Below are 141,938 nucleotides of genomic sequence, written 5' to 3' on the forward strand. Positions count from 1 at the left end.
AGAACTCAGTCCAGCCAACACCTTGATTTCTACCTTATTATATGTTGAGCAGAACACTTGGCCATGCCTACTTGCTGTGGTCAACAAACCTGCAGGCTTAGATATTGGGAGAATTCATCTTAAATGACCAATGACTTAAAGGATTTGAGTACATATTTACCCTGAATGAGACGTGTTCATTTGATTTTATTAAAATCATAACCATATGGAAAATAATAGATGCATTTTGATTTTTTTTTTTTTAAGAAAGAGAGGATTTGGTAAAATGAAGCATTTATCTTGCATATTTGTTTTCCTTGGAAACTATACTGAGGGTGTACCCAAAAGCTTTCTTCTGTAACTGGCCCTGTACTAGCTGGTATCTGCCTCCTGTAACTTACATCTTGATGACGATAACCATCAAGAATAAATACATCAGCTGGACTTTCCTGGTGGCGCAATGGTTGAGAGTCCGCCTGCCGATGCAGGGGACATGGGTTCGTATCCCGGTCCGGGAAGATCCCACATGCCGCGGGGCGGCTGGGCCCGTGAGCCACGGCCACTGAGCCTGCGCGTCCGGAGCCTGTGCTCTGCAACGGGAGAGGCCACAACAGTGAGAGGCCCGCGTACCGCAAAAAAAAAAAAAAAAAAAGGATAAATACGTCAGCTGAAGACTGGGTCTTCCTAGTTCTGTTGCTGTCTGTCATTTCAGGGAAAGGAAGTTGAAAATAAAAAGCAAAGAACATTCATTCATCCCACAAACCTCGATTGTGTACTGTATGCCCCCTCACCATGCAGGTCTCTCCATTACCATGTTCAGGGATCATCGACTTAGACTGATTACAAATTAAGATGTATACTGCTTTTGAGTTGTCCATTCAGTTTTAAACAATTATTATGGAGAAGTGTGAATTTCTCTGATTCTTTGTTGGCCTCTTGGGCGATGGCCTGTTAACCCACTTCCTCAAGTGTATACTGTCTTTTATTTTGAAATTTTCCCCTTGACTAAGCATGCAGTTATCTAGCTACACTTCCTCTAACGCAGGGAAGCTTATTTTTTCAAGTGTGGATCTCAGGCAAAAGCTCAAATGCCATAAGAACAAATAACTTACTGAGTTCGCTGTTCTCGAGCATGGGAATGGATAATTCAGTTACTCTCAAGCACTTCTTTCTGATGGGGGACAACATTGAGTTCTGCAATTAGGCACCAAATTGTGTGTCAGACGGATTAGAACTTCAGGGTCCAGCAAACTGGTTCAGATCCCACCTGCTGGCTGGATGAACTTGGGCAAACAGCTTCACCTCTGCCTGAAACACAAGAAGTGCTCAGTATGTATGAGCGATCATTCATTACAACACAGGTATAACATAATACATCAGACAGTAATAAACAGAAATTTGGCAGGTCACGCCACGTCACATGGATGTGCTAAGATAAGCAGTTACTGAGCTAAGCAGTGATGGATGTACAGTCTTTAGGACAATTTGTGGGTTGCAGGATCATCTAGAAGATCCTGGAATCGTGTGCCTCCGACACAGTATCTCTTTCTTAAAAAGTCTTCTGGGAATTCCCCGGCAGTCCAGGAGTTAAGACTCCACGCTTCCACTGCAGGGGGGCCTGGGTTCAATCCCCGGTCAGGGAACTAAGATCCCACATGCCGCACGATGCTGCCAAAAAAAAATTTTTAAGTCTTGTTATAAAATAAGATATGCTTATGCTGATTTGAAACCAAATCAAACTTCCTGCCCCCTCAGTCTTCCCCTTCACAGTAAACGGCAACTCCCTTCTTTCATTTTTTTGAAGCCAAAAAGCTTGTGCCACTCTTGACTCCTGTCTCATATTCTATCTGTTGGGAAATCCCACCAAAACATCTCAGTCTGACTACTTTTACCCACTCCGCGGCTACCACCTGGTCTAAGCCACCATTATCTCCTGGTAGATGATTGCATTGCTTCCTAGCTGACTTTCCTTCCTCCTTCAGCCCTTTCCCCTATTCAATCATTTTAGGTGACCATTCAGCATTGTAAGCCAACCACACTACCCATGGACTCCAAACCCTCCCATGGCTCCCTTCTTAAAGCAAAGTCCCAAATCCTTCCAATGATCTATGGGGCACCTCATCACCCCTGTGGCATCATCTCCCCCTTTGCTCCCTTCTCTCCAGCCACATTGGCCTCCACTGCTCCTCAGGCACACTGGGCATGTTCCTGCCTCAGGACCTTTGCACTTGCCAATTGCTCTGCCTAGCATGCACTTCTCCCATGCTTATCCCCATGGCTCACACGTTCACTTCAGGCGTTTTTTTTTTTAAATAAATTTTATTTATTTATTTTTTGACTTTTGGCTGCATTGGGTCTTCGTTGCTGCGCGCCAGCCTTCTCTAGTTGCAGCGAGCGGAGGGCTACTCTTTATTGCAGTGCCCAGGCTTCTTATTGTGGTGGCTTCTCCTGTTGCAGAGCACGGGCTCTAGGTGCACGGGCTTCAGTAGTTGTGGCCCGCAGGCTCAGTAGTTGTGGTGCATGGGCTTAGTTGCTCCATGGCATGTGGGATCTTCCCGGACCAGGGCTTGAACCTCTGTCCCCTGCATTGGCAGGCGGATTCTTAAGTACTGCGCCACCAGGGAAGCCCTTCACTTCAGGTTTTGACTTAAATGTTATTTTTTCAGGGAGGCCTGTTCTGCTCAATCTACTTTAAATTGCACCCCCGCCCCCCCCCCCACACACACACATTTCCTAACCCCCTTCCCTGATTTATTTTTCTCTTTAGGAAAAAAAAGATTACCTTATATCTCTTAAATATTTTCTGTGTCCCCCACTAGAATGTAAGTGGGATAGAATTTTTGGTTTTTTTCTTTTAATCTCTTTTGATCACTGCAGTATCCCCGATCTTAGAAATTACCTGGCACATCTACACAGTAGATGCTTACTAATAATTTATGGTTAAGTGATGAATGAACAGATGAATGATCTATTCACTAAATTACAAAGTGTTAAGAGAAGCTAAAAGTGTTAAGCCCTATTTGTTGACTTTACTTGGAGGGACACGTAGGAGGGGAAATCAGACTGGGAGAAATAAAACCTTCTTTACAGAGATTTCAGTTTACTCCATGCCTTTGAAAACTCAAGCAAACACAGGCAGCCACAGCCACAGTCATTCTCCAGATATCATCACTTTGACAAGAATGTTAGGTCAAACCCTTAATGAGCTCACATGATTAAAAATTAAAATTTGACTTTCCAATATGGGTGTTGTGGACTGAGTGTTTGTGTCTCCCCAAAATTCATACATTGAAACCTTACCCCTCATTATGGTATTAGGAGGTGGAGGTTTGGGGAGGTGATTAGGATTAGATGAGGTCACGAGGGTGGAGCTCTCATGAATGGGATTGGTGCCCCTATAAAGGTCACCAGAGAGCTTGCTTCCTCTCTTTGCTCTCCTCCAGGTAAGGACACAAGAAGAAGTCGGCAGTGTGCAACCCGGAAGAGGGCTTCCACCAAAACTCAACCGTGCTTATATCCTGATCTCGGACTTCCATCCTCCAGAACTGTGAGAAATAAATTTCTGTTTATAAGCTACCCAGTCTATGGTGTTTTGGGTATATCAGCCCAAACTGACTAAGACACTGGGTGAAACTCTTTTTTTCAAGTGAATGTCTCAAGAAGAAAAATGATAAAAGAAATTTAAAGGAAGTTAGCCAAGTAGCCTAGCTTTTCATCTGCTACGGGCTGAATTGTGTCTCTCTCCGTCCCCTAAAAATTTAGATGTTGAGGCCCTAACACCAAGTACCTCAGAATGTGACTGTATTTGGAGACAGAGCCTTTGAAGAGGTAATTCTGGTAAAATAAGGTCATTAGGGTAGAACTTAATCCCATAGGACTGCTGTCTTTATGAGAAGAAGAGATTAGGACACATCTAAAAACTATCTTCACAGAAACATCTAGAATAATGTTTGACCAAATATCTGGGTGCCATAGCCAAGCCAGGTTGACCCATAGAATGAGCCATTATGTTATGCTTGATAAAATTTTGAATAGTTGATTGATTCATTAAAATGAGTTCAATTGGCTTAGTTTAAGCTATTGTCACTGAAAGCAAAAACACTACTTTAAAATACTTTCAAATTTCAGGGTTTTTAAAAAATAGATATCCATATTTTCTCTAACACTAATTGTACTTAAGGTGTTTTTAAGAGTTAAACAAAAATGAGCAAATATTCTGGATATAGAGTGGTTGTACAACTCTATAAAATTACTAAGAATTATTGAATTATACACTTAAGATGGATGTTTTATGGTATATAAATTATACCGTAAAACCTATTTTTTAAAAAATTAACTGGGCAATAAATGAACTGTTAGTCATAAAGCATTTCTATTTCATGAAAAAACATCCAAACAAGAGAATTCCAAGGCTGCAACAAAACTAGACTCCATAGTATTTCAACATAATTAAGATAAAGTCTGAGGACACTTGAAATATAGTACCACGAAGAAAATTCTGACAGGCATAGAAAATAATCATTTTTAAAAAACCCTTTTTTTCTGTTTACAAAGGAAACAAGTTTTTTTTTGTTATAAATTTGTACGACACTGAAAATGTCCACTGCTTTGGGATAAGGGGACTAAAAAGCATCTTTTGGATTTAACCACAAAGAAGTCATGGGTCTCCTGGAAGAGGTTGGGTCTCCCTTCATGCTAGAAGGACATTCACACTGGGCTCCCAGCGGTGTCTGGAGGAAGGAGCTTCCTTCCTGTCTCCTCTGGCAAAACCTTCCAGAAGACTCGGACACTATTGCTCACCTGGCCCCTTGTTTTCTTTCTTTTTTTTTTTTCCATCCTACTGAAATTTCCCACCCTCACGGCACGACTGTGTCTTCCCAGCCTTTTGACATGTGTCAAATGAGACTCAATTGACCAAGGCCACTGCCTGCTCAACTGACCTTCTGAAGGGCCCTGGACTATGTGAGGACACAGACACAGATACCCAGTCACACCTACTGATTCACATGAGGCTCAGGGACCCACCTGTACAAACTCCACACCCAGATGGCAGCTCCTGGAAGGGAGACGAACTGGAGGAAGAGAAAGCACTGCCCCTTTGAGACATGCTCCATGAATGCAGAGGTCTGGCTGGTGGGCCAGAGTGCCAGAGAGGGTGGCAGATCCCAGAGATTGTGAGGTGCCTTCCTGACCACCCCTTGGGCCAACCTCCCAATCACCTGCTCCCCTCAGTGCCCGGGAGCCATGGGAAGATCAAGGCAGCACCAAGAGAAGCATGGGATCCTCTCTGCAAGGCCTGGCCGGCGGATGTCAGCAGTACAGTGTTGGGGAGGACTTGGAGGGAGGGCCAACAGCACACAGTAGGGCTCCTCACAGCAGGAACAGCTCTGATGATATATGTGAGCCCTCATTCTCTGCCTCCCCATCTTGTCTGCCCTTTTTGCCCCATCCAGGAGCCCTAGAAGGAATGGCTAGGGAAAAGGAACACTTGAAAAGCCTAGACTCCCAGCAACATGAGCCATGGATTGCTAAGATTCCAGATTTGCTATAAAGGTGACACAATGGACACACACACACACACACACACAACACACTCTGTGTTGGGCCTGGGACATTCCAGAGATGCTGGTATATGGGAAAGTGATTTGTCTTCATGTATTTATCATTTATCCAGCCACTTTAGCAAGCTAATAGATACTAGTAAAGCTTTTAACTGAGTCTCTTGAGCGTTCCAGAACAGCTATTCTCAAAGTATAGTCCCAGAAACCCTTTCAGGAGGTCCGCAGGGTCAAAACTATTTTCATAATGAAAACCAAGAGGTTATTTGCTTTTTTCACTCATTCTCTCATGGGTGTGAAGTGGAATTTCCCACTGACTGCATTACGCATGACAGGGCACCTGCTGAGTGCAGAGCAGACATAAGGACCCAGCTGCCTTCCAGCAGGCCTGAGGTTAAAGAGATCCGTGAATCTACAAAAGAGTAGCACTCTTCTTACCAGATGCTTTTTGTTTGGGAAAATAGAATCATTCTTCTTAAGAATTCGTTGCATTAACACGTAATTGGTTTTTTTAACTTCTGAATGGATAAGTAAAAATTTTAAAGGTTTTTTCTCAGTCTTAATTTCTAATATGGTAAATATATATATATCCCACATTTTTAAAAAGTCATTTTGTAAATTTTAAGAGGGTAAATGTTAAGAAGGTAAAGGGGTTCTGAGGCCAAAAGGAGAACTGCTGTTCTAGAAAAAGTATTATACTACATGCAAATAGTGGTGATTTTGTATTCTTATTTCTAGCAATTATACGTCTTTTTTCGTTTTTATCTTACTTTGTTAACCAGAACCTCCAGAACCATGATAAATAATGGCCATGAGAGAGTGGGGAGCTAATTCCATTCCTGGATGAAATGAAAAGCCTCCCAATGTTCCCCAAAACCTGGTAGTATTTTCCAAGCCAGGTCCTGTTCTGGGAAATGTTGACAGGAGTTCTAAAAGAACAACAGTTTGGTATGCACTGCTCTGGTGTTTTGGAATTGTTTCAAGGGAAAGGTTTTTCTTTTGGTATTAAAAAAAAAAAGGAGCCTTTGATTGCCAGTTACTGTGTGATTTTGAGCAAATCTTTATACCTACCTGAACCTCGGTATTTCTCCTCTGTAAATTTGGCTATTGGACTGAATCGTTGCTTCTAAACGACGGTTGGCTGACATTAAAATCATCTGTGAGGGCTTCCCTGGTGACGCAGTGGTTGAGAGTCCGCCTGCCGATGCAGGGGACGCGGGTTCGTGCCCCGGTCCGGGAAGATCCCACGTGCCGCGGAGTGGCTGGGCCCGTGAGGCATGGACGCTGAGCCTGCGCGTCCGGAGCCTGTGCCCCGCGGCAGCAGAGGCCACAACAGTGAGAGGCCTGCGTACCGCAAAAAAAAAAAAAAAATCATCTGTGAAACAACAAGGGAAAGCTTTCTTCATAGAAGAATTCCAGACAATAAAGGCAAAATGACTGAAAGAATCATACAGTTAGCAAAACCCAGTGGTGGAACTGACTCAAGAAAGGAACACCAATGCTTGTTAAAGCCATTCAGTGAAAAGTTGGGGAGTGGAATATTTGCACGGTGACAACATACTACTCCACTGACTGCTTGCTAATTGCAATGGCACAAATGGATCTTTACAGTGGACAGATCTGGCTTGTCATGACTTAACTGAGTGGTCATTAAAATTGAGACACACAGACATTATGGGAGCACTAATGTGATATATGTGTGAAATATTCTTGCCAAAATGTTAAACTTGAACCTAAGTGAGCCTTTAGACGAGAAGCAGACCCCAAATGTTTTGGGGCATAAAACTCATAGAATCTTGGGAGTCCCTTTTTGAGAAAAAGAATACAAAATTTGGTGCAAAAGTGAACAGCTGTGTAGAATGAGAAAATAAAATTACAATTTACAAATCTCAAAAAGGAATCAAATATCTTGGACATCACAAAACCTAGGAAAATACCACAGTATTTGTATTAATTCACCGCCTGAGACATCTCTGGAATACTTTCCCCCTCTGTTTTGCCTGCATGCGCTTTGATCTATTCTGTAATATTTTCTGCAGAAGAGGGGTTCTCATCCTGGCTGTACAGTCAAGGTGTGGGTGTTCACCACCCACCGCAACTGACTCAAGAGACTTTGGGTACAATCCCGGGCATTGCTAGTGTTTAAACAGACCCAGGTATTTCTGAAGTGCAGCCAGAACTGAGAGCACTGAGCTGGGCCGTCTCTTGGCCTCCCACACCCCCAGTTATGACTTGTTCTAACTCACACGAAAGGATGGCAAACAGAAGCTTGGCAAGAGACAGGAAACCACAACTTCAGGGCAAAACTCAGCTCTGTGACACAGAAAACCCACATTTGAGCAAAAGAGACTAAGAGCGTTGAGAGCATCTGGGCTGTGTTGTCCTCCCTCCCCATCACCTCCATGCGTCAGAGACTCCGTCACAAAGAGCTGGTCTTGAAGCATAAACACAGCCCATGGATAATGGGCCCACAGAGGTTACACAGCATGACTCTGGGAGGCACACTGGTAGAATGTGTGACCCCCCAAGTTGACCTTCTGTACCCCGCAACTGGCCCTCCCCATCCCCCTCCTCCCATCCCCTGACATCCGTTAATCTATATTCTGTCCGGATTTCCTTATCTTGTACATTTCATATAAAAAGAATCATACATGTGACCTCTGACTGGTTTCTCTCCTTTGGCACAAGGTTTTCATGGCTAATCCACGTTGTAACGTGCACACTTTGGGTTTTTTTTTTAGCTGTTTCTTTGTTTTCTAATTGATCTCTCAAAGAACCAACTTTTGGTTTCATTGACTTTCTCCATTTTTCTTTTCTTTTTTTAAATTTTATTTATTTATTTATTTTGGCTGCACCAGGTCTTAGTTGTGGCATGCAGGATCTTCGTTGCGGCATGTGGGATCTTTTAGTTGCAGCATGTGGACTTAGTTGCGGCATGAGAACTCTTAATTGCATCATGAGAACTCTTAGCTGTGTCATGCATGTGGGATCTAGCGCCCCAACCAGGGATCGAACCCGGGCCCCCTGCATTGGGAGCGCAGAATGTTACCCACTGGACCACCAGGGAAGTACTCGGGGTTTTTTTATTGCTGAATAATTTCCGTTATACAGTTAGACCAGTTTCTTTATCCATCCATAAACTGACGGGTATTTGGGTTGTTCCCATTTTGGGGCTGTTACGAAGAGTGCCCCATAGTGCCTCCTTTTTTAAAATATTTATTTATGTATGTATTTGGTTGCACTGCGTCTTAGTTGCAGCATGTGGGCTCCTTAGTAGCAGCAGGTGGGCTCCTTAGTGTGGCATGCATGTGGGATCTAGTTCCCTGAACCCGGGCCCCCTACATTGGGAGCACAGAGTCCCATCCGCTGCGCCACCAGGGAAGTCCCAGAGCCCACTTTTGATTCACACACAACCACTTCCCAGAAGGCACCCCACAATGTGCTGGTGGCCGTGTCCCTCACAGGTTGACCCAGACTAACACTCCTCCCCAATGACTTAGGCTCCAAGACCACTGTTCAGATCCCCTCGGTCCTAACCCCTTCACACACCCGGCCCTTAAGGTGAATCAGGACCCCCACTGATCTTTCTTCCATCAGCCTCAGTCAAGCTTCCCCACCCTCCATCCATCAGATGGGCTCCAGTAACACTGAACTTCAAAGCAAAACAGTAGAGTCCCAGTCACTCTCTCTCGGAGCCTCCTTGGCATCTCAGTAAATCTACATCTCCCAGGTTGAGGCATCTCCTAATTTCCCCCACTGACTGCATCTAAGCCCCAGGTCCTTGTCCAGCCCAAACGGTCCTGCCAAGGTCCTCTCACTACCATTAGCATAATCCTCGGGAGTTTGCCTTACATCTCTGTACCTTGCAACCTGACCTCAAAGTGGACCTCAAAAGAAATTCCAATTTCCACTACAAAAGGAGAAACTGATCCAGCCCCTAATCTAGTGCTGGTTTGGCTTCACTAATCTTAAGATCCAGCCTCCTGCCCTGGCCCACGGGAGCCCTGTCACACATCTGTAATGTGACCCTATGACTTCAAGAGAAGACCATCTCAGGATGAGAGAACCTGGGACTGTCCCCCAAAACTGGAGAGATCTTAGTCTTCACTTCTGCAAATCGTTTGACCAGAGCACGAGATAAGGCAATCACTCATCCCTGTTTACCCGGGACTTTCCCAGTTTCAGCACTTGAACTTCCCTCTTCTGAGGAAATGCCCCATCCCTGACTAACCAGGACGGTGGGTGTCCCTGCAGAGCCTGGTACATTTCAGCCACAACGTCGGCTAAAGACTGAGATGCAATGAAGCTTTGGGAAGGGGCACGCAATCCACTCCGTGAGGAGGACAGCAGGAGATCAGCTGGGGTCACGTGGTGCCAGGAGGTTAATTGCCCTGATGAATGTTAGGATCCCTATTTCAGAGACCAGCAAACTGTGGACTGGGCTGACTTGCAAGGCTAGTGAGTAACAAATCCTTGAAGGGAAGAATGCAGAGTCCAGCAATGGGCAGCGCCCAGCATCATTTTGAGCTGTTTTTTGTTTGTTTGTTTGTTTGTTTGTTTGCTTTGGCCGCACTGCACAGCTTATGGGATCTTAGTTCCCCAACCAGGGATTGAACCCAGGTGCTCAGCAGTGAAAGCACGGAGTCCTAACCACTGGACTGCCAGGGAATTCCCTGGGGTTTTTTTTGTTTGTTTTTTTTTAATTGAGATAAAACTCATATAACATAAAATTAACCATTTTAAAGTATATTATAATTTCAGTGGCATTTTGTATATTCACAATGTTGTACAACCACCACCTATACCTAATTCCAAAATATTTTCATCACCCCGAAAGGAAACCCTGTACCCCTTAAGCAGTCACACCACACCCCTCCTCCCCGAGGTCTCCGGCAACCACCAATCTACATTCTGTGTCTGTGGATTTGCCTGTTCCAGACATTGCATATAAATGGAATCACACAGTATGTGACCCTTTGTGCCCGGCTTTTTTCACTTAGCATAATGTTTTCAAGGTTCATCCATGTTGTAGCACGTGTCAGTACTTTGTTCCATTTCACAGCTGAACACTTTTCCATTATATGCATAGACCACCTTTATTTATTCATAGTTGTTATGTTGTTATTGAAGGTCTGAGCTGAGCTCAAACTTGCCCTGAGCCCCTCCAGGGAACAAGGTCGACCTCAACAAACACCTGTTCTGGCTGTTGTTTTTAACCTCACAAGTAGGATATTAATAGGTTCTCATTGTAAAGCAAACAAAACTCAAAACAATACTCATTAAGAGATGAAACACCCGTGCTCTGAATGCCTTCCAGCAGTTATGAAGTACGGCTAGGTCTGCATACAGGGCACGGAGAGAGCTTGGTGATCACTCTCACGTGTTCGGCATCTTTAATCCCTCCTCCACTGGTTCCTTCTCCACATCTATAAACATCCCCAGGTCTTCCTCTACGTAAGAAAAGTGACACAAATTTCCTGCAGCCCTACCACTTCCTGGGCTCGCCACCGTGCCTCAGGACCACACTTTTCTCGGCTTCCTCACACCCACTCATTGGTGAATCCCTCTCAGTTTGGCTTCCCTGCCTGCTGCTCTCTGAAAGCCACTGCTGTTCCCGGCAGCCACACCCCAAGATTTGGTCCAATCTCTCCCATCTTTTTGCTCTGCAGCGGTGGACCCTGTTGACCAGCCCCCTCCTACTAAGAACTCTCTTTGCTTTCCTCCTCCTCTGCCTTATTTGAGTTCCCATCTTATTCTGCTATTTGATTGCAAGATCCTGGAGGCAGAGTCTATGTTATCATTTTACGTCCTTTGGAACGTCACATGCCTAGTCAGTTCATCAGTATTTGTTGATGTGAAGTCGTTTGAGCTGTTTACATCTGTTTCCAGAAGGAGACAGAGTCCACCCATCCTTCTCTAAACTACCCTGCGTCTCAGCGACATGATTAAAAACCTCTCTATCACTCTTCTATGGGACATTACAATGTACCAAGTATGTATATACAATGGAAGGGTACTCAGCCATAAAAATGAACGAAATAATGCCATTTGCAGCGACATGGTTGCACCTAGAGATTATCAGACTAAGTGAAGTAAGTCAGACATATGTGGAATCTAAGATATGGCACAAATGAACTTCTCTACAAAACAGAAACAGACTCACAGACATAGAGATCATACTTGTGGTTGCCAAGGGGGAGGGGAGGTGGGGGGGGTATGAATTGGGAGTTTGGGATTAGCAGATGCAAGGTATTACATATAGAATGGATAAACAACAAGGTCCTACTGTATAGCACAGGGAACTATATTCAATATCCTGGGATAAACCATAATGGAAAAGAATATAAAAGAGAATTTATTTATGTGTATAAATGAGTCACTTTGTTGTACAGCAGAAATTAAAACAACATTGTAAGTCAACTATATTTCAATTTTAAAAATTTTTAAAAAAAAGAATGTACCAAGGAGACTTATTCACCAGGATCTGATTCCTCGGCACACTGAGAGGGGGTTTCAGCACATGCAAGAGCATATGACCTTGATCTGAGAAGAACGTATTTGATTTTTATGCAGTACTGGATGTATTCAAAAGGCTTCGAGGAATAGTCTCCTAAGTTTCTTGATGTTTGCCACGCTTACTATTACTTTCACACTTAGCTAAGTAACCTTTGATACTGTGTGGTTATAACATAATAACCACATGTCGCTTTGTCTTCTCAATCAACGGTGAAAAATCCGAAGGGCTTTAACCACTGGTAAAAGTGTCTTCTCACATCAACCACATAGCAGCACATTGTATGATGTGAACCAGGTGGCTATTTTTACTAAGCGAGTTGAGTACAAATTACAAGGCAATTGCAGAATTGCCTGGGCTCCGCTGAGTGTAGGCTAGCCAAAAAACATTGCTCTGGGAAGCTGACTCTCCTCTATCGTCTCTTTTCTGTTATTCTTAAGCAGCCCCGGGGCTGATTCCAGGATCTGTCTGATGATGCCATTAGGAAAGTCCAATCTGTGTTTACCTAAGCATGTTCAGGGCCTTCCCAGCTGCAATCATGCTCTCTTCCTTTGCCATCTGTCCTTTCCCCAGCTTTAGTGGAACATGCTCCTAGGAGGGCAGGTCCTGCCCAGTGGGCGTGTGGGGCAGGGAACTGGCCACCAGTATCAAAGGTTCGGGCGCACCTCCAGGCCACGGCTGCCCTGAGAGTCTACCTTCCCCCGGGGACCTCAGCCCAGGCCACTTCACCACCCTACACCACCACCTCTGGAAAACTCACTCTCCTCTCCTTCTGGCCCCCAACGGGGATGACTCCTCTGAGTGAACCACCATCTGAGAAACTCGAATCTCCTACTTTACGAGTCACCTCTCTCATTCGACTCCTCTCCCCTCCTGGGAGAATTGTTGAAATCCTCAATAATTTCCAGGCTTTGCTCTGCCATTGTTGTTGGTGAAACTGACCCCAGAGTTACACTGAGAAATCTGTCCCAGGGGTCCCCCATGCCAGCCCAGAACCTTGGCATCTTTTCAGGGCCCCCACCCCCTTCCAGGCAACAGTTAGGACTCTTCGGAATCCTACTGCTGACATACAACATCCCTGTGGGGTGGCCCTGCCAGCTCTAAGGGGAGATGCTCTACGTAAACAGTACCATTAACTGGCAACCAAGCCACCCAGTCTAAATCCTGTCCAGGGCCCGGAAGATAGAGGAGCAGCTATCTGCTCAGGGGCAGGCTGGGTAAGAAGGCAAGATCGCAAACGCTGACCACGCTAAAGCCTTAGCCCGGGTCCACCCGCCAACCGAGGCCGTGCCGCTGTCTATAAACACCAAAGCATCATCAGGGTCTGTGCATTTTTAGGTCTCTGGAAACAACACCTCAGAACATGGGCTTCATCCAAATGGTGTGTGATGGCAGGTGAAAGAGGAGGCAAAATCATTCCCGTTGAAGGTGATGTGAGCGAAGGTGAGGAACCGAAGACAATCAATGGGAAAGGTACTAGAAACAATCAGGGGATTTAGTCATGGAACACCTTATGAAAGTAAGCTATAAAAAGCAAATTTCCTGCAGAGAAACAAAAAACAGTCCTACAGACATCATGGCTACAATGGAATACTATTCGTCCATTAAAAAGTAGGAGAGCCTGCCACTGATGGCAACATAGGTGAACTTTGAGGACATCATGCTAAGTGAGATAAGTCAGAGAGAGAAAGCTAAATACTGTGTGATCTCACTCACCAGTAGAATCTAAAAACAAAAAACAATACAAAGAAGAAAAAAGACCTCATAGATACCGAGAGGAGATTGGTGGTTTCCAGAGGCAGGGGGTGTGGTTGGGGGCAAAATGGGTTAAAGGGGGTCAAAAGGTACACACTTCCAGGTATAAGAAGAATAAGTCCTGAGGATATAATGTACAGCATGGTAACTATAGTTAACAATACTGTATTGTACATTTGAATGTTACTGAGAGAGTAACTCTTAAAATTTCTCATCACATACACAAACAAAAATTTGTAACCATGTGTGGTGATGAGTGCTAACTAAACCTATGGTGGTGACCGTCCTGCAATATATACATGTGACAAATCATTATGTTATACACCTAAGAGTAACACAATATATACATGTGACAAATCATTATGTTATACACCTAAGAGTAACACAATATATACATATGACAAATCATTATGTTATACACCTAAGAGTAACACAATGTTATATGCCAATTATATCTCAGTTTTTAAAAAATTACTTTCAGTACCTATGCCTTCTTTCAGAAGGACAAACACATTCAAAAACACTGCCTATCAGAAAAATAAAACAATATAATGAAAGAAAAGGTCTCTTCTACAATCACGGCAATAACACATCAAAAGATGAGAAGCAGGAACTTCCCTGGTGGCTGAGTGGTTAAGAATCCACCTGCCAATGCAGGGGACATGGTTTCGAGCCCTGGTCCGGGAAGATCCCACATGCTGCGGAGCAACTAAGCCCATGTGCCACAACTACTGAGCCCGCGTGCCACAGCTACTGAAGCCCACGCACCTAGAGCCCGTGCTCTGCAACAAGAGAAGCCACAGCAATGAGAAGCCTGCGCACCGCAATGAAGAGTAGCCCCTGCTCGACGCAACTAGGAAAAGCCCGCGCACAACAATGAAGACCCAACGCAGCCAAAAATAAATAAATAAATTTTAAAAAATAAAATAAAATAAAAAGAAGCTCTTTTAAACAAAGAACAAGATGAAATGCTGAGGCATAAACTTAGCAAGAACTAGAAGGGATTATTTTGAGGAATATAGAAGAAGATGAATAAATAGAAAGATCCACTTGGTTGTAAAATATGTCAATTCTCACCGCATGATTTTCTAAATTCAGGACTATCCCAATTAAAATGTCAACAGGGGGCTTCCCTGGTGGCGCAGTGGTTGAGAGTCTGCCTGCCGATGCAGGGAACGCGGGTTCGTGCCCCGGTCGGGGAAGATCCCACATGCCGCGGAGCGGCTGGGCCCGTGAGCCATGGCCGCTGAGCCTGTGCATCCCGAGCCTGTGCTCTGCAACGGGAGAGGCCACAGCAGTGAGAGGCCCGCGTACCGCAAATAAATAACTAAAAAAAAAAAAAAAAAAAATGTCAACAGGAAAAAAAGGACTGAGATCCTAACTTTATTCTTTACAAAAATATGAATTGCAATTAAATAAATATGAAACGAAGTCCTAGAAGAAAACATGAATGGATCTGTTAACAATGTTAAACTACAGAATCTCTTTCTTTCCAAGGAAAAAAAAATTCAGAAGCAGAAAGGGAAGTAATTATCACTTTACTTTAATTACATTAAATAATTGATTAATCGTTTTTTTGGAAGATAACACATCCACAGTTCACAAAATTCAAAAAGAACATTTGTCTTTTTTAGAGGGTATATATACACAAAAAAGCAATGCATGTTCACATGTTGAACCATCATTAGTGTTTTCTTGTGTATCTTTACGGAATATAGAGTACATGCAGTACCATATTAGATACCATATGGTACCAATAGAGTACCATATTTTTTAAGTAAGAACGGGAGTGTACTATACACACTCTCATGCCCCTAAGATTTTTCACTTGCTCCAAACAAGAGATCAACCTCTATCTGTCAATTTGGTTCTGACTCATTCATTTCCACTTGTATAATATTTCATTGTTCTGCATAAAAAGTATTAATTTCTATATGGGAAAAATGACCACAAACCAATTCAAAAGACAAACTACGATCTGGGGGACATATTTGCAACACACATGACTAAAGAGGGCTAATATCACTAATACAAATCAACTTTAAAAGGGACAATAACCCACCCAAAGAGAGGCTAAAGATGCGATCACACAGTCCATAGAAAAGGACATTCAAATGTTCTTAAACAAAAGGTGGTCAACCTATTCATGGTCAAAAGATACAAATCTCACAAGTTTTTTTTTTCCTACCACATGGGCAAAAATCACCCAGTTTAAAACCTTGGTGCTGGTGAGGCTGTAGGAAAAGAATGTGTCCAGTAGAACTGCCCACAGGCGATGTGAAAACCCTTCCTGTCCATGGGGCCCCCAGGCCTAGTTTCTGGCTCTTCAAAGATTCTGCTTCCTGATACCCTTTCAGACACTTGTTTTCTACTTGAATTAGCTAGGGTGGGTTCTGTTGTTTCCAGTTTAGACCCTGACTTCCAATGTAGAGTAAGAAGGTAAGAAGGGGATACCAATTTCCTCTTTACAAGTTGGTTGACAAGATTCCCCAAGATACCAGGTACTGATGTGTGGTCACTGGGAGTGGTTATCAGCACAGAAGCACAACCTTTTACCTGGAAACCTTGGGCCAGTCATATTTTGCAGTTTGGGGTTTTAGAAAGGTGACATGCTGCAGGTGATATTGTGTAGCCCCTGTGGCAGTGTATGGGCCAGCACCCTGTAATCATACCATTGGTCATCCTCAAGGGAAAAGTGTAACATTCGCATTTTATGGCATAATTAAAGGGTATATATAGCTTCATGTTAACTCAGGTCATAAGTTACAAAAGCCTGTGATTTTCAGAGCTCTTTGGATTTTGGAGTTGTGGATTGGAACTGTGCACCTGTATTGTATCTACTGTATTTTCCCATGGCCTAATTATTTTGTTCTGTGACACTTGGTTTTTTAAAATCCTTCAACACCAGCCTGAAATATGACATATCCAATTCTCAGTGGAGACAACTCTGGCTTCTTGGCATATTTTCACTTCTTATCAGCCCCAGTGACCCTTGGCCAGGCAGGTGGGGTAAGGCCAATTTTGCATGTGACATCACTGGGTTGTTGGTATTGCCAAGTCCAAAGTGACACTGGAGTTTCCCCAGTGTGGAACCACCTTAGGAGATCAGAGCCACTAGCATTGAACTGGGATCATTTTCTATATGGGTCCTGGTCTAATTTCCAAGGGAGAAATTCCTAATTCACATTAAGGATGGAATATCTTTACAGTTAAAATTCTCTCTCACTGAGGTTTTCTAAAAGGTAGAATTTGACTCTTGGAATATATAGATTGATCTGATGCCTCGATAATCATTGACTAAAAGCATTTTGCAACCCTATTTTAAGATCTTAAACATGACATGCAATTTTTTTGTTTCTTTTTTTGCTGCTTGATTGAGGTATAATTGGTATGCTTTTTGCTGTACACATTTGAAGTATACCTTTGGATGAGTTTTTACATATGTGAAACCATCACCACAATCAAAATAACGAATATCCATCACCTCCAAAGTTTCTTCATTGTGCACAGTTTTTAAGTAAGGCATGTTGAGATTATCAAGAAATTTAAAGTTTTCCCCCTTAGCAAACGCTTGCTTGTAAGGGACAAATCCAGGTGTTTGTCTTTATGATCTGGTTTATTTTCAAAAAGCAAACAAAACTCAAAACGAAAAGTGCCCAGATTTCAATGGTACCAACAAGAAACCATATAATTAACTCTACCCTTTTTGTAATCCTATATCTGCCAGTTCAAAATGAATCCAGTGTAATGTAAGGTGGTACCCTGGACTTGACTCCAGGAACAGAAAAAGAACATTAATGTGGAAACTGGTGAAATCCAAATAAAGTCTGGGGTTTAGTTAATATTAAGGTGTCAGTTTGGTTTCTGGGTTTTGACAAATGTAAGATATTAACCTTAGGAGAAACTGAAAACAGGATAAGTGGCATACAGAATACTCTGTACTATCTTTGCATCTTTTCTGTAAATCTAAAATTATCCAAAATATACACTGTATATAAAATGAATCCAGTGATAGTTACTCAAAAACCACGTTTTAAACATGAAAGATTTCATTGTACCTCTTGGACTTTCCTGGTGGCACAGTGGTTAAGAATCTGCCTGCCAATGCAGGGGACACAGGTTCGAGCCCTGGTCCGGGAAGATCTCACATGCCGCGGAACAACTAAGCCTGTGCGCCACAACTACTGAGCCTTCATGCCACAACTACTGAAGCCCACACGCCTAAAGCCCATGCTCTGTAACAAGAGAAACCACCGCAATGAGAAGCCCGCGCACCACAATGAAGAGCAGGCCCCACTCGCTGCAACTAGAGAAAGCCCGCACGCAGCAAACGAAGACCCAACGCAGCCAAAAATAAATAAATTTATAAAGAAAAAAAAATACTTGCATATGGAGGAGAGATACTTTGGGAGCATGGGATTAACAGATGCACACTACCATATATAAAATAGTATACACCGCCATATAGTGTATTTATTATTCTAGGCTGCCTTAAAATTCTACAGAACGAGGTATGGAATTTTTGTTTTCTTATTGAGTTCTAGAAATCAGCTGATGTTTCATAGGTCCTGCCCAAGCTAAGCCAATATGCTGATCCAGGTGACTGGCATTATTACATCAAACACCAGCTTTTCCTGGAAGTCTCAACTCTGGCACAAGCCTTTTTAAGGGGAATGTGTACCCAGAAAGAATTGTTAGTGTTGAGGAAGGAGATAAATGAAGAAGCCTGTTGTTCCCAGTAACGCTTTCTCTTCCCTACCAGTACAGTAAGTCCCCTACATACGAACGAGTTCCATTCCGAGAGCACATTTGTAAGTCCAATTTGTTCATAAGTCCAACAAAGTTAGCCTAGGTACCCAACTAACACAGTTGGCTGTATACCCACTGCATTTACGCTTGCTTCCAGACATCCTGGGCTTGAAATAAAGATACTGTACTACTGTACACTATACAGTACTGTAAAGTACACAAAAGCACAACCACTCGTAGAGGATGCACGCACGTGACAATGTACACCAGACACATGAACTTACGTGATTGGACATGCGAACGCACGTTCGCTTCTTTGAAAGTTTGCAACTTGAAGGTCCGTAGGTAGGGGACTTACTGTAGACCTAACGACTGGCCAGCACTACCCACATCATGGCCCGATGAATGCCCTTTTGTAAACAGAAAGTCATAGCCTATTTCACAAATGAGTGTATACAGATTACTGGAGAAATGCAGCCAATCCTTTCCACTCTCACCTGCTGTAAACCCAAGCTCTAGAAAACTAAGTTAATTCTTCTATCCCTTCTTTTTTCAAGGTAGGCTTTTACACCCACCAAGTTAACGGTGCACTGAGTTTAACAAGAAGAGGGTGAATGCCAGTCTTAGGAGGCAGAGTCCTGCAAGGTCCACAGCTTTCAGATTTTGAGAGAGAGGGAGTGTTGGTGTAGTGGCCAGCCTGGGGATGCCAGGATTTAGAGGTGTGGGTGTGCTAGGTGAGGGGGCGTGCAAGGCTGAATTGGTGCAAGAGCCCAAAGCAGAGGTGCTAAGAGCAGCTACCCACCTGTCTGGTGTCATTCCGTGCAGCTCCTCTGGTGTGTTCAGTAATGGCCCCCGAAAGTGTCCACATTCTAATCCCCACAACCTGTGAATATGTTACCTTACTTGACAAGATGGACTTTGCAGGAGTGATTAGATTAAAGATCTTGAGATGGGGAGATTTTCCTCGATTATATATGTGGGCCCAACGTAATCATAAGGGTCCTTATAAGGGATAGAGGGGGCAGGAGTGTCAGAAAAGATGATGTGTCCATTGATGGATGAATGGATAAGGAAAACTGCAGTATATATACAACGGAATATTATTCGGCCATGAAAAAAGAAGGAAATCCTGCCATGTGTGACAACATGGATGGGCCTTGAGGGTACGATGTTAAGTGAAATAAGTCAAACAGAGAAAGACAATGACCATATGATCTCACATATATATGGAATCTAAAAAGAAAAAAAAGGAAAAAAGGAAGAAAGAAAGAAAAAACTGAACTCATAAATACAGAGAACAGATTGGTGGTTTTCAGAAGCAGGGGGTGGGGTGAAATTTGTGAAGGTGGTCAGAAGGTACAAACATCTAGTTATAAAATAATTAAGTCATGATTATATAACGTACACCATGGTGACTATAGTTAATAATACTGTATTGCAGACTTGAAAGTTGCTAAGAGAGCAGATCTTAAAACTTCTCATCACAAGGAAAAAATTCTGTAACTCTGTGTGGTGATGGATGTTAACTAGACTTACTGTAGAGATCATTTTGCAATATATACAAATATTGAATATTATGTGGTACACCTGAAACTAATATAATGTTCTATATCAATTATATCTCAAATTTATTTTTTTATGAAAAATAATTTTTTAATTTTTGGCCACACGGCAAGGCTTGTGGGATCTCTCAGTTCCCTGACCAGGGATTGAATCAGGCCCCAGCAGTGAAAGCCCGGAATCCTAAACACTAGACCACCAGGGAACTCCCGCAAATTTTAAAAAAAGAAAAAGAGATGTGATGACAGAGCAGAGATTGGAGAAAGAAAGGTTGAAGGCACTACATTGTCGGCTTTAAAGAAGAGGAAGGGTCCACAAGTCAAGGAATTCAGGCAGACTCTACAAGCAGGAAAAGGCAAGGACACAGATTCTCCCCTAGAGCCTCCAGAAGTAAGGCAGCCCTGTCAACCTATTTTGGAATTCTGGCCTCTAGACTGTAAGAAAATAAATAAATAAATAAATAAATAAATAAATAAATATATATATATATATATATATATATATATATATAAAATTTTTTTCTTCATTGCTGCATGCGGGTTTTTTTGTTTTTTGAATTTTATTTTATTTTTTTTATACAGCAGGTTCTTATTAGTTATCCATTTTATACATATTAGTGTATACATGTCAATCCCAATCTCCCAATTCATCACACCTCCACCCACCGCCCCCCCCCCACTGCTTTCCCCCCTTGGTGTCCATACTTCTGTTCTCTACATCTGTGTCTCAATTTCTGCCCTGCAAACCAGTTCATCTGTACCATTTTTCTAGGTTCCACATATATGCATTAATATACGATATTTGTTTTTCTCTTTCTGACTGACTTACTTCACTCTGTACTACAGTCTCTAGATCCATCCACGTCTCTACAAATGACCCAATTACGTTCCTTTTTATGGCTGAGTAATAGTCCATTGTATATATGTACCACATCTTCTATATCCATTCATCTGTCGATGGGCATTTAGGTTGCTTCCATGACCTGGCTATTGTAAATAGTGCTGCAATGAATGTTGGGGTGCATGTGTCTTTTTTTTTTTTGTGGTACACAGGCCTCTCACTGTTGTGGCCTCTCCCATTATGGAGCACAGGCTCTGGACGTGCAGGCTCAGTGGCCATGGCTCATGGACCCAGCCACTCTGCGGCATGTGGGATCCTCCCAGACCAGGGCACAAAGCTGTGTCCCCTGCATTGGCAGGTGGACTCTCAACCACTGTGCCACCAGGGTAGCCCCATGTGTTTTTTTGAATTATGGTTTTCTCTGGGTATATGCCCAGTAGTGGGATTGCTGGGTCATATGATAATTCTATTTTTAGTTTTTCTGAGGAACCTCCATACTGTTCTCCATAGTGGCTGTATCAATTTACATTCCCACCAACAGTGCAAGAGGGTTCTCTTTTCTTCACACCCTCTCCAGCATTTGTTGTTTGTAGATTTTCTGATGACGGCCATTCTGACTGGTGTGAGGTGATACCTCGTTGTACTTTTGATTTGCATTTCTCTAATGATTAGTGATGTTGAGCAGCTTTTCATGTGCTTCTTGGCCATCTGTATGTCTTCTTTGGAGAAATGCCTATTTAGATCTTCTGCCCATTTTTGGATTGGGTTGTTTGTTTTTTTAATATTGATCTGCATGAGCTGTTTATATATTTTGGAGATTAATCCTTTGTCCGTTGATTCGTTTGCAAATATTTTCTCCCATTCTGAAGGTTGTCTTTTGGTCTTGTTTATGGTTTCCTTTGCAGTGCGAAAGCTTTGAAGTTTCCTTAGGTCCCATTTGTTTATTTTTGTTTTTATTTCCATTACTCTAGGAGGTGGATCAAAAAAGATCTTGCTGTGATTTATGTCAAAGAGTGTTCTTCCTATGTTTTCCTCTAAGAGTTTTATAGTGTCCGGTCTTACATTTAGGTCTCTAACCCATTTGGAGTTTATATTTGTGTATGGTGTTAGGGAGTGTTCTAATTTCATTCTTTTACATGTAGCTGTCCAGTTTTCCCAGCACCACTAATTGAAGACACTGTCTTTTCTCCATTGTATATCCTTGCCTCCTTTGTCATAGATTAGTTGACCATAGGTGTGTGGGTTTATCTCTGGGCTTTCTCTCCTTTTCCATTGATCTATATTTCTGTTTTTGTGCCAGTACCATATTGTCTTGATGACTGTAGCTTCGTAGTATAGTCTGAAGTCAGGGAGTCTGATTCCTCCAGCTCCATTTTTTTCCCTCAAGACTGCTTTGGCTATTAGGGGTCTTTTGTGTCTCCATACAAATTTTAAGATTTTTTGTTCTAGTTCTGTACAAAATGCCATTGGTAATTTGATAGGGATTGCATTGAATCTGTAGATTTCTTTGGGTAGTATAGTCATTTTCACAATATTGATTCTTTCAATCCAAGAACATGGTATATCTCTCCATCTGTTGGTACCATCTTTAATTTCTTTCCTCAGTGTCTTACAGTTTTATGCATAAGGTCTTTTGTCTCCCTAGGTAGGTTTATTCCTAGGTATTTTATTCTTCTTGTTGCAATGGTAAATGGGAGTGTTTCCTTAATTTCTCTTTCAGATTTTTCATCATTAGTGTATAGGAATGCAAGAGATTTCTGTGCATTAATTTTGTATCCTGCAACTTCACCAAATTCATTGATTAGCTCTAGTAGTTTTCTGGTAGCATCTTTAGGATTCTCTATTTATAGTATCATGTCATCTGCAAACAGTGACAGTATTACTTCTTCTTTTCCAATTTGGATTCCTTTTATTTCTTTTTCGTCTCTGATTGGTGTGGCTAGGACTTCCAAAGCTATGTTGAATAAAAGTGGTGAGAGTGGGCAGCCTTGTCTTGTTCCTGCTCTCAGAGGAAATGCTTTCAGTTTTTCACCATTGAGAATGATGTTTGCTGTGGGTTTGTCATATATGGCCTTTATGATGTTGAGGTAGGTTCCCTCTATGCCCACTTTCTGGAGAGTTTTTATCATAAATGGGTGTTGAATTTTCTCAAAAGCTTTTTCTGCATCTATTGAGATGATCGTATGGTTTTCATTCTTCAATTTGTTAATATGGTGCATCACATTGATTGATTTGCATTTATTGAAGAATCCTTGCATCCCGGGGATAAATCCCACTTGATCATGGTGTATGATCCTTTTAATGTGTTGTTGGATTCTGTTTGCTAGTATTTTGTTGAGGATTTTTGCATCTATATTCATCAGTGATATTGGTCTGTAATTTTTTTTGTGTGTGTAGTATCTTTGTCTGTTTTTGGTATCAGGGTGATGGTGGCCTCATAGAATGAGTTTGGGAGTCTTCCTTCCTCTACAATTTTTTGGAAGAGTTTGAGAAGGATGGGTGTTAGCTCTTCTCTAAATATTTGATAGAATTCACCTGTGAAGCCATCTGGTCCTGGACTTCTGTTTGTTGGAAGATTTTTAATCACAGTTTCAATTTCATTACGTGTGATTGGTCTGTTCATATTTTCTATTTCTTCCTGGTTCAGTCTTGGAGGGCTATACTTTTCTAAGAATTTGTCCCTTCCTTCCAGGTTGTCCATTTTATTGGCATAGAGTTGCTTGTAGTAGTCTCTTAGGATGCTTTGTATTTCTGCAGTGTCTATTGTAATTTCTCCTTTTTCATTTCTAACTTTATTGACCTGAGTCCTCTACCTCTTTTTCTTGGTGAGTCTGGCTAATGTTTTATTAATTTTGTTTATCCTCTCAAAGAATCAGCTTTCAGTTTTATTGATCTTTGATATTATTTTCTTTGTTTCTATTTCATTTATTTCTGCTCTGATTTTTATGAATTCTTTCCTTCTGCTAACTTTGGGTTTTGTTTGTTCTTCTTTCTCTAGCTCCTTTAGGTGTAAGTTTAGATTATTTATTTGGGATTTTTCTTGTTTCTTGAGGTAGGCTTGTATTGCTATAGACTTCCCTCTTAGAACTGTTGTTGCTGCATCCCATAGGTTTTGGGTCATCGTGTTTTCATTGTCATTTGTCTCTAGGTATTTTTTTTATTTCCTCTTTGATTTCTTCAGTGCTCTCTTGGTTATTTAGTACCGTATTGTTTAGCCTCTATGTGTTTGTGTTTTTTACGTTTTCTTCTTTGTAATTGATTTCTAGTCTCATAGCATTGTGGTCAGAAAAGATACTTGATATGATTTCAATTTTCTTAAAATTACTGAGGCTTGATTTGTGACCCAAGATGTGATCTATCCTGAAGAATGTTCCATGCGCACTTGAGAAGAAAGTGTAATCTGCTGTTTTTGGATGGAATGTCCTATAAATATCAATTAAATCTATCTGGTCTATTGTGTCATTTAAAGCTTGTGTTTCCTTATTAATTTTCTGTTTGGAAGATCTGTCCATTGGTGTAAGTGAGGTGTTAAAGTCCCCCACTATTATTGTGTTACTGTCGATTTCCTCTTTTATAGCTGTTAACAGTTGTCTTATGTATTGAGGTGCTTCTATGTTGGGTGCATATATATTTATAATTGTTATTTCTTCTTCTTGGACTGATCCCTTGATCATTATGTAGTGTCCTTCCTTGTCTCTTGTAACATTCTTTATTTTAAAGTCTATTTTATCTGATATGAGTATTGCTACTCCAGCTTTCTTTTGAATTCCATTTGCATGGAATATCTTTTTCCATCCCCTCACTTTCAGTCTGTATGTGTCCCTAGGTCTGAAGTGGGTCTCTTGTAGACAGCATGGGTCTTGTTTTGTATCCATTCAGCGAGCCTGTGTCTTTTGGTTGGAGCATTTAATCCATTCATGTTTAAGGTAATTATCAATATGTATGTTTCTATTACCATTTTCTTAATTGTTTTGGGTTTGTTTTTGTAGGTCCTCTTCTTCTCTTGTGTTTCCCACTTACAGAATTTCCTTTAGCAGTTGTTGTAGAGCTGGTTTGGTGGTGCTGAATTCTCTTAGCTTTTGTTTGTCTGTAAAGCTTTTGATTTCTCCATCAAATCCGAATGAGATCCTTGCCAGGTAGAGTCATCTTGGTTGTAGATTCTTCCCTTTCATCACTTTAAGTATATCATGCCACTCCCTTCTAGCTTGTAGAGTTTCTGCTGAGAAATCAGCTCTTAACCTTATGGGAGTTCCCTTGTATGTTATTTGTCATTTTTCCCTTGCTGCTCTCAAGAGTTTTTCTTTAATTTTTGCCAATTTGATTACTATGTGTCTCGCCCTGTTTCTCCTTGGGTTAATCCTGTATGGGATTCTCTGCACTTCCTGGACTTGGGTGGCTATTTCCTTTCCCATGTTAGGGAAGTTTTCGACTATAATCTCTTCAAATATTTTCTCGGGTCCTTTCTCTCTCTGTTCTCCTTCTGGGACCCCTATAATGCGAATGTTGCTGTGTTTAATGTTGTCCCAGAGGTCTCTTAGGCTGACTTCATTTCTTTTCATTCTTTTTTCTTTATTCTTTTCCACAGCAGTGAATTCCACCATTCTTTCTTCCAGGTCACTTATCCGTTCTTCTGCCTCAGTTATTCTGCTATTGATTCCTTCTAGTGTATTTTTCATTTCAGTTTTTGTATTGTTCATCTCTGTTTGTTAGTTCTTTAATTCTTCTAGATCTTTGTTAAACATTTCTTGCATCTTCTCGACCTTTGCCTCCATCCTTTTCCTAGGTCCTGGATCATCTTCACTATCATTATTCTGAATTCTTTTTCTGGAAGGTTGCCTATCTCCACTTCATTTAGTTGTTTTTCTGGGGTTTTATCTTGTTCCTTCATCTGGTACATAGCCCTCTCCCTTTTCATCTTGTCAACCTTTCTGTGAATGTGGTTTTTGTTCCACAGGCTGCAGGATTATAGTTCTTGTTGCTTCTGCTCTCTGCCCTCAGGTGGATGAGGCTATCTCCGGGTTTTCTTTAGTTGCAGCAAGCGGGGGCTACTCCTCCTTGTGGTGCACGGGCTTCTCATTGCAGTGGCTCCTCTTGTTGCAGAGCATGGACTCTAGGCGTGTGGGCTTCAGTAGCTGTGGCTCACGGGCTCTAGAGCGCAGGCTCAGTAGTTGTGGCACACAGGCTTAGTTGCTCCATGGCATGTGGGATCTTCCCGGACCAGGGCTCGAACCCATGTCCCCTTCATTGGCTGGAGATTCTTAACCACCGCACCACCAGGGAAGCCCAAAATAATATATTTTTATTTTAAGCCATAAAGTTTGTGATAATTTGTTACAGCAGCAATGGGAAACTCATGAAGCCCCCAAGAAGAGGGGGTCCCAGGCAGGCCTCCACAGGGCACACAGACAGGAGGGTCCCTTGGTTCAACCATCTGAGAGCTAAGGGTTCCCAGCCTGGGTCTGAGCATCACTGGGAATCTTTAATGGAAGGAATGAAGGCCCCCAGATTTGTCTCAACAATTCACAAAGCCCCAGAGAAGTCATTAATTTGCTCCCAGTAAGGCTTTTCAGGTGGTTTAAAACATCAAATTTCTTTACTTGTGGCTGGAATTGTACCCCTGCCATGTGGCAATACGGTTCTGCCACCGGCAATGCTGACTAGCAACTTCTGAGTGACCGTAAAACAGGAACTGCATTATCTGGGACTTAGTTCATGCGGGGAGATTATGTTCTGACAGTACAAGCACAGACTTTTCAAAATGTGACTCTTGCTGTTACGTAAACAATATCTCCATAAAGTGAGAGGATCATCCATCAGACTGAGGCCAGGCGACTTATTCAGTTCAGTTCCTAACACCTGTTTTATGAGCTCTCTTATACACATTGTCATAGCCAGAGATCAAGACCCCTTGTCTTAGCTCGGGATGCCATAACAAAATACCATAGACTGGGTGGTTTAAACAACTGAAATTATTTTCTCACAGTTATGGGGCTGGAAGTCTGTGACCAGGGTGCCAGCATGGTCAGGTTCTGGTTAGAGCTCTCTTCCAGGTGTGAAATGTGAAATAACATGGAGTTATTTATGTCAAGGGGTTTTTTAATGGAGGCAGGAGACCATTAAGGAGGTTGGCCTTTACACACGTCCTCACCAGGTGGAACCATAAACTTTTGAATTGGGCAAACAATATAAATATGCTAACGACTCTGCAAGAACACCTGAAACTTGTCACAGTGGAGAACTCTTACTTGTTTAGCCAAGACTAGCTTCTGCCTCCACTTCTAATTAAACCTCTTTGTAATGCAATCTTCCTTCTTTGCCTTTAAAAGCCCTTGACTTTCAGTCTCTAGCAGGACCCTGGGTTACTCCGGGAAACTGTATGCTTTGAATTGCCAGTCTTTGATCCCAAATAAACACTTTTTGCTGGATTATTGACCCCTAGGTTTATTTAGGTTGACACTGGCTTGCAGAAAAGTCACTAATCCCATCAGGGGGGCCACGTCCTCATGACCTCATCTAACCCTAATTAGTTTCCAAAGGCCCCACCTCCAAATTCCATCACAGGGGGCGGGGCGGGGGGGGAGGGAGGGGGCGTGGGCTAGGGCTTTGACATATGAATTTGGGGAGGACATTCAGTCCATAACACCCCTCCAAAAACACACACAGGGAAGGATGATCCTTGTTTCTCCCAGACAAACAAACATACAGTATACATCTGACAAGAGGTTCCAGTACACATTTTCCAAACACAAAGAGTAACAGTAATCAAATTAGAATACATGTTTGAAAAAAATTTCAAGTATATGTTTTAAAACAAGGGAAATCTCAGTAAACAAGGAAAAGAATATATCTGAAAGGATATTCTATAAATGCTTGCAAAGAAAAAGAGTTAGAATAATATGTGTTGGTTTTGTTTTTTTTTTTTAGTTTTCATTCTAAAACTTTAGTCATAAACCAGGCAAACTACAAAACTCACTGGTTTATAAATATCAGTTGGAATAAATTGTTTACTCACTCTGAAGTCTTTTATTATTTGTGGAAGTCTTTCAAAATCTGTATTTGCCTTTGGCAAGCAATATTAAGGAGGCTGTGATTATTAAAATTTGGGCAAGAGAGTCCTTTTAGCAATTTGTGTTTTAAAAGTCTTCTTTTCCTTTTTTCTTTTTTTTTTAGTTTTTTTCCCCGAAAGATGTATTACAAGGACAATAAGCATTTATGAGTGTGAAATAATGAATTCTAAAATAAGTAAGAATCAAGTAAAGAGCAAAACCTTTTGGTGACTCAGTTATAGGTGTTTTTAACTTTTAATATATGTAACATAAAATTCTTTTGATTATATGGGGCTAATTTCCCTCATGAGAAATTACTGAAGAACCGGAGTCTGAGAGGGAACTCCTGGTGGTTCTTGGAGGTGAAATTTTTCATGATTTTTGGCTCAGAGAAGGTGTCTAGTGATGGAGGCTTGACTCAGGCTAAGTAACAGGGCTGTGAGGGAGGCTGGGACCTGGAGTTTTCTGGAAGGGGGAGAACTCATAAGGCTGAGAAGTCCCCAGATATATCAAGGGTGCTCAGAAGGTGCTGAGCAAAACAATCACTGCCCTGACCTCATAGGCTTATAATGAGGTAGAGGGATGACCTAGGGCAGGCTCTCTTACAGGAGGGTGTAGGCTTGTGACTCCCGCTTTGCTAATGGTGCTTGTGGTGACTCATCAGAAGCTCTGCCTGCCACCTCCCAGCTGCACTGAGCTACTGCCTAGTCTGAGTCTGTCTGTTAATGAACCACTCTTACTCATGTACAACCTGCCAGGTTTTTCCTGGAAGTCTACAGGATCCAGATGGCAAATTTAAACCCAGAAGGATAATGATATGATCTTAATCTCTACAGAAAACAGGAATCCTTTTGAGTTTCTCTGAATTAATTACACAAATCCTGCCCTGAGAACCCGTGAAGGCACCTCCCGCCTGCCCCTGCAGTTCCCACTGGCAGCTTCCTAAAGCCCTGGGCCCCTTCCCTGGAACTGTAGGGGCTTTCCCAGGGGACTCGCCAGGGGCAGGAATATTAAAGCTTTGGTATTTACCTAACATGTAGGCATAGCTTCTCTTTTTATAGGGGTTAAAAGGACCTGTAAATTTTCTTCTCTCTGCCTACTCTCTCTCTTCTCCCTACCGTACTTCTGGATATTATCCATCCCCTGTTTTACAGAGGAATGAAATGCAGAATGTCATGTTTTGAAATAGTTACTTTTGCAAGGGTCCTTCACAGGGAGGACTAGAGGAGAAAATAGTATGATTTTTTGAATGGGGTTTTACGGTGCCCCACTGGGGAAGCACAAATGCAACACTTGCACGGAATTGAAAGGAGGGCAGTATGGCCTGTGATAGACACAGTGAGGAGACAGGACCCTGTCACTAGAGACCTGCGGTGAATGTGTCCTTTGACTTATATGCCAGTTCCTCCGACCTTGCTGCTCGAATTTCTTAGAACACCCCATCAAGGCCCCACTTAGCAATGCTCAGGGCCTATTTTGGGTTCAGAGCTCTTGCTGCTCTGTTTGAATCGATGGGGGTCACTCATCTACCTACACTTTGGGGGCACCCATCTCAGCAGAGATCAACGGTGACATGAGATGGTGTTGAACAGCAGAAGATGGTAATCTGGGACAGCGACACAATTCTCGGGAAGTGGAAGTTCAGACAAGAAATGGAGTTTTAGAATTGAGATTGTGGGTTTGGGGAGTGGGGGAGTGGTGAGAGGTGAAGGAAGGAAGAGGGGTATATGGGTGGGGTGAACTGCATCAGAAAAGAACTAGCACATTCATGGCTTTCGTGAAGTACATCTTCAAAGACTCATGGATGGTGGGGGGATAAATTAGGAATGTGGGATTAACAGGTATGCACTACCATACAGACAACAGATAAACAGAAAGGATTTACTGTATAGCACCGAGAACTATATTCGATATCTTGTAATAACCTATAATGGAAAAGAATAGAAAAAAAGAATATATATACACACTATATATATATATATATATATATATATATCTGAATCACTTTGCTGTACACCTGAAACTAACACAATATTGTAAATCAACTGTACTTCAATTTAAAAAATCCTTAAAGACTCACAGATGGAACAGCAGGGTCCTGTTGGAGAGCCTCAGAAAGTATGATGGGGTGGGCAAAGCCGGGCCTGATTTTAGGGGGAAACAGAAATGTCAAGACAAGAAGTTTGGCGTGAGTTGCAAGGGGCTTTGGCGCTAGACAGGGCTGGCTAGGAGCTCACCACACCATGCATCAGCTGTGCAGTTTGGGGTATGATCAGTCAGATTTTGATCAGAGAAGCAGAACCACTATGGAATTTGTGTGTGTGTGTGTATGTGTGTGTGTGTGTGTGTGTGTGTGTGTGAGATAGGGATTTGACCCTAAGAAATCATGGGAGTCGGCTACGCAGTCTATGTGAGACCCTTTTTTTCTGTGGCTGGTGCTGGAGCCTGAAGTTCTCAGGGCAGGAGGTGGGGAGGAGAAGGTGGACGAGTGGAAGAGGATGCAGGGACAAGCCAGAACTATGAGTCTCTCACCATCTCCAAGCCTCCAGCAGGGTGTCCTGCAGGAAAAGCTGGTGTCCTTTGCCGGGGAGCTAAACATGCACCTGGCCCAGGAGACAGGGAAGCTGTAGCAGAGGATCCCACAGGTGCTGGAGGAGTCTCAGGCCTGGCTGCGTCCCCGCCCTCCAGGCTGCGAGCAGATAAGCCACAGTGTTGTGAATTGCAGCAATGTCCCACTCCCTGCCCCAGCCTCCCGAGAGTAGAGGAATGTGGTTGCACCTTCACTTCTTTTTTTTTTTTTTTTAATTTCTCTTATTTATTTTTGGCTGCGTTGCGTCTGCTGCCTGCAGGCTTTCTCTAGTTGCAGCGAGCTGGGGCTACTCTTCGTTGCGGTGCGCGGGCTTCTCATTGCGGTGGCTTCTCTTGTTGCAGAGCACAGGCTCTAGGCACACGGGCTTCAGTAGTTGTGGCACGTAGGCTCAGTAGTTGTGGCACACGGGCTTAGTTGCTCTGCGGCATGTGGGATCTTCCCAGACCAGGGCTCGAACCCGTGTCCCCTGCATTGGCAGGTGGATTCTTAACCACTGTGCCACCAGGGAAGCCCCTGCACCTTCACTTCTACCTTCCAAATCCTGTAAAAAAAAAAAAAACCTTGGCCCATGCTAACTCAGAACTATGCAAGAAGGGAATTCTAGGAAATGCGGTTATGACTTAGCTAAATTGATGACCTACAAATCCACCGCAGGGCGAGTTACTAAATGCTCTGAGCCTGGGTCTCCTCATCTGTGAAACAGCAGTCATGAGGGCCCTAAGTGTGAGGGCTGAGTGGTGTAACACATGAAGAAGTACCCCTGGCCATCAACCAATGTTGGCTTCTTTCTCCACCCCTCATCCACCCTCCTGAAGGAGGGGAGGGGAGCATCTCTAGATTATTTGCATGAAGATCAACTAGTCAGAAGGCAGCAAATTAACGGAAAGGAATGGGGTGATTCAGGCTTTGTAAGGCTTAAGCTTATGTTTATATAAATTTGTAAAAGACTACACAATTAAGAGCATAAAATTAGATACAAAAGTATTCATTTAGGGTTTCCCTGGTGGCGCAGTGGTTGAGAGTCCGCCTGCTGATGCAGGAGACACAGGTTCGTGCCCGGTCCGGGAAGATCCCACATGCCGTGGAGCAGCTGGGCCCGTGAGCTATGGCCGCTGAGCCTGCGCGTCCAGAGCCTGTGCTCTGCAACAGGAGAGGCCACAACAGTGAGAGGCCCGTGTACCGCAAAAAAATAAAAGTATTCATTTAGAATGAGAAAATAAATCACAAGTTACAAATTTTTAAAAGCTGCCAAATACCACTAACATTGCAAAATTCAGAAAAATAAAATATTTGTCTTAGCTCACTGTCTGACAAACCTCTCTAATATTCTTTACCTACATATTTGATTGTGTAATCTTTGCGACTACATACAACCTTTTCAAATCTGCTCTAGGGAATTCCCTGGCAGCCCAGTGGTTAGGACTCTGTACTTCTGTTGCAGGGGGCATGGGTTTGATCCTTGGTCCAGGAACTAAGGTCTTACAAGCCACTCAGCACAGCCAAGAAAATAAAATAAAATAATATTAATAAATTTTAAAATACATAAAATATGCTCTAGAGAAAGAATAGAAAGTTAATTCAAACTTTCCTCTAGAATGATTTATCAAAATATTTCTTCTTATTGACAATTTAGAAAAGTGTCTTTTAACTTCACAGTCTGCTGTTGCTATATCATGTCAAGACATTTCTCGAAAACACCAGAGTCACCCCAACACAGCCCTACAGGAGAAGTGTGTTAAAGGAGAAGTCGAAGAGGAAAGAGACAGAGGTCTGAATGACTGTGGTTAAAATCTCTTACTTGGCAGATTTCACAAAAGCATATGACCATGTGAACACAGTGTGGGGAGCCCCTTCCATGGCCGTGGAAGAGGTTGTGGAAAGGAGGGTCCCTTTCACACTTTTACTGAGGTGTAAGCTTTCAGTGGTTTCTCAGTGAATCTGCCTCCAAAGGGGAGCAGCTAAAGAAGGGAACCCACTTACAAAGATTATTTGCAATAAATGGAGCTACTGCATGGGGCTCTGAAGGGGATAGATGGAACCAGACAAAGGGCAGTGGGTGCTAGACATCCTTCACCAAAAATGCCAGTGAGACTGTCTTCCTGTTCTCTTCACACTGAGGATTCCGTAGAAATCAGAGTCATCTATCCACAACTTCACAGTCTCTCAGCCAGGAGGAAGAGGAAAAGGAAAGGCCAACCACGGAGAGAAGTGGCCTTTCTATGGAGAGCTGCCCTGGAATCAGGGGACAGTTACTTGCTTTGGGGATACTCTGCCTGAGGTGACCGCAGGATGCCCACCCAAGTGGCCAACTGGGAAGCCTCCTTTTAGTACTCTGCCAGGAACTGTAAGGAAGATGTAAACCCCCTACGTTTTAGCAGAGAAGAGCTCTGGAAGGAGATTCTCCAGCTGAGGAGAAATACTCTGGGGGTTTTCAGGTACCCCTCGAGGACCACAGGCTTCATTGCCGCTGCCCCTGAGAATTCTACATCAAGGGAGATCATAAGCCCTCCCTGGCCTGGGCTGAGACACATGAACTTGTGTCCTTTTCTTTAACTTGACTTTTTTTTTTTTTCCTGATTATAAAAGTAAAATATGCCCATTGGGGGAAAAAGAGAAAAGCATTAAACAAACAAACAAACAAAACCTGTTACCATTCATAATCCCACACCCTATTTCACATCGGTGTTTAGGCATATTTCCTCCAGTCTTTCTCAATACGTCATTTTTGCAAGGACTCTGCTTTTTTTCACAACATATGAACATGCCTTTGTCTTGAAAAACTCACTCAAAGTACCATTCAAATAATCCTAGATATTTCATCACATATGTGGGCAACAGTGGCTGTAGAACTCGAAAGAGTTCTACAGTAAGGAAATAAAATGCAAAGTCCAAAAGTAAAGCTGGATGTTGCCAAACACTACGTGGCCAACTAGCCCAGCAGGGACCCCCAGCGGGACCGACGACCCTCTTCCTTCACTCTTGGTCTCCCCGCCCCGTCCCATCCCCACAACTCCCTCCCTTTTTTGCCCCCCTTCCTTCCCTGCTGAATTTGCTTTATGGCTCATCCTGGGAGAACAGCAGAGACTCAAATCCTTGCTGGCATCAAACTGGAAACAGCGCAGACTCGGCCTGAGGGGAGGCCTCCCACACACACACACCCGCAGCCCCAGCGCCTGCGGTTACTTCCTCATACACTTCTTCACAGCCTGAAACTGGGCCAAACCCACAGGCCATTTTGAAATGTGGGACATTTCTCTGCCCCTCCTCGATACTGGGCGCCCCAAAGCCCCACTCCTTCCGTCTCGCAGGCTCTTTCAATCCACTATACCCTTAAAACCTATTTTCAAAAAAGGGTTCAAAGCTGAGTAGTTACTTTAGAGACTAATAAGCAAGCAAAAGTTTCAGCTCAAGGGAGGAATGCTCCAACTGTGCAACCCCTGGAATCAGGGAGCAGTGGGAGAAGACGGGGTGGGGTGAAGATGGAGGGCTCCGCGCGAGGCCCACCCAGGGCTTTGGGTTTCGAGCGGGTCTTTCCAGGAGGGTCGCAAGGCCCCCGAAGGTGGCGTCAGGCAGGGTTCCCTCTCCCCGCCCCCCCCCCCGCCCCCGTCCTCTGTGCCAGGCCCAGGCCTCGCTTCGGGAGACCCCGGCTCGGGGGGCCGCAGAGGCCGGGATCGGGCCGCGCTGGGCGCTTCGGCCGCGGGTAGACGGGGTGGGGTGGGGTGGGGTGGGGGGGCCGGGAGGCCCCGGGCCGCGGTTCCGGGAGCGCCGGCGCGAATGGGGGGCGCCGGGAAAATCCCCGCGGCGGGCGGGGCGCAGGAACTTGGCGGCCTCGCTGGGCGGGGCGCGGGCGCGGGCGCCGGGAGGGGCTGGCCTGGGCGCGGCGGCCGAGCCGGGCTCTCCAGCCGCCCTCTGGAAGAGGCAGGCCCCAGCGCCCTGCGCTCGCCATGGCCACCTAGGCGGCGACGTGAGCGGCTTGGCGACCCCGCGCCGGGGCCGGGCCGCGCCCAGAGCGCCGCTGAGGCCGCAGCGCCCAGAGCCCCGGGCCATGCGGCCGCCGCTTCTGTTACTGCTGCCGCTGCTGTTACTGCTCAGTAGCTGCGGCGCAGCGACGCCCCCGGCAGGTAAGCGGGGCCTGGGCCCCCCACCCACCCAGAGGCCGGCCGGAACCGTTGTCGCACGGGTGGGTGTCAGCGGGGAGCCCGGAGTAGGTGGGGTGCCCACGGGAACCCCGATAGGTTGGGGGGTAAACGGGGGTGTCCCTAGCGGCTGGGGTCCGCAGGGAACCTGGATCGGTTGAGGGGCTACAGGGCTGTCCCGATTGGGCGGGGTCCGCGGGGAGCCCGAAGTGGGTATGGAGTGGTAGGGGAGAATTCCGGGCAGTCTCGGGGCGTGGAGCTGGCGCAGCGGGAGGAGCCGCTGGACGCCGTTCGCCTCTCCCGGCGCCCTGGACATCGCTGGCAGGAAGGAGGGGCTCAAGCTGCCCCTGCCTGAATCTGGACACACTCTAGCTCCTTCTCTCCCACCCCCGCGCCGCCGCCCAAACACCAGCGCGGCCCGACTCCGAATGTCTCAAAATGAACAAAGGAAAAACCGAATCCAGGGCTCGAGGAAAGGCCGCCTCTGCGGGCCACAGAGTCTTCTCCTGGGCCGCCTGAACGTAGCCCCGTCTGGCACGTCCTCCCCAGTGGCCTGAGCAGGAAGCAGGTCCAAGCCTGCCTTCCTGGCAGCTGCGTGCCGTGGAGGCCAGCCACCGGCAGGGACCTCCGTCTTGGAGGTTGTGACTGTAACTCAGTCTTACTGTGGCCGGGTGTGTTTGATATCGGTGTGAAACCCCGATGGGGAACGGATAGATGGGGGGGGAAGGGGGCGGGGCGGGGCGGGGCTGCGCTCAGGGCAGGACCCAGAAATGTCGCGTTGCGGGTAAGGAGGTCGGTCAGCTGAACCAGACTGTTAATCCCAGCTCCGTTCCCATCTGGACGGCCGTTTACCTGAGATCGGCCATCTGTTTACCTCTGACACAAACTGACCATACTTATGAGCGAAAGAGAAGAACTACAAAAAAAGAGAGAAAGAGAAAACAATGACAAAGGTGGATGTGTGAGAACGTTCTGTGCATGTCCACGTGTTTGTGTTTTGCTGGGTTCTTTCCTGTAGAAATGCCGGTATCATAGATTGGGTAACACTTAAGAAGTTTCAAGAATTTAGAAGTTTCCTCCCACTTGAATTCTCAAGGTGTTGTTTGCGTTTGTTTCTTTTATCAGCATCCCTTGCTAAAGCCCTTAAATGCCATAGATCCTGGCTGAGGGGAGCCTTGCATATGGGGATGTGTGCGCCTGGTTAAATGGCTGTTTCCCCTGGGAGTCGGACAGATGGGTTTGAATCTCGACTCCGCTCCTCCCCAGCTTCAAGCCTTGAACAACCTATGTCTGCCCCTTCCCTGCTTCCTTCACATGAGATTTGGGCACTCGTAAAATGTTAGTAATTGCCCAAGGTGGTCCTAGGTCCATCTTTCTAGTGATTATCTTTGATTGTATTCTGCAAAAGTTTGGGTCTCTGTGATGCATTGGAAATAAACTGGTCCTTCACCACAGATCCTTTGCAAAGCAGCACCACATTATACTAATCTGTTTTTTGTGACTATTTGAAATTTTGCATAATAAACAATTGAAAACTAACCGGGATATTTTTAAGAGAAACTCTTTGTTGGTCAAAACACAAAGTGAAAAGATTAACGATTATATAACGGGTAGTAAGTAGAAAAATTTCCAGACTTCTCCATAATTTACAGGTGTCCTTCAGTAGTCACATAATTGCTTTTATGGTCAGAGGGGGGAAAAAATACAAGTACTGCAAACAAAATTTTTAAAGGGACACTTGCAATATCTACCCCTTCGAGTTGTTAGAAGGATAACATATGTAAAATACAGGACCTGACCCAATCTGTAGTAGGTGGTGCTTTAGATAGAAGCTAATCAAAGCATTAAAGTGCAGTAAGTCAACCCACTCTTTAGTAATTTAATTACCCGGATGTTGAAGAACTAAGGCTTCTATTTGTAATTGTCATAGCTGCTGCTTATTGTCTAGCAGATTGGAATGTCCTTAGGCCACAAAATTTTCTCACCATGACTTGCTGGCTTGAACATCCAAAGCTTCTCAGAGCTTAGAGACCACTGAGAAAAACCATAAATCCCCGACCACATAAAAACCATTGCAGATAAATGTGTATTAAGTAACTCCTGTTTGTCCATAATCTCAACGGTGGAAACTACTATGTAACTGGAATGTTTGGGGACAAACTCTATAAATGATAGTAATGTCCACCATTTATTGGGCTACTCTTTTTTTTTTTTTTTTTTTTTTTTTTACCGTACGCGGGCCTCTCACTGCCGTGGTCTCTCCCATTGTGGAGCACAGGCTCCGGACGCGCAGGCCCAGCGGCCATGGCTCACGGGCCCAGCCGCTCTGCGGCATGTGGGATCTTCCCGGACGGGGGCAGGAACCCGCGTCCCCTGCATCGGCAGGCGGACTCCCAACCACTGCGCCACTAGGGAAGCCCCTGGGCTACTCTTTTAACTCAGACAAGCTGTTAAGTGCTTTCTATGCATGATCTCTCCTAATTTCCTCACCCATATTTTGAAGTGGATAAGAGCCCCATTTTACTCCCTGGGAAACCAAACCATCCTTTATAGGAAGAGACAAATGGTCTAGGTAAATAAGCTGATGTCCAGTATTTGCAGTATACAGAGAGCAGCTTCCTGGTTATGGGTGAGGATTCAGGGAATGTCTTTTTGACTTCTCCTCATCTGCAGGGAGGTGAGATCATTGATGTTCATCATAATGACCCATCCATGGGAAGATTCTGAAGGGTGTTCGATTGTCAAGATTAAATGATTAGGGCTTCCCTGGTGGCGCAGTGGTTGAGAGTCCGCCTGCCGATGCAGGGGACGCGGGTTCGTGCCCCGGTCCGGGAAGATACCACATGCCGCGGAGCGGCTGGGCCCGTGAGCCATGGCCGCTGAGCCTGCGCGTCCGGAGCCTGTGCTCCGCAACGGGAGAGGCCACAGCAGTGAGAGGCCCGCGTAACGCAAAAAAAAAAAAAAAGATTAAATGATTAATTTTGATGTTAGCAGTACTTTATTTTATTATCTGTGTGTGATGTGTGTTTATCAAACTATGCTGTTAAGACCCAGGAGAGACTATTCTTAAAAATGTATAAAATCTCAAACACCTGGATCCAGGGTGGATCGGAGGTGGCCGGTTGGGGCAGGAAGGTGGAACAGAAGGAGCTGTGGTTGTGAGGTACAGAGGACACACTTGGCATCTCCCTAGGTTATCTCTTCTTACCATTAACAGTTAGTGAACCATTGCCCCAAAGACTGTGGAGAAGCAAGTAGAGTGGGGCTTTGTACACGCTACTTAGGACTGTGAGCTTTTATCCTGTAGGAGCTGGGGTGTCATTAAAGGCCTGGTGTCCACCTCCAGGGACTGTATTAGTTTCCTGTTGTTGCTGGAACGAATGACTACCAACTTGGCACCTCAAACATGTTCGCCGCCTAATTGGCCATCAGGCGATTTTGCTGTGAAAGATAAAATAACTGGTTGATAGTTTGGTTTCAAGCGGTTGAAATGTGTCAGCATTTCTTCCAGTTAGTGAAGTTACTGATGACTTCATCGAGCTGACCGATGATGATGATTTTGTTTCTGATTTTGAAACACACTACCTTGGAAGAGAAAGAGACCAACGGCCTTAAAGGTGCAGCGTTGAACCAACGCTTCCCATAGAACTAAACGTTTCTCAAGGGACATGTGACAATATGCCAAGACCACACAATAGTGTAGAGGCTCTCACAACGCAGTACAAAGCTCAGTTACAAACATGCATCCCAGTGTTCAGAAACTGACACCTCGCTTACTGAAATACGAAATCTTAGTGAAAAAGAGAAAGCATGAAACAAGTCAATAAGCAAGAAACAAAACAAAACAAAACAACATATAATATGATGAACGAAAGACTTTGAAGACAGGGGCTTTGTAAAGCCCACAAAATAAAATCAGTTGTTTGTGCAGTATTGCCATGCATCTACACACATTTTCAGTGGATTCAAATGTTTTGTATTTTGCAATAAAGTCTTCTAAGTTTTGTTATCACTTTTCATGTTTCATTATGTCTTATGCACTGTCTCTCTTTTATTTTTCATTATTTTACTTTTTAGAGCTAAATCGCCTTATGGCAAATTAGTTATTTGGCAAAAATGTTTGCGGTGAAAATGCTGTGGCAAAAATGTCTACGGCAACGAAGCTTATGTGAAGATGCCTAGAACCAAATTTAGTGTCTTACAGTTCAGGAGGTCAGCAGTCAGATGCAGCTTTCACTGGGCTAAAATCAAGGTGTTGTAGCAATGTGCTCCTTTCTGAGGGTTCTAGGGGAAGAATCACTTCCTTGCCTTTTCCAGCTTCTAGACAAACATCCTTGTGGTGACATCGGGTCCACCCAAATACTCCAGGATAATCTGTTTTTAGGTCTTCTGATTAGGACCCTAAATTTCTTTTTTTTTAATTTTTTTAACATCTTTATTGGAGTATAATTGCTTTACAATGGTGCGTTAGTTTCTGCTTTATAACAAAGTGAATCAGCCATACATATACATACATCCCCATATCTCCTCCCTCTTGCGTCTCCCTCCCTCCCACCCTCCCTATCCCACCCCTCTAGGTGGTCACAAAGCACCCAGCTGATCTCCCTGTGCTATGCGGCTGCTTGCCACTACCTATCTTTTTTACATTTGGTAGTGTATATATGTCCATGCCACTCTCTCACTTCGTCCCAGCTTACCCTTCCCCCTACCCATGTCCTCAAGTCCATTCTCTACATCTGCGTCTTTATTCCTGTCCCGCCCATAGGTTCTTCAGAAACATTTTTTTTTTTAGATTCCGTATATATATGTTAGCATACAGTATTTGTTTTTCTCTTTCTGACTTCCTTCACTCTGTGTGACAGTCTCTAGGTCCGTCCACCTCACTACAAATAACTCAGTTTCGTTTCTTTTTATGGATGAGTAATATTGCATTGTATATATGTGCCACATCTTCTTTATCCATTCATCTGTCGATGGACACTTAGGTTGCTCCCATGTCCTGGCTATTGTAAATAGAGCTGCAATGAACATTGTGGTACATGACTGTTTTTGAATTATGGTTTTCTCAGGGCATATGCCCAGTAGTGGGATTGCTGGGTCATATGGTAGTTCTATTTTTAGTTTTTCTGAGGAACCTCCATGCTGTTCTCCATAGTGGCTGTATCAGTTTACATTCCCACCAGCAGTGCAAGAGGGTTCCCTTTTCTCCACACGCTCTCCAGCATTTATTGTTTGTAGATTTTTTGATGATGGCCATTCTGACCGGTGTGAGATGATACCTCATTGTAGTTTTGATTTGCATTTCTCTAATGAGTAGTGATGTTGAGCATCCTTTCATGTGTTTGTTGGCAGTCTGTATATCTTCTTTGGAGAAATGTCTGTTTAGGTCTTCTGCCCATTTTTGGACTGGGTTGTTTGTTTGGGGTTTTTTTAAAACTAAATTTATTTATTTTACTTATTTTTTAGCTGTGCTGGGTCTTCGTTGCTTCATGTGGGCTTTCTCTAGTTGCGGTGAGCAGGGGCTACTCTTTGTTGCAGTGTGCAGGCTTCTCATCGCGGTGGCTTCTCTTGTTGCAGAGCACAGGCTCTAGGCAGACGGGCTTCAGTAGTTGTGGCACGCAGGCTCTATAGAGCAGGCTCGGTAATTGTGGCACACGGGCTTAGTTGCTCTGCGGCATGTGGGATCTTCCCAGACCAGGGCTCAAACCCATGTCCCCTGCATTGGCAGGCAGATTCTTAAGCACTGTGCCACCAGGGAAGGCCCGGTTGTTTGATATTGAGCTGCATGAGCTGCTTGTATATTTTGGAGGTTAATCCTTTGTCAGTTGCTTCATTTGAAAATATTTTCTCCCATTCTGAGGGTTGTCTTTTTGTCTTGTTTATGGTTTCCTTTGCTGTGCAAAAGCTTTTAAGTTTCATTAGGTCCCATTTGTTTATTTTTGTTTTTATTTCCATTTCTCTAGGAGGCAGGTCAAAAAGGATCTTGCTGTGATTTATGTAATAGAGTGTTCTGCCTATGTTTTCCTCTAAGAGTTTTATAGTGTCTGGCCTTACATTTAGGTCTTTAATCCATTTGGAGTTTATTCTTGTGAATGGCATTAGGGAGTGTTCTAATTTCATTCTTTTACATGAAGCTGTCCAGTTATCCCAGACCCACTTATTGAAGAGACTGTCTTTTCTCCATTGTATATTCTTGCCTCCTTTATCAAAGATAAGGTGACCATATGTGCGTGGCTTTATCTCTGGGCTTTCTCTCCTGTTCCATTGATCTATATTTCTGTTTTTGTGCCAGTACCTTATTGTCTTGATTACTGTAGCTTTGTAGTATAGTTTGAAGTCAGGGAGCCTGATTCCTCCAGGTCCGTTTTTCTTTCTCAGGATTGCTTTGTCTACTCGGGGTCTTTTGTGTTTCCATACAAATTGTGAAAGTTTTTGTTCTAGTTCTGTGAAAAATGCCATTGGTAGTTTAATAGAGATTGCATTGAATTTGTAGATTGCTTTGGGTAGTATAGTCATCTTCACAATGTTGATTCTTCCAATCCAAGAACATGGTATATCTCTTCATCTGTTTGTATCACCTTTAATTTCTTTCACCAGTGTCTTATAGTTTTCTGCATACAGGTCTTTTGTCTCCTTAGGTAGGTTTATTCCTAGGTATTTTATTCTTTTTGTTGCAGTGGTAAATGGGAGTGTTTCCTTAATTTCTCTTTCAGATTTTTCATCATTAGTGTATAGGAATGCAAGAGATTTCTGTGCATTAATTTTGTATCCTTCTACTTTACCAGATTCATTAATTAGCTCTAGTAGTTTTCTGGTATCATCTTTAGGATTCTCTATGTATAGTATCATGTCATCTGCAAACAGTGACAGTTTTACTTCAAATATGTTGAATAATAGTGGTGAGAGTGGGCAGCCTTGTCTTGTTCCTGATCTTAGTGGAAATGGTTTCAGTTTTTCACCATTGAGAGCAATGTTGACTGTGGGTTTGTCATATATGGCCTTTATTATGTTGAGGTAAGTTCCCTCTATGCCTACTTTCTGGAGGGTTTTTATCATAAATGGGTGTTAAATTTTGTCAGAAGCTTTTTCTGCATCTATTGACATGATCATATGGTTTTTCTCCTTCAATTTGTTAATATGGTTTATCACATTGATTGATTTGCATATATTGAAAAATCCTTGCATTCCTGGGATAAACCCCACTTGATCATGGTGTATGATCCTTTATATGTGCTGTTGGATACTGTTTGCTAGTATTTTGTTGAGGACTTTTGCATCTATGTTCATCAGTGATATTGGCCTGTAGTTTTCTTTTTTTGTGGCATCTTTGTCTGGTTTGGATATCAGGGTGATGGTGACCTTGTAGAATAAGTTTGGGAGTATTTCCTCCCTCTGCTGTATTTTGGAAGAGTTTGAGAAGGATAGGTGTTAGCTCTTCTCTAAATGTTTGATAGAATTTGCTTGTGAAGCCATCTGGTCCTGGGCTTTTGTTTGTTGGAAGCTTTTTAATCACAGTTTCAATTTCAGTGCTTGTGATTGGTCTGTTTATATTTTCTATTTCTTCCTGGTTCAGGTTGTCCATTTCTTCCAGGTTGTCCATTTTATTGGCATATAGTTGTTTGCAGTAAGCTCTCATGATCCTTTGTATTTTTGCAGTGTCAGTTGTTACTTCCCCTTTTTCATTTCTAATTCTATTGATTTGAGTCTTCTTCCTTTTTTTCTTGATGAGTCTGGCTAATGGTTTATCAATTTCGTTTATCTTCTCAAAGAACCAGCTTTTAGTTTTATTGATCTTTGCTATCATTTCCTTCATTTCATTTTCACTTTTTTCTGATCTGATCTTTATGATTTCTTTCCTTCTGCTAACTTTGGGGGTTTTTTTGTTCTTTCTCTAATTGCTTTAGGTGTAAGTTTACATTGTTTATTTGAGATGTTTCTTGTTTCTTGAGGTAGGATTGTATTGCTATACACTTCCCTCTTAGAACTGCTTTTGCTGCATCTCATAGGTTTTGGGTCATCATGTTTTCATTGTCATTTGTTTCTAGGTATTTTTTGATTTCCTCTTTGATTTCTTCAGTGATCTCTTGTTTATTTAGTAGTGTACTGTTTAGTCTCCATGTGTTTGGTTTTTTTACAGACTTTTCCTGTAATTGATATCTAGTCTCATAGTGTTGTGGTCAGAAAAGATACTTGATACAATTTCAGTTTTCTTAAATTTTCCAAGGCTTGATTTGTGACCCAAGATATGATCTATCCTGGAGAATGTTCCATGAGCACTTGAGAAGAAAGTGTAATCTGCTGTTTTTGGATAGAATGTCCTATGAATATCAATTAAGTCCATGTTGTTTAATGTATCATTTAAAGCTCGTGTTTCCTTATTTATTTTCATTTTGGATGATCTGTCCATTGGTAAAAGTGGGGTGTTAAAGTCCCCTACTATGATTGTGTTACTGTCAATTTCCCCTTTTATGGCTGTTAGCATTTGCCTTATGTATTATGGTGCTCCTATGTTGGGTGCATAAATATTTACAATTGTTATATTTTCCTCTTGGATTGATCCCTTGATCATTATGTAGTGTCCTTCTTTGTCTCTTGTATTAGTCTTTATTTTAAAGTCTATTTTGTCTGGTATGAGTATTGCTACTCCAGCTTTCTTTTGATTTCCATTTGCATGGAATATCTTTTTCCATCCCCTCACTTTCAGTCTGTATGTGTCCCTAGGTCTGAAGTGGGTCTCTTGTAGACAGCATCTGTATGGGTCTTGTTTCTGTATCCATCAGCCAGTCTATGTCTTTTGGTGGGAGCATTTAATCCATTTACATTTAAGGTAGTTATTGATATGAATGTTCCTATTACCATTTTCTTAATTCTTTTGGGCTTGTTATTGTAAGTGTTTTCCTTCTCTTGTGTTTCCTGCCTAGAGAAGTTTCTTTAGCATTTGTTGTAGAGCTGGTTTGGTGGTGCTGAATTCTCTTCGCTTTTGCTTGTCTGTAAAGATTTTAATTTCTCTATTGAATCTGAATGAGATCCTTGCTGTGTAGAGTAATCTTGGTTGTAGGTTTTTCCCTTTCATCATTTTAAATATGTCCTGTCACTCCCTTCTGGCTTGCAGAGTTTCTGCTGAAAGATCAGCTATTAACCTTATGGGGATTCCCTTGTATGTTAATTGTTGCTTTTCCCTTGCTGCTTTTAATCTTTTTTCTTTGAATTTAATTTTTGATAATTGTATTAATATGTGTCTTGGTGTGTTTCTCCTTGGATTTATCCTGTATGGGACTCTGCATTTCCTGGACTTTATTGACTATTTCCTTACCCATCTTAGGGAAGTTTTCAACTATAATCTCTTCAAATATTTTCTCAGTCCCTTTTTTTTCTCTTCTTCTTCTGGGACCCCTGTAATTCGAATGTTGGTGCGTTTAATGTTGTCCCAGTGGTCTCTGAGATTGTCCTCAACTCTTTTCATTCTTTTTTCTGCCCTGTGGTAGTCATTTCCAGTATTTTATCTTCCAGGTCACTTATCCGTTCTTCTGCCTCAGTTATTCTGCTATTAATTCCTTCTAGAGAATTTTTAATTTCATTGATTGTGTTGTTCATCATTGTTTGTTTGCTCTTTAGTTCTTCTAGGTCCTTGTTAAATGGTTTTTGTATTTTCTCCATTCTATTTCCAAGATTTTGGATCATCTTTAATATCATTACTGTGAATTCTTTTTCAGGTAGACAGCCTATTTCCTCTTCATTTGTTAGGTCTGGTGGGTTTTTCCCTTGCTTCTTCATCTGCTGTGTATTTCTCTGTCTTGTCATTTTGCCTAACTTACTGTGTTTGGGGTCTCCTTTTCGCAGGCTGCAGGTTCGTAGTTCCTGTTGTTTTTGGTGTCTGTCCCCAGTGGCTAAGGTTGGTTCAGTGGGTTGTGTAGGCTTCCTGGTGGAGGCGAGTGGTACCTATGTTTTGTTGGATGTGGCTGGATCTTGTCTTTCTGGTGGGCAGGACCACGTCTGGTGGTGTGTTTTGGGGTGCCTGTGATCCTATTATGATTTTAGGCAGCCTGTCTGCTAATGGGTGGGGTTGTGTGCCTGTCTTGCTAGTTGTTTGGCATGGGGTGTCCAGCACTGTAGCTTGCTGGTCGTTGAGTGGAGCTGGGTCTTAGCGTTGAGATGGAGATCTCTGGGATTGCTTTCGCTGTTTGATATTACGTGGAGCTGGGAGGTCTCTGGTGAACCAGTGTCCTGAGCTTGGCTCTCCCACCTCAGAGGCTCAGGCCTGACACATGGCCAAGCACCAAGACCCTGTCAGCAACACGGCTGTGCACGCCCCGTGTCCTCCTCAGAACCCTAAGTTTCATCCCCTCCCAAAGATATCTGTGTCCTGTGAATACATTAGGACACAGACATCTTTGGGAGGGGCCACTGTTCTGCCTACAGCAGGGTCAGACCATTGAATACAGTGATCTGCATGGGGCTGGGCCCCCTGTTGGTGATCACTGAAGGCAGGGTCTGGGTATCGGGTTGCGGCTCGCCACCTGCAGAAGCAGCCATCCATCAGATCACCCTGAAATGGGCACATTTTAAAAATCACACTTAGGCAGCAGTGTCTGGTTTGCCTTTCATTCGTGGTCCTGCATTTGCCCCTCACTCCATCTCTGGGAGAGATGGTATCATTTCATTATTCATGGGAAAACTGAGGCTCAGGTGGGGTCGTGGTAGGATCCCATGTCTCTAGGTGGCAGGATCAGGATTCCAGCCAAAGCCCTTTGTCCAGAAATTCTCTTCCCTTCCCACAGAGCCTTTGTCAACACTGTTGACAGAAGGTGCTATGGCCCTAAATATATTGACCCTTTAGAGCCATCCAGATAAGTCCATGGTCCAGAGTTGTACCCACTCCCTGCCTCAGCCACTGAGACCAGAGAAAAGGCAGGACTTACACATAAAGCAAGGAAGAGAAAGACTGAGATTAGCGTGGGTTTCGGGTGGACAAATGCAACACTGAGGACACAGAAACTGGCTACATAATCCCTGAAGCAACTCAGGCCGCTGGGCTACAAGCCACTCGCTCCCCAGATCCTGCGTGCCTGGTCCTCCAGGCACTGGGGATGAAACAGCCCCCAAGTGTGGCAACACCCAGCCCTCCTGGAGCTCACTGCTCTAGCGTTGCGTTGCGGGAGACTGTCAGGGAGCTGCTAGAAAGGAGGAGAGGAAACGATCACGTGGTGCTCGCACTGTTCTCAGCACCGCATGTGAAATTAACCCACTCGTTCCTCATAATAACCCTTTGAAGTCTGCACTGTTTTCTTTCCATTTCGCAGGGGAGGCAACCGGGCACAGAGAGGGAAACAGCTTGCTCAAGGTCCCGCAAAGAGCGCGTGGCTTTGAACCCAGGCAGTCAAGTTCTGGAATCCATGCCTCTCACCACCGGGGTGTAAACAAAGGACGCAGGTGGTGGGAAAGCTAGGAGAAAAGGAAAGCAGGGATCGGGAGTCCCCTGCCCTGGGCTTCGTAGGCAGGAAGCTGCTCTGATAAGGTGGCATCTGAGCAGAGACCTGAAGGGAGCAGGGGAGACAGCCTGGCACAGGGGGAGAGAAGGCTCCAGAGAAGGGCAGCAGCAAGGACAAGGCGAGGTGGGAGGGTTCCCGGCGCTTCCCAGGAACAAGGAGGAGGCCAGGGGAGGCCGTTGAGGGACGGGCCTCCTGAGAGGCGTGCAGGGCCGGGGCTGAAGCTGTTGGTGTTAATGAGTGGGCGGCCTCTGGTACTTCACTGTGAAATCTACAGCCGTAAGACTCATTTTCTTCTCTGAATGTGGTGAGACAGGGGAGTCCAAGAAACTCAAATACGAGAGCAAAACTGCAGGTCCTCTCTCCACACCTCAGTAAAATGAAAGTTGAAGAAAGCGGAAGACTCATCTGGAGACCCCAGCTTTTCCAGAAGGCTTTCTTCTGGTCCACGTGCCAGTTGGGGTGGAAGACTTCGCTGGTCCCCTGTCGCTCCCTTTCTCAGCTGAATGTTTAGACGGGGGAGAGGGTGCCAGGAGAAGGGCGGAGGGAGGGGGAACGCCTCTGGCCCCTCCCCAGAGATGGGGAGATGGGGAGGAGCCCTGGGGCAGGCCGAACAAGGGTCCCCAAAGGTGTCCACATCCTCATCCCCGGAACCTGTGACCACGTTATCTTACATGGCAAAAGGGATTTGGCAGACGTGATTAAATTAGGGGTCCTGAGCTGGGGAGATTATCCTGGATTGTCGGGCTCTGTGGGCCCAGTGCAATCACAAGGGTCCTTGGAAGATGGGAGAGGGAGGCAAGAGAGTCAGAACCAAAGAGACGGCAGCACAAGAAGGACTCAGCCCAGCATTGCCGGAGGCAGAGGCCATGAGCCAAAGAATGTGAGCAGCTTCTAGGCAAGGAAAAAGGCAAGCTTCCAGAAGGAACAGAGCCCTGCTGACACCTTGACATGGGCCCAGTGAGACCTACTGCAAACTTCTGACCTCCAGAGCTGAAAGAGCATAAATCTGGGTTGTTTTAAGACACTACATTGGGGTCATTTCTTTCAACATCAATAGGAAACTGGGGACTTCCCTGGTGGTGCAGTGGTTAAGAATCCACCTGCCAGTGCAGGGGACACGGGTTCGAGCCCTGGACCAGGAAGATCCCACATGCCACGGAGCAACTAAGCCCTTGCGCCACAACTACCAAGCCTGCACTCTAGACCCCGTGAGCCACAACTACTGAAGCCCGCACACGTAGAGCCCGTGCTCTGCAACAAGAGAAGCCACCGCAATGAGAAGCCCACGCACCACAACAAAGAATAGCCCCAGCTCGCCACAACTAGAGAAAGCCCGCATGCAATGAAAGTCCAATACAGCCAAAAATTAATTAATTAATTTTTTAAAACTAGGAAACTAATATAGACAGTAGAAGGTCTCCGGGATGCTCTGATGAGTGCCCAGCCCCAACCAAGCTCTCACCCCTGAGACCCTGCACATCCCTCCCTGGAAGGAGAACTTCATTTCTCAGCTCAGCTTTGGCATCCACTGGGCTATAGCAGCCACAGTGAGTGGGATGGGCCTGATCAGGAGACCAGCCTCCCGCCATGCTGCGCCTTTGGCCCAGCTTCCATGAGGCCTGGTATGAGTTGGCAGCAGTGCTGGTGAGCTGCTTGAATTAAGATCTAGAATGGAGGTCAGCCCAAGGTCATAGCTGTGAAGACAGTGGACATTCTGTAAGTAAACAAGTGGCCACAGACTCTAGGTAATGTACCTTTCAGAAGAAAGCAGCGGGCCAGGCTATCAGCTGATCTGGGCATCCTTCTTTAAGATTGGATGCATTTACTGAAATTGTGTGGTTTGAGTTTCCTGCTTTGAATTCTGGAACGGCATGTTTTTCAAACTTTACTTTCCGCCTCTGGGTGTTTCTCATTAATGTTTTTTTTTTTTTTTTTTTTTTTTTTTTTTTTTGTCTGCTGCGTCGGGTCTTTGTTGCTGTGCGCGGGCTTTCTCTAGTTGCAGCGAGCGGGGGCTACTCTTTGTTGCACAGGCTTCTCATTGCGGCGGCTTCTCTTGTTGCGGAGCACGGGCTCTAGGCATGCAGGCTTCAGTAGTTGCAGCACACAGGCCCTACAGCTCACGGGCTTCAGTAGTTGTGGCGTACAGGCTTAGTTGCTCTGTGGCATACGGGATCCTCCCGGACCAGGGATCAAACCCATGTCCCCTGCGTTGGCAGGCAGATACTTTACCACTGCGCCACCAGGGCAGTCCCCATTAATCTTTAAATCTCAGAGAAAGTCTATCATTACGGTCTGTTTTCTTACTAGAGCAAAGGCTCCCGTGAGGGCAGCCTCTAGCCCAATCCTGTAAAGCACCTGCTTGGAGTTGTGTCTCCCAGGTCACCCCGAAAAGGGGGATTCAGATCTTGGTGGCAGTTCCCTGGGGAATGTGTTATTCTATCGTTTGTAGTTCTCAGACTTCAGTGTGCATGAGAATCAGCTGGGGAGCTTGTTGAAAATGCAGAATTCCTGGTCTGGGGCGGAGCCTGGGAATCTGCATTTTAACTTCAGTGCTTGTGATGCTGGGGGGGTCTTTGAGAAACACAGTGACTCTGATGAAGCCCAGAAGACAAGTCCTCACCCTCCCAGGTGTCTGTGGGCTTTGCACGCCTGGTTTGGGGTATGTTTCTGTGTGTGTGTGCGCGCACCCATGTTTGTGGACGTTTACCAAACACTCCTTTGGTATAAGTCTGGGTCTAATGCATGTCAAGTGGTCATCAAGTTAATTTTCTCCACAGCCTTCTGCAGTCTACTGTTACTTATTCCTTACTCCTGACGAAGAAACAGAAGCCCGGGCTGTTAAGTTACCCACACTTACTAAACGTAAAACAGGCATTCTGGTTCAGCCAGACCCCATACCCAGGACCCATTCATAAGGACTGGAACCTGCAAGTGGAAAGGCATCCCCAAGCCCCCCTTTTTCCCACGGTCTGTGTCAGTGGTGCCGTCTTTAGTCAAAGGCTAAAGGAGTAGGGGAGAACGGGTAATACCAAAAACCGAGGCGTAATGGGAAGGAATCCAAAAGAGGGGATATATGTATATGTATGGCTGATTCATTTTGCTGTTCAGTAGAAACTAACACAGCATTGTAAAGCAACTATACTCTAATAGCAATTAGTTAAAAAAAAAAACCAAGGCATAGGAATGGTCTGGTAGAGTGCATTGGAATATTTTTGTAATCGATTTTTCTCCTCTTGACCCTCCCTTTCTCTCCCTCCTCTCCCCCCTTCTCTTATTCTCTGTCCCTGTCAAGACACCCCCTTCCAGCTGCCTGCTCCTCGAAACCTGAAGGTTCACCTGTACAACGCCCAGCAGGCTCTGAGCTGGGAGCCCGTGTCCCTGAACAATGACACAAGGCCGGTGGTCTACCAGGTGCAGTATAAATAGTAAGCGACATTTCTGTTGGCATTCTTACTGGGAGCTGGGGTTGGGAGCTTGTTACGGAACCTGAGGCCAGCTGCCTGTTCTTGCCTCTTGGCAGGATTGTAAGCAAATCCATGGGAAGCAGATAGTTCTCTTGTACTTTTTACATCTCCAAGGACAGAGATTTCACAACACCCCATGCATCTGAAGGCTGAAAGGACCCTGGCCATCAGAGAACTCAGCGGTCTAACCACATGAGTGCTTAGTTTGGTGAAAGCGGATTCCTCAGTTTCAAGAGAAGATGCATAAAAAGCCTTCCTGTCTTGAAAGGGCAAGAGGCATCTTTTGGTCTTCATCTCTTTCAAGTGTCAAAATCTGGTTTATTTAGGCTTGTGGGCCAAATTTAGTCTAATAAGGAAGTTATTCATCTAATGAACTATTAATTCTCAGTTTCTAAGCTGGTGTTCCATTTTGCATTTTTTTCCAGCCCCTCATTCTGTCTCTCACCTACTTTTCAAGCTTTTTTACAGTTTGCCATCACTTGATTTGCAGTATAGACACACAGGGGAAGAAGAAAGGCAAAATCCAAGTCCTTGTTTACCTTGTTAAATGAATTAAGTGGAGACTAAGTTAAAATTATTGTGTTGTGGGAATTCCCTTGCGGTCCAGTGGTTAGGACTCCACTCTTCCAATACACAGGGCGTGAGTTCAATCCCTGGTCGGGGAACAAAGATCCTGCATGCCACACGGTGCACACACACACAAAAAATTATCGGCTAAGTCACTTTTAGATTACTAAATAAGCAAAATTTTATAAAATAGGAATGCTAGGGGCTTCCCTGGTGGCGCAGTGCTTGAGAGTCCGCCTGCCGATGCAGGGGACACAGGTTCATGCCCCGGTCCGGGAAGATCCCACATGCCGCGGAGCGGCTGGGCCCGTGAGCTGTGGCCGCTGAGCCTGCGCGTCCGGAGCCTGTGCTCCGCAACGGGAGAGGCCACAACGGTGAGAGGCCCGCGTACCGCAAAAAAAAAAAAAAAAAGGAATGCTCAGTGCTTTTGAGAATGTAGCTGGTGGATACAGTGCTGGATCAGGATCAGTTATGAGCACAGCCCCCTTAGAAAATAATTCTACTCTTCACTTACAATCGTAGGGATGTCCATGTTACTTTTATCCTAGGCAGACAATACGACCCCCCCATCAGGAAAAAAAACAAACTTATATTCATGAAGATATACTGATACATTGAAGTGTCTATTCATGTCCATTAGCCGGAAGGTGGCAAACTGTGTCAAGTTTTAACTTATGGATGAACCCTTAGGTGACCAGTAAAAAGGGTAGTTATGTGTCACATGACAGCAGGTGCAACTGTATGCGACATGGAATGAGTCTGTGGTCAAGAGCAGGCAGGCAATGTAGAAAAATTACAGATGGTTAATTTGTTAGAGGAGTAGTTTCCAGATGACTTCGTTTTCATCATGAACTGTCCATTGTAACAATACTTGCTTAACAAAAATAAATTCTGAACTGGGATTTGAGTACTATCTCTGGATCGCATTTATCTATTTCTTAAGTGATTATAAATTACAAACATGATCATCTGTAATAAAAGGACCAGTCCATGAGGACCGGCTACATAATTTGCGGGGCCTGGTGCAAAATGAAAACATAGGGCCCCTTGTGCAAAAACTATTGGGAATTTCAGGGTGGTAAAGCAGAGCTTCAAACCAGGTGCCCTCCTAGGAGTACAGCTTTGTGCCACTGCGCAGGTCACATGCCCGTGAAGCTGGTCCTGCTCGGCATTGAGTAAACATGGTATCCTAGAGCCACACAAGAAGATTTCAGTAAGGGGAAGTTACAGCTGATCTGTTGACTAGCATTCCTTAGCCTTGACTGGGGAAGTACATTTGTGGGTTGACAGAGCACCTCTAAATATTAGAAGTATTTGTTAAAGCCTTTGACAGTTTCACATCACAGACCAACCTGTTTCACTGTGTTTTCTATTCGGAAAGCATTTTGTAGATATTTTATCAGGTTAGAGGTTGGTTTGGGATGTGATGTGTTGAATGTGAATGTCCCTATTTGTAAAAGCTGAGGGGGTCACTGAAAACTCAAACAGAAGCTAATTTTGTTTTCTTTTCCAATTACAGATTTGATCTTGGAAGAGGGCCTTTGCTTTTTTTGTTGGTTTGTTTCTAGGTACTTTCACATGTTTAGGACATTTTAGTTACATTAAATAATTTAATTTTGAGGCTCCTGGGACTTAAAAGTTTCCATTCTGTTTCTCTCCAGTAAAACATCACTATAATTATAAATAAACGTGCCTCTGTTTTTTGACAGTCACAGTAGCAAAGGCAAAATTACATAGAGCACTTTGTGGGCAAATTTTAAGTTTAAATCAGAAGTTGCAGATCATGTGGCCTAAAGTCTGTGTTTGGTCACAGTGTTTAATTTTTTTTTTCCAATTAGTGCCAACATTTAAACATCTGGAGATTTCACTTAAAAAAAAAAAAAGAACCGAATTTCTGTTTTTTTCTTGAAAATAAAAACAGGCAGACAGCAGGGCCCTTTCTAGGTCACACCCCACTTGCCCAGTCTTCCCAATGCATTTTTTAAATGTCATTGTTTTATAATTTTAATAGCAATACATTTTCTTTATAGAAAATGTGGAAAATCCAGAAAAGTAAAAAGAATAAAATTAAAACAACCTGCTGTCCAAGAAAAATCACTATTCTCATTTTAGTGTATTTCTCTCTAGACATTTTTTTCTAAATACATGCAGTTGTTTGCAAATGTGCCAGCATGTGTGTAAGACTGAAACAAAACTGGGGTTATGCTTCTGGGTCCTGTTTCCTTTTTTTCTTTCCTTTTAACTTAATGTAGTTAAGCATGTAGCCACTTTTTTCATACAGTTATTTCTGTGTGAACATTTTTATTCTATGTTCTGTTATATGATGTATCACTCAGGATTTTTTAAACTTTTCCTCACTCACGAGTGGTATAAATAGTTGACAGTTTGTGACTGTTATAAGTAATGTCCTCAAACATAAACTGTGTCGGATTGTTTTCTTACATTTCTGGACGATGACTTGCTGGGTTCAAAGGGAAAAAACTTCATCATTTTTGGAAGTGATGTAACAGAGGCTGGACAGTGAAATCATTGGTTGCCCAGGTGTTTAACAGACATTTAGATGGTGGTTACTAGGCACCAGGCCCTGATCCAGGCACTTTCCTGGTGTCCACTGTTTCAACTGTCAGGACAACCCTGAGAGTCAGATGCTATAGCTCATCCCATCTTATAGATAAGAAGACTGAGGAACAGAGAAGTGAGGTAACTGGGATTTGAACCCAGGTAATCTGGCCCCAGAGTCCACGTGTTTAATCATTATGCTGTTCTCCCTCTCATGATGAGGTTGCTTTCAAAATTAGGTAAAAGGGACAGAGGCCATCCACATGAGTACATTGCCAGGAGCCAGGGCTACTTGCTGGGTAAGGCTCAGACTGGCTGATTCAACATAAGCCTGGGCAAGAGGGTGGGAGTCCAGACCAGACATGGGGCAGTGCCATGCTCGTGAGGCTGTGTCCATTTCATTATCCATTTAAATGGGGCCCACAGCACCTTATTTTTACCCTTTGCAATTAGACGGGGAGGCCACCTTCCAGAACTCCACTTCTCCCCACCCCCACAAACTGCTGACCTTCATGTGTCAGCTCTCATTTAAATTTGGATGGCTTGTGCCCTTTTAAACACCTTTTTTGAGAAACACTTTTAAAAAGTAGTTCTGAAATTCAACGGATTTCTGTGTATTGATTTTGTAACCTGCAGCTTTACCGAATTCAATGATGAGCTCTAGTAGTTTTCTGGTAGCGTCTTTAGGATTTTCTATGTATAGTATCATGTCATCTGCAAACAGTGACAGTTTTAACTTCTTTTCGAATTTGGATTCCTTTTATTTCTTTTTCTTCCCTGATTGGCTAGGACTTCCAAAACAATGTTGAATAAAAGTGGCAAGAGTGGAGCTCCTTGCCTTGTTCCTGACCTTAGAGGAAATGCTTTCAGCTTTTCACCCTTGAGTCTGATGTTAGCTGTAGGTTTGTCATATGTGGCCTTTATGATGTTGAGGCAGGTTCCCTCTATGCCCACTTTCTGGAGAGTTTTTATCATAAATGGGTGTTGAATTTTCTCAAAAGCTTTTTCTACATCTATTGAAATGATCATGTGGTTTTTATTGTTCAATTTGTTGATATGGTGGATCACACTGATTGATTTGCGCATATTGAAGAACCCTTGCATCCCTGGGATAAATCCGAAAGGGGCAAGCTTGGAGGTGAGGGGAGGAGATGGAACATGGGTGGTCAGTTCCCTGGCAAATCAGGGAGAGGGCCTTTTGCCCCAGTTCAACAGCTGGGATTGCCCCAGTTCAACAGCCCTTGTGAAGCACACCACCCCCAGACTGAGAGGGGGTGCCTGTGGTTTGTGGTCCCTTTCCCCATTAGGGCCTGTGACCCCAGGGCGTGGTGGTATGTGAGTATGGTGGGCATCTTCTGTGGAATCCCTGGCCACACATCTTGATGTGGCTTTCATCTGGTCACCTGCCACATTAGCAGAAGATAAGCCTCCAGGCAGGGTCAGAGGTACACTTAGAAGCACACGTGTTGTGTGAGAGCTGGTGGCCGTGACCCCCCAGCCTCATTTCTCCTGTCTCCCCTGGCCTTGCTTTCCAGGCCAGAGTTGCTGTCCAGGGCACAGCCTGTCCCTAGAGGGGACAGTGCCTGCTGCCGCACTACTGAGGCTTCTAGAGCTACCTCCCTGCCTTTTCTCAAGTCAGTCACCTAAGGACAGAGCTCAGAGTCAGCGAGTAGAATCCCACGTGGGCAGGTGGCATTGGGACTCTGGGGAATGCATTCTCACTTACAAGGATGCATGGCCTTACATTTGGCAAAGTTTTCATGTGGCCAAGACTCTCTTTAAATGGGCAGCTATGAGGTAAAAACAAACTCTACACCAGCAGGAAGTATGGGTATGGTTTGTATGAACACAGTATCATTCCTAAGACATAGGCTACAGAGGCTGAGTTTGAAGCATTAAAATCAACTGTAGAACAAAACGGCAGAAAATGTTTGCAAATCATATATCTGATAAGGAACTTGTATCCAGAATGTATAAAGAACTCTTACAACTCAAAATTAAAAGGCAAATAACCCAATTAAAATACAGACAAAGGACTTGAGTAGACAGTTCTCCAAAGAAGATATGCAAATAGCCAATAAGCATGTGAAAAGATACTCAACATCATTAGTCACCAGGGAAAATACAGCCACTTGGATGGCTACAATAAAAAAGGCATGGGCTTCCCTGGTGGTGCTGTGGTTAAGAATCCACCTGCCAGGGCTTCCCTGGTGGCGCAGTGGTTGAGAGTCCGCCTGCTGATGCAGGGGACACGGGTTCGTGCCCCGGTCCGGGAAGATCCCACATTCCGCGGAGCAGCTGGGCTCGTGAGCCATGGCCGCTGAGCCTGCGCATCCGGAGCCTGTCCTCCGCAACGGGAGAGGCCACAACAGTGAGAGGCCCACGTACCGCAAAAATAAAATAAAATAAAACTACCTAATTTGGAAACTTTAAAAAAAAAAAAAAAAAGAATCCACCTGCCAATGCAGGGAACACGGGTTCGAGCCCTGGTCCAGGAAGATCCCACATGCCGCGGAGCAACTAAGCCTTCGTGCCACAACTACTGAGCCTGCGCTCTAGAGCCTGCAAGCCACAACTACTGAGCCTGTGTACTACAACTACTGAAGCCCGCGCGCCTAGAGCCCTTGCTCCGCAACAAGAGAAGCCACCGCAATGAGAAGCCTGCGCACCGCAATGAAGAGTAGCCCCTGCTCGCCGCAACTAGAGAAAGCCCGTGCGCAGCAACAAAGACCCAATGCAGCCAAAAATAAATAAATAAATTTAAAAAATAAAATAAAATAAAAAAGGCATAATAACAAGTGTTGGTGACGTTAAGGAGAAATTGGAACCCTCATACGTTGTGGGTGGGAATGTAAAATGGTGCAGCTACTTCGGAAATCAGTTAAAAATAGAGTTACCATATGACCCGGCAAGTCCACTCCTAGGTATACACCCCACAGAACTGAACATAAGTTCACAAAGAAATGTACACATGAATATTCTTAGCATTATTCACAATAGCCAAAAAGTGGAGACAACCCAGGTGCCCATCAGCAGATCAGTGGATAAACTAAATGTGGTATGTACATACAATGGGACATTATTTGGTCATAAGAAGGGATGAAGTACTGATACATGCTACAACACGTATCACGCTTGAAAACATACTAAGTAAAACAGGCCAAGTGAAGGGCACTCGTCACAAAAGACCACATAGTTTATGATTGTATTTCTATGAAATGTCCAGAACAGGCAAATCCATAGAGATAGAAAGTAGATCAGTGGTACCGTAGGGCTTGGGGGGTGGAGGAAGTGGAGAGCGACTGCTGTAGGTGCAGGGGTTTTTAGGGGATGATGAATGTGTTCTGAAATGGATTGTACTGAGGCTGCACGACAGTGTGAATTTACTGAAATCCATTGAACTGTACACTTTAAATGGGGGTAGTGTATGGTATGTGAGCAATGTCTCAATCAAAAACATCGAATTAAAATCTCATCTCTGGGGCTTCCCTGGTGGCGCAGTGGTTGAGAGTCCGCCTGCTGATGCAGGGGACGCGGGTTCGTGCCCCGGTCCGGGAAGATCCCACATGGCGCGGAGCGGCTGGGCCCGTGAGCCACGGCCGCTGAGCCTGCGCGTCCGGAGCCTGTGCTCCGCAACGGGAGAGGCCACAGCAGTGAGAGGCCCGCGTACCGCAAAAAAAAAAATAAAAAAATAAAATATAAATATAAATAAATAAATAAAAACTCATCTCTGGGGAAACTTAATATGTGATCAAAGAGAGACTTGTGCAAAGTAAAATCCTTCTTCCCTTTGCAGCAGCACTAGTAGTACCTGGTATGACGTCAACAGAAAAGACAGCAGGGTGGATTGTACGAACCTCACCGGGACAGAGTGCAACTTTACCGCAAATAGCCTCTCGGAGGGCTTCCCACGGCATTTCAACATCACTTTACGCCTCCGAGCTAAGCTGGGGGACCTCGTCTCTGCCTGGGTAAAGGCGCCTTGGTTCGAACACTATCGGAATGGTAAGACGACTTGGGTACAAACTTCCTTCAACGTTTGCAGGTTTTCTTCACTTTCCTCTTCGCTGAGCGGTACTGACTCCCCGCCCCTCCGTCCTGCCTCTCACCCTAAATAACCAGCACCCAGGTGGGTATGATGGTCAAACCCGAGTACTGACCACGGAAGCTGGGGCTAGGGGAGGGTGATTTGCTAGGCCTGGGAGTTGTCAAACCGCAGCCCGCAGGTCAAATCCCGCCCACCAACCGGTTTTTGTAAAGTTTTATCGGAAAGAAAATGTGTTATATATGTACAATGGAATGCCACTCAGCCATAAAAAAGAATGAAATAATGCCATTTGCAGCAACACGGTTGGACCTAGAGATTATCATACTAAGTGAAGTAAGTCAGAGGAAGAAATATTGTATGATATCACTTACATGGGGAATCTAAAAACATGATACAAATGAACCTATTTACAAAACAGAAACAGACTCACAGACATAGAGAACAAACTTATGGTTACCCAAGTCGAAAGGGGGCGAGGGATAAATTTGGAGTATGGGATTAAGATATACACACTACTATATATAAAATAGATAAACAACAAGGACCTACTGTATAGCACAGGGAACTTATAATAACCTATAATGGAAAAGAATCTGAAAAAGAATACATGTATAACTGAATCACTTTGCTGTACACCTGAAACTAATACAATATTGTAAATCAACTATACTTCAATTTAAAAAAAAAAAGTTTTATCGGAATGCAGTTTCCCCATCTTTTCATATACTGTCTATGGCTGCTTCCAAGCTGCAACAGGCGAGCTGAGTAGTCGCAACAGGGGCTGCGTGACCAGTCAGAGCCTCAGTTCACTCTGGTGCTTTACTGAGAAAGTTTGCTAACCTCTGTGCTGGAGGGAATACTAGCATATTGGCTTCACTGATCACTGTTACATGGCACAACTTCTTTTACGTTCAGGAAGGATTTTAGTTCAGCCTTGAACAGTACCTGGCACATAGGAGAAAATATCTGTGGAACGATTGAATGAACAGATATGCTCCCAGATGTTGGAAGGGAGCATGAGAGTCGTCAGACACTAGTTTATAGATGTGTTCCTTCAATTATTCATTTTTCACATGGTCAGCCGTGCCTAATGTTTCTCCGGTCTCTATGCAAACACAAAGTGTGGAACTTTGTGGGATCCTGATTCAAATTAAACAGAGGTATAAGACAATTGGGGAAATGTGATCACTGTCTAGATCTTTGATGATTTATAAAGCAATTGTTGCTAATATACTTTAGGTGTTGTAATGGTATTTTGTTATGTTTTTTTAAAAAGGCGGGGAGTCTGGTCTTTTCAAGATACATACTGAAGTATTTACAGATGCAATGATGTAATGTCTGAGATTCCTTCAAAATAATCCAGAGAGTGGGAGGGGCAAGGTGGTCCTTACGAGGTGGATGGGCACAGGAGAAACAAAACTTGTCAGGGCTTGATGGTTGCTTTAAAGTTGGGTGATGAGTACATGAGCTTTGTTTACAGTCTTCTCTCTACTTTCTATATGTTTGAAATTTTCTGTAATAGAAGCTAAGAAAGGGGCTTTCCTGGTGGTGCAGTGGTTAAGACTCCACACTCCCGGTGCAGGGGGCCCGGGTTTGATCCCTGGTCAGGGAACTAGATCCTACATGCATGCCGCAACTAAGAGTTCACATACCGCAACTAAGACCCAGCACAACCAAGATAAATAAATAAATTAAAAAAATTTTTTTTTTTTTAAAAATGGTTTTTGCTAGCAATTTGAGGATGGTACGAGAAGACAGTGCAGTCCCTGCTGGCTGGTCTTCTGTGGACAAGTTATTTGTCCTTGAGTGGAGAACCATCACACATCTGAGCTATCAAGCGTTACCTAAGTGAGAATTAGTGGAGAAAAAAGTAATGGCGGTATCAGAAGCAGGACCTGTCATGAAGTCGCTGGTCCAGAGCCAGCCAGCTGCTGCTCTCTCTCCTCCCAGCCAGAGTTGGGCAGCCATGTCCTCGGTTAGTTACTGGTGGGGAGTCACTGGTAAACTTCAAGACAGTGGTGTGCTCAGCGCCCGTCGCTGCTTTCAGCACTTGCGGTCAAGTCAGGATGGGTAACCAACTTGAAGATGCTTTACTGAGGGTAGAGGGATGAGATGGTGCCTGAAGGGGGCAGGCTTTGGCATCACATAAACTTGGGTTCAAATCCCAACACTGCCACTTTCCGGCTGTTACTCTGGGCAAGTAATGTCCCTCTGGGCTTCAGTTTCCCCCTCTGGGAAATGGGGATGGCCTTCTGTGGTTGTTACATAGATCTGTGTGGACATGGATATAAAGTCCGTGTTGCCAGGTTTAGAGTGATCGCTCAGTCTGTGGACACTGCTGTCAGTAATGACCCATAGATCCACTGAGCCCTCCTTCAGGGCCCAGAGAAAAGGCAGACTGTCCGCCTTCGAGAGACAGACTCATCACGTTGGTATCAGATTCTCCATCTGGCACGCCCTTCAGAAAGGCAGGTCTTTCGGTGCTGACCTTTCAGCGGTTAAGTGATTAGTCATCCAGGCTCCCATGCCCACTCCGGTGGGTAAGTCACAGAAAAGTCTAGAGAATCCGCTCAGCGGGGCCCTGGGCCTGCAGGTCCACATGTTGTTCCATGCTCCAGTCACTTCGTTTTCAAAAGCGTAGCTTGAAGACATGAGTGCCAGCATCTGTGAGCGGGTTTAATGAGAGCTTTTTGTTACACACAGCTAATGCACTAACATCGCTGTGGCTTGAGGTGGGCCAGGCCCGACCCTGTATCTGTCTGGACTTAGTTCCTCCACCAGAACAAAGGAGATCAGAGGGCATGAGTACAAACCCTGCAGGGACCAGTTACTTTTACACAGAGAGAAAGGTGACCAGAACACATGCCTAACCCTCCCCAACCTGGGAGAGCCCAGGGCAGAGTGTGGAAGCGAGAGAGAGAAATCCAGCCCCACTTTGGTGAATGCAGAACTGTTCACCGTGATGTGATCATCTGTGTGTATAGAAGGTGCAGAAACAGGCCTCTTAGAACTTGGAGGACACAACCTGTATTTTGATCTGAGTTCCTCTGGTTAATTATACAATTTAAATGCTCACCTGATAAATGCTGTAATCTTCCTTCTAAGAGCATATTATGAGCCATAGTCCTTGGCTGTCCTGTGACTTATATGAAAAGCCTTAACAAATAGATGTATGATGGTAATATTTCTCAGTTATTATATTTAATCATTGTATTAGAAAAAGCTAGAAAGATACACATATTTAAAAGTTTGTAAACACCACTTTGGTGGGCTAACAAAATCTTTTCCCTCTCTGCATGAAAATTTGACCTTTGGTTAACCTTCCAGCTCTCTGGAAACCTGATAAAGGTGGCATATGAACCACGCTATTTTTTTTTCTTTTTCTTTTTTTATTGGGGTATAGTTGTTTTACCATGTTGTGTTAGTTTCTACTATACAGCAAAGTGAATAAGAGTTCCCCATGCTATACAGGAGGTTCTTATTTGTTATCTATTTTATACATATTAGTGTATATACGTCAATCCCAATCTCCCAATTCATCACACCACCACCCTGCCACTTCCCCCCTTGGTGTCCATCCGTTTGTTCTCTACATCTGTATTTCTGCCTTGCTAACCGGTTCATCTGTACCATTTTTCTAGATTCCACATATATGCGTTAATACACGATATTTGTTTTTCTCTTTCTGACTTACTAGCATTGCTTATGGTCAGAAGGACCTCTGGTTGGTAAATAGCACTTCAACCAGGCCAGTCTTAACCACCTGGTAGGAAACCGTGTCTGGGGCATTGCTGAATGAAGGGGTTCTTGTAACTGGGCATGTCCCTTGTGGGGACTCTGGAAACTCTTCTTGTGGAATTGTGATGAGAAATACTGGCTCTTGTGGTTGAGCCAGGGAGTGCCCTGTACCTGCCCGATCCTTGCACCTGAGCTGTCTCCTGGGGGTGGGCAGGCGCGGCCATGTGGACAACTGTGAGGACCCCTCCTTCCGCCGAAGGCTAGAAACCCCTGGGGCCACTCTGTAGCTCCACTGGGCTACCTGCCCCGGAGCCTTCCAAGTAAATCTGGTGCCCAGAACAGCCTCTGGTAGTCTGAATGCAATCTCATTGCATATATAAATATATGCATGTGTGTACCATACTAAGTATAATTACATGTACAATATACATATCCTGTGTGTATATATATATATATATATATATATATATATATATATATGATGTACATGTGTATGTATATATATGTATCTACGTATATACATAGACTGATGGATTGATTTTGTTTGTAATTCTATTTCAGCCACCATCGGGCCTCCAGAAGACATCTGGGTGACCCCAGAAGAAGGTTCCCTTATCATCAGCTTTTCTTCTCCCTTTGATGTCCCTGCCTCGGTGGCCTTTTTTTGGTATTATGTCTACTACTGGGAAAAGGGAGGAAGCAAACAGGCAAGAGCATTTTTCTTCTTTGTTCTTGATTTTCATTTCTTTGGAGTTTATGGATAGCAAAAGAAAGTCTACTTTAAAGTGGCCAAGGACACCAGGGTGTCCCAGTATCCCCTTAGGGGCTGAGCCTTAGTGGTTTTGATCTTTCTCTTCAGGACCTCTGCTTCTACTCACTGTGCTGAGACTCCCCTCCCACCAGACCCATCTGCAGGGCCCCCTCTGCCTGGTATCACATGGTCCCCATGGTCTGGGTCTGGACTCAGCCGGTGCCCATGGTGCCTTTGCCACACTCCGAAGTTTGGGGAGCTTCTGTGGGCCTGTTTCTACAGCAATGAATTTACTACTGCAGTCTGCAAGGTTTAACTATATGAATTCTCTGGTTTGCATGGTTTGCAGAGGGCAATATGAATAGGTGAAAAGTCTACTGGAAGGAGAGAGAGTGTCCTAGGGAGAAGGGCCAGTAGGTTTGAAAAGGCTCGGCACATTTGTGGAACTGCACGTGCTCGGATCCTTTAGAAATGCAGGCCACGTGAGGGGCTGGGGCAGGGTAAGGTTGACAAAGGTGGGTCAGACCAAAAGGGGTCTGGTCAGCCCTGGGTAGCACAAGAAAAAACTGCTGGCCTCTAATCACCTCCAGTATCTGATTATCCAAGCTACATTTTTTTCCCTCTATTTTTTGGCCACGCCGCACGGCATGCAGAATCTTAGTTCCCCAACCAGGGATCGAACCCACACCCCCTGCAGTGGAAGCGTGGAGTCCTAACCACTGGACCACCAGGGAAGTCCCTCCAAGCTACATTTAGTGATGTTTTACTACCTGTGTAAATTCGTGGTTTCCTAAGTTCAACATTATTATAATTTTTTATAAGAATAAGAACTTATGTTTATCCAGAGCTTTCTTTGTGTCTGGCACCTGGCCCAGGCACTTTAGATACATCATCTCATTTAACCTTTACACCCACCTGTTTCACAGAGAGGGAAACCAAGTGGTTAAGTAACTAGCCCAAGGCCAGCAACTGACAGCAAAGCAGAGGAGACATCTAGCCTCAGGGTCCATGCTCTTAATTGCTGTTTCTCTCCCACATAGTTGATGTTTGCACTTGCTCTTCATTTCTTTGTGGTGAGTGTAAAAACACCGAGGAAGGCAAAACTCACTGAAGAACAGACTCTTAGCAAATAGGGAAGAAAGAAATAATCGTTTCCGGAAATCCTGAGGTCAAGGTCTGGTCAACTGGAATAGAGAACGCCTGGAAGAATGCAGAAGGGATTCCCCTTTCTCCCTTTCAGCCAGAGCATGTATACTTTGGACTTTCATGAACAAAAGATTCTGGGGCTGAAGTAACTCTGAAAGCCACCTGTACGATCTCCATTCCAGCTGTGAGTCTGTATGTCAGGGGTCCCCAAGTCCAACCCCTAGATTTGTTCGAAGGATGCATGGGACTCAGTGTATAGTTGTACTCGAGGCTGTGATTTATTCCAGAGAAAAGACACAAAACAAACTCAGCAAAGGGAAGAGGCACATGGGGCAAAGTCTAAAGGAATCCAGGCATAAGCTTCCGAGTCTTCCCCTGGAAGTCACCCAGGACACACTTAACAACAAGAGTGACCTGACAGCACGTGTGAAATCTTATCTACCAGAGAAGCTAGTTAGCGGCTCAGTGCCCAGGGCTTTTATTGGGGGCTGGTCACACAGGCACCCTCTGCCCAACATAGACACCAAAACTCCAGACTCCCAGAGGGAGAGCAGGTGTTCAGCATAAAGAGCATTGTTTATACACGAAACCACCCTTATCAGTCAGGGAATGGTGGAAACACTGCTCAAATCCAAGTCCCAGATGCCAGCCTTGGGTCAGCCTTGAAAGCAAGCCTTTCTAAGGACAGCGGTCTCAGGCCTGCAATGGTAGCTCTTCTCCACAGTCTGTGATTCTAACTTTTGGAATAGCCAACTGGCTGCCAAAATAAACTACTCAAAAAGAATGTTGTCCTTAAAATTGCTGTATGTGGCATCAGGAGTAAAAATGTTTCTCCTCTGCCATGGCAGTCATCATTTCAAATCGGAGGGAAAAAAATTAAAACTCATCTCTAATCCTACTATTCAAATATAATATGATCATTTTGTATTTTTAAAAATAAGATCATGGGACTTCCCTGGTGGCCCAGTGGTTAAGACTCTGCACTTCCACTGCACGGGGCGCGGGTTCAATCCCTGGTCGGGGAACTTAGGTCCCGCAGCGTGGCCAAATAAATAAATAAATAATAAGATGATCTTCTATATACTGTTGAAAAATCTGCCTTTTTTCAGTCAACATATGTAAGCAGCTTCACCTCCACGTTCCGGAGTGTGTGTGATATTCCACCATTTCAAATGGCTATAGTATATTCTACTGTAGTATCTCAAAATCAGAAAGCAGTCCTGGGGCTTCCCTGGTGGCGCAGTGGTTGAGAGTCCGCCTGCCGATGCAGGGGACACGGGTTTGTGCCCCGGTCCGGGAAGATCCCACATGCCGCGGAGCGGCTAGGCCCATGAGCCATGGCTGCTGAGCCTGTGCGTCCGGAGCCTGTGTTCCGCAACGGGAGAGGCCACAACAGTGAGAGGCCCGCGTACCGCAAGAAAAAAAAAAGAATCCGCCTGTCAATGCAGGGGACACAGGTTCGATCCCTGGTCCGGGAAGATCCCACATGCATGTCTCGGAGCTACAGAGGCCACACACCGCAACTACCGAAGCCCGCACGCCTAGAGCCCATGCTCCGCAACAAGAGAAGCCACCGCAATGAGAAGCCCGCGCACCACGCAAAGAGTAGCCCCCGCCCGCCGCAACTAGAGAAAGCCCGCACACAGCAACGAAGACCCACAGCAGCCAAAAAAAAAAAAATGAAAGCAGTCCTTTATGAGAAATCCTATATATATATAGCTATATATATCCTATATATATAGCTGTAATATAGTGTTTTTTTTTTCTCCTTTCCCTGTGGAACAGTGACAGTTTGTCTGAGGTGAGAGTGAGGGACAATTGACTGACCATGTGGAGGTGACAAGACCCGAGGGAGGGTAGCAGCAGGGAGGGAAGGAGGGGACAGAATCCGCTAAGAATTTGGGACCCAACTCTTTCCTGATGACATAAATCACTCAGATCATTTCGACCAAAACTGTAAAAGGAGTCAGCACATTTCAGTGAAAACCAGAAGCAGATTGGGAACCAAAGGAACATTATTTCCTAGAATGACTTTTTTCCTTTATTTGTTGACTAACGTCAAGTATCTAGATGAGATTAACCATGAAATACAAAATGTTCATTTGAAAGGAGAAAATTTCGTCCTAGAAACTGGGATTTGCTAAATTCCAGCTTTGGACCCTCCACCGCTGTGATGGGGCTTCGGTTGGGCCCTCGGACCTCACAGCCAGAAACACAGCTCTAATGCCATCAGCATCTTTCTTGACATTCCTCACCAATTTTCACATATAAAATTTGTCTGCTATAAGCATATGTGATACATATAAAATTGGTATTCTGTTTGTTTAGAAACAGAATTACCTTCTTCTTTGGTTATTGTGTTCAGGGTGAATTTGAGGAAACATTGGAGAAGATGGAAGGGGCTTGACCATGTCTATGTGGGTGATTTTCAGGTGTGGTTCTTGGTGTATTTTACGTAGGTGACACACCGTTTCAGGAGCAACTTCATCACGTTGAATGATTTAAAACCCTTAAGAGTATACTGTTTCCAACTCAAGGCAGAACTGTTTTTGGCAAAAGAAAACATCTCTAGACCTGGGCATTTAAGCAACATATCTTGCTCCGAAACAACAGTGGATGGTAATGTATGCTTTCTTAAGTCCTTTCTGAGCTGGGAACAGAACACTCCTAAAATAGCGCAATCAGGGATTCCTTATTAGGTGGAGGGTGGTGAGAGTGCGCAGACCCAGAGAGAAGGGGCTAGGACAGCACTTCACTGTAGACATAACAAGCTCGTGCTGAAGTCTCCAGTAGCAAGAGCTGCCAGACAGCTAACGCTTGCTTTGCTTTAGGCTTGCCTTTACTAGCTGTTAATTAAAGCATACAGGGCTGGGTGGAGGAGGGGCAGTATCTATCCAGTTTACTGGGACATGAACTCTATTTATTGCAGTGGTGGATGAGAAATTACCCGATGTTTGTATCGTATGTAGGATGGTCATCTTGTTCACTTTTATGTCACCTGTTTAGCCTCTACCAAGCTTCAACAAGTCATCCTGATCTCTATGGGAACCTTTTTGTTGCTGTCAGTGCTGGTGGGGGCCTGTCTCTTCCTGGTACTGAAATACAGAGGCCTGGTTAAATACTGGTTTCACTCTGCACCAAGCATCCCATCACAAATAGAAGAGGTATGTGTGTACACATTTAAAAGGGTGACGTGTCAGCCTTTCATGCCCCCCTGGTAACACCTAAGAGTAGAGCAGTGGACAAAGCCATGACACTGAGATTTGTGTTAAAAGCAGCACTTGGTTCTTTGTACACCCATGTTCATAGCAGCATTATTCACAATGGCCAAAAGGTAGAAACAACCCAAGTGTCCATCGACAGATGAATGTATAAATAAAATATGGTGGGAGTTCCCTGGTAGTCCAGTGGATACGACTCAGCGCTTTCACTGCTCTGGCCTCGGGTTCAATCCCTGGTCAGGGAACTACGATCCTGCAAGCCACAGGTGCAGCCAAAAAAACAAGAGAGAGATGTGGTATATACATATGCGTGGAATATTACTCAGCCTTAAAAAGGAAGGGAATTCTGAGACATGCTACAACATGGATGAACCTTGAGGACATTATGATAAGGGAAATAAATTAGTCACAAAAAGACAAATACTACATGATTCCACTTATATGAGGTGCTTAGAGTACTCACGTTCACAGAACCAGAATGTAGAATAGTGGTTGCCAGGGTCCGGAGGGAGGGAGGAAATGGGCAGTGAGTGTTTAACGGGGACAGTTTCAGTTTTGCAAAATGAAAAATGTTCTAGGGACTTCCCTGGTGGTCCAGTGGTTAAGACTCCACACTCCCAATGCAGGGGGCCCGGGTTCAATCCCCGGTCAGGGAACTAGATCCCACATGCTGCAACTAAGACCCGGCACAGCCAAATTAATTAATTAATTAATTAAAAAGTTCTCGAGACAGATGGTGGTGATCATTGCCCAACAATGTGAATAGACTTTACACTACTGAGCTGTACACTTAAAAATGGTTAAGATGGTAAATTTTATGTTATGTGTATTTTACCACAATTAAAAAAAAATTGGGGGGCAACTTCCCTGGTGGTCCAGTGGCTAAGACTCGGCACTCCCAATGCAGGGGGTCAGGGTTAAATCCCCAGGGTTCAGGGACCTAGATCCCACATGCCGCAACGAAGATCCCACATGCGGCAACTAAGACCCGGCACAACCAAATACATTAATTAATTAATTAGTTAAATAAAGTAAAAAAAAAATTTTTTTTTTAATTTTTTTAATGGCATGAGGTTGGCCAAAAGGTGGCCTGGTCTGGCCCGGACAGGAGATCGGCCACAGTAGGTCCCTCTGGAGACAACACGAGAGTCCCGGGCTTTTGGAGCCTGGTTGGAGGGGACATGGACCAGTGGGGACAGCAGTCAAGAGCATGAGCTTTGGGTCAGACAGTGTGCAGGCAGGAGGATTCTAGAGTAAACACCCAGAGCCGTGAGTTCAAAGCCTTGCACGCCGAGTACACAGGGGATGTTACTAGTATTTTAAAGGATTTAAGAAAGAAACGTGGAGTGGGTAGGTCTTATGGAAAGTCCTGTTTTCCTGCCCAGCTCCAGCGACCCCCTGAGGCTCTGCGAGGGAACCAGGCCCTCTGAGGAGACAGCCGGGACATTCTTGGGATTAGAAGCTAGCTGATACAAGCATATTTAGAACTATTTATCATTCTGCAGTAAAATCAGGGTAAAAGTACTGGAAACAGAACCTTATGTTGTTGTATCTAGTCTGTAAAGACAGAGTGGTGCTTCTGGAAAGAGCTAAAGTCACTTGTTTTCCTTCATCTGTCATAAGGTGTTTAAAGTACACAGACGTTATGCGAAGCACATGTTAAATTCCCTACTGGAACCTCCATACAAATGCTGCAGGATTCCACTTCTATCAAGAATCTAAATAGAGTAATAGTCAAACTCATAGAAGCAGAGAGTAGCACAGTGGTTACCAGGGGCCAGGCGGCAGGGGGAGCGGGGAGTTGCTTTCACATGGTACAAAGTTTCAGTTATGCAAGATGAGGAAGTTCTGGTTTCTGCTGTACAACATTGTGCCTGTAGGTAGTACTGTCTTGTGCACTTAAAACTGTGTGAAGAAGGTAGAACTCATGTTAGGTGTTCTTACCACAAAAAAAAAAAAAAACCTTCCGTGGTTAATACTGTCACAACGTAACAGCTCTCAACTCAGAATTTTACTTGCATCAATAATTTCTGTCTCGGGACTTCCCTGGTGGTCCCGTGGTTAAGGCTCTGAGCTTCCACTGCAGGGGGCACAGGTTCAATCCCTGGACAGGGAACTAAGATCCCGCATTCCACGTGGCACAGGCAAAAAATTTAAAAAACAAACAAACAAATAACTGTCTCACAGAACTAGCAGCAGGACCATAGTGAGTGAATTTACTACTAGTTGTTCCTTTGGTGCTTGAATCTAAAACATGAAGTCTTTCGGTTCACTTTTCTGGGAAAGTGTGAAAAGTCTGTATCAGAGGTCACTGAAGTTACATGAGAATAATGAATCAGGTTTCACTTATATTTTTGAGGTTTCACAAGTGCGCGTGATTCGTGGTTATTCGTCTTCTCACCAGCCAGCTCTAAGCCGACCGTATTTCAGTATCTTTCAGCATTTCCAAGAGCCAGGCAGTTGGTTCTTGGTAACTTGGTAATTGATGGCTAAGCCCAGAGCCAAGGCAGGAGGGCCAGGGCAAGTTAAGGCCTGTGGACCGGCACTTTGCCTTGAGGACCTGCGCTTTCTGGTTCGCCCAGGGCTGCATAGCGCAGATCCTCTGCACCCCGTGTGTTGTGTGAAGTAGAACCAACCAGTGGATGGAGTGGCTGAGAAAAATGCTCGTGAACTTTCCCTCTTTGCCCCCATGGTAGTTGAACAAGAGGCTCCATTTCCTCCTTCCCTGAAAAGTTAGAATTCCAGAGACATTTTAGGATTGATAATCCACAAGCCCTCATCCAGTGCAGCAAGTCAGAACTTGCTTTTCCTGAGTTACGCCGCCCTTTCGTGCTTTCAGAGTATTCCCTGGGTTGGCCCTTGGATTCGTGTGAGTTATTGAGATGGGGGGTGAACAGGGGTTCCGGTTTTAGAAGTTACTTCACTGGTGGACAGAATTGGAAGTTATACCTGAATGAAATAGGATAATGCCAACTAAAACTAAAGTATGAAGTTGTGGTATTTGGAACTGATAAATTATGATAATGGTGTTGAACCTTTTCAAGTATTTAAAGGATCCAGCTCAGCCCATCTTAGACGCCTTGGACAAGGACAGCTCGCCAAAGGATGATGCCTGGGACTCTGTGTCCATCGTGTCGTTTCCAGAGAATAAGCAAGAAGACATTCTCCAAAACACTTTGAACCAAAGCACAGATCCAAGCCACCAGCCCGTGGAAGGAGGACCCTGAGACAGTGAAGCTGCGGATGTGCCTGTCAGGACTTGATGGAGCCCACGACTCTTTATTCCTGTCATGAAAAGACCCGGGGGTGCCTGGGGAGAGGTCCTGGGTCCCGTGGGAGAGAAAAACTTACATTTTTTAAACTAAGAATTTCCTAAATCCTACAAGTTTCTAGACCGATTCTACATACCAAAAAAATTAAGGTTTCTCTTAAACACTAAAAAGGCCCATAATTATTTGTTATCAAAATGGCTGTGGCACCCCTCTGATATTTTGTACATTGTGGGTGGGGCCAGGCGGTCAGGAGACGGGGTCCTCTCCTGGCTATGGCAAGGAGCTTGGGCCCCTTGGGCAGGTCACCTAAGCTGTCCCAGCCTCTCCCTGTAACAAGGGACACTGAGTGTCCTGGCTTAAAATGTGATTAATCCTGTAAATAGTTTCCTATTAATTTAAGGGTCACTTTTTTCTTTTCAAGCTAGAAATAAAAGACTGTATAGTTAACTTTTTAAAAGTCTTGTGAAGTTTTTCCTCTTCACCTTCTTTATTTTGGTCTATTTTCTGCAAAGTTTCAACTTTTAAAAATGACTATATCTAAATTTTTGTTTTCTTAAATAACACCCAGTAGAGCCACCCAGAGGCCTCATGGTCACGCAGCAGGAAATGTTGACCTGTGTCACTTGATTCCTTGAAAAGTTAGGAAGGGGGTTCTCAGAAGCTGCATCAGCGCTGCATTTGTACGTGATGTGTCACATGTGTTGAGCAAGGCGTGTAAAGAGAATTAGGCAATGGGCAATAGTGATGGCCACTGGGCCTGCAAGTCTTCTGATGACGCAAGTACTGATGGGTTATTTTGTCCAGAGGATATTAATTAAAAGTCCATTTATAGGGGGGCTTCCCTGGTGGTCCAGTGGTTGACTTGACGCTCCCAATGCAGGGGGGCCTGGGTTCGATCCCTGGTCAGGGAACTTCATCCCACATGCCGCAACTAAAAGATCCTGTGTGCCACAACTAAGACCCGGCACAGCCAAATAAATAAATAAATAAATAAAAGGAAATATATTCTAAAAAAAAAATCCATATATATGACTCTTAACGTTTAGGAAATGGATGCGTAGCTTCACTCCTCCCCTCCAACACGCACACAAAGTGACATGTTGCCGTAAGGTTGCTTGAGAAAGAAGCCCCTACTGGCAGCCTAACCTTGACAGTGGGAAGAAGCGATGCTGACAGGAGGTATATGAAGCTTCCAGCACTGGTCGATGGAACCACCTTCTGTGTCTCTGTTGGGGCCCTGTGCTTCTGGTGAGGAATTGGCTCTTGGGCTGACTTTCTAACCAGTCATTGTGCACCCTTCCATCCAGGGTGACATGAGAGAAAAGGACACCCACCCACCCCAGGCGAGTCCCCTTGTGAGATGTCTATTGATTAGGTGCACCTTGAGTTGGGACAGGTTTGGAGAAAGAGTTAGTAGAGGGAAATGGTAAAGACCTCCCTCAAATCATTTAGGAAATGTAAGATAGAAGAGCTTCCTCTGTTGGGCCACACAAAGCAGCCCAGCGAGGAGAGGAGGACATATATACAGCAGGAAGAGAACCGGTTAAGAGTTTGAACCCAGCAGAAAGGGGGACAGATCAGCTCTGTTATGAATAAGCTCTTCTGTGCCACCCTCCATAAAAGGAGGTGCCAGCTAGTCGGGGGCAAGGGGACCAGATTCTGATAAGGCTGAACTGGGTTCGGGGTGGAATCAGTCCAGTGTCCTGGGGCAGACTGGGGTTCAGGCCCAGAAAGGCCCTTCTTAATTGCAGGCAGCGGCTTCAGTGAGTGACAGACTCAGAGCCCAAGCCCAGGGCCAGCACTATTTCCAGGTGCCACTCAAGGGCCAAACTCTACAAGGTTATTGCTTTCTAGGGGAGGGGCTACAGGGGCCGAACTCTACAAGGTTATTGCTTTATAGGGGAGGGGCTACACTGACACCCAACTGGGTTCACCAAGCGTCCAACCGTGCTTCTCCTCTCAGGCCTGCGCCATCCTTCCTCAGTAAGCATCCCCAGGAGGCATGGGGCTGGCCTGTTATCCAGCCCCAGGGAGAAAGGACAGGAATTATTTGAGTAAGTAAGATACTCCTTTTTAATAGTAGTTTCCAAAAAGAAACACCTGGTTCTACTTTGTCAAATAAATGACTAAGCAATGGGATTAATACTTATACTAACTTGGGACATTAATTTCTAGTCAAGCTAAGTACATAATCATGTTTGAGCTGGAAAAAGTCTATAAATTACCTATAACAGGGCAAACTGCTGCCCACATGCCAAATCCAGCCTGCTCCCTGTTTTTGTACAGGCTGTAAGCTAAAAATAGTTTTTACATCTTTAAATGGTTGAAAAAATCAAAAGAAGAATAATATTTCATCACACATGAAAAGTATATGAAATTTACATTTGAGTGTCCATAAGTAAACTTTTATTGGGACCCTATGGCTGCTTTTGCACTGCAAGGCAGAATTGTGTAGTTGCAAGAGACTGTTTGCCTACAAAACCTAAAATATTTACTACCTGAACGCTTACAGAAAGAGTTTGATGACCCCTGATCTGTACAATGCAGTGTTCATTGTATAGGAGAAAACAGACTCACTTCCATTATTTAGGTTTATACAGTTACAGAAGGTCCCTACAAGACCCCATTTGATACCGAGACTGTTTAATTCAAGGTTCATATATTATACGGGAGGAGGGGTATTTGATTCTTGCATGTATTCTATAAAGCACATTATGGACTATGTACCCTGGATACAATTTAGGAGTATGAAGATCAATGGAGGAAAGTAGGCCCTACATCAATAATAGGTCACCCAGAGATGATGGGTGAGTTGGATCAAGGACGCTGCCATTCCATAATGTACCGTTATGTGAATTAGATAAGACACCCATCTTTCAAGACACTTTGATTTGTGCCACGAATTTTCTTTTTAAGTGAACATGCCATCTCCTGCGCCTCAGTGTGAATAGCGCCCCCTGGGGGTTCTGCAGCGCTCAGCTTGCAGATTGCAGACAACTTCAGCGCCCTGGGACAGGAAGCTGCTGGGTGAAGCCCTCTTGTTCTGGATGGTGCCAAGGCCAGCAGGGCGAGGAGCTGAGGGACATGGCGGTGGAGAGGGGAGGCCCCCAGGGGGGAGTTGGAGGAGGGACAGGGTCAGAGAAGGGAGACTGTCTCCATATCTGTAGGTCACTGGCTGGTGTACTGTAACTGGAGAAACTGCTGCTGCCCTCTCACCAGAAACTACCAGCGTGGAGAACGGCACAGGTCCTAGCCCGTGACTGGGGCATCTGCCTTTGTGACTTTTATTTCATTTACCATCACTTATCTCTGTCCATAGTGTTTTTTAGAAGTCTGCATAGTCACAAGTTATGCTGCTTTCAACTACTGGGAAACAACTGTGTATCCCTAAGGTGCCCCAGGGCCCTCCAAAATAACTTTGCTTTATGCCAGAAAGCCTGTATTTTAGGTGAGAACATCCTAAACCATCCCAACTGTTTGGTGAGAGTTCGAATCCACACAGGCATCTCCCCGTGGAGCAGTCAGACCTCCCACTCCTCAGTGCTCACAGGCTCTCCTAAGAAGCAACATCTCTCTGATGGGGATACAGTAAAAGTGACCTCTTCCTCCTTGCTTCCAGCTTGTGGTGAAGGAAGATGGCCAGCTGCCTCGGGAGGGCACAGAAGCTGGTCAGAGTGGATACTTGGAGCACCACTTGGCTCCGGGGAGGGATCTGGTCAGTGCCATTTGCCGACACTCTAGGAAGACCGAGATGCCACCTAAAATTTCAAACCGATAATGAAATACAGGCAGAAGTGGCTTCTCCAGGCCCCCCATTTATTAAAAAAAGGGGGGAGGCAGACCCCCCCTAGGGTTTCTTTACGTACATACCCCTGGTTAAAACATAATCACTTGCAAAAGACATTAACTACTTTTCCCTTGTAATTAAATAGTGCTGTGAATAACAATTTATAATAAATATGAATTGGACTTGTTTCACTTTTGCATTCAAATGAATAGAACTATTTGATATTGTCCCTGTAGATAATAAGTGTGCTTTTTGTAGTTGAGAGCATGAGAGAAGGCCTAAGCCCTCCAAGAGCTGATGAGTCCACATAGGACTCTGAGGCCCTTGACAATGGGCAAGTAAAGGGCCTGGCATAAAATTCAATGAACCGATTAAACCGATATGTTTCTTTACTAGCTCCTTTCTGAAGTGTTGCTGTGAACCTTAGTATGACTGTGTGTAACTCCAGCTACCCCAAACACTTCTCAAGTGGCCAGCCCCATGCTACAACTAAAAGATGAACACAGCACCAATAGTTAGGGCCATGTGTACGTTTGTATAGGTTGTGCACTGCACAACCCCAGGGGTGCCATTTACATACACAGGATACAAATGTATTTGGTTCCTTTGAGATTTAGAATTTCCTCATGAAAAACTGTCAAAATTAATGGTAAGGGGGTTTCCCTGGCGGCGCGGTGGTTGAGAGTCCGCCTGCCGATGCAGGGGACACGGGTTCTGCCCCGGTCCGGGAAGATCCCACATGCCGCGGAGTGGCTGGGCGCGTGAGCCATGGCCGCTGAGCCTGCGCGTCCGGAGCCTGTCCTCCGCAACGGGAAAGGACACGGCAGTGAGAGGCCCGCGTACCGTAAAAAAAAAAAAAAATTAATGGTAAGGTCTCCATGCTAACTTGCAAAATCAGTTTTAAAACTTATTATACACCAAAAAGCCACTAGTAGACTTTAGATGGCAACATGAATTTCTTTTTACTCTGTTTTCCAGCGATTTTCTAGAGAATATTCTTTTTCATAATGAAATAATGGGAATTCCCTGGCAGTCCAGTGGTTAGGACTCTGAGCCTCCCCTGCAGGGGAGCGGGCACGGGTTCGATTGCTGGTTGGGGAACTAAGATCCCGCAAGCCATGCAGGGCAGCCAAAATAAATAAATAAAATAAAATTTGATGAAATAATGTCACAAATTTTGTATAAAATGAAAGCTCAGTGCTCTGGTCCAAGAGACACTGGGATGGAAGAGACTGAAAACAGGCAGATTTCAGGATAAGGTTATATACTCCCCCTCCCCCCACATCTGGGTTTTTCTTCAACCAGACAAGAAGCATTTATATATGTAAAGATTATAATTTGTTACACACAAATTGTATATCTCCTCTGTCATATCACAGGGCCACTTTAGTTCAAGTCTACATACTGCTGTTAGTAAAAATTACAACGAACATGTTCTGTTTGACTTATTAATCAGTCTCTCTCCACACAAGGTACTTTAATAATTATAAAGGAGAAAAATAGCTACTTTACAGTGGAGATACCTGGTGGACACCACCTTGGGCATCAAGGCAGGCAAAGTTAAAATCACCAGTACTGGGACAGATGTGTGCTTGCTTTGATGTCCTGAAAACATAAGCTCTGTGTTATTCCTGCCCAAACTGTATAACCAGAATCTACTCCTGATGACACATCAGACAAACCAAAATTGAGGGGCATTCTACACAACAGCTGGTCTGCATTCTTCAAAAATACCTAGTCATGGGCTTCCCTGGTGGCACAGTGGCTAAGAATCCACCTGCCAATGCAGGGGACACGGGTTCGAGCCCTGGTCCGGGAAGATCCCACATGCCACAGAGCAACTAAGCCCGTGTGCCACAACTACTGAGCCTGTGCTCTAGAGCTCGCAAGCCACAACTACTGAGCCCACGTACCAGAACTACTGAAGCCCGTGCGCCTAGAGCCCATGCTCCGCAACAAGAGAAGCCACAACAATGAGAAGCCCACACACTGCAACGAAGAGTAGCCCCTGCTCGCCACAACTAGAGAAAGTCCACAGCAATGAAGACCCAACACAGCCAAAAATAAAAACAAACAAATAAATAAATGTATTTAAAAAAAAAGAAAAAGAAAACCTAGTCATGAATGACAAAGGTTGAAGTTGTCCAAAGTTAAGAGCCACTAAAGGGCCATGACAACTAACTGCAATGTGTGATCACGGACTGGATTCTGGAACTGAAAATAACTTATTTTTCTTTACTATAAATCATACTAGTGGGGCACTTGGCAAAATTTGAATGAAGTGCTTAGTGCTGTATCAACGTTAACTTCCTGATTTTGGTATTGTACAGCAGTTGTGATCTGGGGAAATATACACGGAACTATTCAAGGGTAAAGAGCCATCCTGTCTGCAGCATATTGTCAAATGTCTCAGAAAAAAAATAGACTAAAGCAAGTGCCGTAAAATGTCAACCTCTGGGGAATCTAAAGGTTATACAGGAATTCTCTGAGTTATTTTTGTAACTTTCCTGTAAGTCTGAAGTTATTTCACAATAAAGTTATTCAATCTCTACGTTGATAACTTTCATAACAGGAAGTAAATACACTTAGCCTCATACTGAATCCCTTTTTGTCACCTGGACAAGGTGCTCCTAAATCAAAGATTTGGTGATCTCTGCACTGACATTATCCATGGGGGTCTAGAAGGTTTGCCCTGCCACACTGACATGTAGAAATTTAAAATATCCTATTTGCTGCAGCTTAAAGAATTGAAGAGGCATATACTATCATCTAAAAACCCTATGTAGCAGTTTGAATCGTGGCGCGACGAAGCCGTAGGCGGCAGGTTCTCGCTGGGTGTCTGACTAGTACTTTCTCTGCCTTGCTTGTTTGAGCTTCAGCAGAATTCGAAATGGCTGGCGGCAAGGCTGGGAAGGACTCCAGAAAGGCCAAGACAAAGGCGGTTTCCCGCTCGCAGAGAGGAAATACGGTGGGCCGTATTCATGGACACCTGAAATCTAGGGCGACCAGCCATGGACGTGTGAGCGCGACTGCCGCTGTGTACAGCGCAGCCATTCTGGAGTACCTTACTGTGGAGGTACTTGAATTGGCAGGAAATGCATCAAAAGACTTGAAGGTAAAGCGTGTTACCTCTCGTCGCTTGCAACTTGCTATTCGTGGAGATGAAGACTGGGACTCTCTCATCAAGACTACGATTGGTGGTGGTGGTGTCATTCCACACATCCACAAATCTCTGGGAAGAAAGGACAACAGAAGACTGTCTAAAGGATGCCTGGATTCCTTATTATCTCAGGATTCCACATACTCTAACAGCTGTCCAGTGCTGGGGATTCCAGTGGACTGTATCTCTGTAAAACACAATTTTGCCTTTTTGTAATTCTGTTTGAGCAAGTTGGAAGTTTAATTAGTTTTCCAATCAACCAAATTTCTGCATTCTAGTCTTAACCATATTTAAGTGTTACTGTGGCTTCAAAGAAGCTACTGATTCTGAAGTAGTGGGTTTTGATTGAGATGACTGTTTTTAAAAAACTGTTTGGATTTTAATTGTGATGTAGAAGTTACAGTAACAAACATTGGGTTTTGTACTGACATTATTTCCATTCCGGTGGATAAGCTCAATAAAGGTCATATCCCCCCCCAAAATAAAATAGAACAAAATAAATTTTTAAAAATTAAAAAATTAAAACCCTATGTAAAATGACTTAAGCTGTGTTAAATCTGCTACCAAAAAAAAAAAAAGTACTGGCAGGTTCAAAACAAAAACCAACCGACTCCAGATTCTTTTTAAGGTGGCATGCCACCTTGTGACAAAAGGCCAAAAAGCCATCAAATGAGGAAGGAAAAACCACTGCAGGCAAATCGCTGCTTTATTGATCACTTACTGTTTTCAGGCACCAGGAGGCATTCCCTCATGTTAATTCTCAAACCACACTTACAGAAAGACAAACAGCCTCGGGGTCACATAGCTAATAAATAGCAGTGGCAGAATTAGGGAAAAGCAAATCAACCTAAATTTATAGTCCCCCAAGAATCCCAGCTCCAACACCAGAAATCTCCAGTAACAATGCAACTGGAAATACTCTTCCTCCTCTCCCCATCCTCATCTTTTCTATTCTGCATGTCAGGCTGGCCACTGGCTTTTCCCAAGATCACAACATCCACACCTAAGTTTCCCTCTCCTTTTAATTCCCTGCATTCTATCTATTCTTCTAAAGTCACCAGAGCAGCAGTTTCCCCAAATTTTATTTCTCAACATGTTCCAGGAGATAAATTTCCAGGACTCAAGGATGGAAAACACCATAGAATTGACACTTCCTTCCTAAAAACATACAAGACATAGTGTATAAAAAGCTCTAAGAAAAAAACTTTACAGGAAAAAAAAAATGTTTTAACCTAGTTCAGCCAAGGGTCTCCCAAGGTTCTCTGACCAGCGCACAATTTTTCCTAAAGCAACACCAAGGTTCTAGGGCTGCTCGGGAAATGCTGTGAGAAGAGCAGGACTTCGCCCTCAGGAAGAAAGGGCCTGAGCTGTGATTCCAATCCATGGGGAAGTCACTTCACCTCTCCAGATAAAAGTTCCTACCTCCAATTTTGAGGATGGAATGAGACAATACACAGTACATAGAAAGTTCTCGATACAAGTTAGCAATCAGCATTGAGCTGAAAGATGACATGACAAAATAGGGCCCTCCAGTGGGAAGATTTAGCTGACGGCAGAGTATTAAATGAGGAAAGAAATGATGGACCATGATAGGAATGATGATGAAAAACTGCTATGCTCAAGGAAGATCAGGTCAATCAGAGTTCTTTATAAACTGCGGTCGAACTTCATTATTTGCAAGTTCACTTACTCGATAAAGCATTTATTTGTAACTCCCAAGTCAATACTCATGGCACGCCCTGGTCATTTTCGGATATGCTTTGAGTGGTAATTGAGGTCGCCTGTCCCACAGATTCCCAGCTGAGGTGGAACGAGATGAAGCTCTGCCTTCTTGTTTCAGCTCTCATGCCGTAATGTGTCCTTTCCACAGCCTATTTTGTGCCACCTTTTTCACATTTTTATGTCTTGTTACTGATTTCACTGTGTAAAATGACCCCCAAGACTGGAATGGGCCTTACGGAAAAAATGCATGAGTTAGAAGCTTCCTTAGGGCATATGCTATAGTGCTGCTTTGAGCTCAAGCTTATGAATCAACTATATTAAACAAGGTTTGTTTTTTTCTTTTTACTAGTTATCCAATACACAGTTATATTCAAGTGTCTCCAATTGTTCCAATAATATCCTTTGCAGTTTGGGGGGGTTCTTGTTTTGGGTTTGTTTTTAATATATCTTTATTGGAGTATAATTGCTTCACAATACCGAGCTAGTTTCCGTTGCACAACAAAGCAAATCAGCCATATGCATACACGTGTCCCCATATCCCCTGCCTCTCGAGCCTCCCTCCCACCCTCCCTATCCCACCCCTCTAGGTCATCACAAAGCACAGACCAGATCTCCCTGTGCTATGCTGCTGTTCCCCACAAGCCAACTATTTTACATTCAGTAGTGTGTATGTCAATGCTACTCTCACTTCACCCCAGCCTCGCCCTCCCACCCCATATCATCAAGTCCATTCTCTATGTCTACCTCTTTATTCCTGCCCTGCAGCTAGGTTCATCAGTACCATTTTTTTTTAAGATTCCATATATATGCGTTAGCATACGGTTTTTGTTTTTCTCTTTCTGACTTACTTCACTCTGCATGACAGTCTCTAGGTCCATCCACCTCACTACAAATAACTCAATTTTGTTGCTTTTTATGGCTGAGTAATATTCCATTGTATAAATGTGCCACATCTTCTTTATCCATTCATCTGTCGATGGACATTTAGGTTGGTTCCATGTCCTGGCTATTGTAAATAGAGCTGCAATGAACATTGTGGTGCATGTCTCTTTTTGAATTATGGTTTTCTAAGGGTATATGCCAGGTAGTGGGATTGCTGGGTCATATGGTAATTCTATTTTTAGTTTTTTAAGGAACTTCCATTCTGTTCTCCACAGTGGTTGTATCAATTTACATTCCCACCAACAGTGCAAGAGGGTTCCCTTTTCACCACACCCTTTCCAGCATTTACTGTTTCTAGCTTTTTTGATAATGGCCATTCTGACCAGTGTGTGGTGATACCTCATTATAGCTTTGATTTGCATTTCTCTAATAATTAGTGATGTTGAGCATCTTTTCATATGTCTCTTGGCCATCTGTATGTCTTCCTTGGTGAAATATCTACTTAAGTCTTCTGCCCATTTTTTAACTGGATTGTTTGTTTTCTTGATATTGAGCTCCGTGAGCTATTTGTATATTTTGGAGATTAATCCTTTGTCTGTTGTTTTATTTGCAAATATTTTCTCCCATTCTGAGGGTTGTCTTTTAGTCTTGTTTATGGTTTCCTTTGTTGTGCAAAAGCTTTTAAGTTTCATTAAGTCCCATTTGTTTATTTTTGTTTTTATTTCTGTTACTCTAGGAGGTGGGTCAATAAAGATCTTGCTGTGGTTTATGTCAAAGAGTGTTTTTCCTATGTTTTCCTCTAAAAGTTTTATAGTGTCTGGTCTTACATTTAAGTCTAATCCATTTGGAGTTTATTTTTGTGTGTGGTGTTAGGTAGTGTTCTAATTTCATTCTTTTACATGTAGCTGTCCTGTTTTCCCAGCACCACTTATTGAAGAGGCTGTCTTTTCTCCATTGTATGTTCTTGCCTCTTTTGTCATAAATTAGGTGCCCATATGTGCATGGGTTTATCTCTGGGCATTCTATACTATACCATTGATCTATATTTCTGTTTTTGTGCCAGTACCGTATTGTCTCGATTACTGTAGCTTTGTGTTATTCTTTGAAGTCAGGGAGCCTGATTCCTCCAACTCCATTTTTCTTTCTGAAGATTGCTTTGGCTATTCGGGGTCTTTTGTGTTTCCACACAAATTGAAAGATTTTTTGTTCTAATTCTGTGAAGAATGCCATTGGTAGTTTGATAGGGATTGCATTGAATCTGTAGATTGCTTTGGGCAGTATAGTCATTTTCACAATATTGATTCTTCCAATCCAAGTACATTGTATATTTCTCCATCTGTTTATGTCATCTTTGATTTCTTTCATCAGTGTTTTATAGTTTTCTGAGTACAAGTCTTTTGCCTCCTTAGGCAGGTTTATTCCTAGGTATTTTATTCTTTTTGTTCCAGTGGTAAATGGGACTGTTTCTTTAATTTCTCTTTATGATTTTTTTGTTGTTAGTGTATAGGAATGCCAGAGATTTCTGTGCATTGATCTTGTATCCTGCAACCTTACCAAATTCATTGATTAGTTCTAGTAGTTTTCTGGTGGCACCTTTAGGATTTTCTATGTATATTATCATGTCGTTGGCAAATAATGAGTTTTACGACTTCTCTTCCAATTTGTATTCCTTTTATTTCTGTTTCTTCTCTGATTGCCATGGCTAGGACTTCCGAAACTATGTTGAATAAGAGTGGTGAGAGTGGACATCCTTGTCTTGTTCCTGGTCTTAGAGGAAAGGCTTTCAGTTTTTCACCATTGAGTATGATGCTTGCTGTGGGTTTGTCGTATATGGCCTTTATTATGTTGAGGTAGGTTCCCTCTATGCCCATTTTCTGGAGAGTTTTTTATCATAAATGGGTGTTGAGTTTTGTCAAAATCTTTTTCTGCATCTACTGTGATGATCATATGGTTTTTATTCCTTAATTTGTTACTGTGGTGTATCACATTGATTGATTTGAGTATACTGAAGAATCCTTGCATCCCGGGGATAAATCCCACTAGATCATGGTGCATGATCCTTTTAACGTGCTGCTGGATTCTGTTTGCTAGTTCAGGATTTTGTTCAGGATTTTTGCATCTATGTTCAGCAGTGGTATTGGTCTATAATTTTCTTTTTTTGTGATATCTTTTTCTGGTTTTGGTATCAGGGTGATGGTGGCTTCGTAGAATGAATTTGGGAGTGTTTCTCCCTCTGCAATTTTTTTGGAAGAGTTTGAGAAGGATTGGTGTTAGCTCTTCTCTAAATGTTTGATAGAATTCACCTATGAAACCATCTGGCCCTGGACTTTTGTTTGTTGGAAGATTTTTGATTATGGTTTCAATTTCATTACTTGTGATAGGCCTGTTTATATTTTCTAATTCTTCCTGGTTCAGTCTTGGAACATTGTACCTTTCCAAGAATTTGTCCATTTCTTTGTGGCTGTCCATTTTATTGTTTGTAGTAGTCTCTTATAATCCATTGTATTTCTGCAATGTCAGTTGTGATTTCTCCTTTTTCATTTCTAATTTTATTGATTTGCATCCTCTCCCTTTTTTTCTTGATGAGTCTGGCTAAGGGTTTATCAATTTTGCTTATCTTCTCAAAGAACCAGCTTTTAGTTTTATTAATCTTTGCTGTTTTCTTCATTTCCATTTCATTTATTTCTGCTCTGATCTTTATGATTTCTTTCCCTCTAATGACTTTGGGTTTTCTTTGTTCTTCTTTCTCTAGTTGTTTTAAGTGTAGAGTTAGATTGTTTATTTGAGATTTTTCTTGTTTCTTGAGGTGAGATTGAATTGCTATAAACTTCCCTCTTAGAACTGCTTTTGCTGCTTCCCATAGGTTTTGGGTCATCGTGTTTTCATTGTCATTTGTTTCTATGTATTTTTTAATTTCTTCTTTGATTTCTTCAGTGATCTCTTGGTTATTTAGTAGTGCACTGTTTAGCCTCCATGTATTGTGTTTTTTACAGTTTTTTTCCTGTAATTGATTTCCAATCTCATAGCATTGTGGTCAGAAAAGATGCTTAATACAATTACAATTTTCTTAAATTTTCTGAGGCTTGATTTGTGACCCAAGATATGATCTGTCCTGGAGAATGTTCCATGTGCGCTTGAGAAGAAAGTGTATTCTGCCACTTTTGGGTGGAATGTTCTACAAATACCAATTAGATCTGGTCTATCGTGTCATTTAAAGCTTGTGTTTCCTTATATATTTTCTGTTTGGATGATCTGTCTATTGGTGTAAGTGGTTTCATGGCTGTTAGCATTTGCCTTATGTATTGAGGTGCTCCTATGTTGGGTGCATAAACATTTATAATTGTTATATCTTCTTCTTGGATTGATCCTTTGATCATTATGTAGTGTCCCTCCTTATCTCTTGTAACAGTCTTTATTTTAAAGTCTATTTTATCTGATAAAAGTATTGCTACTCCAACTTTCTTTTTATTTCCATTTGCATGGAATATCTTTTTCCGTCCCTTCACTTTCAGTCTATATGTGTCCCTAGGTCTGAAGTGGGTCTCTTGTAGACAGCATATATATGAGTCTTGTTTTTGTATCCATTCAGCCAGTCTGTGTCTTTTGGTTGGGGCATTTAATCCACTTACATTCAAAGTTATTATCAATATATATGTTCCTATTACTATTTTCTTAATTGTTTTGGGTTTGTTTTTGGGGTCTTTTTCTTGTGTTTCCTGCTTAGAGAAATTTCTTTAGCATTTGTTGTAAAGTCGTTTGGTGGTGCTGAATCCTCTTAGCTTTTCTTTGAAAAGCTTTTGACTTCTCTGTTGAATCTGAATGAGATCCTTGCTGGGTAGAGTAATCTTGGTTGTAGGTTTTTCTCTTTCATCGCTTTAAGTATAACCTGCCACTCCCTTCTGGCCTGCAGAGTTTCCACTGAAAAATCAGCTGATAACCTTATGGGGATTCCTTTGTGTGTTATTTTTTGTTTTTCCCTTGCTGCTTTTAATATATTTTCTTTGAATTTAATTTTTGTTAGTTTGATTAACATGTGTCTTGGTGTGTTTTTCCTGGGGTTTATCCTGTATGGGACTCTCTGTGCTTCCTGGACTTGGGTATTTCCTTACCCATATTAGGGAAGTTTTCCACTATAATCTCTTCAAATATTTTCTCAGACCCTTTCTTTTTCTCTTCTTCTGGGACTCCTATAATTCGAATGTTGGTGCATTTAGTGTTGTCCCAGAGGTTTCTGAGATTGTCTTCAATTCTTTTCATTCTTTTTTCTTTATTTTTCTCCTCAGCAGTTATTTCCACCATTTAGTCTTCTGGCTCACTTATTCGTTCTGCCTCCGTTATTCTGTTATTGATTCCTTCTAGTGTATTTTTCATTTCAGTTACTGTGTTGTTCATCTCTGTTTGTTTGTTCTTTAGTTCTTCTAGATCTTTGTTAAACATTTCTTTTATTTTCTCAATTCACACTTCCATTCTATTTCCAAGATTCTGGATCATCTTTACTATCATTACTCTGAATTCTTTTTCAGGTAGATTGACTATTTCCTCTTCATTTATTTGGTCTTGTAGGTTTTTACCTTGCTCCTTCATCTGTGACACTTTTGCCATCTCAATTTATTTATTTATTTTTTAAAGATGTTGGGGGTAGGAGTTTATTAATTTTTTTGCTGTGTTGGATCTTCGTTTCTGTGCGAGGGCTTTCTCTAGTTGTGGCAAGCGGGCGCCACTCTTCATCGCGGTGCGCGGGCCTCTCACTATCGCAGGCTCTCTTGTTGAGAAGCACAGGCTCCAGACGCGCAGGCTCAGTAGTTGTGGCTCACGGGCCTAGTTGCTCCACGGCACGTGGGATCTTCCCAGACCAGGGCTCAAACCCATGTCCCCTGCATTAGCAGGCAGATTCTCAACCACTGTGCCACCAGGGAAGCCCTCAATTTTTTTTTTAATGTGTGGGACTGTGTTCCTGTCTTACTGGTTGTTTGGCCTGAGGCTTCCAACACTGGGGATTGTAGGCTATTGGGTAGAGCTGGGTCTTGGTGCTGAGATGAGGAACTCCATGAGACCTCACTCCAATGAATATTCCCTCGGGTCTGAGGTTCTCTGCTTCTCTGTCCAGTGGTTTGGACTCGGAGCTCCCACTGCAGGAGCTTAGGCCTGACCCTGGGCTCGTGAACCAACATCCTGCAAGCCACCTGGGGCAGCAAAAAAAAATGAAGTAAAAAATAAAATAGACTAGGAAACTAACAGATATTTTAGGAAGAATATAAAAATAAAAATATAGACGAATCAACAACCAGAAGGTATATCAGTACTACAATAGTAAAAAAGAGGAGGGAAAAGCAAAAAAAAACGGGGTAAAGGCCTTGGCTGCGGAGGGCAGGGCATAAGCAAGGGTGAGGTTTCGGCGGTGTCAGGGCCAATGCTCAGGACCCACAGGGCTGGAAAAGGCCCTGGGGGCTGGGGGTGGGGTGGGGCTTAGGCTCAAGGAACAGAAGGGGCCCAGGCGTGCCCCCCACCCCTGGTCTCAGATGGCGGGAGACCTCACCTGGGAGCCCAGCAAGCTTTCTGGGCCCAAGTGGGCAGGGCAATCGCCCCCTGCTCCTCCTGGAGCGCCCCTCCCCCCTGCCTCTCCTTAACTCCCCTCGGCCTCCTTCCTATGCCCCCAGGACCAATGTGGCCAGGGGGAGCGGCGGCGGCGGGGGGGCTTGGATGGCAGGGACCAGCCTGGGAACTCATCAGGCTCCCCGGACCTGAGTGGGTGGGGAAAACACCCTCCGCTCCTCTCCTGGTCCTCCTGGAGGGCCCCTCCCACCTGCCTCTCCTGATCTCCCCAGCCTCCTTCCTATGCTCCCAGGACCAATGTGGCAGGGGAGTGGAGGGGGCCTTGGAGGGCAGGGGACTGGCCTGGGAGCTCAGCGGGCTCCCAGGGCCTGAGTGGGTGGGGCAAATGCCCTCCACTCCTCCCAGAGGGTCCCTCATGCCTACCTCTCCTGAACTCCCCAGCCTCAGGGGCGTGGATCCCGTCTGGCCTCCACTTTTCCTCCCCCTTCTGCCCCTCCATGTCCCTATCGGTTCACTTGGGGGTTCCTCCCATCTCCTTGGGCATCAGGGTCCCCCATCAGCAGCTGGCAGGCACCCTAGTTGTGGGGAGACACTAATTCGGCATCTTCCCACACTGCCATCTTGACTCTGCCCCAGGAGACCTTTATATTAAGGGAATCACATGTATCTTTAAATGATTACAAAGGACCCTATTCTAACTCACAATGTCTGATAGGAGTGGATACTAACATTATCTTTTTTTTTTTTTAATGAGGAAACAAACAGGAAATTAAGTGATTTGCTCACAATTAAAACAAATTCGTGACAGAGTCAAAAACAGAAAAAACTGCCACTAGGCCTTCTGGATGGCCTTCATTAGCCTTCACATTAGCATTTCACAAATCTGAGTATAATACAGTTCTCCTGGAAATTTCCTGCTGGTCCAGTGGTTAGGACTCCGTGCTTTCACTGCCGAGGGCCCAGGTTCGATCCCTGGTCAGGGAGCTAGGATCCCACAAGCCGCATGGCATGCTCCACCGCGCCCCCCAAAAAAATATATATATATATTTCTCTTTATTTTATAAAAGGAAACTGCTTCTTTGACCAGGTCCACTTGAGTAACTGCAAAATGAACAGCCAACCCAGTTTTATAGTTCATTTTCTCCAACAGATTTAACAATACTAGAATGTGTGAGAAGTAATATTTATTGCAAGAGGTTAGAAGGGAGTGGAAACGAGTAATCAGTCTTAAAATTTGTTGGAAGCAAGATACAGTTTTTCTGAGGAAAAAACAACAAAGAAAGAATTAAACAAGATGGTATCTAGACAAAGGCACAGCATTCCACAACTGCTTCCCACTCTGTGCACAGTAAATCCTCAGAGAGGAGAGACATTAAGCAAAATAAGGCTTATATTAGAAGCTGCATATAATACCACTGGTATTATTCTGTCTTACAACAAAAGGCTCTAGAAAAATCCCTCTGGAGGAAAAAAGTGCAACACAAAAAAAAAACCTGTATAACAAAGGAAAGCAAAAGTAGAAATAAAGACCCAACTATCCCTCTGAAATCTCTCACGGGAATACACTCAGTGCAAACACAGTATTTCAAACCCAGCAAAAGAAGTTTTTGACTGGAGTAAGAACTTTCAGGTTAAAGACGTATTCTGCAAGAAGAGTTCACCTAAAGCCTGAGAGCTAGAGCAAAAAGACACTTGCAGTCAGTAACTGAGTGGATGAAACGCCTCATTTTTCACTAGGTCATAATAATCCCCTTTGGGAAGAAGTTCTTTATCTTGAAAGTAATTATTCCACTTTTTGTTATATGGTTCATGCTTTTAAGCTGCAGTTGTCTCAAACTTGCTTGATATAGAATTTTGTAATGTCAGATAATAGTAGGCTGTCAAAAGAGAACCACTTAAGCTGCTTTTGTAAGAAGCACGTTGCTGAGCTGCCTTACAGTCTTTTTACATCAACAATATAAAACTGAGCTTATCTGATCATGTATTAACCCTTCTCAAATAAAGTCATATGAGAGGAATTGTTTTTAAAAGAGGCTTTCAAACTAGTCCTTCAGGCATTTTAAAAAATCTTCATATAAAAGTCCACTTTATACATAAGAACAAACATTTTTCCTTTAAAAAGAAATCTCATTTTTAAGCCAAAATAAATTACAACTTGCTGAAATACCTTTTTTAATGGCTCAGCGCTTATTTCAGGTATATGGAGCTGTATTTTTTGCACATTTTGAAAATTAGAGATACTGAGACAAAGTAGTTAACTTTACAATTAGATGATGATACAACCCTGGCTCAGGGAACAGATTAAGCTTTAAGTCTTCAAGAATAAAAAAACCGACACAGATCATCTCATCTATATAGTCTTATACTATGTACATATTAACAATCTATTCAATGAAAAAAAAAAGACAGAAATTTCATAAAACTATTTCAAAACTCAGAGCATTAAAGTGTAAAGAAACAAAACATTTAATGTACAATCTATTCCATTTGGCAATGTGTAAATTATACTGAGAGATAAAAACTTATCTACAAATAGAATATAACAAAAGGAAAATGTGATTTGAGAAGTGATCTCAGGTCCATAGCTCTTCAGTTCTTCCAAATTTATAAATCAGAGTGCTAGAAAGATATTAAAATAAATCATGAGGTAAGATCACATAGAAACGCAAAAGAGAATTTATTTTCTAAATATGCTTTGATGGGTACCTCACTGATCCCTTTGTATCAATTTCTAAAATTAAAGATTGTGGTGGTGGTGGTCTGAATTTGCTTGTTTTATAAAGCAGTTTGTTGACCTTGATGGTTGAGCTTAATTGAATATCTTTTCTTAAAGCCTGAAGTTACTAGATAGGTCACTTGTAAGGAAAGGGGGCATTTCTCACAGTAGCTGGCATGAGGGCCACTCACATCTCTACGATCCTACAATGTCTGAGCTACAAACACTGAAGCATTCTAACAGGCAATGTTGAAATTCTTCGTTCATTTAACAAATAATTACTGTACAGAGTACTGGCTGGGCACCAGGCACCTAGTTAAGCACTGGGAATGTGACTGTGAGTCAAAACAAGACAAATGTGCTCACTAATGGGAGACAATCAAATTCCAACTCAATGACACACATGGTACCAAGAGAGGGAAATATAAGGATCTGATCTAGTTAGAGGTCAAGAAGGTTTTCCTGAGGAAGTAGTGACTGAACTGAGATCTAAAAGAAGAGTGGGAATTATCTCGGCAAGGTATAACGGAAGGAGTGGGGCAGAGAGATGGGATACTCTGGCAACGTGAGTTTGAGTTGTGGGTATGCTGGAGGTTGTAGATTTGAAATGTCAGCCACCCAAGAGGGGATAAGTGAGAATCTGGATATGTGGTTTAGACGTGGAGATAGACAGCTGTGACTCACTGGCATATAGGCAATAACTGAAGTCCCAAGCAAAAAGGACCTCACCTAGAGAAAGAACGAGTTGAGAAGAGGCTTAGAACAGAACCTTAAGAAACTTCAAAAGTTAGTGGCCAGAGGGTGGAGGATCAGCCTGCAAAGGAAACAGAGGAAGAGTGGCCGGAGAAGTAGGAGTGCACTCTGGTGCTTAGAAAAGGCCTGGCACACAGGAAGCACACAGCTGGCTGGATAACTTGCCACCCTCTGGGCATAGCGCATCGCTGATGCAGTGGTCACTGCCCACGTGAGCACAGGCCTTTACATATACAAGGTTTCTGTTCATCCAACTGTCATTTATATAGACTCCTCTACCACTATAAATGGCTGAATCTGAATTTAAATTTGATCTCTCAACAGTGCCTAAGGTGTCTTCATGAAAATTCACTGTATTCCCAGAAGGCTGTCAGTCACATGCCAAGAAATACAATCACAAGACAGCAGAAACTGTCGAACATCTTTCAAAACCAAGAGTGTCCAAGGCCACAGTGCAATAAGAGGGAACCCAGGCAGGGCACAGTGGTCTCCCGGAGTTGAGGAAAGAGAGTTGAGAGTTCAGGGAGGCCAAGCGGCTGGAGTGTGCAAGGCGGGATACAGAGAACTAGAGAAGGGGAGCCCAGGAGATCGGTAGGGGGTTCCCCTTGAGGCTTCTGCCGAGTGCTGACAGCAGATGCATGTGAGGAAACTACCCAAGAAAAGGGCAGGAATCACTGGAAAGAACAATTCCCAAAGCTCCCACAGGGCTGGGAAGACTTCAGAATCTCATAGCAGAGTGGAAAACCTTAGACTACATGGAGAATCAGGAAGAATACTCAAAAGTGTACTGCCTTAGTAAGGGGGACATATTAATCCCAGACTAAAGCTGCTTTGGTCCTGCCTAACGAAGCTTAAAAGCAAGACTTGAAAGGATTGAACTGTTTCCAAGTGACTGAGCTGCATCCAGAACAAAGCTCAAAAGCATTTAAAGGAATACCACAAAGTCCAGCCCCCAATGAGCTTCATGCAAAGAAGCAAACAGGGGAAAAGAGATCCAGAATGAAAAAAATAAGTAGAAATAATCAATAGGAACAGACTAAGAATTGACACAATTAGACAAGGCCACTGAAATAGTTATAAACATACTTCATACATTCAAGAAGGCAGAGGAAAGCATAAGTATGTTAGGGAGAGACGTGGAAATTGTTTTTAAAAAAATCAAGCTAATAGAGATGAAAAATACAATGTCTAAGATGAAAAACATACTGGATGGGAGTCACAGCAGATTAGACATGACAGAGGTAGAGATTAGTGAACTTAAAGATATAACAATCTTTAACTATCCCAAATGAAATACAGAGAGAAAACAAGAAAAGAGAATACTTGATGGAGCGATGGGTAAGAGTAGGGGTGGAGAGGTAGGGCAAAAAAAAACATGAAAAGAACTAAGCACCAGTGAGCTGTGGGATGACTTCCCACAGCCTAATATACATGTAATTGGAAGCCAGAAGGGCAGGGTGGACAGAAAAAAATATCTGAAGAAATAATGTCTGAAAAGATTCCCAGTTTGATGAAAACTATAAATCCACAGATCCAAGCAACTCAATGAACCCCAAACAGAAGAAATATGAAGAAAACTACACCACAGCACATCGTAATCAAATTGCTTAAAATCAATGACAAAAACAAATTTCTCCAAGGCTTAGATCTTAATACTTTTGTGAGAGGGGTATGGGGTAAGGGATATAATTTTATAAATGACGCCTAAAATACCTATCTTTACACTAAAAGACATTTCATTCTGGAAAGCAAAGGCTACAGGGCCTCATTTTGGAAGCTTTTTAGAAGATTGCCCCTAAAAAATACTTTTGATATTCTTTTATTTTTATACTTACTTTAAGTTATCTTAAAAACTTAATACAAAATCCAATTCACCAACCAGGTTTTGTATACGACATGCATAGTATGTATTAATTCTAATTTCTTTTTTTCTTATTTTATTAAAGGTACATGATATGGTTTCTTAACAAAACACAGGCTATGGAAGCAGCAGTCTGGGTTCAAATCCCCGTTCTGCGTTTGCTAGCTAAGCGGCCTTAAGTAAGCTCTGAGTCTTATTTCCTCATGTATAAAATGGGAGCACCACCTGTTTTACATACTTAAGATAATTAAGTGGGAATTTAAAAGGTAACATATATAAAGCATCTAGCTGAGGTCTTGGCACATAGCAGGGCCCCTAATTAAATGGCTTGTGTACGCTTTTATGCAATAGTAGAATTTTCACCTTTTAAAAGAATTTCTATACATTGTAACTAATCCAAGAGATTTATACATGTTCCAGTGCCTATGCTGCTCTTATAATAAAGATGATGTTTCTATAAATGTTATAGGTGTATAGTTAAAAAATTAGGCAACTTACCTAAAAAATATAAGTGCATTTTGAAAAAACACAGCTAGTCCTGGATAAACATCAGTATCTGCACACACAAAGTAAAACAGATCAGATAATTACAAAAGGCAAATGGCAGTAACTAAGTATTCATGCCATTCATAATGACATGCTCTGTATATTATAAAACACTACTATTATTCATTAACTTTAAGAAATCCACAATGAAATTGAAGTAAGAAAATGACAAGCTCATTCTCCCAAAACAAAGGATTACTCTCATTCTGGATAAAAGACAATGAAATTATTAGGTTTTCTTTTTGTCTAAAGTAGTTGCTATGGTTCTAGCTGCATCGGAACTGTCGAGGAAGCAGCAGCTCACCCCTTCACTTCCTATGGCCAATACAGAAACACACAATGTTAGAAAGATACAAATTAAATTTTTGATGATGTAACAGTCTGTTCATTTTATTTTCTTTCATGAATTCAGGAGTTTTATTGCACAAATCTGACGTATATGAAAAGAATCATTATAATTCATCATCATATTCTCCTGGAGAAAACAGTCACTATCTTCATAGGAAGGAAAAAGAAAAATTTGGAAATTACTCAAATTTTTGTGGATATTTAACTTATAAAACTATCAATGTTGATTAAAAATAGTAGTTGGGATGAAGAAATATTCAATTTGTAGCCTTTGATATCATAGCAAACAATATAGCTGCATGGTTAAAAGCCCCAAGTTTGAGCCATACCCCTGGATTTGAATCCTAACTCTACCACTGACTAAATGTATGACCATGGGCAAATTATTTAACCTCATTATGCCTTACTTTCCTCATCTCTAAAATGGGCATTGTAACAGCACCTGCCCCACAGAGTGTAAGATGTGGACTATGCATAGTGCTCAGAACAGTTCCTGGCTCATAAAGTACTATATAAATGTTAGCTGCTGCTATGATTATTAACAGTTCCAGAAAAATCTGTACAGTAAAAGATTTGAAACATGTGTTAGAAATGCTCTCTGAAGTCAGTTTACAAACTAAAAAGTATATGTAACGAGCAACGCTGTAGAAATATGAAGATGAGATCCATAATTGAGAAATTTCTCAGTATGTACTAGTTCTTTAAAGATTAAGATATGACCACTGAGGGAATTCCCTGGGTCCAGTGGTTAGGACTCTGCGCTCTCACTACCAAGGGCATGGGTTCCAACTCTGGTCGGGGAACCAAGATCCCCCAAGCTGCGTGGCACAGCCCCCAGAAAAAAGAAAGAAAGTACTTTCCCTCAAATAAGCTTCATGCTAGAACTGTGTGCTCCAGGGTATTTTTAATTAACTAAAATAACACATTTTAGAGTAGTATTAATTAAACATTAGGCAACCACTGTCCTCTTGTACTGACTTATTTTGTGCAAAATGAAAGACAAAGGTATTCCCAAATCTTATACTGATCAATCTATGATACTTAAGGGATCTTATCAAGATATTAGAAGGTCAGCTGTGGGTCAGGACAAGATGTGACAGTTAAGCAGAGTGACGAAGAGATTCCAAAGATAGAGACATCAGAAGATGAATAAACTGTTATCTGAAACTTATTCCTGTCTTTGGAGTGAAGGGAGAGAGCCAGTGAAAGAGGTTCTTCTGATGCTTCCAGAAGCACATGCTAAGACTGGGTCCTGCTTTTCAAAACCTCTCGCCATCCCCGTGATGAAAAGCTATGGTGACTGGAACAGTCACAAAACTCAGAATGGTATACTAAGAGCTCACTCCACTGAATCACCAGTTTCAACAGGAAGGCTACACACGTCTTCAGTCTTGCACTTAAAAAACTCCCCTTGTGAACTGGCAGTGCTTCTCAGCACCTCTGCCCCCTAAAGAAAAAAACCTCCCCTTGTACCTATGAATGAAAAATTAGAGGCTGGGGTTTGAGAGAAGATGTATCAGTGGATAGAAAGATACTGGGGTCCACAATGCCTTGCCTTGAAATCCTTGGGGCAAGGTATGGTTTGGAACTCAGGATTTTTCAGATTTAAAAATGGTAACACAGGGGGAAGTCCCTGGTGGCTCAGTGGTTAAGAATCCACCTGCCAATGCAGGGAACACAGGTTTGAGCCCTGGTCCGAGAAGATCCCACATGCCGCGGAGCAACTAAGCCCATGCGCCACAACTACTGAGCCTGAGCTCTAGAGCCCGTGAGCCACAACTACTGAGCCCATGTGCCACAATTACTGAAGCCCACGCACCTAGAGCCCGTGCTCTGCAACGAGAAGCCACAGCAATGAGAAGCCTGCGCACCGCAATGAAGAGTAGCCCCCGCACCCCGCAACTAGAGGAAGCCCACGTGCAGCAACAAAGACCCAATGCAGCCAAAAGTAAATAAATTAATACATTTATTTAAAAAACGAAAAACGGTAACACAGGGCATAATATTACATAGCACCCCCAACTATGTTTGGACCAGCATCCCACAATCAAATACAACCACATTCCTCTAATAAAACATTTGAATACTTATTAAATGAAATAAAGACTATAATGAGCCCTGGATCATTAGGTCAGGTTTTGCTGCCAAACTGGTTATGAAAAACCTGATCTTCAGCACTTTTGTGGATTTTAGAATTGTGTATAAGGGGCTGTAGCCCTGTACAGATTTCTCACTTTTACCACTACAATGCTCAGTAAAAGGCCTCTCATATAGAGCCTGGCTATCTGGGGTAAGGAAGGAAATCAGAACCTCTAGAGAGAGCTGAGAGTTACCTGGTCTTGTCAGTGGCTTGGATTTCCTAACGAGGCTATCCCACTGCACTAAATGACCCCACTGAGAAGTTTTATTAAATAATTTATATCTTCAAACAGAGTCTTATCTTCAAGCTAACTGAATTATTAAACTAAATTTTACTCCATGGGGAGTTAACAGACTAAGCCAAATATAAAGGACCTATCTGAATCTTTCCTATGAAATAAAAGAGGAATAAATACTTACTTTGGGTAACATATGCACCAAAAAGAATCCACATAGAAGCAATAAGTGACCCAAACATCAACATGAAACCAATGAAGAGCCAAACTCGAGCACCTGTGTGAAAAATAGGTTTTATGAGTTTGCTCATTTCTACAGCTCTATGCCTTAGGAATACATAACACTAGAACACTGCTCATCTAATATATGCTATGCCTATCAAAGACAGTCACGTATTTATATACACCTGCTAAAACATTTAACTGAATGAAGATTGAAAAGAAGAAACTAAAACTAAAAGGTGTTAAGCGATACTTGGAAAGGGAAAAAGGGTAAGTTACCATTCTACTGGCTAGAGAAACTAACAGCCGAGTTAACTAATGTAGGAAAGCTTCAGAAGTAATTATTCGACTAAACTGATTAATTAAACCCTAACCGAGGGCTTCCCTGGTGGCGCAGTGGTTGAGAGTCCACCTGCCGATGCAGGGGACACGGGTTCATGCCCCGCTCCAGGAGGATCCCACTATGCCACGGAGTGGCTGGGCCCGTAAGCCGTGGCCGCTGAGCCTGCGTGTCCAGAGCCTGTGCTCCGCAACGGGAGAGGCCACAACAGTGAGACGCCCGCGTACCGCAAAAAAAAAAAAAACCAAACAAAAAAAAAAACACCCTAACTGAAAAATATATTATCAAAGTAATTGTTCTATTAGAAGTAGCAAATGTATTTCAGATAGCCATTACCACACAGGAATGAGAGAATGCAAATGAATAAGGACCATATGACCCCTTTTCATCAACATTAATATCATGGTACTACTCAACATGGTACTAACAGCAACCATATATTCAATCTCTCTTATTCAGCCAAACTGTACCACATACCCTTGAAAAGTTCAAGGACAAAAGTATCTCTTCAACCCCCTACTGTATAGAATTTTAGAAGTTATACAACAGAATCTCAATAAAGTGATCATCTGGACACCTGAGTAGATTCAATACATTTTTAGGAAAGCAAGTTAGCATTTGTGCCAGACCCTGATCACAGATATTGACAGCCTGTCACCCTATGGAAGGGGAATATAGCTCCCCTGAAGTGAAAATAAAATCCAAGCCAATTTCCATAATAGAAAGCTAAATTTGCCTCAATTTCAGATATTCTGTTACTAACTGAACAGAAATTCATATATTTTAGACACCAGATATACAGGAAGCTCAAAGCTCAGAATGAGTAGAACAGCTATATTTGAGAGAAATGGGTCCCTAGGTTATCTAAGTTTTATTATAATACTAAGCAGATCTCCAGAAATATACAACAATGTTTACTTCCTTGGAGGAAAACATCCTCCAAATTCAATCACAGCTTTTACCTAAAGTGAATGAAAGGAAGTATCAAAAATCCTTGTAATTATTTTCCTTCATGTCCTTTATATATGACCACACAAAAATTTTTTAACAAAACTGAACAAGAAAAAAACTTCCCTCGAAAAATAAGTACACTTTTGTTTAGGGAAAAATAAAAAACTGTAACGTTTTCCCTTTTTTGCTTTGACTACCAGGAAGCTCAGAGTCAAGGTTAATAATTAAGAGTATCCATTTTGTCCTAGAGTCTGAGTATCAATACATGATCTTCTTTCTACCTAGTTCCTGTTCCTTCTTATTTAACAGTTCCATTTGTAGTATATTTATTACGTTAATAACACTTTCCTGCAAATTCCTCTGGGAATTAAATGGGAATAAATTACACACAAACCATTTAAGTAGTATGAAAGCTTAGTGTGGCAAGAGCTGAGCATGCCTACAAGATAGTTTGCCCTGAATTTTTGAAGCACTAGACAGAACTTGCACTAAAGGTACCACGCATAAATGTAAACTGACGTAAACTGACTGTGAATTTTAACTGGGTAAGAAATAATCATGGAATAAAATGTTATAGTCACTACTGAGAGTAAAAAGTATGGGCTTTGGAACCAGACAGACCCAAGGCACATACAAGTTCTACCTTTAAGCTAAAAAGTTTTGGGTAAGTTACAATGAAATTTTCTACGGAAAATAGATAATAGTAACATAATCCACAGCAATGCTTGTGGAATATTTTTGAAAGAAAAATGATCAAATACGTTAATGTGTGCTCTATGCACAACATCACTTGCTAATACATGCTTTTTTATTCTTTATTCTCACTCATTCCTGACATTACCTGCTGAAGCTGGGGCACAAGGCATGCATGTGTGTGTAGACATGCATGCACAGACACACACAATGCACTTTTAACTTAGGTTCATCTGTCATTTATCACTATTCCCATTCTCTCCAATTCTTCAAGGATCACAATGGAAGTGAAATTATAAAATGTGCATCAGCATTTAAAGTGTCAGGTACAAAAGAAAGCTAATTTGTCCTCCTGTAACTGGCTTATTTCACTTAGCATAATGTCTTACAGGTTCACCTCTGTTGTCACATATGGCAGGATTTCCTTCTTTATTAAGGCCCATTCCCCTTATGCGAGGTATCTAAGAGAGTCAAATTCATAGAAACAGAGGGTACAGTAGTGGTTGCCAGGAGCTAGGAGAGGAGGAAGTGGGAGTTGCTGCTCAATGAGTATAAAGTTTCAGCTACACAAGATGAATAAGCTCTAGAGAGCTGCTGTACGACACTGTGCCTATAGTTAGCAATATGGTATTGTGCATTTAAAATTGTGTTGAGAGGAGATCTCATGTTTAGTGTTCTTACAAAAAAAAGAATTTTTTTTTAAAGCTAAGCTCATCAGCTCCTTGATTTGGTTTAATGTCTTATGATACTTTATGATTCCATTTATATGAGATTCTAGAAAAGGCAAAACTACAGTGATAGAAAGCAGATGAGTGGTGGCCAGGAGGTGGGGGAAAGGGGATTAACTACAAAGAGATACGAGGGAACTTTCTGGAGTAATGGAAATATTCTATATCATGATTGTAGTGGCAGTTACACAACTGTATACATTTGTCAAAACTCATCGACCTGTACGCTTTAAATTGAATTTTATTTTATATTTTATATAAGTTATCCTCAAATACACTGACAAATATATATATATATGATACTGTAGACAAAGAGACTAAATGATTCTCGACTGGATACAAACATAGCATGGTGGCCAAGAGCATGGGCTCTGGAACCAGATTGTCAGTGTTCAAATCCTGGTCCCACCACTTATTTGCTTTATGACTTTGGACAAGTTACTTAAGCTCTCTGTGCCTTAAGTTCCTTAATCTAAAACTGAGGACAAGAGTGGTTACCTTATAGGACTATTGTGACAATTAATTGAGTTAATATGTGTAGAGCATTCAGGACAGTCTTTGGTACACACTAAGTATTCTACAAGTACTTGCTATTATTCTTAACCATCCTTCAAACTTCCTCCCCCACCTACTCCAAATTCCTGCTATAACCACAAGTCACCCCTCCTAGTCCTTAAAGGCTGGAAATAGAATGTCTAGTCCTGAGCTTTTTATATACAGCATGGAAATTCCACTGAAAACAAACCCCTGGATTCTAATAGAATGTGTTATAATCTGAACAAAAGGAAAATACTGTTGGATGACAAACCAAAAAAAATTCAAACTCAGAAAAATATGTATATGTAAACAAACAGCATGCTTCTTCGAAATACTTCTGTTGTAGCCTATGGGTGGTTACTCAGGTGATCAGAACTGAATGTGAAAACACTGTAGTCCTAGGTTTGATCTCTTAATGTGTCCATACTTTGCTGTTCAGTAATCACGGTCAGCCATCTTGTAAGTAACAGTATTGGCCAACATTTGGGATAAGAATAAATCCATCATTAACACAGGAACAGTCAAGATCCATTGATTTTGCATGGTTACATTTTATCTATATACTATAGGCAATATAACATGACAAAAACCAGTAACCTCTGGCAGTAACTTTAACTTTCTTAAAGTTTTAAATAACACAGAAACTTTTTTTAAAAGTAAATTTTTTAAAATCCTACATAATCATTAATCATCCCTAAATAAAGACTCACTAGAGGCTTTGTTTTTTCTGCTGATAAATCCCTCTTTTGCCAGCATACATTAACAACTCAAAGTGCCCTTACCTGTTCTTCCTAAACAGCCGCTTTCATAGCTGTCACCTCTCACCTGAGCATTGGACACGGCATTTATCCTAGAACAATACAAAATCATCTAATAAGCTTTCATGCTGCTAAAATATTCAGAGATATTTATATATCATTTAGAAGGGAAGCATTTCTTATCTAAAGCCAGTATCTGAATAACTGAACATTATCTTTTAATTTAAATACCCTAGTGGATAGAAATACTATGCTAGTCTTATTTTCCTAAAGCACACCCAGAAAACATACTTAATTTTTTTAAAATATCAATGTTTTCTATATATTGGTAATAAATATGTTGAAAACAAAATTAAGAAAACATTTCCATTTATAATAACATCAAACAAAAACATACTTAATTTTAAGGGATTACTATCACTTGTCTCCAAAGATTATGAAAGAGACCAATTTTCTGAGTTCTTTGTCTATTTTATTTTATATTTATACATGAATGACCCACCATGAGTTACCCCATTTTAAGGTTCTCATTATAACCAAGAGTTCAAAAGTTTCTCTTTGTGTTAAAAGTCAAGTGATTTTCTCTCATCCATTTCTCAAATTCAGAGAACATTTGGTATAATAAATAGGCATACTTTATTCAGCTTCTCTTTCCATTCTTGTTAGAGCAGGTATATTTGTAGCAGGAATTGTCTTTTCTAAGCATCCTGAATGAATATAACTAGTTCCATCTTCTACAATTTACCTTTTTGAAGCTCCTGACAGTATAAGAAAATTACGTAATCTTAATGTTTAACATATTTTTTTAAATTATTAAAAGACATCCATGAAAAGCTTCCAAACTCTTTTATGAAGTGAGATAATGGCTAAACCTAAATATGATTTAATAAAAAAGGAAAGTCATAGATCAATCTCATTTAAGGCCAGTCCTGCCCTCCCTCCAATACTGGCAAATACAGTTAAGTGACACACTTAAAAAAAATAATACTCCATGGTAAAAGTTGAATGTATTAGATACTCAGTGCTCCGTGGTGACCTAAATGAGAAGGAAATCTGGAAAAGAGAGGATATATGTATACGTATAGCTGATTCACTTTGCTGTACAATATAAACTAACACAATATTGTAAAGCAACTATACTCCAATAAAAATAATAAATTTTAAAAAGGATTAAAAAAAAGTTGAATGTATTAGAGTATTCAAGGATGACTTCCTACTAAAAAATCTAGAAATATAACATACTTCATTAAACCTAAGATGCCAATGATTTTTAAGATGCACCATTATTTTTTTATACTGCCAAGAAGGAAAAAATATTATGAATTATAAGATACCAATGACTACAAGAAGCACACTGATATTCAAAGATACTAAAATACAAAAAAAATCTTAAGATCTATAAAACATAGTAATTTGTCAGTTTAACAAATATAAGAACAAAAATCACATGATAATCTTTATAAAGTATAATAAAATTATCTGACTAAATTCAACACTTTTTTTAAAAAATTTTTTATTGGAGTATAGTTGATTTACAATGTTGTGTTAGTTTCAGGTGTACAGCAAAATGAATCTGTTATACATATACATATATCCACTCTTTTTTTTTTAGATTCTTTTCCCATATAGGCCATTACAGAGTACTGAGTAGAGTTCCCTACGCTATACAGCAAGTTCTTATTAGTTATCTACTTTATATATAGTAGTGTGTATATGTCAGTCTCAATCTCCCAATTAATCTCTCCCCCCCAAATTCAACACTCATTCTTGATTTAAAAAATCTTAATAAAATGGCAATATAGATATACACACATATAGTTATCATGTTAAAGAAGAATCAATCAATGAAATTAAAAAGTTATTCCAGATAGCATTAAACTTTGAGGAAAAAATGTTTTTAGAAAAATAATCTTGAATTGAGAATTACCTTCATACTTACATGAAGAAAGCCAATGTGGAAAATACACCACATGTGTGAAAGGCATGGTTCAGCTGTTCTGGCTTAGGATATACCACGGCTGCATCAATCATTATCCACCAACCTGTAAAAAACTTGAGAAAGAACCCATGTCATTAAAATAACACTAATACTTTGGCTTAGCATGATACTGTTCCTTAACATTCCATGTTTTCTATGGACCATATAATTGAAACATAAAATATGTCTACTTTGAGTTTTAGATGTTGAAATATAAAAAACAAGAATCCCTTGTTTACTTATTCTTTATAGCATATGAGGTGAATCTAATCAAATCCGTGTAAGATTCAAGTTCTGCTCTTAATGCAAGATGAAAAATTTATTACCTAGGAATGAATTACCTGCTTCTTTTATCCACTATAAAATTATATACAACCAAAGCTCTCTTAACTAACCTCCAACTAACCAGCTCCCTGATTACCTGATGTGTTTCACTCTCTCGTTCATATTAAAAAGAATGTGGAACATTCTTTTTTAATATGCCCAAGCACTTTTGCTTCCACAAATGAGCTGCCATGTCTCCAAAAAATATCTACGCTTGCTATAATTTTAATTATGTAATTTGATTAAATACTGCAAAACTGACTAAACATGAGTTTGCAAAATGTAATGTTTCTATGTAAACTAAGCTGAATAGAACTAAAGTAGACAAGTTACTAAGGAATTTCATAGACAAATTAAGTGCAGGCGAGGTGACCACAGAGAGCAAGAAAAACTTGGAAACACCTAAAAGAATTCTGCACGCACACTGCTTCACAATTCTAAGATGTTATGGAAAAACCTGAACAAACTTTTTGGCCACCCCAATATCTTTAGCTCCTGCTCCACTTTATTTCTTTATTTATCTTTTCTATTGAACTTCAGGTATAGAACTATATACTGGAAAAGATTAATTTAAATTAAGTGGAACATATACTGAAATTTGCTTCAAAAAGTGCAGTGGGGGCAGGGAGTGCTTGGTGGAATGCTAAAGCAAGATTGGTCATGATCTGACTTTTTTTTGAAGCTCAATGATAAGTACAGGGGGTTAGAGAGGACTCTCTACCATTCTCTCTATTTTTGTGTATACTATTGATATTTTCAATAATAAAAAGTTTTTTAAAAAATATTGGAAAGAAAATTAAGCAGTAGTTTCCTCCACAAATTTCTTCCTCTCGCTTCCTGCCTGTGCTGCAGCTAGGGTATGAAGATGGCAACCCTTCCCTAAAGGGCTGCAGGGCTTCAGTTCTAATGCAGCCTAAGGTTGTTACTACTGTCTGCACATCCTGAATTTCAATGAGTCACAACAATATTATTAGTTACATCAAATTCTGAGCCTTTGAGGATCCTAAAGGAATGATACATATTACATAATTTAGTTAAAAAACTACTGCCTTCAAAAACTGTATTATCATGGGTATTCACAGTTCAAAGGAATCAAGATTAATTTTCAGGGCAAAAAGTGAGGTATAAATGTCACCAACCAGGCTTTTTCACTTACCAATATACCTGCTACTACAGAAGCCACTGCATTTCTTCTCTCACTCCAGTCGATACATTCACATTCTGGCCAACGGAAATTATCTAGGAAGCCTGCCATTTTCACCACTTAAGCATGGACTTTTCATTAAATACTATATTCTACAAATAAAAAGACAAAAAAAATCGATCTAAGGAAATGTTTTTAAGAAGTGAAATATCTTACTCCTTTCTTAAAGCTTTAAACACAAATTTAACTTTAGGTCTAAATCTACTATAGTTAAGAAGAAAAATTCAATACTACAATGAATATCTATTGAGATATACATAAGACTGTCCTAGGACACAGAAGGAGCTTACTATTTGTTAAATGAGCATGGAGGTTTTAAACATGTCTGTCATAAAGAATGGACTTGAGGACATGGGGCAGGGTTGGGGGGAACCTGGGATGAAGTGAGAGTAGCATCAACATATAGATACTACCAAACGTAAAATAGATAGCTAGTGGGAAGCAGCAGCACAGCACAGGGCGATCAGCTCTGTACAACAGAAACTAACACAGCATTGTAAAGCAATTATACTCCAATAAAGATGTTAAAATGAAGAAAAAAAAAAAGGCCACAGGAAAGTTTCCATTTCAATATTGTCATGGGCTCACAGTATCTAAGGAGATTCCATTCAACCAAGGGTAAGAGTGGACTACAGAAATATATTTTCCTTGTTTTGTTTTCATATATTTAACTCAGCATTACTGAAAATGAGACATTCAGGAATGAAAATTAGGGGTCTGCACTTGTCACTGACCTTGGGCAAATAACTAAAAAGTATCTGTATCTCAAGACCTCACATGTGGGAATAACAGTGTGTCAAATTTCTGACTCAGAAAGTTACTGTGACCATAAAGAAGAAAATTAAAGTATTTTTTATTTGGAAAAAAAAAATAAAGTGTCTGCAAAGCCTTTGACACTTCTCCAATTGAGAGGTGGATCTATGTCTCTACCTTTGAATTTAGGCCAACAATAAAGGCTGGTTCACCGATAAAGTAGAGAAAGTGATGCTATGTAACTCTGCCATACAACTTCTCAGACTAGATCATAAAAGACAATGCAGCTTGCAGGTGGTTCTCTGGAACACTAACACTAGAGCCCTGAGTTGCTTTGTAAAAAATCCAAGGCCACAGTGCTGTGAGGAGACCACGTAGAGGTGTTCTGGCCCACGGTTCCAGGTGGCAGCCCAGCCGCCACCTGCCAGATGTGACTGCTGCTCCAGTTATTAGCATTACTCCCACATTTTAAGACTTCCCTGACGAGGCCCCAGGTATACGGAGCGGACACATGTCATCCTGGCTATGCCCTTTCCAAATTCCTGACCCACAGGAACTGTAAGCATAATAAAATGGCTGTTTTAAACGACTAAGTTCTAGAGTTGTCTGTATGCAGCAATAGATAACTGGAAGGAGAAAAATCACATGCATAAAAAACTATATAAGGGTACAGCATGCTGCGCAAATTTTCAAAACAAAGAGAGTATGTTCAGATGTGATGATTCAGGAACACCTTAAGTTCCAGAAAGAAAAGGGGAAAAAAAACTATTTTAAAGCACTAAAGAGTGCTGAAAAGCAGGCAGAAACTGGAGGGCATTTACCCCTTGAAAGAAAACACCATGAGCAAGATCCACTTTAATACAGCTTTTCCCCCTGAAGAATCCCCTAACCTCTCACTCCCAGCCAAGTGAGTCCCTGTGGTGCAGGATAGCTAAAACTTGAGCAAAAAATCAGTCTTTCTGGCTTCAGGTATCAGTGGATGAAGTTCAGGATGACAAGAGCAGCTGGAAACTGAAGGGGAAATCTTGGAATGGGGTAAGTCACAAGAGGGAGCCCCAAACACTAATATAAACTCTCTTAAATCCTGACTAATCCCTGAACAGCACAAGCATGAAGGAGATCCCAAGGACCTCAGCAGAAAAAAATATCTGGAAGCCTAGAAGTACTAAACAGATTTCAGCTGCTATCCCCTGCAAGGCATTTTGGAACTTGAGTTCCACCAGGTCAGAGATTAGTAAATCTCTGGGATTTCCTTGAGATTTCCACACACTCCAACAAAGTATAAAACCAAATCTCCACAATTTCAGGGTGATCAGTCAGTATTTTAATTGCCTGTTAGAACAAAAAGTAACACTCTTCAGATGAAGATAACTGATCCAGAGTGTCTATAATGTATCATCCACAATGTCCAATATACAGTTGACCCCTGAACAACACAGGTTTGAACTATGCAGATGCACGTATATGTGGATTTTTTTCACTAAATACATACTACAGTACTACACAATCCATGGTTGGTTGAACCCACAGATGCAGAACTGCAGATACGGAGGACCAATGTATAGTTAAACATGAATTTCTGACTGCACAGAAGGTCAGCACCCCTAACCCCTGTTTTGTTCAAGGGTCAACTGTATAGTTTAAAAAAAAAAATTACTAGACTTTTACAGAAGCAGAAAAAATGTGATTTATCTTCAAGGAGGAAAAAAAAGCAGTCAATAGAAACAGACCCCCCCATAATTCAGATATTGAAAATTAGCAGACAATGACTTTAAAGCAGCCAGTATAAACACATTCAAAGACAAAGGAACATGGTCAAAATAACTGAGTTAACGGAGAATCTCAGTAGAAACTTTAAAATGTAAATGTTATGACTGAAAATTATAATATTTGAAATTTAAAATTAATTAGATGGGCTCAGTAGGAGATTAGAGACAGTAGAAGAAAAGTACAGTAAGCTTGAAGAAAGATCAAAAGAAATTATCCTATCTAGAGAACAGGTTTTTTTTCTTTTTAATTAGGGGGAAAAAATGAATAAAGCTTCAGGAAACTCAGGAACACTAATAACTGGTCTAACATATGTTTAATTGGGTCCCAGAAAAATAAAAGAATCAAGAAGAAAAAATATTTAAAGAAATAATGGCTGATAATTTCCCAAATTTGGTGAAAAATAATAATTTGCAAATCCAGGAAGCTCAGCAAACTCCAAGGAGGATAAACACAAGGAAAACATCATAATAAAACTGCTGAAAACCAGAGATAAAAAGAAACAGAGCAACATTAGGGGGAAAAATAATCAACACATTACACACAGGGGTAGTAGAACAATATGTATGATGGCTGACTTCTCATCAAAAACAATAGAGGCCAGAAGAAAATGGAAGGACATTTTTTGACGTGCTTTTAAGAAAAGCAATCATGAGAATTCCCTGGCGGTCCAGTGGTTAGGACTCCATGCTCTCACTGCCGAGGGCCCAGGTTCAATCCCTCGTCAAGGAACTAAACTCCCACAAGCCACTCAGCACAGCCCAAAATCAATCTCAAATGCTATATCCAGCAAAAGTATTCCTCAAAAGTGAGGGTGATGGCAGTTCTACCCCTATCTATCTACCCAAGAGAAATGAAAACATATGTCTACACAAAAACTTGTACACAAATGTTCATAGCAGCATTACTCATAATAACTAAGCAGTGCAGCAACCCAACATATGTCAATTAATGAATGAATAAATAAAATGTGGGATACCATACAATGGAATACAAATTCAGCAATAAAAAGGAAATATACATGATACAACACAGATGAACCTCATAAACATTACGCTAAGTGAAAGACAACCGCGTATTGTATATTCCATTTATATAAAATGTCCAGATGAGGCAAATCTATACACAGAAAGTAAATCAGCTGTTGCCTAGTGATGGGCAGGGGAGAGCGGAGTGTAATAGGGAGTGAGTACTCATAGGCATAAGGTTATAAAATTAGACTGTGGCGATTACTGCACATAAATGTACTAAAAATCACTGAACTGTACACTTAAAACAGGTGACTGTTATCATATCTTTATTGTATCTCAAAAAAGCTTTTTTTAAATGAGTATAAAATAAAAATATTTTCAGGTAAACAAAAACTAAGATAATTCATCATCAAATCTGCACTAAACAATGCTAAAGGAAATTCTTCAGGTTAAAGGGAGATGACACCAGATTAATCTCAGATCTACAGGAAGGAATGAAGAATACCAGAAATAATCAATATGTGAGTAAATATAAAAGACTATTTTTTATTCCTTCTCTTTATTTAAGACAACTATTTAAAGCAAAAATTATAACATTGTATAGGATATCCACAAAGATAAACTTTCTAAATAGCATGTCAGTTACATTTTCAAATAATATGCTTAAATATGGATTTAAGTGAAATACCTCTAAATTTAAAGTAATGGGTCTAATTGTTAATCTGAAAAGAAGTACTATAAATGTACTACAGAAGGTCCAAACACTGGAAACACGGACTGGGAGACAATATTTGCAAAACAAGTATCTGACAAAGGATTTGTACCTACAATACAGAAAGAACACTTAAAGATTAATAATAAAAAAACAAAATATAGGCAATAAAAAGTGTGCACGAGAGTTGAACAGACTTGAAATGGGCAAAGGACTTAAAAAGACAATGACCAAAAAGCATCTAAATAGGTATTCAACATCATTAGTCATCAGGGAAATGCAAATTAAAGAAATATCATCACATCCACTAGAATGGCTAAGATTAAAAAGACTGACTGTTGGAAGCAGAACTGGAAATCTCATACATTTCTGGTTGTGGTTTCTTACAAAGTTAAAAATAATCCTCCCTATAACCCAGCAACTCCATCCCTAAGTATTTACCAAGGGAAGTAAAAACATATGTCCACATACAAAAAGACTTTTACAAGAAAGTTTATAGCAGGTTTATTCATATTAGTAGCAAACTGAAACAACCAAAATATTCATCAACAGAAGAATGGATAAACAAATTATGATGGATTCATACAATGGAATACTATTCAGCAACAAAAAATGATGAACAATATATATAACCACACAGAAAAAAATATCTCAAAAACCTGATTTATGTGAAAGGCAAACACAAAGTAGTATATACTGTATGATGCCATTTAAAATGAAGCTTAGGAAGAGGCAAAACTAATCAATAGTCCCAGAGATCAGAACAGTGGTTGCCAATAAGGGCTGAGGACTGACTACAAGGGAACTTTTTTGGGGTGATAATAATGTTCTATATCTTGGTTGGGATAGTGATTATGCAGGTACATTTATTTATCGAAAGTTACTGAAGTGTACACTTAAGATCTGTGTATTTTACAGTATGTAAATTTTACTCACAAAAAAGATTTTAAAATTTTATCATTTAGATATGCTTCAGCTGCACTAAAGCCTTACTATGTACGCATTATGGGCACATTTTATCAAGATAGCCTGCAGACACAGAGATGAACTGTTATCAAAGATTAAATATTAACTGGTTAAAAACAAGTTTAGGGAAGGTCGCCATGAATTTAAGACAAAGTCTGAAGGTTAAAACAAAAGTCATGGGACTTCCCTGGTGGCACAGTGCTTAAGAATCCACCTGCCAATGCAGGGGACACGAGTTTGAACCCTGGTCTGGGAAGATCCCACATGCCGCTGAACAACTAAGCCCGCACACTACAACCACTAAGCCTACGTTCTAGAGCCCACGAGCCACAACTACTGAAGCTTGCGCACCTAGAGCCCGTGCACTGAAACAAAGAGAAGCCACCGCAGTGAGAAGCCCACGTACTGCAACGAAGAGTAGCCCCCGGCTTGCCACAACTAGAGAAAGCCCGTGAACAGCAACGAAGACCCAACACAGCCAAAGATAAATAAATAAATTTATTTTTTTAAAGTTATAAAAGTCATGTTTCCTATTATAAAAGTCATTTTGCATATATTAACCTATTTATAAATAGTTCTATAAGCAGAAAACATACAGTTGTCCCTCAGTATGTACAGGGGATTGGTTCCAGGACCCCCCTCGGATATCAAAATCTGTGGATGCTTAAGTCCATTATATAAAATAGCATACTATTTGCATATAACCTCCTTTATATACTTTAATATCATCTCCAGATTACTTATAATACTTAATACAATGTAAATACTATGTAAATAGTTATAAATACAATGTAAATGTCCTGTAAATAGCTGCCAGTACTCAGCAAATTCAAGTTTTGCTTTTTGGAACATTCTGGAATTTTTTTTTTCCTGAGTATTTTTGATCCCTGGTTGGTTGAATCCGTGGATGTGTAACCCAAGGATACAGAGGGCTATTTCCACACACTAATTTCTGAAATGTCATGGTCTTCTCCCTCCTGGAGCTTAAATTGGAGGGTCAGGGGTTTGGGTGGGGCAGAGAAACATCAAAATAATACAAACAGTTACTATGAAGGAAATACACATGATCCTGATACAAAATAAGGGAGACCTATTTGAGAATGGTCAGGGAATGCCTCTCTAAAGAGGCAACACGTGCTAAAATTTTAAAACACACTGAAATTTAAAAGCTGAGTAAAGTTAATTAGATTAAGGAAAAGCAAAAGAGGCAGAGCAGAGAGAGGGAAGATTACATACAAAAGCCACTAAGTCCCTTTGATACTAGCAAGGAAGAATTAGCTGGTACCAAAGAGAATAAGAATATAGTAAGTTAGGGGAGGAAGTGGCTTGGAATAAATATGGAGAGAGACAGGTAAGTACCAGATCACCTTGCAGATTAATGGGGACTTCATGATGGATTTGGGGTTTCACCAAGTGCAAGGGGAAACCAAGTGAAGAACGTTAGGATAAAAGGAGCAAAGGCACCAAGATGGTCACTATGGTAAACATTCAGGAGAGGGCTAGTATATTAAGAACTAACACTCTGAACTGAGAAGACTGACTTTCATATGGGTTTTCTTATTGATATTTACCAAAAAATAAGCACATTTTATCATGACAGTCTTGATTTAATAACAGCAATCGACAATACTAACACTGATCCCCTGGCTTAAAGTGGAGATAAGTATACAATATTTAACTTAAGATAATAGGCCTTTGGAGACTTAATGAAGGCAAAGACTACTTAGAGGAAATCTAAATGTTCAATAATAGAATAAATGTTTAAGTAAAATAGTTTACTTAATGCAGACATTAAAAAATCTATTTTTGAGGGACTTCCCTGGTGATCCAGTGGTTAAGACTCCATGCTTCCAATGCAGGGGGTGCAGGTTCAACCCCTGGTCGAGAAACTGAGATTCCACATGCCACAGGGCGTGGCCACAAAAAAAATTTTTTTTTAAATCTATTTTTGAAAAACATTTAATGGCATGAGTAAATGGTAATGACTAATACCAAGTGAAAAAAACAGGTTATTAAAACTGTATCTAGGGCTTCCCTGGTGGCGTAGTGGTTAAGAATCTGCCTGCCAATGCAGGGGACACGGGTTCGACCCTGGTCCGGGAAGATCCCACATGCTGCAGAACAACTAAGCCCATGCGCCACAACTACTGAGCCTGTGCTCTAGAGCCCGCGAGCCCCAACTGCTGAGCCTGTGTGCCACAACTACTGAAGCCCGCGCGCCTAGAGCCCGTGCTCTGCAACAAGAGAAGCCACCGCGATGAGAAGCCTGTGCACCACAACAAAGAGTAGCCCCTGATCTCCACAACCAGAGAAAGCCCGCACGCAGCAACGAAGACCCAACACAGACAAAAAAATAAATAAATAAAATTTAAAAATTTTTTAAATGTATCTATAGCATTATTTCCTTTTTAGAAAAAAGAATTAATAGTATATATATATATATATATATATATATATATATATAAACACATACATGCATAAAAATACTGGAAGGACGAACACCAGTACTTTCATAATATTATTTTATATATGGGTCACAGGATGGTGTGTTTGTTTTGCTTTCTATTTTCAAAGTTTGCTGCACTGAGCATGAATTACATTTTTTTTAATGCAAAGTGATTTTAAAAGTTATTGTAATTAACACAATGAATTGTTGATTCGTGCCTGTTGAGAAACCTCTTATATAATGTACTATGTCTGTAACTATTTTAAATAAACTTAAACTTTTTTGAGATCAAGGAAATTACTGGTATGTTCTCCCGCAAAACTGACCCAGGTACCAATTTTTAAAAAAACAAGATTATTGAACTGAAATAATGGACCCACAAGTCTTATAATACATTAGATAGCAATTATTCCTATTATTAGAGAGGCAACTCTTTATAAAAGGAAATGAGTCCTTTTTAGAGAGCATTTTAAGTGATTCAACTGTGAAAATTTCACACACTCAGTTTAGGAAACCACAGGATAGCTGCAAAAAGCAAGAGGAGAAAACAACTACACACTTTAACATATAAACATGGTCTGAGTGATTTCCATATGCATCAAAGTCCAAATAACATACCTAATTCAAAATTTTTTCTTTTGACCAAACTTTCATGTTACCATCTGTTTGTTCATCCAGCTCTTCACTAGTTGTTAAATGCTACAAATGTTAGGCGCTGTGTATACAAAAATGATTAAGACAATCAATGTAGAAAACAGTCTAGTTAGGGACATTGTCAGAAGAATAAATAACTGCATTATAAAATGTGCTATACTATACATACACAAAAGGGCTATAATAGAAATATGAAAAGAGTGTTATAGGACACTACTTTCCGGGAAGAGTTGAGGAAAGTTTGATAAAGGAAGAATAAACTTGGCTGGGTTTTAAAGCAAGAAGAGGAGTTTGACAGATGAAAAAGAAGGAATAAAATATGCGAAATTATGTAGGGCCACAAGAGAACAGGGTAGAGTTTAAGGTATTTCAAAGAGTGATGTGATTAACATGTTTGGGACAAGATCATCAAGGATTTTTCAGCCTACACAAATCTGACCTCTAATCTCTAAGCCAAGGGATTTGCAAACTTCTGGAAAGAACCAGATAGTGTACATTTTTAGTTTTGCAGGCCAAACAATCTCTGTCACGACTACTCAACTCTGCTGTTATAGCATAAAAGCAGCCATAACAATATGTGACCAAATGAGCATGGCTGTATTCCAGTAAAACTTAAATTTACAAAACAGCAGCAGACCACCAGACTTGGCCGACAGCTCATAGTCTGCAGGCCCCTGCTCTAAGCACTAGGAAACTACCAGAGGCTTGTAAGCAGAGAAGTGACAAAATCAGCTCTGCGATTTAGAAAGACAATTCTGGTGGCAGCAGTATGGAGGAGGACTGAAGGAAAATGTTAAAGACACCCTCTAGAGAGGAAGAGAATAAGGATGTAAACTGAGGCCATACTCATACAGGCTAAAGAAAAGGTTTTTATTTGAGAAATATTGATGTGGTATTATCAACAAGCAAGGAAGAGCTAAGAATGACTGTTTGGGTACCCAACGGCTGGAAAGACACCATTAACCAAAACAGGGAGGGGAGCAAGGGAGAGTTTGAGCATAATGTGTTTGATATGACTGAAGGACATCCAGGTGGAAATGTATGTAAGACAGATGTACAGAAACCACTGAAAGAGTGGTTTAAAGCAGAAATACAGATTACAGGCTGATAGTAATTAAGTGGTAACCGAAGTCACAGGGGCAGCTAGGGTATCTCAAGGAGAAAATATGGAAGAGGGCTGAGGACTGATTCAGTGTTCATCTCTGACTCACTCTCTTCCTTCCTTGCATTACTGTCTGCCAGGCATTACAGCAGACTTACATATACAATAGTATTTAATCAGCACAAAACTCTTCTAGATCATGAATGAAATATTTACAGAACATGTCCTACAAGCAAGGCACTGTGGGGAAAATAAAGATGAATAAAACTTGGGCCTCATCATCAGGAGATTTACAATCTGGCAAAGAAATCAATTAACACCTTTTAAAATTAAATTACAATTTGTATCATTAAAAAATCTGGGGGAATTCCCTGGCGGGTCAGTGGTTAGGACTCCCAGGCTTCCACTGCAGGGGGCATGGGTTTGATCCCTGATCGGGGAACTAAGATCCTGCATGCCACATGCTGCAGCCAATGAATAAATAAATAAGTTACCCAAAAAATCCAGAAATTAAATTTAAATATCGTGCAAGGTATTAGGTCTACAGAGCCAGAGCAAAACAGCTGACTCAAATTAAACAAAAATAAAATCTACATCTTCCCTACTACTACTACTACTATTACTATTACTAGTGGCTCTTAGTTATAGGGTGCTTACAGGTTACAGGCAACTCTACTCCACCCTCAGAAAAACTCTTTTCATAGACTAGTCCATTGAAGACTCACAAATACTCTAATGCAGTTACTACTATTATCTCGTATTACTAAAAAGGTTTACAGAGTAACTAGCCCAAGGTCACACAGGTAGCAAGAAGGAAAGCCAGGATTCCACTGAAGTTCACATCTGATTCCAAACCTGTGCTCATGACCAATACACTGTACTGCTGCCAGACAGTTTCACAGCATTTCTCTCATTTCCATTTCGTGAGGAGAAAGTTACTATTCTACTGCCTGTGGTGAAGAAAGCAAGAAGAACGAGATGGAAGAGAAAGAGCCCCAATTTAGATGAATACTGCGATCACCTGGAAACAGAAGAAAGCAGTCCAGTGAGGTCTACAATGACAGTGGTGATTACTGTTGATTCACAACTTGACAAAGCAGTCTGGAGAATACAGTTTTTCTTCTTAGGTTGCTATAAGCCTGGTGTCTAGGTAGTCACAGTGTGAATATTTTATAGGCCTTAAAATCCAACAGTATGATTATTCAGAGAGCTAAGCATTTTTGGAAAGACACTTTACATAATCTCAGGATGCTTATTTGCCTTCTGACTTGTAAATCATCTATAACAAGAATAACATTTAGTAGGTACCACCAATTTTCATAAAAGATTTAAATCTAAAAACCAAAGTAAAAGACAGGGAGCACAGGGGTTTTTTTTTTCTTTAATATTTATTTATTTATTTTGGCTGCATTGGGTCTTCGTTGCTGCGCGCGGGCTTTCTCTAGTTACGGTGAGCGGGGGCTACTCTTCCTTGCGGTGCGCGGGTTTCTCATTGCGGTGGCTTCTCTTGTTGCGAGCGTGGGCTCTAGGCGTGTGGGCTTCAGTAGTTGTGGCACAAGGGCTCAGTAGTTGCGGCTCACAGGCTCTAGAGCACAGGCTCAGTAGTTGTGGTGCAGGTTGTTGAAATAATCCAAGTGAAGGATGATATGGGGACCTCCCTGGCTGTCTAGTGGTTAAGACTCTGCGCTTCCACTTTAGGGGGCACAGGTTCGACCCCTGGAAGGGGAACTAAGATCCCACATCCCTCATGCCTCATGGCACGGCCACCAAAAATATAAATAAATAAAATAAAATTTAAAAAGATATGACGTGGGCTTCCCTGGTGGCGCAGTGGTTGAGAGGCCGCCTGCCGATGCAGGGGACGCGGGTTCGTGCCCCGGTCCGGGAGGATCCCACATGCCGCGGAGCAGTTGGGCCCGTGAGCCATGGCCGCTGAGCCTGCACGTCCGGAGCCTGTGCTCCGCAACGGGAGAGGCCACAACAGTGAGAGGCCCGCGTACCGCAAAAAAAAAAAAAATAATAATAAAAAGATATGACTTCCATGACCTCCTGACTCCATGGCCAGATCTAATCCCCTTAGTACTTCATTATTAATCTTGTTATTTGATTAATACATACCTTCCCCTGAAGAGAGCAAAATCCACGAAGGACATTCCATGCCCATTTTTGCTCAATGTAGTTCTCCCAGAGCCTAGCACAGTGGCCTGGCATACAATAGGCACTCAAATACTTGTTGAATGACTGACTCTAACTATTTTGTCTTTCAAATTTTGAAATGCAATACCTGTCTCATTATCCTGTCACACACACACAAAAAAAGTCTACTTCTTTATACCTAGGTTTATTTAAACTGATAATCTGTAGACGCTGGTAAAAAGAAGGATCATTTCAATGAGGGAAATAAATCTTGCCAGGACAATATATTAAAACATATTATTTCTTTTTTTTGGCCACACCACATGGCATGCAGAACTTCCCCGACCAGGTATCGAACCCATGCCCCCTGCAGTGGAAGCACAGAGTCTTAACCACTGGACTATCAGGGAAGTCCCTAAAACATATTATTTCTTAAAACCATTCTCCCTGCTTCCTCAAGCCCAGATCCTGCCAGAATTTTCTAAAACTCAGACCGGATCGTGCCTTTCATCAAAAACTTCCAACAGCCTAAGATAAAGTCCAAAAGATACAGGGTACTTACAGTCTCCCCTATTGTAGCTTTCTTATCTCCTACTATCTTGATGTACTCTTTACTCCAGCCACAAAGAAATAAAAGGGAGAAGTTAGCCAGTACTTATTGAATACCTACTGTTAGGAAAACTGCTGAATATTTTTAATATATTTATTTACATATTTCTACATCTATTTCTATATGTCTATCTATGTCCTTGGAATACCCCTTTCATCTCTTTGTCTACAGACAAACTCCCAATTCAACCTTCAGGACACACATCAGCCAAGTTTGGAAATAACTGAACCAGATTACATCAAGGATCCCTTCCGTTGCTAAGATTCTGAGAACCATGACCCTTCTAGTAATGAAGCAGTCTCCAAGAGTGATATGAACTAGAAAGTTCAAAAGATTTCATCATTACTTTCATCTACGTCAAAACATACAATTAACAAACCAAGTGAAATGTGTAAACCTTTATTGATCCTGGTTTCCAAAAAAAAATGTTTTTAAGGCAGTCTGGGCCAACTGGGTAAATCTGAATACAGGACAGAGAATATTACAGAATTATTTTCCCAGATGTGATAATGATAGTATTGTGGTTACGTAAAGAGAATGACCTTGTTAGGAGATGCATTCTTACATATTTAGGGGTGAGGTGTCGATGTCAGCAACATATGATCAAATGGTTAAGGAAAAAAAAAAGGTAAAGCAAATATGGCAAAATGTTGAATGTACTGTTCAATTTTTCTGTATGTTTAAAATTTTTTTATAATAAAAAGTTGAAAAAATAGAAAGCCATACTATCATGAATTGCCACCTAAAAAAGATGACTGCTACACAATCCCAGGGCTGATCCACCCATGGCAAAACTTCACTCACTCTCTGAGGCCATCTTTACCTAGGTTTCCCAGCAGAAGCCATGCTTAGGCATCTTTGCATCCTCCGGGATTGCTCAGAAAATGCCCTACTCCCCAGTTCAGAGACACCACACAGGTGAAAGGGAACCCACCTGGCAAGCAGTATTGCAATGCCAAAGGCCTAGAGTAAGAACATTTCTAAGGGGCTCAAAGGAAGTGGATGCCTTGAAGTACCAATTATCCTCCTCCAGCATTAGCCACCATGCAGGCAGCTAACAGTACAGGCTTTGGAGTTAGCACTGGCCTGGGCCCTCTCCTACCTTCAGCCTCTTCCCAGCTGTGCCTACTTGGCCATGTTCATTTATCCATTCCACTTTTAATGGAATAGTCGCTGTGTGACAGGCACTGTTCAATCTTTAAGTGTCCTTGGGCTATGGTCCTCTGAGGTGTAAACTGGGGATATGACAGCACATCCCTCAGTAAGTGAGAATTAATAAGAAAAGCAGTGTCCAGCACATGTGATCACTCAATGCTATCAACCACTACCTACCAAGAAGATGGTTCACATACATACGACTGCTTTTGTAGAGGGCACTCTGCTCCTGGCAGTACTGCCATTACTATCTGCAAGAGAAAAACGATTACTATCTCTGGGTGATGATGGCAGATATACATAGCACCTCATTCTGCTCCCTCTTGAAACTTCACGAAAACTGCAATCAATAAAAGGAGTTTTTAAAAAGTCATAAACTCCTAACGATAGGGAGAACAGAAGATGACACAATAGCAATAAAATTTTGAAAGCTGGAAAGCAGATGGACATGGTAACTGACTTAGCACACCCAAGAAAGCCGAATTCCCAAGCCAGTGGTGGGGAAAGCTGAGAGCCAACACAGTGACAACTTGGGAGGAAGCAGGAAGAAAAGTGAGATCCCAGAACCTGTCCCTTTTCTCGTCATGGTACTGGCAACTGCTTCTTCCATATCCTGGCAGAAATCTGAGGCTTTCTCCCCCCTATGTCTTGTGTTCTGGACTGGGGGATACCAGGCACAACAGAAGATGCAGGTATCATACTGAAAACTGGGCAGAAGGGACCTCTGTTCCCCTGTTCTGGTGCAGAAGACCAGCAGCCAGATCCTTCCCTTCCAGATAAGAATCTGGAAAGCTATGCAGAGAAAGAAAACAAAATCACTATAACCTCAGAGATAAGAGAACATATTGCATTTTAAAGCAAGAATAGGATGCTATCATAAGAAACATTCAGAGACTAAAAAATAGCTTTGAAAAATAAAAACATAACTGTGGAATTTTTTTTAATCCAAATACAAAGGTTGAGAAATAAAAGTTAAGAAAATCTAGCAGTGAGAATTCCCCGGTGGTCCAGTGGTTAAGACTCCACTCCTTTATTGCCGAGGGCGTGGGTTTGATCCCTGGTCGGGGAACTAAGACCTCACAAGCCACGTGGTGCCCCCAACCCCCAGTCCCCCAAAATCTAGCAGTAAGTAGGTGGAAAACAGAAGAAAACAGGTAAGAAAACTAGAAGACCTTTAAAAGGTTCACATCTAAATAAGAGGTGTTTCAGGAGACACTATAGAGAATACAAGGGAGAAAAATAACAAAATATTCAGGAAAATCTCTCCAGTATAGAAAGTACTGTATTTCCAGATTTAAAGGGCCCATCAGATACTCAACCTAATGGATGAAAATAGACCCACGCTAAGACAGGCCATTTTAAATTTCAAACCACTGGAGTCAAAGCATAAATTAGTCTGCAGAAATTAAAAACAAAACAAAACAAAAACAAATAGCAGAAACTAACACAACATTGTAAAGCAATCATACGCCAAAAAAAATTAATTTAAAAAAAACAGGTCAAATACAAAGGATCAGGAATCATAATACTTTGGAATTCTCAGCAACACGAGAAGCAAGATGACAATGGACCAATTACTTCAAAATTCTGAAAGAAAATTACTTCCAACTAAAATTCTATTACCAGCCAAAATATCAGTCAAGTATGAGGATAGAATCAAAACATATTCAGACAAGCAACGTCTCCAAGAAAACGTAACTCTTCTTGTCAAGAAGCTACTGGAGTCTGAGTGCCACTGGAGAGAGTAAATCAACGAAAGAGAATACATGAAAGAGCCCCACACAGGAGAGCTAAAGAAGATCCAGCTATGCCCCAGACGAGAAGGACAACCAGGCCAGACTGAAGCAGTGTAACCAGGTACTATGCCAGCTTTTTTTTTTTTTTTTTAAGTTTTTATTTATTTATGGCATGCAGGATCTTAGTTCCCCAACCAGGGATCAAACCCGTGGCCCCTGCAGTGGAAGTGCAGTCTTTTTTTTTTTTAAATACATCTTTATTGGAGTATAATTGCCTCACAATACCGTGTTAGTTTCTGTTGTACAGCAAAGTGAATCAGCCATATGCATACATATATCCCCATATCCCCTCCCTCTTGAGCCTCCCTCCCACCCTCCCATCTCACCCCTCTAGGTCGTCGCAAAGCACTGAGCTGATCTCCCTGTGCTATGCGGCTGCTTCCCACTAGCTATTTTACATTTGGTAGTGTATATATGTCCATGCTACTCTCCCGCCACCCCACTTCCATGTCCTCAAGTCCATTCTCTATGTCTAAGTCTTTATACCTGCCCTGCCACTAGGTTCATCAGTACCGTTTTTTTTTTTTTTTTTAGATTCCATATATATGTGTGAGCATACGATATTTGTTTTTCTCTTTCTGACTTACTTCGCTCTGTATAACAGACTCTAGGTCCATCCACCTCACTACAAATAACTCAATTTCGTTTCTTTTTATGGTTGAATAGTATTCCATTGTATATATGTGCCACATCTTCTTTATCTATTCATCTGTCGATGGACATGTAGGCTGGTAAGTGCAGAGTCTTAACCACTGGACCACCAGGGAAGTCCCTATCCAGGTTTTTAACCTGAGGACTGAATGAACCTGACCCAGATTCCTATCTGTACTCAGCTGTGCTTGGCTTGATCCTGATCATATGCTGGTGCAGTTCCTGCTTTCCTTCTGAACCCTGCAGGCTGCATCAGCAAAGGATATTCACTTCCCTCACAGAAGGTTCTACTTTGACCTACACTGATCACTGCATGCAGGCCACGGTGAGCAGCCCACTCCCTCAGACTGTATTTCTGCCATCTTTCCAGTATTTGGTGCACACTAGAGCCCTCTGATGCCCTGACTGGAGTGAACACCGTATCCAAGACTCCCTCGTAACACTGCCCACTGACCTCCTGAGAAAGGGCCCCTGTCAGGGAAACAGGGAAGCTGAAACCATTCCGTCCTGCTCATCTTTCCTGGAAGCTTTCATCTATAAGTGACAATATTGTCCTTTCCTTACACAGTCAGGTTTGTGCTTACAATTATGGAACAAATTTTTAATCTCAAATTGGGAAAGCACTAGCATTTTCTAATAAGCCTGTTTGGACCTCATCTGTGCTCTGAGGAAAATAACTTTGTTATCACAGTTTATTTAATGAACAATCCACTGTTAATAAAGACACAGTTTATAGTCCTGTAAGGTTTCAGTTTAACTGCAGAAACTAATAAGGTGTTATGATTTTATAGTCTGGTAGAAATGATTAATCACAAGGTATTATGATTTTGTTGCCCTCTGGAACATTAACCAATTATATCTAACTCAGCAATTTTATTGAGACATTCCTTTCCCTGTGGACTACACAGGTATCTATTTCTTAAATCCTCTTAAAACCAGTTCTTTGTGGGACTTCCCTGGTGGTCTAGTGATTAAGAACCCACCTTCCAATGCAGGGGACTCAGGTTCGATCCTGACTGGGGAACTAAGATCCCACATGCCGCAGGGCAACTAAGCCTGCAGGCAACTAGTGAGAAACCCTAAACAAAGAGCCCTGTGCACTGCAATGAAGATCCAGTGCAGCCAAAAAAAAAAACAAAAAACAGTTCTTTGTGGCACTCTCAATAACTATAAAATAAAACTTTGAAACATGCTATGTGTATGAGAATTTTGTTTTGTTTTTAACACTTCACTCAAAACTAAATATACTGTTTATTGTAAATATTTATATATGTGTGCATATATGTACATGTGTATATTTATTTATTTATGTGTAAAGCTTATTTAAAATTTATTTATTTTCTTTTTCGCCGCGTTGGGTCTTTATTGTTGCTCTCGGGCTTTCTCTAGTTGCAGCGAGCGGGGGGCTACTCTTCGTTGTGGTACGTGGGCTTCTCACTGCGGTGGCTTCTCTTGTTGCGGAGCACAGGCTTTAGGCGCATGGGCTTCAGTAGTTGTGGCACGTGGGCTCAGTAGTCGTGGCTCGCAGGCTCTAGAGTACAGGCTCAGTAGTTGTGGCTTGCGGGCTCTAGAGAGCAGGCTCAGTAATTGTGGTGCACGGGCTTAGCTGCTCCGCGACATATGGGATCTTCCTGGACCAGGGCTCGAACCCATGTCCCCTGCACTGGCAGGCAGATTCTTAACCACTGCGCCAGCATGCAAGCCCTGTAAGGCTTATTTTAAAAAGCAAGGGAAAGACTGGAATTCCCTGGCGGTCCAGTGGTTGGGACTCGGTGCTTTCAGTACCAAGGGCCCGGGTTCGATCCCTGATCGGGGAGCTAAAGTCCCACAAGCTGCACAGCATGGCCAAAAAACAAAACAAAATGAAAGCAAGAAAAGGATTAATTTAAAAAATCAGGGTAGAGGCCACCTCTGGAAGAAAGATGTAAATGTTTCATTTCTTAATTTGGTTGTAGATACAATGTTGATCATTGCAATAATATTATTTAAACTATATATTTATATATAGTCTGTACACGTTTTTTGGTACCTGAGATACATTTTGCAACAAAAGAACATCTGTTACTGTTGGATATTCAAGGGGATAACCACAGGAGAGTATTACACGGCCTCTGTTCAAATTTTCTCTTCCTTAAGGCCTTCTCTATTCATTCCTGCCAAGCTAATCAAATGAGTCAATATAACCTTAAAGTCAACACCATTAAGTGGTAACAAGGTTAATAAATTAACCATTATTTAACCTGGTCCTCAAAATTTTTTTGATCCAGTCTCTAAATATAAAAAGCCATACAGATTCTAAGAAATGCATTTAAATCAAGCAAATTAACTACTGCTTTTAAATTATAAAATCCTTCAAGTTACAAAAAAAGATTCCTGGTAAAAAGAGCACTACCTGAAACTTATCCAACAATGCCCAAAAGATTTTCTTGCAGTAAGTCTTTTAATGGGTAAAACCCAGAAACAACCAAACGTCCATCATTAAGGGACCAATAAAATATATTAGAGTACATCTGAACAGCTGCGTACTGTACAGCACTTTAAAAACGAGGTAGGTGCACATTGATATGGAGACGTGTCCTTATATTAAGTCAGTTGCCCAATAGTATCATGGTACCAACCCCTCCTAGGGACTGGAATTCAGGATGCAAAGTAAAGAAACAAGGAATTCTAACTTTTCACTTGATATACTTCTGTGCTGTTTCAATTTTTACTTGATATTATTCTGTAACATTACAAAAAGAGTTTACAACCTGGATATATTACCGTAATCATTTAAAAAGGGCAGATAAGGATAAACTAATAAGATAAATTCTTTACCTCGCACTCCAGAAGTGAATTCAGAAATGACCAGCCAGTAATGGGCCAAGGAGGATGGGGGAGGGGAAGGTGTGTCTCCGGAAGAGGAACACTGCATCCTCTCCGTGCTCTCATTAACCCAGCTTTTCCTGTCGGGTCGATATTCAAGATAACTTTTGATGTTCATTTTAAGGACGAAGAGGCTTGCAACACTATTACCGGCAAAAAAATGTCTGACGTTTGTTCTACGTCTGAAAACTATGTTTGTCTGAAGATGATGGAAAAGAAGTGTAACAATCCTGGGAGTAAGAGCCTTGGTAATTGTTAAGGAAAGGGATTTATAGCGCAGGTAGGTGAACAGTTTGAGAGAAGAGGTGGGACACTCCGAAGAGAAATCCCAACACACACACACACACACACACACACACACACGCGGCGCCAGCAGCGGGGAGGGAGCGAGCACAGTCGATCTCAGCACTGCTTGGGCTTCAAAAGGTCATATATTTACCTTTCAAACTAAGCACCTTCCATTGATTAACTCGGAATACAATTTATTGGTTAAAAACCAAAATGGTCTTCCCCAGCACAACTACCTTTGCTACATGGGCAACTCTCCGCTGCTCTTTATCTAAAAGGGCACGAACACTTTATGATTAATACGCGAAAGAAGGTTGACCCTCTTCCATTTCCATTTCACACCTCTGTACCTGACTCTCCTACGGAGAGACTCGGAAAAGAGCGCCGAACACTGAAAACATTCCCAGCTATGGTTCAGAGCAAACGGGAGGGGCGACGAAGCACCTGAGTGGCCCCCTGACGCCCCGTGCGGGCCGCACATCGTCTCCCCACCGCCCCTCGCCCCGGGAAGCTGACAGGCTCGAGACGGAAACCTTTCCAGACCTTCCAGGGAAGCAATTCGATGGTGAAACAACGTGGCGATGCGGCCCGCCCCGGCCGAGCGCCAGCCACGCTCGCCCGAGGGGACGCGGGCTGGTGCGGAGGGGGCGGCGGCGCCCCCGCCCCGCAAAACGCCCGGACGCCCCGCGGACCCGCTCCGCCCGGCGGCGCCTCTCACCGGAGAGGCCGGGCCGGGCATCGCCGCACATCGCAGGCCGGGCCGGACGAGCCGGGGGTGCCTTCCTACGCGCGGGCGGCAAGCGCCAGCCCCTCGCACGCCCCAAACCGGCCTCCCGCACTCACCCGGCTTCCCCGACGTCCAAGCCGACACCAGGCGCGAGCGCAGAGGAGGCGGCGGCTAAGCCGCAGCAGAGCCGGGGCCCTCGGCTCCACCTCAGCCCCCGGGAGCCGGTAGCAGTCCGCGGGCGAAAGCCGAGAGCGCCGGCGGGGCGGGGCGCGGCGCCGTGCGCACCGCAGCAGCCAATCCGCGTGCAGCAAGTGGCCGGCCGGGGCGGGGCGGGGCTCTAGGGGCGGGGCGAGGACGCCACGGGGCGGTGCGAGGGCTCCCGGGTTTTGCCGGCTCTCCGGGAGCTGCCGGCCAGGTTTGGCGTCTGTAAATTAGCGGACGGGTATACCTGGCCACTCATGTTGTCTTCTGGATGGCAGCACAGCTGCGTTCCTGCTCAGGGACTTCAAGTGCAGCATCCGTGAGATCACGTGCAGGGGGAGCCCAAGACCCAGGGGCAGGGGCTCTCTTTGCCTGTAGGCCCAGCGGCGTTCACCACCAGCTGCCCAGTGTAGGGCACGTGCTCCAAGAGGGTTCTCAGGAACTGAAGGTCTGTAAAGATGTCCTTTTCTAATCCCCGCCACTCAGAAATGGAGGCCTAGAAAGGTGAAGTTACTTGTCCAAGGCTACCAACTAGTACTGTAACCCGAGGTTACCAACACAACTAACTAGTCTTCTGATTCTGTCCTGAAGCTTTTCCCGGCCATCCACCAGATTTTTGTTTTTCTTATTGTCAGGTCTCTTCCTACTGTATCCTTTAAAGACGCTACATCTTGAATTTTCAATGTAACTTCAACAGCCTTTGCAAGCCCCGTCTGTCTAAATTTCCTACGGAATATAAAATGTCATTTAGTTGCTTGGGGGAAAGGCATTGTGTAAGTCCAGTTATTATCAATAGAAATCTAAAACAGCTTTTACCTGAAGTATAATAAAATAAAAGGTTTTGTGTCCCAAGTTATCACAAAAGGCCATCCTCTTCTACTCCTGTTACTCCTATAACTCTTATACGTGTAAGAGGAACAACCCCTAGTTTTTGATATTTTTTCCACTCTCTCTCAGTTCTCATTTTCATGGATACTATTTTTCTATCTTTTATATTTTATATACACTTGCAGTTACATTACCCATCATCCTGATAACATGTGCTAGGATCTAGGTGCCCAATAAATATTTGTTGAATAAATTACTTTTAAAATATGTGCAAACTTAAAATTAGTTAAATTGCTGACCTATGAAAGTTGACTTTTTAAAATAAGTTTTTAGGGACTTCCCTGGCTGTCCAGAGGTTGGAACTCTGTGCTTCCACTGCGGGGGATGCAGATTCGATCCCTGGTCGGGGAACTAGGGTCCCGCAGGCCACAGTGTGGCCAAAAAGTAAGTAAATAAATAAAAGGTTTCAAAATCTATCTTCTTGCGGAGCATAGGCTCCGGACGCGCAGGCTCAGTGGCTATGGCTCACGGCCTAGCCACTCCGCGGCATGTGGGATCTTCCCGGACAGTGGCACAAACCTGCATCCCCTGCATCAGCAGGCGGACTCTCTGCCACTGTGCCACCAGGGAAGCCCTTCTTTTTAGATTATTGTATTAGGGTTAGGTTTGGCTGCATGAAGCAGGGGAAAACAACCAGAAAATAAGAGTGGCTTAAACAAAAATTGGTATTTCCCTCTCAAGTTTTAGAAGTCCAAAGTTAGCCTAGAGCTGGCCGGGCACTTCATGGAGACAGATGCAGCATCCTTGTTGCAGCCAAGAAAGTCACACATGTATTTATTTATGCTTTCAAATATACTTGTATTTGGAAGATATCAGCCTCCATTCCCAATGTCACTTCATGGTCTAAGAGAGCTGCTGGAGCTCTAGCCATTATACTTGCATTCCAACCAGAAGGTGAGAGGAAAAAGGGAACATGCCCTTTCTTTAAGAACCTTTCCCTGGACTTCCCTGGTGGTCCAGTGGTTAAGAATCCACCTGCCAATTCAGGGGACGAAGGTTTGATCCCTGGTCAGGAAACTAAGATCCCACATGCTCCGGGGAAATTAAGCTCACACATGCCACAGCTACAGAGCCCTCACGCCTCAAGGAAAGGTCCCGCATGCTACAACTAAGACCCGACACAGCCATAAATAAATAAATAAAGTGGTTGTACTATTTAAAAAAAAGAACCTTTCCCAAAGTTCGCATATACCATTTCTGCTTTCATTCTGCTGGCAAAAACTTAGTCACTTGGCTACACTAAACTGGAAGGGAGGCTAGAAAATGCAGTTTCAGTACTGAGGAAGAAAGGAAGAATAGATACTGGGGGACAAGTAGAAGTTTCTACCATAGTCTCAAATCTCATCACTGTTTAAAACATTAAGTATTTTAAGATTCTCCTAGATTTTTTACCTTTATTACAGAAGAGTATCTGAGAACAAATGCTTACTCCCATTTATGAAGAAGGATGTTACTGTTGACCTGCCATTAGGATGCACGTGCTTTGAGTTGCCTTCCCAGACGTGACGGGGGACTTGCACTAATGCAGCTTGTTTCTCTATCGTTCTGTAAGCCTCTCCTTCACAGAGAGTCAAACATGTATGTAGCTATGCTTTCAAAAATATGGGCATTTGAAAGATATTGGGATTGAGTTGCTGATGTCAACATTTCAGTGTCAGCATTTCAAATGTACTGATTTGAGTCTTTAGTAAACTTGCCGATCAGCTTTAAAAAAACTCCACATATGCCCTCATTCGGTTGGTATTCGATTATCTCTCTACCTAAGCGTGTTTTCTTAAATTCCTATTACCTCCTAGATTCTGGAGTCTTTGTGACTTTGGGACCATTTTCAGGTTTGGGCCAGGACAGGTTCTAAAAGAACTACTTCACCTAAAACTGGACAGGTAGAATCCAGTCCAGTTGGTTCAAACCTACTAAGAGAAAGGAACAATCCAGGCTGTCCTTCACACCAGGTCCCACAGGTTCTGGTTTGTTCTTACTTTCTTGAGGCTGCTTCATGAACTTACTCTAATGGATGGCATTCATGTCCCATCTTTTAAGTACACCAAAGTATACTGCAGGAGCTATGTTATGTAAAGCATATTGTGTAACCATGTACTTCCCAAAATACTGTCTTTCTCTGTAAGCTTATTGGGTTGTGAAACAAAAAGACTTCCTGTTAGTAAGTCAGTTAGAACTGTTGTATTTGGATGAAGTTGACTTGAGACTAAGATTACATTCCTTTGGATCTTAACTGACCCTCTCCTAAAAGGATGGATATTCAGTATCAGTCATCTAGGTAAAAGATGGTCTTTTAGAGGGAAAACAGGATACCAAAGCTTGGAAGATCATTTGATTTAGGCAGAAGAGGAAACACTTCTTTCTGGAGTCTAGACTCTGATGACAGTGGATACATTTATCACTTGGTTTCTTTCAGTTACAAATAACATAAAAAAACAGTCTCAAACTGGCTTTTTAGAATAGTAAAAACAAACAAACAAACAAAAAACCTAGTTTTAGAACAGAAAAAGTGGGACATAATCTCAGTTTAAATAGAGATACATACAGAGAAAATGAGAAGTATGATACTCTCACAAATGAGTCAGGATTTTTTATGTGTCATGTTAAAATAACCATCTATGTTGTGACACAGGAAGAGGTGGTGATGAAATATTACAAGTACTGTATGTCAAGGATATATTCAGACACCAGTGTTTAAAAGACTGATATGGAGACAAATTCTTCAGTGGGTAACAGGGAACAGAGGATGGGTCAGAAAAATATACAGTAGTATAGTAGTATAAGAAGCCATAAAGGGACTTCCCTGGCGGTGCGGTGGTTAAGAATCTACTTGCCACAGGTTCAATCCCTGGTCCAGGAAGATCCCACATGCACCACAACTACTGAAGCCCGGGCACTCAAGGACCCACGTGCCACAACTACTGAGCCCGCGTGCTGCAGCTACTGAAGCCGGCGTGCCTAGAGCCTGTGCTCCGCAACAACAGAAGCCACCGCAATGAGAAGTCCACGCACTGCAGCGAAGAGTAGACCCCACCCGCCACAACTAGAGAAAGCCCGCCTGCAGCAACAAAGACACAATGCAGCCAAAAATAAATAAAAATTTTTTTTAAAAAGCCCTAAAGAAGTTAGATGGAAGGTCTCTGGGGACAGTATAAGACAGAAATACAATAGGTGACCCCAAAATTAATAAATCATTTCAACACATAATTTTTATAATAGATTGACTTTAGTTATACTAGAAGGGTAACACATATGAAATGTTTTTTAAACAACCCTTATTGATGGAATTAATGAGATTACTGAATTTCATGTATGTCTTCTGTATTAGTTATCTATTGCTATCTAGCAAATTATCCCAAAACATCAGCAACTTGAAACATCAACTATTTATCTATAATCTTGTACAATTTCTGAGGGTCAGGAATCTGAGAGCAGCTTAGTTGAGTTGTTCTGGCTCAGGATTCCTCATGAGCTTATAATTAAACTGTGAGCTGGGGCTGCAGACATCTGAAGACTTGCCTGAGGATCTACTTCCCATAAACCTTACTTACATGGCTGTTGGCTGGAGACCTTGGTTCCTGAGTATATGTGCCTCTCCACAAGGCTGCCTCAAGATATGGCAACTGACTTCACTCAGAGTGACTGATCTGAGAGAGAGTGAGAGCAGGAAGCTTCTAGCCTCAGAAGAGATATACCATCATGTTTGCTCTATTGTGGGAGAGTGCTACACAAAAAAATGTGAATATCAGAAAGGGGATTTTTAGGGGCCGTCTTGGACACTAGCTATGACCTCCACTAATTTAATAACACTTGCTTCTAAATTAAAAGGGATCTCTGACCTCCTCTGGTACATATTTGCCCTCAGCACTGCAAATGCAAGCTCCAGTAGGCATGTAGTACTGGTAATTCTAATGCCATAAGCCATGGTGCCATGTTTTTCTAAAATGAGGTACAACTCTCGGTAATATTCCCAAGAAAATGAAGTACAATTTTCACAGTAGTTGTATTTATGGGAAAAAATGAGTGTATTTAAAATCATGCAAAATTATGTCATATTTGTATGTAAAATATAATCCCATTCTAGGCTTAGATGACTATAAACAGAGTATTCACCCACATGAATGTCTGGTGGGACATTTGAATGTTGAGCAGGACACGGAACAATTCCTCATTTTGGTCAACCACCTGTACATTGCAAAACACCCGACATCCCTGGCCTCACCTCCTGAATGCCTGTGGTCAGGGGTGATATTTGAAATACTTAACAAGTAGGGACTTCCCTGGTGGCGCAGTGGTTAAGAATCTGCCTGCCAATGCAGGGGACATGGGTTCAAGCCCTGGTCTGTGAAGATTCCACGTGCCGCGGAGAAACTAAGCCCATGCACCACAACTACTGAGCCTGCGCTCTAGAGCCCGCGAGCCACAACTACTGAGCCCACGTGCCACAACTACTGAAGCCTGCGCACCTGGAGCCCGTGCTCCGCAACAAGAGAAGCCACTGCAATGAGAAGTCCATGCACCGCAATGAAGAGTAGCCCCCGCTCACCGCAACTAGAGAAAGCCCATGTGCCACAACGAAGACCCAACGCAGCCAAAAAAAGTAAAAGAAGAAGAAGAAAAAAGAAATACTTAACAACTAGGATTCACAGAGGTAGCAAACAGATGTATGGCTACCAAGGGGGAAAGGGAGAGGGGGAAAGGGGAGGGGGAAAGGGGAAGGGAAGAGGGAGAGGGGGAGGGGGAAAGGGGAGGGGGAAAGGGGAAGGGGGGAGGGGGAAAGGGGAAGGGGAGAGGGGAGGGGGAGAGGGGAGGGGGAGAGGGGAGGGGGAGAGGGGAGGGGGGGAGGGGAGGGGGAGGGGGAGGGGGAGGGGGAGGGGGGAGGGGAGGGGAGGGGGAGGGGAGGGGGAGGGGAGGGGAGGGGGGAGGGGGAGGGGAGGGGAGGGGAGGGGGAGGGGGGAGGGGGAAAGGGGAGGGGAGGGGGAGGGGAGGGGAGGGGAGGGGAGGGGAGGGGAGGGGGAGGGGGGAGGGGGAAAGGGGAGGGGGAGGGGGGAGGGGAGGGGGAGGGGAGGGGAGGGGGAGGGGAGGGGAGGGGAGGGGAGGGGAGGGGGAAAGGGGAGGGGAGGGGGGGAGGGGAGGGGGAAAGGGGAGGGGAGGGGAGGGGGAAAGGGGAGGGGGAAGGGGAGGGGGGAGGGGAGGGGAGGGGGGAGGGGAGGGGGAGGGGAGGGGAGGGGGGAGGGGAGGGGGGAGGGGAGGGGGGAGGGGAGGGGAGGGGAGGGGGAGGGGAGGAATTGGGAGATAAGGATTGATACATATACACTACTGATACTATGTATAAAATAAATAACTAATGAGAACATATTGTATAGCACAAGGAGCTCTACATAATGCACTGTGGTGACCTGAATGGGAAGGAAGTCCAAAAGGGAGGGGATACATGTATATGTATGGCTGATTCATTTTGCTGTATAGTAGAAACTGACACTGACACAGCATCGTAAAGCAACTATACTCCAATCAAAATTATTAAAAATAAATCTAGGATTCCATGGACTTACCAACCAATCAGAATAGGTGCCAGCCAGCATGACATACTGGTCCAAATGGGCTAAACAGAAGCTCAGCCAGTGGTGCCCCTCTAATCATCTTGTCAACTGAAAATTCTCCCACAAATTTCCAAAACGTCCTCTCGGGGGCAGTAATGCCTCTGCTGAGAACCACTGATTTACCACTGAGGACCACACCCTGCACCCAGCATTTCATGTTCATCTTCTCAAAGGATTACAACAATCCTCATTTGACAGGTGAGAAAACGGAAGCCCAAGAAGGTCTCATAGCTAGCGAGTGGAAAACCCTGGATCTGAGTTCAAGTCTCTCGAACTCTGAAGCCCATTCATTTCCTGTCCCCTACATCACATTTCCTCTTGCTCATTGGTGTTACAGTTAGTCAGGGAGGCAGGGACCTCGAGGGAAATAAAGGACAAGAATAATAATCCAGCTAGAAAACCCACTGAATCCCACCTACTATACAGCACAGGGAGCTCTACTCCATACATATTGTAATGACCTATATGGAGAAGGAAGTTTTAAAAAGATTGGATATATGTGTATGCATAACTGATTCACTTTGCTGTACACCTGAAACTAACATAACATTGTAAATCAACTATACTCCAATAAAAATTAAAATAAAAAAAAACCCCACACACTGAATGCAAAGCCGTCCCAGGAACCTCAGTGTCTGGAGTTCTGGAATCTTCACTCAGTAATGTGATCTGCTCCAGTTTCCTCTCTGCCAACACCATAGCTTGGTGTGTGGGTAACAACAGGGATCTGGAATCAGACCAACTATAGTCAGTCTGGATTCAAATCCCAACTCTGCCACTTCCTAGCTGCATGCCAAGTTATTTCATCTGTGCCTTAGTTTCTCCGTCTCTCAGAAACAGTTAATAATAATACCTATGTCATAGGATTGTTGTGAAGATTTAGTTAACGTAAGGAAGGTGTTCAACAAGTGTGGGCTTTTGTCACCTTCTCTGTATCTCATACCTCATGGCTCGTTATTACGCCCTGTCACCTTCCTGATTCATGATAACTTCAGCTTGCGTTTGCCCTCTCGATGCCTTGTCATCTATCTCTGTGTAAACTTGCACTGCTATTTATTTCATTTGCTCCGTATTGGTTAGTTCTACTTTCCATGAGAGCATACAACAATCTCATGCTGGTTTAACAGATAATGAGATAGAGCTATATGTGTTGAATTGGAAAAATCTTGAAGATATATTAATAGGCAGGTGAAGAAAAACATAAGAATATGTATAGTGTGCTCACATTTGTGTATTTTTGTGAAAGCGATGGAGAGACAGTGTGGGTATATAAATCACATAAGGTTGACCCTTCAACAGCTCAGGCGTTAGGGGTGCTATGCAGTCAAAAATCCAAGGATAACTTGGATTTGGTTTCACACCCCAGATTCAACCAACTGTGAATCGTGCAGTACTGTAGTACGCATTTATTGAAAAAAAATCCACATATAAGTGAACCTGCACAGTTCAAACCTGTGTTGTTTGAGGGTCAACTGTGCAGAAATTTTTGAAAGGATATTGTGGTAGCAGGATAATGCCCCCCCAAATATGTCCTAATCCCAGAATCTCTGAATATGTTATGTTACATAGCAAAGGGAAATTAAATTTGCAAATGGAATTAATGTTGCTAGTCAACTTTTTTTTTCTTTTTCATTTTTAATTTAATTTTTGTTTTGTATTGGAGTATAGTTGAATTACAATGTTATGTTAGTTTCAGGTGTACAGCAAAGTGGTTCAGTTATACATATACATATACCCACTCCTTTTTAGATTCTTTTCCCGTATACGTTATTACAGGATATTGAGTAGAGTTCCATGTGCTATATAGTAGGTCCTTGTTGATTATCTATTTTATACATAGTAGCATGTATATTCAACTGATTTTATTTTTATTTATTTATTTATTTATTTATTTTTGGCTGCTTTGGGTCTTTGTTGCTGTGCACGGGCTATCTCTAGTTGCGACGAGCGGGGCTACTCTTCGTTGAGGTGCACGGGCTTCTCATCGTGGTGGCCTCTTGTTGCAGAGCACAGGCTCCAGGCATGCAGGCTTCAGTAGTTGTGGCACGTGGGCTCAGTAGTTGTGGCTCACGGGCTCTAGAGTGCAGGCTCAATAGTTGTGGCACACGGGCTTAGTTGCTCCACAGCACGTGGGATCCTCCCGGACCAGGGCTTGAACCCATGTCCCCTGCACTGGCAGGCGGATTCTTAACCACTGTGCCACCAGGGAAGCCCCTCAACTGACTTTAAAATAGGGAGATTATGCTGGGTGATCTGGATAGGCCCAGTGTCACCACAAAAGTCCTTAAAAGTGAGAGAGGGAGGCAGGATAGTCAGAATCGTGTGACGTGAGAAGGACTCCACCTGCTGTTGCTGGCTTTGAAGACAGAAGAAGGGGCTACAAGCCAAGGATACAGGCAGCCTCTAGAAGCTGAAAAAGCAAGGAATCAGATACTTCTCTAGAGCCTCCAGAAGGAATGAAGCCCTGCCAGCACTTTGATTTTAGCCCAGTAAGATCCACCTTGGACTTCTGGCCTCTAGAACTGTAAGATTATACATTTGTGTTGTTTAAGCCTCTAAGTTTGCAGTCATTTGTTACAGCACCCATAATACAGATAAGCAAGAAACTGTTGATGAGGATTAGTTCTGGGAAGTAGGCTCAGGAGGTCTGGATCTGGGGGAGTCTGGGGTAAAGAGGAGCTCACTTGTTTATTGCCTATCCTTTTTCACTGATTGGATTTTTTACTATATACATACAAATTTTTAAAATAATCTTCTTCCCCCAAATAAAGAACCTTACCTGTTGAACTATGTAACACCTCATCATCCAGTTGTTGATGATGATTGGCCCTGTCCTCAGGCCAATGGCTTTGGCCCCTGCGGGACTGTGGGCAGGCGGGCACTGTAATCGATACATTTAGAATGAGTATCTTCCAAACCTCTCAGGATACTCAAGTCCATAAAAGTGGGACCCAGAGGCATGCACACGTGCTCTGCCTTCCTCTGCCAGCTCCCTGTGTCCAGAAGGCCATGGAATCATGACTTCTTAGGATGCTTTTTCTTAGGGTTGGAGAAAAGAAAGAGAAGAGAGGGCAGGTAGGTTCCCTAGACCTGAGTTTCCCCACAGGCTGTGGGCAACAGGATGTGTAACAGGAAACAATGGGAATTGACATCACGACTACTGCTTGATCACCTGCTGAGTTTTAAAGTAAAAAGTCTGTATGTGTAATTAAAGACCACTCTCTCTCAGTCATTTTCACAAAATGTGCATTTGTTTTTATCTGGTTTTTCTCCACTTTGTGGATTCCTGTTTAGGTAAGGCCACTGCTCAGTTTGGTAAGAATAGCTATCTGTTGTAAGAAAGGCACAGTAACAAAGGCCTGGGAATACTAGCAAAGTTCCGTGGGGTTTTGGCAGAAACTGGTAAGTAATAATCAATTTTTGCTGCAGCCATAAAAGCATCTAAAATAAAATTCTTAAAACATTGGCAGTCATTTCTCTGCTTAGCACAGTTTAAAATAGTTCTCGGGGTGTGTGTGTGCGTATGTGATGGATTGGGAGATTGGGATTGACATATATACACTAATATGTATAAGGTGGGTAACTAATAAGATCCTGCTGTATAAAAGATAAAATAAAATTTAAAACTTCAAAAAAAAATTAAAACATAAAATAGTTCTCATTTCCTATGCTTCTGAAGATATTTCTTGCCTATAGAAAAGTAGCAAGCAACCTACCAAAAGCAGAACCCCTCTGCGTTGTCCTTTACTGTTTTCTTTTCTTAATAAAAGCTTCCATATGCCATAAAATTCACTCCTTTAAAAGGCACGGTTCCATGGTTCTTGGGACTTCCCTGGCGGTCCAGCGGTTAAGACTCCCCCTTCCACGGCAGGAGGCGCGCGTTTGATCCCTGGTCAGGGAACTAAGGTCCACCATGCCGTGTGGCGTGGCCAAAAAAATAAAAATAATAAAAAAATAAAAGGCACAATTCCATGGTTTTCACTATGCTCACAGAGTTGTACAACCACTACCACAGTCAATTTCAGAACATTTTCATCACCCCCCAAAAGAAAACCTGTCACCATTAGCAGTCACTCATTTCCTTACAGCCCTAGGCAAGCACTGATCTACTTTCTGTCTCTATAGACTGGCCTACTCTGGACTTTTCATACAAATGGAATCATACAATTTGTGGTCTTTCTTGACTGCCTTCTACATTTTCATTTAAAGCCTGCAGCTAGCTGAAGATGTGACAGAGAAATTTCAGTCAATGCAGGAAACTGACTGAAACTGGCAAGATTTGCTTTGAAATCAGTACTTCCCCAAGAGAAGAACTATGGAACTTTTTTTTCAACAAATCTTAAAAATAATAAAAACTTCTGTTTATTATTATATTAGCACAACAGGGTACATAATTTAATACTTAGGATGGAGTGCTCATCGCGTTTCATTGACCACACAGGATTCTTTACGTACAATAGATCATTGAATCCTCATAAGAAGCATTCCTGTTTACACCTGAGAAACCTGTAGGTCCGTGAGGTTTGGTCACGGATCATACACCTGCAAAGCGGCAGAGCTGAAAGTTTAATGAGTCCACGTGTCCCAGGCCCTACAATCTAGTGTATAGTGCCTGTTTATCCCCAAACCATGAAATTCCCATGATCTCATCCGTATCGGTCACATTTCTTAGTTGCAAATGGCAGTCCTGCCTCTAGCCGGATTAAGCAGAAAAGGGATTTATTAAAGGACACTGGAAGTTTGGGGAGGGTGGAGAACTGGCTCAAGGTTGTTTCCAGGAACAATGCCTAAAACCACACTGAAGAACTGGGCTGGTGAAAAAACCAGGAATGGCTGCGGCCACCATGCACTAGAAGCCAGGAACTTGAGTGCCACTGCCACCAACATTGACGCCACTTCTGGGCCAGCAGCTCCACCTGGCAGCCACTGCCTTCCTGTACCAGCCAAGTGGAACTTTCACAGAGAACCAACGCATTTCCTCCCATGCCTCGTTCTGAACACGTCTCCCAAGGACAAGTCTTGTTGGCAGTCTAGGTCAGGCACCCATTTCTGAGCATATTTAAGTGAACTCAGATTTTCTCTCCTGCCAAGACCAACTTCAAAGGTCTGACTTCCTGTGCTAAGAACCAAGTCCTCCCCAGATGAATGACAGATGCCATCATCAATATGGGTGGACTATTTGGAAGATGATGGGCAACCAAAAGTACAATTGTCTACTATCCATTTAAGCAAAGTTCACTGGGAATCTTGGGGCTCGGCTGGGCCAATTATGGCATAAACTGTGGTTGAATGGAGGAGCTGAGAGGATGAGGCCATGGAACCAGGTTCCCCTGCAGGATAAAACCACAGAGAGCACAGAGGCCCAGCTATAAATGCCAAAGCCAAGTTGCCACTGGACCATATGCTCCTCAATACAAGGTCCTCTTGGTGCACCAGGAAAGACCTCCCACCTCCTACACACACAACTGTGAGTAGGTCTCTTGTAACAATCTTAATCTTACTGGAGTGTATTCAGATGTTATCTGTCCTGTTGAAACCTTCAGGTAGGATCTGCCACTTAGTGGGGCTGGGGGGACATCAATCACCTAGGGAAGATGTGGGTCTTTGAACAGGAAGCCAGACCTTTGAAATCAGTCTTGGCAGTAAAGGAAGTCCCTTAAGACAGCAGTCACCAACCTTTCTGGCACCAGGGACCGGTTTTGTGGAAGACAAGTTTTCCATGGACTGGGGCGGTGGGGGTGGGGAGGGGGAGGGGATGGTTCAGGGCTCAGGCGGTAATGTGAGCGATGGGGAGCGGCAGATGAAGCTTCACTCGCTCGCCCGCTGCTCACCTCCTGCTGTGCAGCCTGGTTCCTAACAGACCTCGGACCGCTACTGGTCCGCAGTCTGGGGGTTGGGGGCCCCTGCCTTAAGACCTTACTTTCCTAGCCTAGATTTGGGGGAGGAGAGGCATGCTGAGGGCACTTGAGGGCCCTGCCGAAAGTGGAAGAGGGGTGTGCTCTTTCCCTCCCCAGCAGGCTGGGGACTGGGCTCAGAGGCAAACTGGAGAGGGTCACAAGCTGTATCATCCCATCCTAGGGACTGCCTTCCTTTCTTTTCTGTCATCCCTGAGCCTTGAGGAAAGCTGTGTTTGGATGTTCCAGTCTGGTCTCAGCCAGGCAAGAGGTATTATGACAACACCTCTGGGTCTGCCCTTAGGCCAGAGAAGGAGAGGAAGCCCAGTACCCCCGCCCAGCCCCCACCCCTGGAGCTAGGTCGCAGTGGTAGCAGGAATACCAAGCAAAGTGAGTATCTGAGGGCTACATTTGGGGGTGAGGCATCCTTTGGCTGCACCCCACCCCAGTTCCTGATTTCTGAGAATCCAGATGGTGGAATGGTGGATTGCCTTGCAGGACTTCAGTAACCGTATGTTGAATGAACAGAACTTTGTCGAAAAGGAAAATCAGTACTTCTAGGAACAGGCAAATCAGCATGGGTTGTGCCTGGGAGGTATTGGAAATGTCCCAGAAGGTGGCTGAGGCCCAGGGATGGGGACTCAGGCAGTTGGTAGCAGGGAAGTATGGCCCCAGCCATATAGACAACGTTACAGGGGACACCCATCTCTAGGAGGGGTACCCCCCCAAACCAGGGCTATATCCTGGGAGCACGATGAAGAAAATGAATAATAATGTAGTAGTTCTATCAAGGAACTTAAAACTATAGTCCTGAGGGACCAGACTACTGACTGAGGCCGAACCTCAGGCACACAGAACAAGGACACAACTCAGAGATAAAAGCCTGTGATCTGTGACCTGAGGATCTATCCTCAAGCTGTTGGGTCACCAACATCCATGAGATGTTACGGAAAAACCGGAACAAACTTTTTGGCTAACACGATACATCAAAACAGAGGTAAGTGTCAGATTCCGATTCCACAAACTCCAACGAACCGCCCCAAATCTTTTTTTCTGGCCTGGAACGTAGTTATTTAAATAAGTGAATCTGTTTTTACATAGGCAAATTTGCCTTCTTAACAAGAATAGTCAAAAAAAAAAAAAAAAAAGAATAGTCCACGTCTCAGTCAGTTTTAACATTATCCATAAAAAAGACAAAAAAGATTAACTTAGATGGCCAGGCAAAAATATGCTTTTTATTACTATTAGTTGTTTATAGAACAATCATTAAAATTAACTTCATCATTAAAGTTAAAATTAACTTTAAAATTAACTTTATTAATTAACCTTATTAACTTTGTTAATATAGACAACATTTACAAACATAAAGTGTGCTGTGCTGAAATTAGGAATTACTGGAGTTTCCTGATAACTTTGACTTCTCATTATCTAATAGCAAAAATGGTTTCATTCATATATGTTGCTGCAATGTAATTAGGTATCTAATTCTAATATTTAACAAGATTCACAGAATCATAGCCTTCTAAAATGTTTTGGAACTATAGCTTTTATTATAAACTCTTATTTCACACTGTTCACAATTGTATTTAGAATAATATATCATTGCAGAAGCTAATGATAACTCATTCAATAAAGTAATGACATGCCAATTAATGCCCCATCATGTAAGCAGAAAGGTCTGAAATTTCCTTTTGAAGATGTAATTTTATTGAACTATCACACACTTTACAAAATAACTTGTTCTTCCAAAATCAGAGGGGCAAGTGACATGTTTCTGAGGCACTTCCATAGTACAGCGCTCCGAATTAAATAAGGAAACAGACCTGCTCCTTTTGACCACTCTCCATTAGCCTCTAGTTGCCCGATTCTGTGAATAGGCAGTTACACAAACCTAAAGAATTCAGGTCTTTCTGAAAGTGGTTGAGACACAATCTCATGGATGTCAATCTCCTGTCATTTGCCAAAGGTGCAAATGGGTACTGTATCTTTGTTTATTAAAGGGTTCCTAAGACAGGAAATTGGATCCCTAAGACAGTAAACTGAGATTTTCATATCACTGAAAAAGCCTCTGGGGAGTTTGATACATAACAAAGAAAGGCTTCAGGTAGGTTTATGTAAACCTAACACTTCAACTCTGATTAGAGATGAAGCCAAAAATGATACCTTGTTTCCATTGAGCCCAAGGATTTTTTTTTCCCCCACCTCTGAAAGGTCTGAAAATACTTTCAAACTCTTTAAAAGTGGACATTGGAGTCTATTTCTAGAATAGCTAAATCAGCTAGCTTGGCTGATGGATCTGTGCTGCTAATGGCTCATGAAGTTAGGCAGGAAAAAGTACAACCAAGATATTTGGTGGTTTCTTTATTCAATACCCAGAGAGAAGGGCTTTATAAAAAAGAAGAGTGTCATAACTCCACTAGGCTAATTTTCTGATCTTAACATTTCCAACCATATAGAGAATGTCCCAAAAGTCTTAGAAAAATTTGTGCTTTAATAACCTCAGGTGTATAAATGCAGCAAACTTGTGAAAAACATACATCATTTGGAGGTTTAGTTGCCTACATTCCATACTTCTTTCATTTTGTGACCTCTCATGATACATTCTTAGTTGTTGTTGAAGTACCTATGTTTGAAGATGGCAAACAACAAATGTTTTTAAATTAGAGTTTAAAACTGCACTAAGACTTTGGAATACCCTTTATGATTCCCAGCCTGAGTCCCTATCCTAAATCCTTTCACCTGATGACCGACATTTACGAACTGAAATGTATTAAATTGTTTCCTTATAAGTAAGTTCTCCTCTTGTTTTGCCATATTCTCAGAGCAAAGCTGGTTGAATATTTCTCTGACTTAGTTTTTTACAGCTCTCTCATCTACACATCACTGGAGACGTGACTTATTTTGTGAAAAGTACAGAGGCACACAGTTCTCAGACTCTTGTGTTATAGAAAGAAATCTCAGCCTCTATGTGTGATGTCAGTACTACTGAAAATGATTGGGGGCAGTTCTGTGAACAATGAGATGGTCATGTTTTAATAAACTGCCACACATTCATCCAGTTAAAGAAACCTGTCTTGACTCCAGGTGTTTTCTCTTCTTCTCCCTGATCAAAGTTATTTGGGTTTTTATCTGTGACTTCTTGTGTTTTCATAAGCGTCTCATATATTTCCTGGGCTCTGGCAATTTCTTTCTGGGCATCAAAATGGACTTTTTGCCTGGTCAGAAGGGGAACAATTAAATTAAAGTCATTAATTCGCTTGTTTAGTTTTTTGATGTTTTCTTGAAACTGCTCACAAACTTGGTTCCACTGTTTCTGTTCAGTTGGTGTCATTGGATTCCCAAGTTTTTTCCTTGACACTAAAATTGCCTCTCTGAGTTGATCAATAGTATCCTTTATTTCCTTTTGCATTAGGATCCATTCTGGTTGGTAGCCATTATCTATCAATATCCTGTTCAGGTTGTGAGTCATGGGATCAATATATGAACAGCCAGAAAACTTTTTTAGAGGTTTTCCTTTCCCACTGAGATTGTCAAAGTCTCCTTTTGCCATTGATTCCTGAATGAGATCCTCCACCAAACGTTCTATTGCTTGAGTTATCTTTTGTTCCTTACTGTGTCTTACATCTTTAACAGTTACACTATCGGTGAAATACTGGCTTTGCAGTTTCTGCTTTTGGTATTCCATCACTTGCTCAGTTGCACGGTCTGCTCTAAAGTGCCTATACTGCTTCTCTCGTTGACTTGGAGTCCCAAAACCAATACCCTCAAAACTTAAATAATGCCGGTGTTGGGGTGTGTTATATTTGAATTTTTTTTCTTCTTCTTCTGTTTCTTCAACTTTACTCTGTCTGGCATTTCTTTGTTCTATCACGTGGGAAAGCACCTTCCTATAAGCTTCTTCGATCCTTATAAATGTTGCAGAATCAGCAGTATTAGAGCCACCATCTGGATGGTATTTCTTGGCAAGCTTATGAAAAGATTCCCTGACGTCATCTGCAGAGCATCCTTCAACCAGATTCAGCAGCCTATAATATTCTCTCATATTCTTTTTGGATTTATGAGTTGACATCATTCTAGTTCTAATGACACCAAGATATGGACCCATTTTCATTCGATTAGGAATCACTGAAGCATTTATCAGATGAGATCTTAAGATTTGAGCCATCATCGCATACACTGTGTTCATTATTGTACCCAGAGTTCTTCCTAGCAATGATCTATAAAACGACAACAAATATCGGGTGAAGACAGTTGTATTATCAGCTAAATTCATATTTTCAGAAATAAGGATTAAATTACAGGACAACAAGGGGTAGTTCTTTCTAATGCTGCTGCCAAAATTCTTGTAGCTATATTCCACTTATGTTAGCAGAGAAATGGAAGTTGATGATGCTTTGCATTCACATATTATGATATAATCTGGATTCTACTCCTCACTAACTAACCACAGAATTTTAGAGCTGGCAAGTTCTGAGAGATCATCTAGTCCAATCTTCTCATTTTGTGAGAAAATGTAGGCTCAGAAAGTTAAGCAACATAACCAAGTCCCACAGCAAGTTGTAAGCAAAATGGTTAGGGTTAGGGCACAATAAGCCCCTTGCTTAATTGTCTGTATCCCCAGGAGATTATAAATTTCATTGGCACCACCATTTCTTTAGTTAGTGAGTGTATCATTGTCTTTATCGTCCCAAGGAGTCCTGTCATGAGAAGACATACGTGAAACAATCAGAGAACATGACAAAGTATGTACCTAGTCTGACACTAAATTGAATAGAATCAAGTGTCCAAAAAGCTTTAAGCTCTACAGCTTGTTAGGAAGGAGCTATCTGCTGCATGCCGGAAAACCAAGATGAAAGGTGAGGCCTCCCAATATGTTCGCTATTATTTAAAAAATGCACAGTATAGGGCTTCCCTGGTGGTGCAGTGGTTAAGAATACGCCTGCCAATGCAGGGGACACGGGTTCGAGCCTTGGTCCAGGAAGATCGCACATGCTTCGGAGCAACTAAGCCCGTGCGCCACAACTACTGAGCCCGTGAGCCACAACTACTGAGCCCATGTGCCACAACTACTGAGCCCACGTGCCACAACTACTGAAGTCTGCGCACCTAGAGCCTGTGCTCTGCAACAAGAAGCCACCGCAATGAGAAGCCCGTGCACTGCAACCAAGAGTAGCCCCCGCTCGCCACAACTAGAGAAAGCCTGCAGGCAGCGACGAACACCCAACACAGCCAAAAATAAATAAATTTATTAAAAAAAAATACACGGTAGGGCTTCCCTGGTGGCGCAGTGGTTGGGAGTCCGCCTGCCGATGCAGGGGACACGGGTTCATGCCCCGGTCCGTGAGGATCCCACATGCCGCGGAGCGGTTGCGCCCGTGAGCCACAGCCGCTGGGCCTGCGCGTCCGGAGCCTGTGCTCCGCAACGGGAGAGGCCACAGCGGTGAGAGGCCCACGTACCGCAAAAAAAAAAAAAAAAACCAAAACAACCAAAAAAAATCACGGTATAGTACAGAAGAAAGTCTTGTACACAGATAATGGCAGTGAAATGCTGGAAGTGGTTTAACTGAAAACTGTATTTTGATGTATAAACGCTAAAACTGAGCTCCTGGGGACTCCAATTTTCCGTACAACTTGGGGTCTGGCAGTTTCAGAGTTGATGGGCATAGTAGTGATTGTGCGAACTGTGGCCGTCGTGGGGGAGTGGTCAGTCCCAACCCGGGACACGTCCCGCCCCGCCCCGCCCCGCCCCCTACTCACCTCAGATGCTGGGAAGGGGCTCAACGGCTCCCGCCCCCATGCTACGCCTGTGCGCATGCGTGGACGATGGGCCCTTCACTCCTCAGGCTTCTCCGCCGTGGCCGGGGACAAGTGTCTCCGCTGGACTAGACCACCTGCGTTTTACACTGAGGGAACCCTCGGGGTGCAGAGGGCAGTATTATACCTAAAAGGAACAGATGTCCTACCTTATCAGGGAACCCCAGAATCTCTTTTAAAACGAACTCTTCCCAAGAGGGCACGAGCAGGACATTTCAAGATGATACGCCCCGCCCCAGACAATCTGCTCCACCTACGCCCCCACCTCGGGTGGGAGGTGGCTCGATCGACGGGGATTCTGGGAGCTGTAGTTTTCCGGGAAGTGCGGCGCGCGCAGAACTCTGCCGCGCGCCTGCGCCTGCGTCTGCCAAGAGGAAGGCGCGGGTAGAGCCGGGCTCCGAGAAGGTCGCCGTGGAGGTGGTGGAGACATATAGGAGTTACCGTAGGCGAGTGTAGGTTGGGATCCTTCAAGTCCTAGTGGGTCGGAGGGCAGTGGCCCTCGGTAAATTGTTTTTTGAGGAGGCGAAAACAAGTCCGTTTCCCCGAACGGCACCTGAACAGCCTCTTCGGGTCTGCAGCCGGGGACACCAGCTCAGAGACGAGGAAACTACCCAGCCCAGAAAGATCCCAGAAAGATCTAGCTCACCCGGGTTAGAAGCCTAGTCTTTCATTAGTTCAAGAACGTAGTGAGCAGCTCACTCAGCCTGGCGTTGGTAGGGGGTAAGCACAGTCGAAGACAATTAAATTAGGTGTTTCCTGGCTTTAAGTTCAGCCACTATCATGGGGATTTACCCTACTGTACGAGGAGATAATTGTAAAAAAAGAAAGAAGAAAGCGGCAGAAACTTGGGGAGTCAGACCTGAGTTGAAAATCCTGTTGCTTACACTTGCCTTTTTTCTGTGTCTGTTTATCTGTAAAATGAAGGTACCAACAAATGGTAAACTGTATTTAGCGGCTACTTTTGGCCAAGCACTGTGCTAAATGCTCTATGTATAGTCTTTTCAAATCCTTACAACAGACCTGTGAGGTAATTGCTATTGTTTTCCCCATTTTACTGATGATGAAATAATAATTGCATCGAACTCACTGAGTTTTTGTGAGAATTACACAATGTACGTATGCCACTTTGCACAATGCCTGGCACATTAAATATATTTGTTATGATTGTGTCTCCTAAAAGAAGCCAGAAATAGGTACTAGCCTAGAAAGGCTTCTGAGTTATAGACAGTGTAATAATTTGTTACCGTCTATGTAGGTGTGCAGAAAATGCTTAAATTCTTATTCAGAAGTATTTCCTTATAAGCAAACAATGAGCGTAGAACTCTTGTGCGAAAGAAAATGTTTCTACAAGTTTTAACTCTTCTAGCCAACATTTTAAACAAAGCTATAAAAGGGTAAAAAAGCAGAAACACAGTTTTAGAAACACCCATACCTATATAGCACTTTGCATTTTACAATGCACTCATCACAAATGCCATTTTGATGTTCGCATCTTATAAGTAACTATACTTTAACCGCAAGCAATTAAGTGACTTGGTTAAGTGACTAGACTGTAAGTTACTGGGACTCTAAGTCCATTTCTGTTTTCAGAATGTCAATTCTATAGTGTGATTCTGTACATGTAGAAGGTGAATTGGAGTCAGCTGAGTTATCAGTAAAGCACGCTTTCAGCTGCAAAGTGTAAATTAGCTAACTGACTTGGGGGATTATTTTTCTTATTTATATGAAATGGTGGAGGTAGGCAGTTTCTGGTATTGGTTCAGCTACCAAGAGTTGCTTTACCATTTTCTCTCTTTCTCCATGTATGTATTTCTTTCTGAATTATGTAAAAGTAATTGCATATATTATGTTCCTTTACCCAAAGTACTTCAGTATTTAAAAGTAATTGCATATATTATGTCCCTTTACCCCAAAGTACATCAGTATTTAAAAATAATTACATGTTTTACGTCCCTTTACCCTAAAGTACTTAAGTATTTGTTTCCTCAAAACAAGGGCGTTCTCTTACATCATCCTAGCACTGTTATCAAATTCAGCAGATTTAACATAGATGCAATATTATTATTTTTTTTTTTTGGCCATGCCACATGGCTTGTGGGGTCTGGGATCTTAGTTTCCCTCACCAGGGATGGAACCAGTGCCCCCTGCAGTGGAAGCACAGAACCCTAACAACTGGACTGCCAGGGAATCCGCAACCCATGGACTTTTTTTTTTTTTTTTACCGGTACGCGGGCCTCTCACTGTTGCGGCCTCTCCCGTTGCGGAGCACAGGCTCCGGACGCGCAGGCTCAGCACCCATGGCTTACGGGCCCAGCCGCTCCGCGGCATGTGGGATCTTCCCGGACTGGGGCACGAGCCCGTGTCCCCTGCATCGGCAGGCGGACTCAACCACTGCGCCACTGGGGAAGCCCCCCCCTTCCCCATGGACTTTTAAGTCAGCAGGTCTTCTTCAGTTTAGTTATGGGAAGAAAGAGTCCACCATTTGAAAATATAGTTCTCATTAAAACAGAAAAAAAAACAAGTAAAAGAATTAAAATATAGTTCTTTTCTTCTTTTTTTGGCTGTGTTGGGTCTTTGTTGCTGCTTGTGGGCTTTCTCTAGTTGCAGCAAGTGGGCTTCTCATTGCTGTGGTTTCTCTTGTGGAGCACGGGCTCTAGGCATGCAGGCTTCAGTAGTTGTGGCTATGTGGGATTTTCCTGGACCAGGGCTCGAACCCGTGTCCCCTACATTGGCAGGCAGATTCTTAACCACTGCGCCACCAGTGAAGTCCTAGTTCTTTTCCTTGTAGAAGGTGCCTGCATACTCCGCAGTCAACAGTCCTAAAGATAATAAGAAGTGATCAGAGGATCACATTTAGAGTCAGAACCAAACACGTAGGTTGACTAGCATTTTTTTTTTTTTTTTAAATTTTGGCTGTGCCACTTGGCAGTTCCCTCGGCCAGGGATTGAACCCAGGCCACGGTGAAAGCCCGAATTCTAACCACTAAACCACCAGGGAATTCCTGGTTGACTAGCGTTTTTAATGTGATCATGCTACCTTGCTTATTTGAACTCCATAGACTATTTTTTTTAAGATTTATTTATTATTTATTTTATTTATTTTTGGCTGCATCAGGTCCTAGTTGTGGCATGCGGGATCTTCACTGAGGCATGCGGGATCTTTTGTTGTGGCGCGCACACTCTTCACTGTAGTGCGTGGGCTTCTCTCTAGTGGTGGTGTGCGGCTTTTCTCTCTCTAGTTGTGGTGCGCAGGTTCCAGGGTACGTGAGCTCTGTAGTCTGCAGCACACGGGCTCTAGTTGAGGCACATGAGGGCTTAGTTGCTCCGCAGCACGTGGGATCTTAGTTCCCTAACCAGGGATCGAACCAGCATCCTTACATTGTAAGGCGGATTTTTTACCACTGGACCACCAGGGAAGTACTTCCACAGACTTTTTAAAACTTGTTCATTTTCTATATAAAATTGTTAACCACTTTAAGGTTATGTCATGATTCAAATCAACATGCTTGAACCTCAGTC

The 141,938-nt window shown here is 42.6% G+C and overlaps 3 protein-coding genes and 1 pseudogene across 3 annotated transcripts; 2 read left to right on the forward strand and 2 right to left on the reverse strand.

Moving 5' to 3' along the window:
* Positions 1 to 34,636: 34,636 nt before the first annotated feature.
* On the forward strand, positions 34,637 to 68,937 carry IFNGR2 (interferon gamma receptor 2). Its single transcript, XM_065876669.1, has 7 exons — positions 34,637 to 34,712; positions 49,509 to 49,641; positions 56,603 to 56,811; positions 61,154 to 61,299; positions 64,949 to 65,108; positions 65,496 to 65,653; positions 68,755 to 68,937. The coding sequence occupies exons 1-7, from the start codon at positions 34,637 to 34,639 to the stop codon at positions 68,935 to 68,937; spliced, it is 1,065 nt and encodes a 354-aa protein (XP_065732741.1).
* Positions 68,938 to 75,659: 6,722 nt separating this feature from the next.
* LOC136122479 (histone H2A.Z pseudogene) lies at positions 75,660 to 76,033 on the forward strand (annotated as a pseudogene).
* Positions 76,034 to 85,255: 9,222 nt separating this feature from the next.
* TMEM50B (transmembrane protein 50B) lies at positions 85,256 to 120,235 on the reverse strand. The gene is made up of 7 exons (XM_065876523.1): positions 120,136 to 120,235; positions 100,373 to 100,512; positions 98,854 to 98,966; positions 96,939 to 97,006; positions 92,870 to 92,962; positions 89,915 to 89,972; positions 85,256 to 86,705 (listed from the first exon to the last, which is right to left on the reverse strand). Exons 2-7 carry the CDS (start codon positions 100,469 to 100,471, stop codon positions 86,660 to 86,662), a joined length of 477 nt encoding a protein of 158 aa, XP_065732595.1. The 5' UTR covers positions 100,472 to 100,512; positions 120,136 to 120,235; the 3' UTR covers positions 85,256 to 86,659.
* A 15,395-nt stretch (positions 120,236 to 135,630) lies between these two features.
* DNAJC28 (DnaJ heat shock protein family (Hsp40) member C28) lies at positions 135,631 to 136,791 on the reverse strand. The gene has a single exon (XM_065875910.1). It carries the CDS (start codon positions 136,789 to 136,791, stop codon positions 135,631 to 135,633), a length of 1,161 nt encoding a protein of 386 aa, XP_065731982.1.
* Positions 136,792 to 141,938: the final 5,147 nt, after the last annotated feature.

Source organism: Phocoena phocoena, chromosome 4 (assembly GCF_963924675.1).
Source record: "Phocoena phocoena chromosome 4, mPhoPho1.1, whole genome shotgun sequence".
In the NCBI taxonomy this organism is placed as follows: Eukaryota; Metazoa; Chordata; class Mammalia; order Artiodactyla; family Phocoenidae; genus Phocoena; species Phocoena phocoena.

Coding starts and splice junctions, on each gene's coding strand:
- TMEM50B (XM_065876523.1), bottom strand. CDS start 100,471: ATGGCAGGCTTCCTAGATAATTTCCGTTGGCCAGAATGTGAATGTATC. Junction 92,963..96,938: donor CGGCTGTTTAGGAAGAACAG/GTAAGGGCACTT, acceptor TTTTTCACACAG/GTGCTCGAGTTTGGCTCTTC. Junction 86,706..89,914: donor AATGCACTTATATTTTTTAG/GTAAGTTGCCTA, acceptor ATATCTTTCTAG/CACTCTGATTTATAAATTTG.
- IFNGR2 (XM_065876669.1), top strand. CDS start 34,637: ATGCGGCCGCCGCTTCTGTTACTGCTGCCGCTGCTGTTACTGCTCAGT. Junction 56,812..61,153: donor GTTCGAACACTATCGGAATG/GTAAGACGACTT, acceptor ATTCTATTTCAG/CCACCATCGGGCCTCCAGAA. Junction 65,654..68,754: donor TCCCATCACAAATAGAAGAG/GTATGTGTGTAC, acceptor AACCTTTTCAAG/TATTTAAAGGATCCAGCTCA.
- DNAJC28 (XM_065875910.1), bottom strand. CDS start 136,791: ATGAACACAGTGTATGCGATGATGGCTCAAATCTTAAGATCTCATCTG.